At 41.4% G+C, this 122,038-nt stretch overlaps 1 protein-coding gene across 1 annotated transcript; it reads left to right on the top strand.

Annotated features, from left to right (window-relative positions):
• The first annotated feature begins 4,851 nt into the window (after positions 1-4,851).
• On the top strand, positions 4,852-71,605 carry IRS1 (insulin receptor substrate 1). The gene is made up of 2 exons (XM_061187968.1): positions 4,852-9,142; positions 66,993-71,605. Exon 1 carries the CDS (start codon positions 5,384-5,386, stop codon positions 9,119-9,121), a length of 3,738 nt encoding a protein of 1,245 aa, XP_061043951.1. The 5' UTR covers positions 4,852-5,383; the 3' UTR covers positions 9,122-9,142; positions 66,993-71,605.
• Positions 71,606-122,038: the final 50,433 nt, after the last annotated feature.

The following is a 122,038-nucleotide window of genomic DNA, read 5'->3' as shown; positions in this document are numbered from 1 at the left end:
GTTAAGTAGAGTTTTTATTGCTGTAGTTCTTGGTATGTATACAATCTTAAATGTAAGTATCCCCCTTGCCTTTCACAGAACCATATTACTGTGCCTTTAAACCAATCATCAGTCACCTACAACTGTGCTACTGAAAGGGTGGTGCCCACACCCACCCACCCAGCAGAATCAGCATCCCCTGGAGAGTGATAAAAATGCAGACCTCAGCCTGCCCTAGACCTTCTAAATCAGAACCTGCATTTTAACAAGATCCTTAGGTTTGAGATGCATTGATCTAGCAGACTCTCCAGCTAAATGTGACTTTTCAGCTCACTATTTTAATTTCACTACTTCACATTTTCAATCCAAAAGGATGAAAGATTTTAATTACAAGAGAAAATAAGGTTATTAAGGAGAGAGACATCAGGAGGGTCCCAAATTATGTCTGTGATTGATGACTTTTAAATCAGAAGGCAGTTGGTTTTTATGGTGTCTGAGATCACAGTGCTCTAAGATCCCAGTACCTTGTAATTGTATTCGTCTCTCATCTTCACTGTAAGTTTCCTGTGGGCAGGATAATGTCTGAGATATTTATATCTTCAGTGGCTCATGCCTAACGCAAGGAGGTGCTCCAAAACGCCTGGCTGGGAAAAAATTGCCAGTTGCTTACGAGTTATATCCACTCTTCAAGTTCAAGCTTAAGGCTCCTTTCCTCCAGAAGATTTCTTTGGTTATTTCACCTACCATCCACCTGCTCTAAGTAAATACCACTTATTTGACATTTAACACACACACGACTTTAGTTATCAATTATCTTTATTTTCTCTCTCTCTTATTACCCTACCAAAGGTGTAAGAAGCTGCTTCTTTTTATACTTTTCATACTGCCTTGCAGAGTAGGCATTCAAATATTGCTTACTATTGAGAGCTCTCTTAAAATTTTTAAAAACCACTAACGTGAGAAAATCTACAAGTTTTGATTTTCCTTCAAGCATCATTCTAAATTGTCAAAATTAATTCTAGAGTTGACAATATTTAAACAGCTCCTCCAGTTTTGACCTATTTAAGTTAAGTAAAACATGTACTTTGATATAAGAAATACTTTCTAATTTTCAAATGGTTGGTTGTCCGTTCAGCCAACTCAATTCTCATTTCTGTTATTTATGCCAGTAACTTATACTTCTCTATGTTGAGCATATATAAAATGTTTAATTTATAACAGATTAATTCATAACTAAAATAAATTTATAGCTAGAGATCACTTTAGGGAAATTATGTAATAATTTATAAAGTTTGTATGATGTCCCTGAGAGTGTCACACACAGACGGATATTTCCATTTTAAAGCTAATTGTAGACATATTGCCCCGTAGTGCACCCATGGCATGTAAAGTTTTAACTCCTGGAATCATCACTGCATTTGTCAACATCAACATAGCTGTCCCAGTGTTTTGATGTATCATTATTTCAGCTCTTGTAGTTTTAAAACGCACTTTAGCCTGTTACGTAAATCATCTCTAACTGTCCTATAGATGGCAGCATTGAGCAATATATTTGGTAAGATTGATTTTTTGGTTTCTGTGAATTTTCAGTTGGGAGTGAATTTTTCATACAGCATATTTCATTACAGTACACCTCAAGACTAATTTAGCATACGGTGGCAAGGTAATACGTGTACCTGCTCAAAGTTACTTCAGTTAGTTTCCACAAAAGCATCTCTTTCTATTCTGTATATGAACCAGATTTCCAGAGTTATCTCAACCCATTAATAAAAAAGTAGAGAAAATATGAAATTGCTATAGTATAATTATAATTATATATTAACCACCTTTAACGTTGGTAGTAAAACATCAGCAAGTAGGAAGAAAGGACAAGAACATCCGATGATCAGTGATTATCTACCACGTGAAATCCATTGGTTTGGAACAAAATGTCACAGCAATCTGGCTTATTTCATGATTTCTAATGAATCTATTAGCCACTGAAGTTGTGTTTTTAAAGCAGAAATCCTTTCCCGCTGAGATTTTTTTTAAAAAGCTTTTATAATAACAATTAGTTTTATATGATCACAATTCTAACCTTTCTGTGAAGATTATTCTAGAATATTTGCAAATTAAGTTGATTTTCCAGACGACTCTTTCTTCTAGAAAAGAGTACTTTGTTTTCCATATAGGTGTATTTCTTTTATTTAGCTTTTCTTTGGGGGGCGGGAATCATTTCAAAAGTAAATGGATTGGGGTTGTTTTTCCTACAAAATTTGAAATATTCTCCACCCCCGCCCCGCGCTAAACATCCAACCTCTAAAAAGCCCTTTGGCCTTAGATTACATTGTTACTAGTAAACAACACTTTTACCTTTTATTTTTTTCCTCTCCAAGGGTAAAACCCCACAATTACTTTACTACGAACTTCAGACTTCCCTGCTTCGCCTCTCCCTCCTCTACTCCCCGTAAAGCACGCTCTTCCCCCAGAATCCCAGTCACTGTTATTGCCGCCTTGTTACCAGATCATATCTGCTATTTATAGCTTTGCTGTAGTGGGCACGTGTGCCCACATCACCAAGCTGTCAGAGGTGGAGAAGGGCGGGCTTTCAATTCAACAGCGCGTACACAAATTATAGATTAACCAGGTTGAGATGAGGCTGCACGATGGCACGGAATAAGAAGGTGAGGGAAGAAATGAGAAGCTCCCAGGCTTCGGTGGGGAGTAGGCGCCTTGCAGATACCGGCTCCCCCAGTTCACGTATCACACGCTGCTGAATGGCGCCTTTGGTTCTTCTTCTTCTTTTTTAACTACGCTTTGCAACCTACCTTGGTACCCTCACCCTCTCTCCCCACCTCCCTCCTGCAATGCAAGGCTTGAAAGACAGGCAGCCCCACCAATCAGCAGGCTTCCCCAAGAAACTCCCCCCGCCCCTCAGCCCGGTATTAGGCCCAGGCGCGCTCCTCGGCTGCCCAGTGGGTCCCGTCACTGAGCATGCCCGGCGCCTCCACTGCTGCGTTTCCCGGCGAGCGTCTTGCAGTGCTTGAGAGCTGGCGACCCCAAAACGGGCCAGCAATGGGGTGGGAAAATAAGATAGCGTTAAAAAGAGTGAGAAGCGTCATTTTATTAAGGGTCCTTAATGCCACCTGGACCAGCAGGGGACAAACTGCTTGTTTACAAGTCAGTTTAACAAACAAACAAACAAAAACTTTGGGGAGCGTTTGCTTGTGGTGAGACTGATACCGTAAGCTAACAGTGTAAGAGTCTCTGCAAGTAGACCCGAGCTGCTGACCTGTTCTACTCATGAAGTAGAGCCTTTTCCTGTACAGTTGAGCTGGCACCATCCTTGTTTTCTCCCGATTATCCTTGTGGTCAAGGGTAAAAATTTTATGGGGTGGTTCAATGGGTGTGGAAGCTGTGCGTGAAACAAACACTTCAGCCAATATTTACACAGTAGAGTTCTGGCCTTATGAACCCTCTGTAGGTCGCTAACATCTTTTTAAAATCACAACTAGATTTCAGAATATGATAAGGGGCGTGCGTCTCATTTTCTCCCCAAGTCTTCATCCCAAGGTGTGAATCCCCGCCCTCTCTCTAGGATGGGGCGGGGGAAGAAGCAGTGATATTGACATTTTCTCCCTCAGTTCCTCAGCAGCTAACCCCACCGCGCCAGACATACGACGCTTCCCAGGGATCCCTCTTCTTGTTTTGGAGTGACCATAAACCCCCCAATCACTGCCCTTGGGCGTCCCTCAGCTTTTTCGTGGTACTTCACTGCAGCAAATGCGGGGATTCCAAGGTGGAAGGCTGGCCCAGAAGTCCTTTAGAAAACCTCACACAAAATACAGATCTCACCATGGCCTATCACCCTGAAACTGAAATCCAGCCTTTATATTTCCAGGGAGAAAAAGCCTTGACTAGAAACCTCCCTCCGGAGGGGTTGATCTTACCTGTTAGGTAAGATCCAGCCCAGCTCTCGCGCCCCCTCCTCCCCGGGCCCTCCTACCCTGGGCTCTGAAGCCGCAGTGCCCCCCCCCGTCGCCCCCCCCCTCGCTCCTGCGTCTTCCCGAGTTCGCCCCCCCGCGTTTTCCCAGACTCCCCTCGTGCTTTCGGGTAGCCACCCAAACACCCCCGCCCGCGCCCGCGGCGGGGATTCCTGCGGGCCGGGGGCGCCCTGGGTGGCGCGCGAGGAGGAAGGCTCTGCGCCAGGGCGGGCGGCCGCATAGGGGCGCTGCCCGAGCGCTGCGCAGAGGCCGGGCGCGGGCGCCGCTGCGGCACGGCCGCGGGGCGGAGAGGGGCGGGCGCGGGGCGGGCTCGGCCGGGAATGTAGAGACCCGGGCGGGAGCCTCCCGGCGGCGGCGGCGGCGGCGGCGGCGGCCAGGCTGCGGAGCGCAGAGGCTCCGTCACGTGTTTTTCTCCTCCGAGTGAGACGGCGGCGCGGTCGGAGGGGGCCGGCGCGCAGAGCCAGACGCCGCCGCTTGTTTTGGTTGGGGCTCTCGGCAACTCTCCGAGGAGGAGGGAGGAGGGGAGAAGTAACTGCAGCGGCAGCGCCTCCCGGGGAAGATACGTCTTCCCCGACTCCTTCCCCAACCTCCCCCCGTTTCGCCTCCCGCCCTCGTCCTCCCCCCTCCTCCCCTGCCGACTGGAGCGAGGGGCAGGGATGAGCCTGTCCCTCTGGCGCGTCCCCAGCTCCCCAGGCTGCCTAGTAGCGTTTCGCGTGGAAAAGCCACTTTCTCCGCCTGCCGAGATGGGCCCGAACGGGGGCTGCAGAGGACGCGTCCGCGGGCGGCGGCAGCAGCAGCAGAAACGGCCGCAGCGCCGCGGTCTCTGCGATTGAGCTGGTATTTGGGCGGCTGGTGGCGGCGGGGACGGTTGGGGGGGTGGGGGTGGGAGGAGGCGGAGGAAGAGGCGAAGGAGGAGGAGGAGAGAGAACCCCGTGCAACGTTGGGACTTGGCAGCTCGCCTCCCCCTGCCCAAGGATATTTAATTTGCCTCGGGAATCGTTACTTCCAGAGGGGAACTCAGGAGGGAAGGCGCGCGCGTCTGGAGGGGCAACGCCAGGACCCCCGGCCGCCGCCTGCCTGCGCCGGACTCTGGCCCCGGCGGCGAGAGATGCTTCTTCCCGGCCGCGGCGGCTGAGAGGAGACTTGGCTCTCGGGGTATCCGGGCTGCACTCGCGCCGGACGCGCAACCTCCCCGCAGGGCATGAAACGCCAGTAAACTCCGGTCGGGGCTATCTCCTTGGCGCAGCTGCTGCGTCCTCCTCTACTGCCCCTCCCCGGCGCGGAGGGCGGCGTGGATTTCGGAGTCAGGGTTTCTGCCGCCTCCAGCCCTGTTTGCATGTGCGGGGCCGCGGCGAGGAGCCTCCGCCCCCCGCCCGGTTGTTTCTCGGCGCCTCCCTCCGCGCGGTGGCGGCGGCGGCAGCATGGCGAGCCCTCCCGAGACGGACGGCTTCTCCGACGTGCGCAAGGTGGGCTACCTGCGCAAGCCCAAGAGCATGCACAAGCGATTCTTCGTGCTGCGGGCGGCCAGCGAGGCTGGGGGCCCGGCGCGCCTCGAGTACTACGAGAACGAGAAGAAGTGGCGGCACAAGTCGAGCGCCCCCAAACGCTCGATCCCCCTCGAGAGCTGCTTCAACATCAACAAGCGGGCCGACTCCAAGAACAAGCACCTGGTGGCCCTCTATACCCGGGACGAGCACTTTGCCATCGCGGCGGACAGCGAGGCCGAGCAGGACAGCTGGTACCAGGCCCTCCTGCAGCTGCACAACCGTGCCAAGGGCCACCACGACGGGGCCGCGGCCCCCGGGGCGGGAGGCGGCGGGGGCAGCTGCAGTGGCAGCTCCGGCCTTGGCGAGGCTGGGGAGGACTTGAGCTACGGGGACGTGCCCCCAGGACCCGCCTTCAAGGAAGTCTGGCAGGTGATCCTGAAACCCAAGGGCCTGGGTCAGACAAAGAACCTGATTGGCATCTACCGCCTCTGCCTGACCAGCAAGACCATCAGCTTCGTGAAGCTGAACTCGGAGGCTGCCGCGGTGGTGCTGCAGCTGATGAACATCAGGCGCTGTGGCCACTCAGAGAACTTCTTCTTCATCGAAGTGGGCCGTTCCGCAGTGACGGGACCCGGGGAGTTCTGGATGCAGGTGGATGACTCTGTGGTGGCCCAGAACATGCACGAGACAATCCTGGAGGCCATGCGGGCCATGAGCGATGAGTTCCGGCCTCGAAGCAAGAGCCAGTCCTCCTCCAACTGCTCCAACCCCATCAGCGTCCCCCTGCGCAGGCACCACCTCAACAACCCTCCGCCCAGCCAGGTGGGGCTGACCCGCCGCTCGCGCACAGAGAGCATCACTGCCACCTCCCCGGCCAGCTTGGTGGGCGGGAAGCAGGGCTCCTTCCGGGTCCGTGCCTCTAGTGATGGCGAAGGCACCATGTCTCGCCCTGCCTCTGTGGACGGCAGTCCTGTGAGTCCCAGCACCAACAGGACCCATGCCCACCGGCATCGAGGCAGTTCCCGGCTGCACCCGCCTCTCAACCACAGCCGCTCCATCCCCATGCCTTCTTCTCGCTGCTCGCCTTCCGCCACCAGCCCGGTCAGTCTGTCGTCCAGTAGCACCAGTGGCCACGGCTCCACCTCGGACTGTCTCTTCCCGCGGCGGTCTAGTGCTTCCGTGTCCGGTTCCCCCAGTGATGGCGGTTTCATCTCCTCTGATGAGTATGGCTCCAGTCCCTGCGATTTCCGAAGTTCCTTCCGCAGCGTCACCCCGGATTCCCTGGGCCACACCCCGCCGGCCCGCGGTGAGGAGGAGCTGAGCAACTACATCTGCATGGGAGGCAAGGGGGCCTCCACCCTCACGGCCCCCAATGGTCACTACATTTTGCCTCGGAGTGGCAACGGTCACCGCTACATCCCGGCAGCTGGCTTGGGCACGAGCCCAGCCCTGACAGGGGATGAAGCAGCCAGTGCTGCAGATCTGGATAATCGGTTCCGAAAGCGGACTCACTCTGCTGGCACGTCGCCTACCATTTCCCACCAGAAGACCCCATCCCAGTCCTCTGTGGCCTCCATTGAGGAATATACCGAGATGATGCCTGCCTACCCACCAGGAGGTGGCAGTGGAGGCCGAGTGCCCAGCTACCGGCACTCCGCTTTCGTGCCCACCCACTCCTACCCAGAGGAGGGTCTGGAAATGCACCCCTTGGAGCGGCGTGTGGGCCACCACCGCCCAGACACCTCCAACCTCCACACCGATGACGGCTACATGCCCATGTCCCCAGGGGTGGCCCCAGTGCCCGGGAGCCGAAAGGGCAGTGGGGACTACATGCCCATGAGCCCCAAGAGTGTGTCTGCCCCTCAGCAGATCATCAACCCCATCAGACGCCATCCCCAGAGAGTGGACCCCAATGGCTACATGATGATGTCCCCAAGCGGCAGCTGCTCTCCTGACATTGGAGGTGGGCCCAGCAGCGGCGGCAGCAGCGGTGCCGCCCCTTCTGGGAGCACCTATGGCAAGCTCTGGACGAATGGGGTAGGGGGCCACCACTCTCACGCCCTGCCACACCCCAAACTCCCTGTGGAGAGCAGTAGCGGCAAGCTGTTGTCTTGTACGGGTGACTACATGAACATGTCGCCAGTGGGGGACTCCAACACCAGCAGCCCTTCCGACTGCTACTATGGCCCTGAGGACCCCCAGCACAAGCCAGTCCTCTCCTACTACTCATTGCCAAGGTCCTTTAAGCACACCCAGCGTCCGGGGGAGCTGGAGGAGGGCGCCCGGCACCAGCACCTCCGCCTTTCCTCCAGCTCGGGTCGACTCCTCTATGCTGCGGCGGTGGAAGATTCCTCCTCGTCCACCAGCAGCGACAGCCTGGGCGGGGGATACTGCGCGGCTAGGCCCGAGCCCGGCCTGCCGCATCTCCACCATCAGGTCCTGCAGCCCCATCTGCCTCGAAAGGTGGACACAGCTGCCCAGACCAACAGCCGCCTGGCTCGGCCCACGAGGCTGTCCCTGGGGGATCCCAAGGCCAGCACCTTACCTCGGGCCCGAGAGCAGCCGCAGCCACAGCCGCAGCCGCCGCCGCCCCTGCTGCCCCCTCCGGAGCCCAAGAGCCCAGGGGAATATGTGAATATTGAATTTGGGAGCGATCAGCCGGGCTACTTATCAGGCCCGGGGGCGTCCCACAGCTCGCCTTCTGTCCGGTGTCCATCCCAGCTCCAGCCGGCTCCCAGAGAGGAGGAGACGGGCGCGGAAGAGTACATGAACATGGACCTGGGGCCGGGCCGGAGGGCCGCCTGGCGGGAGAGCGCTGGGGTCCAGCCGGGCAGCATGGGCCCGGCGCCCCCTGGAGCTGCTAGCGTGTGCAGGCCCACCAGGGCAGTGCCCAGCAGCCGGGGTGACTACATGACCATGCAGATGGGCTGTCCCCGGCAGAGCTACGTGGACACCTCGCCGGTCGCCCCCATCAGCTATGCGGACATGCGGACCGGCGTCGTCGTGGAGGAGGCCAGCCTGCCTGGGGCCGCCGCGGCCACGCCCTCCTCGTCCTCGACGGCTTCTGCTTCCCCCGCTGCGCCTCAAGGAGCAGAGGAGCTGGCGGCCCGCTCTTCCCTGCTGGGGGGCCCGCAGGGACCCGGGGGCCCGAGTGCCTTCACGCGGGTGAACCTCAGTCCCAACCGCAACCAGAGTGCCAAAGTGATCCGTGCCGACCCGCAAGGGTGCAGGAGGCGGCACAGCTCCGAGACCTTCTCCTCGACGCCCAGTGCCACCCGGGCAGGCAGCACGGTGCCCTTCGGAGGGGGGGCTGCAGCCGGGGGCGGCGGTGGTGGCAGCAGCAGCACGGAGGATGTGAAACGCCACAGCTCTGCTTCCTTTGAGAACGTGTGGCTGCGGCCTGGGGAGCTCGGGGGAGCCCCCAAGGAGCTGGCCCAAGTGTGCGGGGCCGCCGGGGGTTTGGAGAATGGGCTTAACTACATAGACCTGGATTTGGTCAAGGACTTCAAACAGAGCCCTCAAGAGCGCCCCGCTCAGCCGCAGCCTCCTCTTCCCCCGCCCCCTCATCAGTCTCTGGGACGCAGCGAGAGCGGCTCCACCAGCCGCTCCAGCGAGGATTTAAGCGCCTATGCCAGCATCAGTTTCCAGAAGCCGCCAGAGGACCTCCAGTAGCTCAACTGGACATCACAACAGGTGCGTTTCATGGTGACAAAAGTCAGAAGACAAAATTGCTTTTAACCTTGTGCTCGAATTCGGTTCCCCTGCCCCCGCCCCTTCTTCCCTCTCCTCCCCACGGCTTCTTTAGGGAGTGCACTCCCAGGAGGGAGGGGTCAGGGCACAGGAGACGACACCTGGCTGATGGCCCGATAAATCTGTAGGAGCAGCCACAGGAGGGCTTTTTCCTTTGAGGTTCCCAAGTGAAGTACTTTGGTTTTTCCAAGACATATATCCTACAATACCAGTTCTGAGGTTTGTGAAGTTCATATATAAGAACCTTGATCTCTTCATCGAAGTTTTCTTTTGACTATACAATTAGGTCAGTCTCTGGAAGGGACAGTTCTATAAAAATATTTATTAATACAGGGGCTAAGCCCTTCATGTAAAGGTAATTTCTCAGAGCTCTTAAGGGTGATTTTATCAAGTTGCTCTGTGTACTTTGGTTCTGTGATTTCACAATACCAAGGCAACATAAATAGCAGTGGGAAGCATCAATTTTTATTCCTGTTGCCCTAAAAAGATTCAGAAGTAAGAGCTTGCTTAGGCTTACGTATTTAAAGAAATACCTGTCTATGACTCTCTTTAGAACGTAATTATTGGTGACATTTGTTTTTGTTCCTGCATGAAGATTTATGAAATATTACTCACACACCGACCCACAACCTCACAGGCGTGGCTGCTTTTGTACGGTTAAGGCTGCGTGCGTCTGGGACCCATTACTGAGTTAAGAGTTACGAAAATTCATCTCAGCTTGTGTGCCTTACAATTGTCTTTTCTTGCAAAGGCCCGCACAGAGACACCACACAGATCATATTGGGGCTACTGTACATCTTCTGTAAAATTACTTAACATTTTTACACTGAAGAGAAGGAATATTAGGTCAGGGAAATGGAAGAGTTTGGTTTTCATCTGCACTGAATGTAAGGGCTAACCCTTGTACTCTTTGTTTGTAGGATATTTATTGTTTGCCTTTTAAGTTCAAGAGTAGATGCCTCAGTAACTGTTGAAAGTTGGCTTCAGGTGGTCTGCGGCTAAGGCTGTACTGAAAACGAAAAACATTTGTAATAGGAAATTAGCCTGCCCTTGGTTCTGTTGAGACTGTTTTCTGGGGGTCATGATTGTGGGAGGAGGAGAGGAGTATAGTTTGCAAATAATGAGATGAGTTGGCAATGTAGAAATTTCCAGCATTTGGAAACACTTTATTCTGACAAACTGATAATCTTGTGATAGTCTTTTTATATATGCTTCACCGAATGAGCTTTTAAAAGCATTTTTCTTCCTAATGTGTGTCCATTCATAAGAAATTCATGTGTGTATTGGGTTCCTATTGATAGGTATTTTTTTATTATGTGGTCACAGTCTCCTTGATTCTAAGTTTCTAATATTTGACCCATATCATTTTCTGTTTCGTAGAACAAGGTACAGGTATACAGACGTTCAAACTAAGATTTTAGGTGATATATTACACAAAGCATTTATTTGATTAGTATTCAAGATTTATTTTCATGATTCGTTCTCTAGAAGAGAGATTTAATTGTGTACCTCAACAGTAAAAATTTTGGTTATTTCAAATGATGTTTTTGGAAATGTGAATCTCTCTAACACTTTAACTGTTCGTGTTGCAAAGTGTTTCATTTATAAAAGAATGAGAATTTGAAGGGAAAAAAACCCAGCAGAACTAAGATTTTGCTTTTAAAGGAGATGAAAGATAAGGCTAACAAACAATAAGTTTTCCTCACCTGTTTTCTTAATTTGAACAGGTTTTGTTTTTTAAGAGAGTAGAATAAATAATGTTTTGTTCTGAAGGAAATTGATGACCAAATAAAGTTTTAGTTTTTCAAAAGGGCTTTAAAATAAAATCCTCCTCATATGGAGGATACACTAAAAACGAACCAACCAAAACAAAACAATCTTCTATTCTTAGCTTTCTGAGGGAAAATATAATATTCTGGAACAACCATATAAGCATATCCTTAATAATCCTGGAGTAGCAATAGACCATGCTTTGATAGCACCATGCAATAAAAATTCTAAAATGTGTATTTGTAAGATGTAAATGGAGAGAGATGAGGGTGTGTGTGTGTGTTTTAAGTGAGGTACCAAATGCTACTTGGCACATTTACATCCTGAATTCTGCTTGTCTGCCTTTGCCCTGTTGAGTTTAAAGACGTGATGCGATAGGCCAACTATCATCTGAAACAAAAAGAAATCAAACCTGTCTGTGGCAAACCACTTTGCCTGGGAATGCGTGTGTTAGTTTGTGAAAACCTTGTTTTCCTAACTTCCTCAGCAATTGCTATCTTTGCCTGTCTTTCCTGTTTCTCAGGTAAAACCTGAAATAGGAAAGGAATGAGGGGCTCAGAGATGTGTGCTCTTTCTCCTAACCCCTCATTTTAAACAGCTCTGCTTGTTGAATATTTTTCACTGGAACATTTCTGAGGTTATTTCGTGCAGGTGCCCCAGGACTGCTGGTTGCCCTTGATTCACCTTCTGTCAAACCACCTTTTCTGTTTCTCTTCTCTCTCTTGTCCATCCGTGTCTCCTCTGGGTTCTGACCTGCTGGATTGTTTTATCCCCCTCTCCTGTGCCCCTTGTTTCCTACCTCTTATTTCATGTTCCTGCCATTGCCTTTTTTTTTCTTTTTGGCTCCATTTCATAATTTCGCAGTACTTGTGGCCTACTCTCCGCAGAGTACATTGAGAGCCCAAAAGAGAGGGCAGAAAGGGCATGGCAGCCCAGGTATCTTCAACCAGCATTTACCGCAAATTTGTGTGTTAGTTTTGTAACTGCAGCTGGGCAGATAGAGCAGGCTTTGGCAAAGACACAGACTCCAGCCATTGCTTTAAGGTTCCTTTTTTTTTTTTGGTCATTTTGTTACGTCCCCTTGAAAAACAAAATGGGCCATTTTTCTTCCTCTCACTGCATTTCCTAGTTGTGATTTCCAGGATGCCTACCTCCACGACTACCTCCCATCTCTCCTTCCCTCTCCCTCCCGTCCCCTCGCTGTGTGGCCTTTTTGTCTGGCGCACACCCTCTGGGCTCTGGCACTTTCCCGTTTCCTCGGTCACCTCTGCTTCCTGCATTCCTCCGTATTTATTTGGGGCTTGGCTCCCCCTGCCTCCTGCAAGCCCCCTTTGGCCTGGGGTCGGGGGATCTGCAGCGAGGCTGAGGCCACCCTAAGAAGACTCCAGCCCGGCCCTCCTCCGGTCGCCTGGGGGCGCGGGGGCGGCCGGGTCCCTTCCCCGGCGCGTGGTGTGAGGTGGCGGTGGCTGACGGCGGTGGCGGGCGAGTCGCGGCCCCTGCAGAGCAGTACAGAGTCTGGCCCTGAGCGGGCGGGGCAGCCGGGCTCTGATTGGCCCCGCCGGAGCCAATCAGCGCGAGCGTAGGCCGAGCCGCAGCAGGGGTGGGGAGGGGCCTCGGGCGAGGGTTGATAGGGGGCCTTGGTCTGGAGTCTGGGGGTGGCGGCGGGCCGGGAATCCGTCGCCCACCCTTCTCCCTCCGCCCGTTCCCTCTGGAGCCCACAGAACTGAGCTAAGTACACGCCCCCTCCATCCCCCCCTCCCAGAGGATGTTATGCACTCGGCCTTATTCTTGTCCATCTAGACCAGAATCCTAAGAATGAGCAAGTCCAACCAGCCCACTGACAGAGGCCGGAAACACACGCTTCCTCTTATATTTAATTGAGAAAAATCCAGGCCGTGACCATGTGACGTGCCCCATTTTGTTTCCCTCCTCTCTTTACTACGGTTTACTACTACGCCACGTTCCTGTTCCTTCACCTTCCTGTCTTGAAATCTGCAAGCAGGTTGGAGCTCTACAGCACGTGGTTGTAGGATTGATTGGGTTGGCTCAAGATTTTTACATTTACTTCTCTTACTACTGGGAGGGAGGAGAGAAAAAAACGGAGTAGGAAATACAAGTGCTGTGGCTGGCACCGTGTGGGGATCATTCGGAAAACACATTTGGCTTGAAATTACGTTAGGGTCAACCCTTTACTGAGTGCTTGCAGTTTGCAAAGCTAGATAAGATGAACAAAAACTGACCATCCTCGGCCCATGGGAGCTCACTGAGAAATGAAAACGTCTGATGTAGCTTGCTTGCAAATCGTGAGAATCTAGAAATTCGTTACGAGGGCTTGGGTAGGGCTCCTTACTGAGCTTGGAGGTAATGCTGCTTGCTTCTCAAAAACAGATTTGTCTTTTGACCAGTGACAGCCCTAGTGGCAGCTCATCAGGGCAGGCTGGGCGAACTGATTTTGAAAGCTTGCTGGATTTGTGTTGTGCTCCCTCACATAACCAAAATTGTGTGAAGTGTAGTACCAAATGAGATCGGAAATTTGTTCAGATTTGTCTTTTGTACAATAAAGAGGGGAAATAACAAAGAGAAATACCATGGAAGTATTTTCTTCTCCCCATCCCTCTCAAATAAGCATTTCTCACCAGCCAGCAATCCCTGTTGCAATCACTGAATCATAAGCCCCAAAGGCAGCATTTTTCCTTAGGTGTTGATTGAAACATCGCAGGTGAAAATGGAAGGAAGTAATTCTATGCCCCTGAGTAATTCTATGCCCCAACACTGCTTCTGAGCCGGTGGAAGTGAGCTTCTCTGCTGTTCCAGAAAACCTTGAGCATCTAACAATCTTCTTAATTTCTGCCATTGTTTGGGTAGCTTTTTGTGTTAAAAATAAATCCATAAAAAATTTCATATATTAGAGTCATTTATCTGATTGCCCCCCAGATAAACACACTATCTCCAAGGTTGTCTTACAAGTAAGAGACTTGGAATCCAAAAGGGCATACTTCCCTCCCCCCTCCTTTTTTTTTTTTTTTTTGTTTGTTTATCAGAATTCCCGGAAAGTAGTTTAATGCTATCTTGAATGATACAATGGAAAAAACAGCTTCTGGGAGCCAGAGATCTTGGGTTGTAGCACAGCCTGTGCTCGTCACTAAGCTGAGCGACCTTGAGAAAGTCACTTAATTTCTCTGTACATATTTCCTCATCAGTAACTGGAGAATTTTGTTCTAAATTATTCTAACTTCCTTTGCAGCTCTAAACGTAGGGATATTTTGGAGAAAATGACTGATATTCTTTAATGGGTCAGTTGTCATGAGGATTCTTTCTGAAGAAGCTATTGATGGGGTTGTAATGAAGTGCATTAGAATATACTGTTCTGTCCTGTTCGAACTTCTGGATCACTCTTTATGGTTTGATTCAGGACTGATTTTTAACCTTTCTTGTTTGGAGGGGGCATTTTCAGGTTTTAACAGACCTTAAGACAAACCTTCCTGACTACACCAGTCTAAATTTTTGGAACCTTCTCTAGACTGGATTCGGTTCCTCTCCCTCCTCCCTAAGGTCACCTGTTGGAAGCATCCCTCCCCACCTGACAGTATAGGTCAGGCTTTAACCAATCCATTTCTATGACATTATTCTGTTTATTATGTTGGAAATCACCCCTTCTTGCTCTGGTGGTCTGTTTATGGACAATGTTTCTCATTTGTTCCATCAGAATCCTTCAGTGAGGTATCCACTTGAGTGAATGGAGAGGAAATCTTGAGAGGGCAATTGGGAACTATAGGAATTTGTGCACAATTTTTTGTTTAGTTTTATTTTTCTCCGTTAGATGTGTGAAAAAGTTCTTGCTGGCAGAAATCAGTGTTGTCCGTCTTTGTGCTTCAGGATTTTTGATTGGTCATTTGAGCTGTACAGTGCTTTGCTGACCCAGTGTAATCCTGACTGTCCAGTTGCCAATGTATTCAGAGGTTCCTACCCTTTGGGCACCTCCATGTGGATTTCATAAATCATTAGAATAGTTTATTGACTCTTTCAATCAAAACTTCATTGACCTAATGCTTTTCCAATCCTCCTGCTATAATCATATATATTTCTTAGCTGTATAGTATATGAATGGTTCCTTTTATTTTGGTGGGTTGGTAGTTTTAGTATAATGGAACATTTCACAATTTTAAGGTTTTGTTTTGCTTTGTTTTAAAGAAAACCATTTCCTCAATTATTTCCTCATGTTTCGGAGTTACTGGAAATTGTATTCAAGGAAAATAGCTTCTTGTGGATTAGTTTGAAGTCAGTTTCACACTAAAGATTCTGTAACTTTTTTTCATACTAATACTGTTTTTTTTTTTTTTTGGCTGCATTGGGTCTTCGTTGCTGTGCATGGGCTTTCTCTAGTTGTGGTGAGCGGGGGCTACTCTTCGTTGCGGTGCGCGGGCTTCTCATTGCAGTGGCTTCTCTTGTTGCGGAGCACGGGCTCTAGGCGCGCGGGCTTCAGTAGTTGTGGCTCGTGGTCTCTAGAGCTCAGGCTCAGTAGTTGTGGCGCACGGGCTTAGCCGCTCCGCGGCATGTGGGATCTTCCCGGACTAGGGATCGAACCCGTTTCCCCTGCATTGGCAGGTGGATTCTTAACCACTGCGCCACCAGGGAAGTCCCCTAATACTTTTCTTGTGTTTAAAATAATAGATACTCTACCACATTTATAATTATGTAATTGACTTATTTCATTACCTTGTGAGTCCATAGCTATATGGCAAACTTTAAAAGTTCTTTTAAAAATGTTATTGAAACAGGCTCAGAAGTTGTAATCACATTGAATTTTAACTTAACAGAATTAAATTTTGATGTTGGTATGGTATAATTGTATACTCATTTCAAACTATTGTGAAATGTTGCAAAAAAAGTTGTTGTAAAGCTTTTTAAAATGATCGACTAGTAAATATCATCTTTTTGGTTCTATTCTTATCTTCCAGTATAGAAATGGTAGTATTTTCTCCCATTCTTACTTTATGGGAATAGGCGGAAGATAGATCAGATAAATATAAGGTACTGTCATCTATGGGAAGAGGAAAGTTTTCCATTTTAATAATCTTGCTGCAGGCTCTACCATAATCTATTTGTTAAAACAAATTTGGTTGGATAAATGTTATTTGTGCTTCTTCAATGAGTCAGTGATCTTTGAATAACAGAGCTTTTACAAATGATGTGTTTATGTTGAAAAGGCTGCTTTTCTTTTTCAACCCCCTTTCTGCATTTTCATGAATGATAGCGGTGGAATTAAATACGTGGGTCAGACTATAATTTTAATTGTATTTATCTTCAAGCAGAGAGGAGATTTTTGTGGATTTATTACCCTACCTTGAATATTTTATTAAGCTGTGTTGCCTTCATTGTCTTCCTTTGCCATTCCCTGTTTTTTGTTGTTGCTGTTTTCCAGTCTGTGTCACGCTGTCCACCATCACCCCTGGCCCTGTTGGAGCCAAACCCATATACACTGGTTGCTAATTGGTCGGGCTGAAGAAGATGCCAGTATAACCCAAGTTGTAGTAAAGAAAAAAGACGTTGATAAACTTCCCTCCCCCCTTTTTTTCCTGTTGACCAAAAAATACTTTGATGTGAGTTCTCTGATCCTCCCTGACATATTTAGGTCATGGTACTGAACAGTATCAGTTAATCTTGAGAAACTGATAGTTGTGTTATGTTTGTTGAAATGATCAAAGAGGCATTCTTTTGGTTGTTGTTGTTTTCCTTCATATATATCTAGTGTGGCAAACAAGTTATATTTTACACAGAAAGTCGTGATTCTTTTAGGAAGGTTATGATCTAAATGAGACAGGCAAAATTAAAAGAAAAAAAAGACATTTGCTAAAAATAGAGCAGTTGAAGGTCTCTGAAATATTCAGTAATTACTATGTATTTAACTACTATTCAATATTCTCCAATGATGATTGCCCTGTTCTTTTAAAGATTATTAAAAGGGCTCTATGGGATATGAAACATAATCATACTTAGCCTTGAATTTTAGGGATTGTGGGAATAATCAGAAGAACTTTCCATCTCCATTACAATAATGGAGGTCACCCACCTCCCAACCCCAAAATAACTGATCTGCCTTTGGCCAGACAGGCCCTAAACTATGATTCCCCTCCCCCACTTTGCCTCAATAAACACCACTGACCACCTGTGGTATTCCAAATAGCACGTATTTTGTTAAGAGGATGGGGATGAAGACATGGAAACGGGGACAAAAATGGGAGCGAGGAGGATTCATCCAAGTAATTACCAAGTTTCTTACGGCACAGCTTACTTGGGGGGAAAAATTGAGATTCAGAAGGTGCAGTCCATGAAAATCTGCATTTTTCCTATACTTACAGGGCTAAAGTGCCCATCTGTCTTAAAGTTTTGCAGCCATCCAACCATGGCTTCCCGCCTCACCATAACACAAGCATACTTAAATAGTTTATAAGGCTGTTGAAACTCTCCTTTGGGAGAATGGTGCATTTTCGGCCATTCTGCTAGCAAACATAATATTTACAAGAAGCAAGAAAATGATAGCTTTGGTCTAAGTGAAGCAGCCAGGAGAGGGGTCCAGGTGTTAAATGTGCAGGAGTTTTGTGAGTACTTGTCACGGGTTGGTCAGTGTTAGGAAACATGGGGTGAAGATGAGGGCTGCAAAAGAAATTGTAAAATCTTTTCTTTTGGTCTTAGAAGCTCTATTACTCAAGGACTTTTTCTACCCCTTTGGGTAGGTGGTTTTTATTTTTAGTAGTGAAAACCTCTAAGCCTCTGACCTCTGGTTCCTGTGCTTGCTTCTGGCGGGAAGTATAATCTTCTTTGAGATTTTGTCAGTTCTCTTTTTTAAGCTCTCTCTCTCTCTCTCTATTTGTTTTGATGGTGTGCAGTCATACTTGTTTTTAAGCTTATGGTAGTTTCTTCCAGAAACATTAAAAAGCATTTTTTTAAAGACCACCAAGTTTTATGATAGTTTGCTGTATCTATTCACACTATTTTCTTCTTTAATATTTTGGTATAGGCAATGCACGCATGTGCTGTAAGTTTCAAGTGGTTTAAACATTTTTTTAAAGGTATAGCGTGCAAATGAAGCCTTCCTCCCACTCCAGTTCCCCAGCTTCTCTTCTCAGAGGCCACCACCAATGCTCGTTTTTTGTTTATCTTTCCAGAGCTGAGCTGCTCATAAAATTTGAAGCTTAGTAACAGAAAGTTGGGTAAATGCCCAGCAGCTCAGAGTCTTCCACGGAAGCGCACACTCAGACCCCACATTTCTGCACGAAAGGATCACAGCAGACAATATACCTCTTACAGTAGACTCACTGCTTTGTTTTTGTTAAAGGGAAAAAGAAAAGTACTCTTTATTTTCCATGCTTCTTTTGAATACTCAGGTTAAAAGAAGTACATAACCCACGAAGGAGGAAAAGCATTAGTTAAGAAATGGTCACCTTTTCTAACTTTGAGGTGTTTGTGCTGATTGATGGAGAAGGGGAAGGTGTCTAAATTTTCAAATTTTCATGGTATTACTCAAGCATTCGGCACCCAACCCCCTTAGCCCCCCACCCCAAGACTGAATGAATAACTAGTTCTTAATATAGTGTAGTAGGATTAAGTATAAAGGTTAAGGATCTTTGTGAAGACTTTCTGGACACTAGGGTCTCAGTTTTGAGAGTTCAAATGAATTAATGTCTCTTGCTGGATGACTGAGAGCTAGAAGTTCACCTCTGAGAAAAACATAAGAAGTGACTGCTTGGAGCTTCTAATACCAGAGGCTGTTGTCTATATTTTTAATGCCATTGGTGGTTGGTGCAAATATTCATGCTATTTTCCTAGAGTAGAGAATTATACTTTCTAACAGTCCTCAGGCGGCTCACACAGGACTGGAAATGAAATGTTGTCCTGGAAAGGCACCCAGAGCCCGAGGACATGAGGCATCTTGAACCATCCTCCCTCTGCCTCTTCACCAGGACTGCCCTTTTCCCATGGACACAGGAAGCTGGACCGGATGAGAACTTAAACTTGAGTGGGGAGAGATGGGGAGCAATGACTGAAATGGAGTCAAAGACTTTTAAATGGGTTGAAAGAGGTTTTCCCACCTGAGCACAAGCCCAGATCTGGGTAATGCAGAGTTGCTAATTATTGGAAAGCAAACCCAAAGGGTTGGCAACATCCCACTCAAAGCCAAAGCAGGACTTTTAACGCTTTGCCCCAGATCTTCTACCAGGCCGTATTTACTTTTTTCTTTTACCAGAATCCCCAATGTCTTAAATGTTCCTGAGGTTACGGAACAAAGCAAAATGGGGCCACTGTATAAAGTATGTCATGGTAGAAGGAGGGGAGGGAGATCCCTAAAGTGTTTTGAGGGGCTGGCTGAGTGAGGGTATTTATAGCCTAGTCTTGGCAACTCCTACCTACCCCGCTCAACTCCTCCCTTGACTGCTGTTTTTGCCCCCTTTCCCAATTCCAGTGCCTGCTTTAAACCACAGCTAAACAATAATTTTCTTTCAAAGTTGATCCCATCCCTCTGGTTAGATTAAGGAATATAAATATTATATTTTTTTTTAAAGAATGGGTAATGACTTAATTTCTGAAAATATTTTACCTCCACTAGTAGGGTACCCTGGACGTCATTGGGATTATAGTTAAAACTTTCCCTTTTGCCTAAACTTTACTGCGTGTGTGTGTGTGTGTGTGCGCGTGTGTGTGTGCACGCGCGTTGGGGCGGGGGATGTGGGGAGGTGGGCCAGGGGGTTAGAATATGGAAACTACAGTCCAGTAAAAAGGGTTCTATTCCTAAAACTAGGTGTTTATAAGTATCTTGCAGCCTGAGCCTTGGTCCCTCGCGAGTCCCTGCAAGGGACGACCTTCAGAAAGTGTGCCGGCTTGTTGTTTCTCGGGCCTTTGAACCGGGTGAGGAATGTATCTCAAGACGGAAAAATAAATGGTTGGTGCTTTTAGCCTCCAGCTTGAAACTCGCTGGAGGAATGTTATTGTCCCTTCAGAGCCTGCTTTCCAACCACCTGGGCTCTTGGAAAGCATCTTTGCAGGATGAAGTCCTCAACAAAAACCCATGCCACATACTGGACTGAATGTTAATATTATGACATAGTATGAGTGTGTTTCGTGTTTGGTAATTGCAATCATTGTTGCTTTTGTTGTGGTCATCCATGTACAATGCTTGGTGTCAGTTAATTTATCTCTTGTAAAAATAAAATACAGTGTGTGTGTGTGTGTGTGTGTGAAAACAAAAACAAAAACAGAAACCCATGCCACCCAATTCGATCTAATTCATTAGCTACTTTTTGGTGGATTTTAAATGAATGTCTCTTCTCTAAGAATAGAACCCCATTCTATGGCTCCCTCACCACCCCAACTGAGATGATTTATGGTTATTCATGAGATAAAGAAACTTCAGGCTTTTTTTTGCCTTGGGGAATATTATTTTAAAAAATAGTGGCAGGAGGTATTGAGGGACATAAATGAAGAGTTCTTAGCTCTGATGAGTTCAGAATGGATTTCACCATCTGTAAAATTGCATTTGCAATGTAAGATCAATACATTTAAATGATCAAAGAAAACATTTAGAGTATTCGATTTGCTGGGTTCCAGTGTACCTAGCATCCAGGCTCTTTCCTTTCTTTTAGAAAGCTTACCCCTTCCTGCGAGATGCTGGAAACCCCTGTCCTGGCTCTAATTACTGGTTTAATGCTACTCCTTCCTACTAAAAATTGTAAGCTGTTTGAGAGTAGTGTCACTAATTGTTTCATGACTCCAGTATCTGTGGAGGTGCACACAAAATGCTTGCCGAGTTAAAAATTTGTATATCAACAAACAGTTCTGGAGAGAGTTGTTGAACCAAGGAGAAGACAGCTTTAGAAAAATCCCAAACAAAAACAATACTGTGGATATATTTGGAGTACCTCAAGCCATTTCATTTGCCAAATATTTTAAAAATCATATTCAGATTTAACAATATATTAAAAAAAATAGTCAAACAAAATTACAGGAGTCTTTGCAATCTGATATGACCGGATATGAAAACTTGGGGAAAATTAATTACAGCTGCCTCATTGCTGTGTCTGAAATCCTTGGAAACTTCCTCTGTTCCCCCAAACCATTCTTTTAAAGACTGACCGAAACTTTGCTTTGTTTTGACAAGATTTATTTCTTTGCTTCCAACAGTAGTTCATCAACTTTTATTCTGCTAATAGAGTTCTTCTGATGTTAATTGTAGCCTACTGATCTAGGTCAGAGCATAGCATTTTCACGGAGGTTTAAGATATCAAAAGCAATGAGAAAAGTATTTGAAAAATAATTATTGTATCATGGTTACCTCTATGTTTAAAAAGAGGCCAGTTGTTAAGTATTTGATTCATACAGTAGCCTTCTGATTTGTCCCTATGCTTGTTCTTTTTCTTCCTCTCGAGTATATTGTTGCTAATTAGCCCTTCTACTAAAATATAGGTAAGGTCTGGGAAAAGGAACTAAATTTAAACGAGTCCATTTTGCAAGTGTGGTACTTCTTACTACTCTGCTAAAAAGTTACCTTGGTCTCAGCAGTTGACCCTAATTGCCAAGATATGAGACTTTTCCCCTGTTTCCGCTCTTGATTAAGGCTGGGCTAGTTTGATGACCAAAGGAGTAGAATGTATGTTCTAAACTAGCTATTCAGCTATTCAGCTATTTTTAAACATTGCTTGAAATTTTAAGTATTACTCTAACAATTAGCATCCAAGCAATTTTACATATAGCAAAACATTTGTCATCCTTTCATATAAAACTCCACAAGTCCCCAGGATCTGTAACATAAATGTGTTCTATTTTATTCTAAATAGGAGTTCAGTTTTCTTGGTCCTGCACAGTCACATTGGCATTCAGGCTACTTTCTAAAACTTGAAAGTGTTTCCAGCGGGTATGTGTCGGGTATTGAGCTAGGCTATTTCTCTCTCTGCCAGGGTGGTTGACTGGGTTTACATGCTTAGTGCAATGTGTCTGGCATTTGGTTGACACTATTTGTTGTAGATACTGAATGAATGAATGTGGGACCATATGTTTTTAAACCACAGTATGGGAAAGGTGCCAACACCTCATTTATCTGGAGAGCAGAATCCTATTCTATTCAGGAGGACAGAGAGTTTTTCTTAGCTACATTACCACTGTCTGACACTTGGTGGTACTTCTTGTCTTACATGTTTCCATTCATTCCATAATTAAACTGTTGTAATTACTGAACCTGGAAGTTTGAAGAAATCATAACTGGTCTTGAAGATAGTTGTGGGGAATCGCCAAAGACTCAAATGTTTGTAGTTCTGGTTAATTAATGCAACAAGGAGTTAGTGAGATACTACTGAGTGTAAGGCATATCCCTAAGTTTTTGAGTTACAACTGTAAAGAAAACACATGAAAATTCAGACCCTCATAGAGCTTTTTTTCATGAGGACTGGTTGAGGGAGAGGCTAGAAAGGATCAGCCTTCTCGGGGGACAAATAACATCCACTGAGAGAAGGAATAGGGACTTACTGGCCCTTTTTCTGGACTTGAGGGGTTGACATTGATTTGTTCATGTACTTTTACTTTAAAACTCATCACGTCCTTTTGCCTGGATCTAAGTACGTCATTTGTACTCCTTGTGGTTTTTCAGTCATGATTAAGGTTGCCTTGTGACTCACAAATGAAGCAAAGTCAGATTTTCCTGACGTCAAAGGGCAGGATTTGAAAGAGAGGGAAGTAAGACTTGAAACTGGTGTATGTCTGCTTGAGAGAAGATTGTCTTATGTGAAAGGCAAGATCTAGAACAGATGACACCATGGGAAGGGTGTGCGGGGTGTGTGATGTCTCCTGGAGGCCCTGGAAAAGACTGGCCACCACTGTGTGTTGGGCCACGTGCGTGTGCTGGTGTCATGAACCACAGCTTATGTCGTAGTTTTGGATGGTAGTATTGATAGTTTTCACTGCGTATTAAGAGGTTTCTTTTGAAGACTATTATGCAAAACTGGTAATTTGTCATACCAATTCTTTTCTGAAGTTTTGGTTGAAAATTCTGTCGGACAATTATTTAATATGTTTGCTTTTCTCTACATTTATTCCTTATACAAAATGTGAGGAAAGACCAATATCTTGAAACTACTCCTTAAAAAATGCTTTTATTTTGATATTACTGTGTAATTTACTAATAAGGATCTTCAGGTATGTTCCTGTTACATCCATACATCACGAGAGTAAATTCCACCATTTTGAGGTGACTTTTCTAGTGGTTACCAGCTTTTACGGTGACGAAATCTGACATTATTTCCCTCATTCTGATTTTAGTAGTGGTGACAAGTGATGACCCTTGTCCTTTTTTTTTTTTGTAAATTGAATATATCAATTATATTTTTATCAGGAGATTTAACTTTATGTAGTAAAAAAAAAACTGTAAGGTACAATAAGGTTGTAAAAACAAATTAAAGATAAAACAATGAATACATTTAAACGTGCAGAAGATAAAACAAGAAATCATAACAACATTGGTACTGTTATTAACTAGTTTGCTAAAAGAGGAAGTAAGACTGGAAATGAATTTAAACAGAAATTCATAGAAGAAAATAGGCCACAAACATAAAATATTTCATAAGTGATTGGAGAATGCTCATGAAACTGAATATGACTTTCTGGGTTTCAAATATAATATATATCAATATTTAATTGCTGAAATTTACTTGTAGAGCCAGTTGCCTCTGAAAGAAATTTTGCATCATCCAACTTTTCTATAAAAAAAGCAATAATTATATCAAGTACAGTTTACAATTTGGGGTTCTTTAAAGTGGCCAGGAAATTTAAAGGTGTTTGAAAACCATTTAGAGAGCAGAATACGTGAATATTTTTATAGTTAACTAAACTTGTTTGATTGCTCATTTTTAACTCAGTAGTATTTTTTTTAAGCATTTCCTTACTTTCTGTTACTCTAAGATACTCCATGATCATCTTATTTGTTTCCTGCCCCAGTCCTAGAATTATCGGTTTCTCCAAGGAGCCCTGATTCCTTTTACTGGAGAATTGTATTAGAAACCAAGATCTTGGCACTAGATGTGTTTGTTCCTACTGGGATGTTATTTCTTTTTTGCCCTCTCAGCTGTCAGAGTAAGGAAATGTATGTGTGTATACTAACCCATATATATATATATACACATATCTATAAAAATTTCTGTATGTAACCATCTGTAACTGTACTAAGCTAAGCTTGAGTTCATACTAATGTATAAACTCTAATAAATTTCTGTATGGATTATTCTAGCCTCCTTCCCTTGCTTATCTGCACCTCCCAACCCAAAAGTGAGAAAACTGGCTGTCACCATCCTTCATCCGTTTACTTATTTGTTCAATTCCACTACATATATGTACAAAGAAGTATCAGAATTGTCAACCCATGCCCTATAGGAAATGACTTTATCAACTAGAGTGCAGTTTCTTTTGCCTTTAGTTTTGTAGATTTGCCTCGTTTCCAGTTACCTAGGTCAGCACCTGATAATCTCCACATGCTTCAGTGAGGTTGCTTCATGCATCTGTAATACATCTAGATGCTTGGGCCACATTCTACATTCCATCCGTAATCACTGATCTCTCAAATTAAAAAAAAAAAATTTGCATACACTTAAGGCTTACTCTTTTTGCTATCAAGTTCTAAGTTTTGACAAATGCTTAATGTCTTGTGTTTACCATTACAGTGTCATGCAGAATAGTTTCACTATCCTAAAAATTACGTGTGCTTCCCTGTTTAAACCTCCTGCCTCTCCCCAGCCTCTGGGGATAAACCACTGATCTGTTTATCATCTCTGTAGTTTTGCCTTTTCCAGAATGTTATATAATTGGAATCACACAGTACGTACATTTACCAGACTGGCTTCTTATACGTAGCAGTATGCTCTTAAGATTCATCCATGTCCTTTTTTATGGCTTGACAGTTTCATTTCTTTTTATTGGGGAATAATATTCCATTGTATGGATGTACCACAGTTTGTTTATCCAGACCATTGACCTTTTATGGGATGTTTTCCTACATGTGTTTGAAGACCTTTGTGAAGTCATCTCTCAGTTTTCCCTTCCTATTCACCATTATTAAGTTTTAGTTGGCATTCGGATTTCTCAAACCTTCAGTCAGTTTTGTGGCTCTTTCCAAAACCTATAGAATATTCTGCATCTTTTTCCTGCCCAGAATTGGCCAACATTCTGGAGTAGAGTGTTTCAGACCAACCCAGGCTACAGTTGGAGATTTGCTTTCTGATTTCTCCAGTTCTCCCCCATTTTAATCTGCTTGTGTCAGTGTTTATTTGTTTAATGGCAGCAGAACGTGTTAGGTTTTTGTATCACGTTGGAGCCACTGTGATCACCTTCTTAAGCTCTCTTGCTTCAAGGACCTAGCTAGTTGGATTTTTTTAAACAGTTAACATGAATCCTTCCACTAGTAGTCTTTTAAAAAATATTTTATAATATTGCCTCACTATAGATATTTACAAAATCCATTTTTCTCTTACAGTAATTGTTTCCCAGGTCTCAGGGGATCAAGTTAATCCACTTCCTGTGAGCTTGGTCATCATCGATTCTGGACATCCAGTAGGAATCTGGAACTGGCCAGGCATTCCCGTCTGATCTGGGTTCTGGGTGTTTCACACAAGGCAGCCACAAGGTTCATCCCTATCTGGACTTGTAGTCTGGGGACAGGGCTTTCCTTCCTGGACTGCAGAATTGTTCCTGGCTCATAAAGGGGCCACTCTGTGAGAATCTGTGCTTATCACCCTGGTGTGAAAAAAGGCAGCTACTTAGCAATTGGCTGAAAGGGGCATGAAGAGCCTATTTATAGAATCTTTCAACACTTAACAAAAATTTTTGAGCATTTACTATAATTCAAGGTGAAGTCAACCTTAAGGCTACTCTCCTAGGGTGACTTCCATTGACCAAGGTAAAACCCCTTCTTACCCAGCTGGGGTGGATGTGCTCTGGGGCAGGTAACTAGAGGAGGGAGTGATAAGAGGGCCATAAAGGCACAGATGTTTTGTTCAAATACCATAAAATCCCAGGCCGTTTATCGTTTATGTTCTGTGCCATAGTCCCATTCCACATAGTCTTTTTTTTTTTTTTTCTTTAAAAACACAGACGTTGATTTTTTTTCTCTCTTTCTCTGAAATGGTCTCAGCTTGTTGTGTGATTCTGGCAATAGAATTCCTGACATACTAGATCATAAAGATTATAGCTAGGTGTCTTTTATACCTGTGTGCATGTGTGTGTCTCCATGTATTTTATCCTTGGGTTACATGAGTAATTTTTCAAACACATTCCTGTATAATCAGTTTTGTTGTCTGTACTTGTTGACTATGAAAGCCCCTGGAAGAGTTGTTTAAAAGACCTAGGGGTTTCTTGAAACACATCCTTTTCACCAAAATGACTCTCTGAACAAAAGCTATTTTTAAGACTGTTTAAAAATTAACTGACCTGAAATAAATCTTATGTTCTTTTGTGAACTATATATTAAAAATAGGGATCTATATCTGCTAATGGCTTTTGTTTCAAAATTTCCAGAAATATCCAAAGAGAGTGCCATAGGTCATTGACTAGGAACGTTCATGGGATCCTCCATAGAATTCCTGGGGCTGCTGGATTTTGCACGTTCTCGATTGCCACCAAAGCCTAAGAGGAATTGGTGTGACTGGACTATATTTGCATTTAGAGTGTTAGCAAGCCTCCAGAGTACATATGCTGGGCTATTTATGAAACAACTTCAGCTGACAGCTGAAGATCAGAAGATTCTATTTTGGGACGTGTCCTAAATGTGAGGTTCTGTGGTGAAAAAAAATTTACTGTCCTACAGATAAGAATACTTAAAACAGGAAGCAATGGTAATTTACTGCATCCTGTATAAGTATCCTTATCAGTCTGATAAGCTTTTGGTTTCAGTTCTGCTTTCCTGATTTCTTTTCCTGTAATCAGCTTCTATAAGAGGATTAAAAAGCAGGGGGGGGCAGGGGGGGGCGGCGGTTCAGAGGTCCGGAGAGAATTTACCAGCATCATTTTTCCTGTCTTGATAAGACTCTTTGATTTCCTACCACTCAATGGTATTTACTCTGCTAAGAGAAGAACCGTGTACTATGGTTCACTCATCCCATTGGCTCATCTACTGCGTTTATGCCTATAGGATTGCTTCTGTATATATTGTAATGCAAGGCTAGGTTGCCTATCATACATGAAAGGTTGAATGATATGACAGAACCAGCATGGTCAGGAAAAGAGGACATGTAAATTTTATTCCTGATTCGGCCACTTCCTGGGATCCAGCATTCTTTGACCTAATTTTCTGGTCCATAAAATTGGATGCAGTGATAATTTCCCCAATCTATCTTACAGTTTTGTTTGGATCAAGTAAAAGTGCAGTTGTAAACTATGAATTGCCTTTCGAGCCTAAGGTTTGCAGTGGTTTGAGTTTAAATCCCACCACTCCCCTTTTGCCCTTAGAACACAAGGGTGCTTTTGGTTTATGTTCTTTCCTTATTAAAAATATTTTTCAAATTCAGTGAGCTTCTTAGACATCTTGGCTGGACGGGTATATTGTGATTGAGTGCCTGAAAAGATGCATCGACTCTGACTCTCTAGTTCAGATATTTGTTTCATGAAGCTTGAGTGTGTTGTACAGTGAAATTCTAGGAAACTGGGTTGCATTTATTAGCTGGGCATAGAAAAAATAAAGTTCTACACGTAGGCTAAATTATTTTATAAGCTGAAAGTATAAATCAGGATTAAAGATGGAAATGTATTTATTAAATTTTAAAAGGAGGTATGTGCATGCATTTTATAGTTCCTGTGGATTTAATTATATACTAAATATGGAAAATAAAAGTATTACTGGGTGGTGATGAATGTTTTCTTCCACAAAATTCTTGTTGATAAATATCTCTACTCTGGAGTCTCAGCACCCTTTGCCAGAGAGACCTGGTGTTCCTTGCTGTGCTGGGCAGAAGGGTGACCATCTTGAAGTGATAGGGAAAGGAAAGAATGACTCACCCACTTAGTGAAGGAACTAGATTAGCTCTTTAAGGTTGGTCCTAGAACCTCAATGGTACAGTTTACCAGTGCTAAAGAAAGGAAGCTTTGGAGAATGAAAGCTCCAATAGCTGAAAGAGTGCTATTTTACTCTTGATGGGATAAAATGGCTTTGGTGGTGTTGGCTGTGTTGTGATTTTGAACGTACCCCCTTCCCCCCAACCCCTGCCACAGGGGAGAGTGAGTATTCAGGTGTGAGCTCATTCTTGGTCCTGACTTGCGTTTGTCAAGGTCACGGGTTTTGTGGAAGGATAATGGCGATAGGGTACACGTAGCTGTAGAGGAGTTTCCAACAGGGTGCCCTTTCCAATGCTCAAGTGCAAAGCATTAGTTAGCTATCCAGAACGATAATTTCAGGGGCTCAGTAGGCGCATTTGTAGTCCAGAATTCAGAGCATGTGGCTCCATTGGTCAAGGAAAAAGTAAACAGAGAAAAAATGAGAACAAAGGGGTAAGTTGGAGGAGATGTAAAATTGTATGACACTTTTGGAGCTAGTCATTGGCCATAGTTAGTTAATGATTTATAACTAAGCAGGGGTCAGGAGTTAGAATTTTAGTTATTTTGCTATTTTGTTTTCTATGTAGAGTGGATTATGTAAACTGTTGTATGAGTCTCTAGAATTTATTAAGAAAAATATTAGGGCTGTTAAGTGACCTTAAAGATGATAAAGCTGAAAATGTTCATTTTATAGATAAACTCAGGCCCAGAAAAGGTGAGTAACTTGCTCAAGATGACACAGCTGTTTTGTGGTAGCATCAGCCAAGAACTCCAATGTATCATCTCCAGCTTGATGCTTTTCCCCATGCTATACTACATACAGATGTGTGTATAATGCTTTGTCTATTTTAATTTACATACATATAAAATATGTTACGCATATGTTACATATTCACCTTTATATGTAGGCTCTGTGTGTGTGTGTGTGTGTGTGTGTGTGTGTGTGTGTATTACAGGTTTAATTGTTCGTTCATTTGTTCCTCACATATTTTTAATGCCAGGTACTGTTTTGGGTTCTGGGAATATTGCTGGGGAATAAGATTTAGTTTCTGTCCTCATGGAGTTTATATTCTAGTGGGACAAACAGATAAAGTTATTTCAAATAGTGGTAAGTACTCTTAGGAAAAAACCAAGCAGAGTAGAGGAGTTGGTGGGCAAAGTATATGATCATGAATTTATCAAAGAAGCTAAGTGGACCACACTCAGATTTAGTTTTAATTTATTATTTTTGAGGGTTGTTTTGAAAAATTCTATTGGGCAGGAAGCATTCAAAGTTTCAGAGATATGTTGGGAAAAAATTGTAATTTATGAGAATAATTAAAGGATTTAAAAGATTGCTCGTTAAATGAAGTTTCCTCTTTTATATGTAGAGTGTTTGATTATTAGCCCTGCTTGAAAATAATTTATGAACACTGGTAATTAACTGCCTGTATCTATGATTTAGTCAACCGTTACCATAAAGTTTTAAAAATGCATTTATGACTACTAGGATTTTATTAGTGCTCTTTTTTCAACCTCCTGTTTCCTTTCTGGGAGAGGAATATGTTTCCTGGTGCCTATGCTTCTCATATAGAAGAGCAGTGAAAACTGTGAGGCTATATTTTACACAACTTGAAAGGGTATATCTTACGTAATAGTAAGGCAATCAATGGATGATATGTCTTAACTAAGATAAATGTATGCTTGTTATCAGTGTAACCCGGAGTTCATTCAGAAAAGTTGGAAGACTGTTTCATTGGCTTATGACTTTTTTTATGCACCTGTTTTCCCAGAGTCATAGATGCAAAGTTTTCTAGAGAGAATAACCAAGAATCCCTCCCTATTATCTCCCCCTTTTCCAATAAAAGGATCACTTTATTAAAGTACTTTGATGTTATAATGATAGGTTGATACGTTGTTGCTTTTCAAATGGAAGGTAAGTCTCTAGCCTCCTGTGAAACTCTTAGGAAGCCTGAAATGACACGTCCTGTGTGTCTAGGTCTTCCGTGCATTGACTGGTTGGCTGGATGGCCAGGCCCAGAAGTGGCTCTGTGGTTCCATGGGGTGCTGGAGGCCTGCAGTGCTTTGGTCTAATGTTTGAACTTCCTGAAGACACCCTGGACAGTCTTGATTGAGCTTCCTTTTCCTTGTTAGTCACTGATCATATGAACCTGAACTGGCCTGATTTTAATGTCCATGTTCTGCATTGCCAGTGTCCATCCTTGGCTGGGCAAGGGCTGGTGTCCTTAGTTGTCTTCAGTTTCATTGTTTGTTCATAACTCTTTTCTGACTCTGTACAGTTTACTGCAATCTTTGGCACGTCGTCAATGCTGTAAGAGCATTCTTGTGGTCATAGAGCGATTTGGCAGCCTTGGATTAGGAGAATTCTAGTACCAGTTTCTAGGTTCTGATCATCTCTTCAGTTGCATAAACAGTTTTGAAATATATAGAATAGAGTTTCATAAAATACGTAGAATATGAGTGGTCCTGTTATGCAAACAACTATTACAACGCTGTTGGAGAATGGGTCACAGAAGGTACCAGCTATCCTGCCTCCGTCAGCTCTGATGACTTTCAAGAAGAACCAAGATCTTAGTGAACTTCTGAGGGCATCCAAAATGGTAATAGCCAAATAAACAAGGCCCTACTGTATAGCACAGGGAACTATATTCAATATCCTGTGATAAACCATAATGGAAAAGAATGTAAAAAAAAGAATGTCTATATGTGTGTAACTGAGTCACTTTGCTGCACAGCAGAGATTGGTACAAGATTGTAAATCAACAATACTTGAATAAAAAAAAAAATTAAAAAATAAGTAAAAAAACAAATTGGTCATAGCCAAGGTCTAGTTTCCAATGGATGTTAAGGTCAGCAAATACAGAAGAGTGCTCAAGACAGTTTTGCCCATCAACTCTTGGCATATTATGTAGTACACAAACACTTATGCCGTTGATTAGCCCTTTGGCTGTGGTACAGTTTGTTTTCATCTTATCAATAATTATTTGCTTTTTTTTCTTCAGTTTTTTAAAAAATTTAATTTTATTTATTTTTTTATATAGCAGGTTCTTATTAGTTATCTATTTTATACATATTAGTGTATATATGTCCATCCCAATCTCCCAATTCATCCCACGACCACCACCACTTCCCCCGGCTTTGCCCCCTTGGTGTCCATACGTTTGTTCTCTGCATCTGTGTCTCTGTTTCTGCCTTGCAAATTGGCTCATCTGTACCATTTTTCTAGATCCCGCATATATGCGTTAGTATAGAATATTTGTTTTTCTCTTTCTGACTTACTTCACACTGTATGACAGTCTCTAGGTCCATCCACATCTCTACAAATGACCCAATTTTGTTCCTTTTTCTGGCTAATACTCCATTGTATATATGTACCACATCTTCTTTATCCATTTGTCTGTTGATGGGCATTTAGGTTGCTTCCATGACCTGGCTATTGTAAATAGTGCAGCAATGAACATTGGGGTCCATGTGTCTTTTTGAATTATGGTTTTCTCTGGGTATATGCCCAGTAGTGGGATTGCTGGGTCATATGGTAATTCTATTGTTAGTTTTTTAAGGAACATCCATACTGTTCTCCATAGTGGCTGTATCAATTTACATTCCCACCAACAGTGCAAGAGGGTTCCCTTTTCTCCACACCCCCTTCAGCATTTGTTGTTTGTAGATTTTCTGATGATGCCCATTCTAACCGGTGTGAGGTGATGCCTCATTGTAGTTTTGATTTGCATTTCTCTAATAATTAGTGATGTTGAGCAGCTTTTCAAGTGCCTCTTGGAAATCTGTATGTCTTCTTTGGAGAGATGTCTATTTAGGTCTTCTGCCCATTTTTGGATTGGGTTGTTTGTTTTTTTAATATTGAACTGCATGAGCTGTTTATATATTTTGGAGATTAATCCTTTGTCCATTGATTCGTTTGCAAATATTTTCTCCCATTCTGAGGGTTGTCTTTTCGTCTTGTTTGTAGTTTCTTTTGCTGTGCAAAAGCTTTGACGTTTCATTAGGTCCCATTTGTTTACAAAAATAAACAATTTTTATTGGAAATTTTTATTTTCTATTTTTATTAATATAATGGAAAATTTTATTTCCATTACTCTAGGGGATGGGTCAAAAAAGATCTTGCTGTGATTTATGTCAAAGAGTGTTCTTCCTATGTTATCCTCTAAGAGTTTTATAGTGTCCAGTCTTACATTTAGGTCTTTAATCCATTTTGAGTTTATTTTTGTGTATGGTGTTAGGGAGTGTTCTAATTTCATTCTTTTACATGTAGCTGTCCAGTTTTCCCAGCACCACTTATTGAAGAGACTGTCTTTTCTCCATTGTGTATTCTTGCCTCCTCTGTCATAGATTAGTTGACCATAGGTGTGTGGGTTTACCTCTGGGCTTTCTATCCTGTTCCATTGATCTATATTTCTGTTTTTCTGCCAGTACCATACTGTCTTGATTACTGTAGCTTTGTAGTATAGTCTGAAGTCAGGGAGCCTGATTCCTCCAGCTCCGTTTTTCGTTCTCAAGATTGCTTTGGCTATTCGGGGTCTTTTGTGTTTCCATACAAATGGTGAAATTTTTTGTTCTAGTTCTGTGAAAAATGCCAGTGGTAGTTTGATAAGGATTGCATTGAATCTGTAGATTGCTTTGGGTAGTATAGTCATTTTCACAGTATTGATTCTTCCAATCCAAAAACAGGGTATATCTCTCCCTCTGTTTGTGTCATCTTTGATTTCTTTCATCAGTGTCTTATAGTTTTCTGAGTACAGGTCTTTTACCTCCTTAGGTAGGTTTATTCCTAGGTATTTTATTCTTTTTGTTGCATTGGTGAATGGGATTGTTTCCTTAATTTCTCTTTCTGATCTTTCGTTATTAGTGTATAGGAATGCAAGAGATTTCTGTGCATTAATTTTGTTATCCTGCAACTTTACCAAATTCATTGATTAGCTCTAGTAGTTTTCTGGTGGCATCTTTAGGATTTTCTATGTATAATATCATGTCATCTGCAAACCGTGACAGTTTTACTTCTTCTTTTCCAATTTGTATTCCTTTTCTTTCTTTTCCTTCTCTGACTGCTATGACTAGGACTTCCAAAACTATGTTGAATAATAGTGGTGAGAGTGGACATCCTTGTTTTGTTCCTGATCTTAGAGGAAATGCTTTCAGTTCTTCACCATTGAGAATGATGTTTGCCGTGGGTTTGTTGTACACGGCCTTTATTATGTTGAGGTAGGTTCCCTCTATGCCCACTTCCTGGAGAGTTTTTATCATAAATGTGTGTTGAATTTTGTCAAAAGCTTTTTCTGCATCTATTGAGATGATCATATGGTTTTTATTCTTCAATTTGTTAATATGGTGTATCACATTGATTGGTTTGTGTATTCTGAAGAATCCTTGCATCCCTGGGATAAATCCCACTTGATCACGGTGTATGATCCTTTTAATGTGTTGTTGGATTCTGTTTGCTAGTATTTTGTTGAGGATTTTTGCATCTATGTTCATCAGTGATATTGGTCTGTAATTTTCTTTTTTTGTAGTATCTTTGTCTGGTTTTGGTATCAGGGTGATGGTGGCCTCGTAGAAGGAGTTTGGGAATGTTTCTTCCTCTGCAATATCTTGGAAGAGTTTGAGAAGGATGGGTGTTAGCTCTTCTCTAAATGTTTGATAGAATTCACCTGTGAAGCCATCTGGTCCTGGACTTTTGTTTGTTGGAAGACTTAATCACAGTTTCAATTTCATTACTTGTGATTGGTCTGTTCATATTTTCTATTTCTTCCTGGTTCACTCTTGGAAGGTTATACCTTTCCAGGAATTTTTCCATTTCTCCCAGGTTGTCCATTTTATTGGCATAGAGTTGCTTGTAGTAGTCTCTTATGACGCTTTGTATTTCTGCAGTGTCTGTTGTAACTTCTCCTTTTGCATTTCTAATTTTGAAATGAATCCTCTCCCTCTTTTCGTTGATGAGTCTGGCTGAAGGTTTATCAATTTTGTTTATCTTCTCAAAGAACCAGCTTTTAGTTTTATTGATCTTTGCTATTGTTTTGTTTCTATTTCATTTATTTCTGCTCTGATCTTTTTGATTTCTTTCCTTCTACTAACTTCAGGTTTTGTTTGTTCTTCTTTCTCTGGTTCCTTTAGGTGTAAGATTAGAGTTTTTATTTGAGATTTTTCTTGTTCCTTGAGGTAGGATTTTATTGCTATAAACTTCCCTCTTAGAACTGCTTTTGCTGCATCCCATAGGTTTTGGATCATCAGGTTTTTTGTTGTCATTTGTCTCTAGGTATTTTTTGATTTCCGCTTTGATTTCTTCAGTGATCTCTTGGTTATTTAGTAACATATTGTTTAGCCTCCATGTGTTTGTGTTTTTTACGATTTTTTCCCTGTAATTCATTTCTAATCTCATAGCTTTGTGGTCGGAAAAGATACTTGATATGATTTCAATTTTCTTAAATTTACAGAGGCTTGATTTGTGACCCAAGATGTGATCTATCCTGGAGAATGTTCCGTGTGCACTTGAGAAGAAAGTGTAATCTGCTGTTTTCAGATGGAATGTCCTATAAATATCAATTAAATCCATCTGGTCTATTGTGTCATTTAAAGCTTGTGTTTCCTTATTAATTTTCTGTCTGGATGATCTGTCCATTGGTGTAAGTGAGGTGTTAAAGTCCCCCACTATTATTGTGTTACTGTCAATTTTCTCTTTTATAGCTGTTAGCATTTGCCTTATGTATTGAGGTACTCCTATGTTGGATGCATATATATTTATAATTGTTAAATCTTCTTCTTGGATTGATCCCTTGATCATTATGTAGTGTCCTTCCTTGTCTCTTATAACATTCTTTATTTTAAAGTCTATTTTATCTTTATGAGTATTGCTACTCCAGCTTTCTTTTGATTTCCATTGCATGGATTATCTTTTTCCATCCCCTCACTTTCAGTCTGTATGTGTCCCTAGGTCTGTAGTGGGTCTCTTGTAGACAGCATATAGATGGGTCTTGTTTTTGTATCCATTCAGCGAGCCTGTGTCTTTTGGTTGGAACATTTAATCCATTCACGTTTAAGGGACTTGTCGATATGTATGTTCCTATTACCATTTTCTTAATTGTTATGGGTTTGTTTCTGTAGGTCCTTTTCTTCTCCTGTGTTTCTCACTTATAGAAGTTCCTTTAGCATTTGTTGTAGAGCTGGTTTGGTGGTGCTGAATTCTCTTAGCTTTTGCTTGTCTGTAAAGCTTTTGATTTCTCCATTGAATCTGAATGAGATCCTTGCTAGTAGAGTAATCTTGGTTGTAGGTTCTTCCCTTTCATCAGTTTAAATATATTGTGCCACTCCCTCTGGCTTGTAGAGTTTCTGCTGAGAAATCAGCTGCTAACCTTATGGGAGTTCCCTTGTATGTTATTTGTCTTTTTTCCCTTGTTGCTTTCAATAATTCTTCTTTGTCTTTAATTTTTGTCAATTTGATTACCATGTGTCTTGGTGTGTTTCTCCTTGGGTTTATCCTGCCTGGGACTCTCTGCACTTCCTGGACTTGGGTGGCTATTTCCTTTCCCGTGTTAGGGAAGTTTTCATCTATGATCTCTTCAAATATTTTCTTGGGTCCTTTCTCTCTCTCTTCTCCTTCTGGGACCCCTATAATGCGAATGTTGTTGCGTTTAATGTTATCCCAGAGGTCTTTTAGGCTGTCTTCATTTCTTTTCATTCTTTTTTCTTTATTATGTTCCACAGCAGTGAATTCTACCATTCTGTCTTCCAGGTCACTTATCTGTTCTTCTGCCTCAGTTACTCTGCTATTGATTCCTTCTAGTGCATTTTTCATTTCAGTTATTGTATTGTTCATCTCTGTTTGTTTGTTCTTTAATTCTTCTAGGTGTTTGTTCTTTAATTCTTCTGGGTCTTTGTTAAACATTTCTTGCGTCTTCTCGATCTTTGCCTCCATTCTTCTTCCGAGGTCCTGGATCATCTTTGCTATCATTATTTTGAATTCTTTTTCTGGAAGGTTGCCTATCTCCACTTCATTTAGTTGTTTTTCTGGGGTTTTATCTTGTTCCTTCATCTGGTACATAGTCCTCTGCCTTTTCATTTTGTCTGTCTTTCTGTGAATGTGGTTTTCCTTCCATAGGCTGCAAAATTTTAGTTCTTCTTGCTTCTGCTGTCTGCCCTCTGGTTGATTATTTGCTTATTTTCATTATTATTTCATAAAATGTATTTATATCAATGCAACAATTATATGTCCAATTACTTGTTCGGTCCCTACTCTGTGCCCAGACATGTTTTTGGAAAATGGAGATTCTCTAGTGACTCAGGCAGAGTAATAGGTTTTTGTCCTCATGGAGTATATATTATTGCAGTGGAAGAGACAAATGATAAGCAAGCAAACAAAAGTAATATAATTTCAGGGAGTAAGCATTACAGAGAATATCAAGTAGTGTAAAGTGATAGAGATGAAAGGTAGCGTGGGCTGATTTTGATAAGGGTAGTCAGAAAAGTAGGCAGTGTTTGAGCAAACACCCGAATGAGGTGAAGGAGAAAGTTATGGCAAGTGTGTGCTGGTGAAGACTGTTCTCAGGAAAGGCAGCAGCAGATGGAGTCCTACACTGGGAACAATTCCAGCATGTTCCCACACATCCGTAGCAGCAGAGAGAGGGGCGGGGGATGCGACTGGAATAGTAGGTTAGGGCCAGATCCTGGAGGGCTTGATAGACCGTGATGAGTCATTTGAATTCATTCTAAGTGTGATGGGAAGCCCATGAAGAAGGTTAGCATATGTGCCAGGACCACCCAACATGCCTTCCAAGTTTCCTATTGGAGAGACATGGAGTTCTTCTGTATGGAGTTCTTCTTTTGATTGAGCCAATCAGCTGGGACCTCTTAGATATGAACTAAAGCCACCTGTGACCTAGATTTTCCTAGATGTGTTCCCAGCATCACCCAGGGGTGCATTCAGGAGATTTCCTCTTCAGTCTTGCCACAGCAGCCTACTGCTCAGGCCCCTGGGATGCCCATTGGCCAAACTGGGCCCTGTGAATATTATGACTACAGTTTGGTCCTAGTTCCAGGCCTGTCTGGATGCTTGGCCACCTACCTGGTGATCGTTAACACATTCCTTGCAAGACACACCTAATCTGGTTTCTTTAAAGCCAGATCCCAGTTCTTCGTAAAGAACGGCAAAGGCCCTTCCTTCTGGGGTAAGAGCATTGATTTAAGCTTACTAACTGTAAATAATTTAACCCTGTTTTTATATACCTTGATTCGGTCGTTTTTGTTTTGGAATCCATGTTACCTGACATGACCTGTTCACATATTGGCCTGATTACTACTTGTACTTATTTCAGCGCTCTTTGTATCTTAACTGGTTTTTAGGTTATGAGATCCAAATTTAGACTTGCTGATATCACTTGGCTGCCAGTTGACTGAGTGGAAGTCTGTATGTTTTAGGAAGTACAGTATTAGTTCATTTTAATCCTTTAATCTTCTGTATGCTAGATGGTAGTCTGCTCCAACACCTACATTTCAGAGCATTCTTTCTGTGACATTTAAAACCCATCATGGAAACATATGGCATCAGTCAGGTAGAGTGAGTTAGCTTGGACTTTTATTGCTTTTTTTAAACTGGATTTTACCTACTTCCTGGAAAATGTTGGCCAAGTTAACTTTCATGATGTTTGGATATGCCATGTGCTTTAAGGTGTTAATTCTGTGACCATTCTTGTTTTGGACAGCCAGCTCTAGTGGTTTCATGGGGACATGCTAGTGGGTTGATGAAACCCTAAATAGGGGGGTGGCTGGGGTGGCTGGTGGTGGGAGAGTGATCTTCATGATCTGAGTTCCTGCAATTAGAAGGATTTAGTTGGGAAGTAGAAGCTGTAAAAATACTCACTAATGAATGAACTACTTTAAAACTCTCTCCTTGCTTATTATCATACTATTGTTAATACCAAGGACTGTGCCTGCATCGGTTTAATTCGAACTTGAAAATGTGCATTTTGCAAAAGATGCAGGATTTTACGAAGTCAATGAAAGTGATGTCAAAGAAGGTCTGGGATTCACAAGTAGTCAATGACAAGTAAAGGTCTAGCAGAATTAGAGGAGTCACCTGTTGAAGAAACAAATCAAAGATAATGACTCTCTTAGTACTTCTAATGCACATGGTAAAAATATAGGATTAAGAGAGGCCCTTGGGGAAATTGGTAAAGCCTTTGAATATTTCTATAGAAATGATCCTTTATGTGATTGTTCTATAAAAACCAAACAAGAAGTCAAAGATGAAACATGATGGAAAAATAATCCAAAAAATGAACACTCAATCACACTCTGTTCATTCTGAGACTTTGCCAGTAGACGCAACTGAGACTTTTTTTGTTAAAATAGGGTGAAAGAGCTTTTCCCCATATATTTTAGTTTCAATATGTCCAACATTTTAGTTTTCCAGTATAAAATTCCATTCAAGCCCCCCCCCCCTTTTTTTTTCGCTATGAAAATCAGGTACCTGTGTTAAATAGACTTTACTTTTTATTTTTGTATTTTTCTTTTTTTTTTTTGGCTGCTCTGCGTGGCATGCGGATCTTAGTTTCCCAACCGGGGATTGAACCTGCGCCCCCTGCAGTGGAAGCGTGGAGTCCTAACCACTGGACTGCCAGGGAAGTCCCTAGACTTTACTTTTTAAAATGAACTTTTTCTGCTACCAGTTATGTTCAGCTGATAAAGGCATCCTGCGTATTTCTTTTAGAGATGTGGCAGCAGACAGTCACGGGAAGCCCTTTTCTTTTGCTCCCCAAATTTTGCTAAGTAGAAATTGGAGTTTCTCATTGTTCCAGAGCTGTGAGGCCAGTTGTTAAACAGGCAGGTGGCAAAGCTCCAGGGATATTTCACTCCTGTGAACCCAAGAAAGACCATTAGTGCTCATGGGTTGTTTTCAAGAACTCACTGGAACAGAGTGATGCTAGCCAACTTTGTAGTAAACACAAATAAGATATCGATTCCTCACAGGACCCCCATAAAAATTCTTCCTGGCCCTTAGAACTGGATATGGACCAGTTCTGAAGACAGCTGCATCAAGAGGACCCTCCAAAGAAGTTTGTCTGACAACAAATAGCTATTCATAAAGGGCTTGCTACTTGCTAGTCAATAACATTTTAGATTTTAAGGGGATTATCTCGTGTCTAATTCCCATGTCAGCTCCACTGTGTTTCCTGAAGGAGGTGAGTTTGAGCAGATTTTTTTTCTAAGAAAGAAATATGAATTGATGAAGTGCTAGTGTGAGATTGGGATAGATAGGGATATAATCCAAGAGGAAGGAAATGAAAATAGAAGCAGATGTTCTTGGCTTTGAAGAGAATTACCAAGAAACAAGGTTTGGGCAATAGAGTTCTGAGTACTATACTGATGGCATTTCTGTAACCACGATATCAGTGTGATTGTGCACTGTTAGGTCTTTATTTTTTTTAATTAATTATTTTTGTTGAAGTATAGTTGCTATATGATATTATATGTTATAGATGTACAATATAATGACTCATAACTTTTATATTTAAAAAAATTTTTTTTTAATATTTACTTATTTTTTATTTTTGGCTGTGTCAAGGTCTTAGTTGCGGCATATGGGATGTTTCGTTGCGGTGCTCGGGCTTCTCTGTAGTTGTGGTGCGTGGGCTTAGTTGCCCTGCGGCATGTGGGATCTTAGTTCCCGGACCAGGGATCGAACCCCCGTCCTATGCATTGGAAGGCGGATTCTTAACCACTGGATCACCAGGGAAGTCCCGTGACTCATAACTTTTAAAGGTTATACTCCATTTATAGTTATTATAAAATATTGGCTATATTCTCCATGTGGTATAATATATCCTTGTAGCTTATTTTCTACCTAATAGTTTGTACCTCTTACTCCCCTACTCCTGTATTGTCCCTCCCCCCTCCCCACTGGTAACCACTAGTTTGTTCTCTAGATCTGTGAGTCTGCTTCATTTTTGTTATATTCACTAGTTTGTTGTATTTTTTAGATTTTTAGGGAGCACTTCATTAGTGGTGTGTGGGATGTAATCTTGTAAGAAAACCAGTTAGGCAGTTGACCCGGTTCTGATCTGCTCACATATAGATGAGCATAAGACCTTGACAAGTCCAACACCAAAGTTAGACTGTAGGTCATTCTTGTACAGAGATGATGCTGTGATGCCACCACCGTGATCTGCCTCAACATCTTTCTGGATTCATAACATTATCCTCATTCATTCTCTCTCTTTTTTCCTGGTCTTCATGTGTCAGGTTTATGGAATACTTTCCATAGCAATTTAAAAACTCCATATTTTAAAATCTGATTATTTTGTCACATTCCTTTAGTGATCCCTTGTTATTGCCAAAGGAGCACACACTTTTATTAGTGCAGTAAAAGCAAAAGCAAAATATTATTTAGAAAATCTGGTATGGGGAGAAATCATAAAACTCAGTTTCAAATGGAGTAGAAATGATACTGGATTGTGTGCTGTTAAAGGTTACCCATGCTCCCTCTACAGAGTTATGTCTAGGGATTTTCATTTTAGTATTAGTATTTGGAGTTCATTTACTGTACAACATTGATACAAATGAGTTCTGAAGCCCTGACTACTAAGTGACTGGCCCAAAGATTATCATATTAAGTAGGATATAAGTAGGATATGTTAATACCCTGAGGTTCATTTTTGGTATTGCTAATGAAGAAAAGAGTCGCTTGGGTATTGCTAAAGAGAAATTCAATTCAGAAGTCAAAGTTTTTTGTGAATGCGGGATTTATGTAGGGTCTTTTTTTTGATGGCATTTAAAGTTGATTCGGACTTATTGTGAGAATAATGAATAATTCCAGATGAGATAAAACTTATAGAAACCAAGAAAGACCACAAAAATGTTGATACCTTGGCCATTGGAAATCAAATGCACTATGATCTAATGTTTTGGATTGCTGGTGCTAGAGAAGGAGAGAACTATTTCTACTGCTGTTTTGCCTTAGGAAAGCAGATGGCATCTTTTGAAAGTCATGCTCTCTGAATGGCTCATTTCATTGTCCTGTTGGCATTCAAAGGGGGGAAACCACCAGGATCTGAGATGTGGCATCTATGGCACTTTTTGTGGATTTTGTTTGTAATATTTTTGTCATAAATGTGCATAGTAGCCTTCCCAGAGAGTCTTAATACAGAACCTTGCATAATTTGAGGACTGAAGAAACCACAATATGGTATAAAAGGAAAAACCCCAAAAATGTAGTAATTTGAATAAAAAGAAGCCGAAAATAGGATGGTATGGGGAATGTTTAGGGAATGGTGAATTTAAAACTAACAAGACCCTCCAGTGTAAACCCCTCAGCCATGCAGTCTCTGCAGGTCCTTTATTCCTCATGCTAATTATCTTCTTCCCTTGCCTTTCAAAGTATTGTCTCTTTTCTCCTTTTATCTTTCCATTCAGAAAATTTCTGTGTCTTCTTTACTACAAAAGCATTTAAAGGAAGATTAAGACACAGAATGTTCTGAAAGTAGTCTTGTTCTCTTCTCGGTGATCAAAATAGTATTACAGTATTTTGTAAGAATAGCAAATACCTATTTATACTTGGCCAGGCCTCTTTTTAGCTATTTTCCTTACCTGATTCCTTGCATTAGAAAGGTGTTTTCTGTTTGTAAGGTTGTTACTCCGAGCTGATTTGTTTTTCTTTTTTAATTTATTTTATTGAAGAATAGTTGATTGACAGTGCTGTGTTAATTTCTACTGTATAGCAAAGTGATTCAGTATATATATACATATATATACATTCTTTTTTATATTCTTTTCCATTATGGTTTATCACAGGATATTGAATATAGTTCCCGTGCTATACAGCAGGACCTTGTTGTTTATCCATTCTGTATATAATAGTTTACATCTACTAATCCCAAACTCCGAATCCATCCCTCCCCCATCACCCCACCCCTGATTTGGTTTCTATGTGCAGTCCCTTTGTATTCTTATTACTTTAAAAAATTTTTTTTTTCATTTTTCATTTTTTTATTTTTTGGTTACACCCCGCGGCATGTGGGATCTTCCCTGACCAGGCACCAAATCCGTAGCCGCTGCAGTGGAAGAATGGAGTCTTAACCACTGGACCACCAGGGTCCCTGTATTCTTATTCCTGATTTACAGTGGAATATGTGGTTTTGCTGACTTTACACTAGATCAGGAGTCAGCAAATTAGCCTTATTGGCCAAAATCTGGCCATCACCTGTTTCTGTAGTTTTGGGGGGGGGCACAGCTATACCCATTTCCTTATGTATTATCTGTGGCTGCTTTCCGGCTATAACAGCAAAGTTGAGTTCTTGCAACAGAGATTGTAGGTAGATATGGTAGGTAAAACTTATATTGTGATTTTTTTGCTCCTTATCTCTTTTTTACATTTCTATGGTCTCATGGCATTTTGGATGGTTATATCACAACAGGCATGAGTTATGTGTCTTTAATTGTTAGTGCAATATGAAATATGTAACGGCTTCCCAAAGAATTCATTGATTCTGAGTCAGGATGCCACATTCAGATGGTGATAGTGCATTTTTATATTCACAAAGAGCAAGGGTTTTCAAACCTTCACTAAATTAATGAATCAAACCAAAGTCAAATCTGTGTTGTTCTGGAAAATAATGATTGCCAGTTGCTGGAAGAAAGTGAGCCTTAGGGAGCCTTCTGATCTGTGTTGAGAGTGCTTCTATAGTAAGCAAGGATTGTATTGATGTAGGGCTACAGATCAGCCCTTTGTATAGATTAGTCATTTTTGCCCTGCCTTACATGCTTTTTGGATAATCAGAATGAAGTGCCTGTACAAGCCAGTAACTAGGGGTGTTTGCTAAAAATAATGAGAAACTTTAATATTTCTTTAGTTTACGAAGGAAAGCGATGTCACTTGGCAACCTCTGTTATTCGTGACCATGCTTATGGCTGTGTCGTGATTTCCAAATTACATTAACGAAACAGTCATTTAAGTTTTGAGGCTGACAATTTGGAGCTTCACTAGGTCAAACACCTCTTCCTTGGGCAGATTCCTTGGCTTTGGAGAATTTCAGATTTATTGAAGTACCTATAAAATCTTAGTTCTGTTCAAATTTTAGAACCTGTATCATCTGCAATTTAGGATTCTTTGTGGAAAGAAGGAAGCTCTTTGAAACCTCAACCATTCTTTATTCAGTGTAAATTTCGATAAGAAGCAAAACTTTGTCACTGTGAATGACAGTTGACCAGCATGGAGCAAGTCACATAAGAAGTATGTGTATTACATAAGAAGTATCAGAGATAAAATGGATAATTTCCAACTCTTTCTGGTGTAGCTCTTGGTAGACTTAATAAAACTCACAACCACCTGAGCACAACTCAGGACTGTTTCCTACAGATGATGGTGTAAATAGCACCCCCCGTGGTTGCAATGTCAAAACCTCAGTTTCAACAAAAGCCAAATTTAATACCAAAAGCATTCCAAAGCAATTACGCTGTTGTTGTAGTTAAATTATCTGCAGAGTTGGGTTTGATTGCCCTTCGCTCATTAAAACCAATAGTTTAGGATTGGAATTGTCTGTATGTTCACATTCCTGCCCACAGCTAGTGAGGTGATGTAGCTTGATATAGAGCCCAGCTTTATTTCTAAGTTTAGCTTCACATCACGAGCCAGCAGTGAAACCTAGAAGTGTTGGTTTTCATGGAAGTGGCATGGAAAACCTCAGCAATTCCCGAATCCCCACTGCAATGCACATATGTGAGTCTGTCGCTGGGACGAGGGCAGAGGTGCGGGGTTAGATTTCACAATGCTACTTTCACAAGACTGGCCTCAGCCTTGTGCGCATTTGCTTCCAAGGCTTCTAGTGACGGTAAAAGACAGCACCTTGGACTTCAGACAGCTTTTTTTTTTTTTAATACTTATTTATTTATTTATTTATGGCTGTGTTGGGTCTTCGTTTCTGTGCGAGGGCTTTCTCTAGTTGTGGCAAGCGGGGGCCACTCTTCATCGCGGTGCGCGGGCCTCTCACTATCGCGGCCTCTCTTGTTGCGGAGCACAGGCTCCAGACGCGCAGGCTCAGTAATTGTGGCTCACGGGCCCAGCTGCTCCGCGGCACGTGGGATCTTCCCAGACCATGGCTCGAACCCGTGTCCCCTGCATTGGCAGGCAGATTCTCAACCACTGCGCCACCAGGGAAGCCCTTCAGACAGCTTTGATGGCGAGTTTTCAAGCTTTGTTCTTGCAATACCTTTTCAACAAGGAATTGTTTGGTGTCTGATAATAGTACAGAATTCAGTGATAAAAACACTCATTTCCTCGCTAGCGTCATCCAAAAGTGGGAAGAAGAGGGTGCAGGAGGGATTAACCGTTGAGCCATGTGGATGTACGCACTTAAGTGGGTTCCTTCCTACGTGCCCAGATCTCTGCCAGCTGTGTACTTGTTCATCTTCCACGGGGGGGGGAGGGGGGGTGAGGGTTTTCCTCTGACGTAGGGACATTCCAGATGGACAAGAGTGTAAATGCCAGGTTACATTTTTAGGGGCTTACTAATGGAGCCGCAGCAGATTAAGAGGGCAAAGAAAAAGGATGACTGCTTATCTTAGTAGGGAAGTGTGGACCAGACACCATTAGATTTACTGTTCATGAGATCCTCTTCTATTGACATTTTATAAACTAACTGGGTATTTCAACTCGCTCCAAGGAATAGAGAGGAGATTCTTAATGCTACCTTTTGTTGAATTAATATTTCAGATAACCTTTTAGTAAAGCCACTTATCAAATCTTGGTTTTAAAGTTAACTTTTAATCTTGTCTTAGGGCAAAAGACAACAAAACAAACAATGCAAAAAAAAAAAATACCACCCAAACAAAACCAACCCCGAATTTAATTTATGCACATAAATTAAAAGACTTTTTGTTTGGAGGGTGAGCTTATTCTGCAAGTGACTTTTCTCTCGTCTAAGCCTGTGTACATGTTCTAACAGAGTTCTAGGAGACAAAACATTTCAATGTGTTTTCCTGATTTGTGACATATTTACATTTTATTGTGACATTTGATTCTCTCGAGTTTTCGCTAGCGTAAAGAAAGTGGCGTGTTTTAAATTATATTAAGAAAATGATTTTTATTTGTCTTTGCATGAATTTTGAAAATAAGTTGCCGTGTTGTTTTTCATTCACTTTTTAAGTACATTTGAAAATTTCTATCTGCTTTGATCATAATGAGCTCTTCTCTGCTCACATGATCTTCATTCAGCCTTAGTGAAGGAAGTAAATTTCCCTGCACATCGACGTTTTGTTACATTATAGGAAATGCTGCTGAGTTTTGGAATGTGACTTTGCTTCAGCTGCTGTTTGGTAGTTAATGGTTCAGGATGTTTGCCAGCTGCCATGGTTTGCTGGCGATGTCAAAACCTTTGTAACTTCAGACTCAAGAACCCAGTACTTACTTTCCCCTTTATTAAATGCAGGTACCATGTTTAGAAGTTCATTTGTTCCAGACCTCCGTAAAAGTTTGCTCTGGACAAGGTGTTTTGCTTTGTGGAAAGAACTTTTCCATTTACCAGCATTGCGTTGTAAAAATACAGCAATTATTTATCTCACGTTTATGAATAAGCATTTGGATTTGGCTTTCAAAACCACATGGTTGCCTAATGAATATTACTTGCTAGTTGTGACTTTTATTTGTGCCTTGAGTGTTGTGTGATATTTTTTTTCCCCTGATGAAGCAGGCAGTTTTGGAATATTAGGGCTTATTTTTTTCATGATCCCCCACTGGGCCTCTATGAGTCATCTTCTGGGCACAAACAGAAGCAAATATATAATTGCACAGCCTCTCTTATTCCACAATTATTGGATACAATAATTTGTAATATGCACTGAGCATTTTTGCTAAAGGAATTTACAAAAACGTCTTCAAGATAATCCCTGTGTCTATCTGAAGAGTTTCAAAAATTCCACTTCCTTGGACATTTTAGGCATCTTAGATTGGATTGTGTCCTATCTGGCTAATTGTGGGGTTGTTACCATTTGCATATGGTAATTTAACTTTCCCTCCCCTGCCACCATTTCCTCTTTGCTTTACTCCTGTAAAACACTATGCCCCACAGGGAGATCAGCTCGGTGCTCTGTGAGGACCTAGAGGGGAGGGACAGGGAGGGTGGGAGGGAGACGCAACAGGGAGGGGATACGGGGATAAATGTATACATATAGCTGATTCACTTTGTTATACAGCAGAAACTGACACAACATTGTAAAGCAATTATACTCCAATAAAGATGAAAAATAAATAAATAAATAAAATATAAAACAAAACCAAAAACACTGTGCTCTTTCTGTTTCATTTCCATATTTCTGGGAGTATATAATCTGTACACATAAAATATCTTAGAAAGTATGCATATCATCACAGCCCTTTGGAGGCCAAGAAAGGGATCAAAGTAATAGTCTGATTCATTGTAATTATTGCTATATTAATCAAAATTTAACCCCATAAGGTATAATTTCTGCCCAAGTCTAAATATTCACAGACATTCAAACTTCACATTTTTCCAATATATACAACTGTATACTGAGAAAATATTTAGGCTAAAATAATACAATATTCTGTTTAGTATTTTGAAAAAAAGTGTGGTGTTTTTCATTTATGATGTTTTTTATGGAAGTACTCATCATGCGTGTTTGGTCATAGTGGTAGACTAATGGTAGAATTGGGTTTTCTAGCAATATAAAATATTTTTACTTTTGTCTGTATTTCTTCAAGTGTTATTTAAAATTATTTGTGCAGTAATAAACCATTTCATTTATATGACATTCATCCAGCAATGCCGTGAAGGTAAATATAAAGCACCTTTCATACATGAGCCATGAAAACTGAAGGATGGTTTTCTGAAGTCAAATCAAGTCTATGAATAATTAGGGAAGGAAGTTTGCTCTCTCCACTCTTCAATTCATTTTATCTCTCTCTATATATTTATTTTCTTTCAAAATCAAAGCAGCAAATAATACTTTCAACATATGGTATGCCAAATTATAAAGGATGGATGCATTATTGACTGCAAATCATTTTAGAACTTTAGGAATAAAAAACGAATACAGTATTTGCAAAGTGTATTTTTTGTGTTCAGTGAATTTTGATCAACTTTTCCATCCAAAAATATGTTTCTTTTGTTTATGCCTATATATTATTTTGTCTAATATTTTATCAGAATACTTTTTGAATAGCAGAGTTCAGGGGAAAATGCTTTTTGGGGGGAAAATTTTTAACACAGTCTTTTCCAAAGTGTGTTTCACAGGATGTTAAGGGTTGTTAGTATGAAATAAAATCTACATATTTTCTGATCAGAAGTTTAGGAAACACATGGTTAAACAAAATGTGAAGGCTCTAATGTCAAGAGGGAGATATTGTCTAAATGTCATTGGCCACAGAACCTTCTTTCTCCTGGAGCTCCTGTTCTGTAGAACACATCTTGGAACTGCGGGCTTAGTGCATGCCCAAGACTGGGTCTGCAGAAGTGGCTCCAGCCATCCTGTACTACTGCTTCTTACTCTGTATATTATAGGTCCCCCAAATGTCATATGACTTCGAGTCATTGTCATGACCCATTAATTGCAGCATTTTATAAATAATCAAATTTGTACTTCTTACACCTGCCTTGCATCATTGAAAGCAAGCACACAAGCATCTAGACCTCTCTTTGGCTACTTGGGGCTGCCTTCTCTGAAGGCTATTAAGGAGAGGAACCATTATATCTTTTTTTTTTTTTAATGATAAATCTTTTATTAGAAGAATTTCATTCCAGGGCATTGCATGGTTCTGCAGATGTTTTCGCTTCCCTCCCTAGCAAACTTACACACGTAAACCAATCCTTTTAATAATGAACCTGGGCAGCAAAGATGAATAAAAAGCCTTCTCAGAACCATCATATCTTAAAAGGAGACAATTCAGTGCTTCCCTATAATTCTATCTGAGTTGTGGTTTGGACCATTGAGTCTGAATTCACATTGCTATTGTAATGCATTGATAAGGATATAATTGATCAGTGAGTCATCTGATTTCAAAACTACCTTTCCCATTAATATTCTAAAGGTAGAATATATTGTTTCATCATTAAACCTTTGGGTGTGAAACACTCAGTGCCACCTTTTTGGATGTCAAGACATTGACCTCTTGTAGGGTTAATGTTTACAAACAGTCCTTGGAAACTTTTGGGTAACAGTGATTCACCACAGGGATGCCAGTGGTGAATGACAGGGATATCCAGGGCTGTTTCACCACCTTCCATGGAGCATATGTTTTGATTTCAGCGAGGTCATCGATGCCAGATTTTAACATCAGCACTTTCTCAGAAGGATGAAGCTGGTGATTCACCTTGGCTTGCACCTCAGACACGTGGGTATAGGATAAATGATTTCTTAATGATAGTTCAGGGCGGCCAAATCTTTTATCTCCCTGAGTTTATTGGCTCTCTTACCATTGATGGTAATTGGCTGCTTCTGATGGAAGGGGGCTTATGTTAAGTTAAAACCAGAACGTGAAGTCTCTCTCTTGATACGGACAACTGAAAGTAAATGCCATGAGGTCTGTGAATGGATGTCGTGTTGTAAAGCCGTTTTGCCCACTGCTGATGTCTTGAAATGTAACTAACTAGAATTTTAGAGATTCGACTCCTCCTTCTTCTCTCCTGGGTACATACGTGATGATGGGAGGGGGAGATCCATGCTCTTAAGGTTCCTTTATTGATGCGTTAGTGTTGTAATGCTTAAAGGCAAGAATTTAAACAATGGTTATTGGTATGGGGCAATAGTATCAACAGAGATGAGTATCAATAGCAATGCTGACAAGTGTTTATGGGTGGCACTGAGTGATAGGGAGAAGGTGTTAGGGGAAAGGGGAAAAAAAAGTGTTGGGAGGAGGAGGGAGGGAAGTGTAGAGGATGAAGGGACAGAGTGCCCCCAATAACTGCATCCAGTGTCATCCAGACCTTGCGCCATCCAAGTTCAACTTGAAAAAGCTTTTTGGATTATTTTGATTAGTGAAACCAGTAGTATCCTATACCGTACAATGGGGAACATACACTCAAGCTAGGTAGCATTTTAAAGGTCACATATATATTTTAGAGTTTTCTGTAGACAGATAATTAACACAATGATAGCTCTCCATTTGAGCCCTTCAGATCTGTTCTCTCCAACCAGAATAATGCGCATAAACTCAGGTCTGTTTATATGTAAACTGTGTAATATCTTAAAGCTAACTGTCATTGTTTGCCCCTTCTCAAAGTACAGGCTGTTTTGATCTACATAGGGAATATTTTTTAAAAGTGGATGTCTAAGAATGTAAACAATTGGGAGGGGAGATGCAGCTGTTTATGATTTACTTTTTAATCTTCTGTTCTCTCGTGGCTCCTAATGTCAAAGGACTTCTCTTTACCTATTCTAGTGTATGGCTTATGGCTCTGGAAGTATACTTTTTCTGGTTTTTATTTTGCCTTTCTAAATAAAGGACGGAAGGACTGAAGAAAAAGTTGTCAGATAAAAATAGCCCTGCGTCTACTAGATCTTGAGCTACAAGCATTGGGCCAGAAGAGCTACAGTCCTAGAGTAAAAAGCGTTTCTATTTTATGGGGACAATAAATGTCGGGCCTTGCTCTTTACCTTAGGGCTCTGTTTGTGTTGTTTATCAGAATCTATTAGTCACACCCAGTTGCTTGTGTCTACCACTGTCTAGAGTCTTCAAGGAATGAGAGATTTCATATTTAGTGTTTTTACAGGAGGGCGCGAATTAAAGGATAAAAAGGTGCTTTTATGATGGCAATCTCTTTTGCAAACTATTTTCCCAAAGTGAATGCATTTGTGATATCCAGGTGCCTATTATGTGAAATGTTGTTTTAGCTGATTTCGTTTAGATTTATCAGAATGGCATTTACTGTGTAATTTCTCAATACCCTTTGTAAACACGAAGCTTACCCCCCATTTCCTTTCATAAAAACAACTTTGTATATTCCAGTGGACTCTACTTAGATGAGAGGTTTGACAACACTTCCACCCATGCTTTGTATAGCATTGTCTATACATTTGTGGTCAAGAGCATGGCTTTGAATCCCAACTGCCCCACTTACTAGCTTTGAAATCTGGAGGAATTTGCTCGTCCTTTTTGAACCTCGATTTCCTCGTTTTTAAACAGGGATAGTAATACAATCTCAGGATGGTCGTGAGGACTAAATGAAATAATGCATAATTAAAACCCCTAATACAGTGCCTGACATGGAACAAATGTTGGCTATGTTGTTGATGGAGACGCTAAATGACTGTTAATGTGTTAGTGGGTTTGGTTAGTTTATACACCACACCGTCACCCCAGGAATGGTTTACTGAAATATTTAGGGAGGGAGGAGAATACAAGAGTTTGTATCGTTTGTATTGTTTGAAAACAGTTATAATCAATAGTAAAATTTCTGTATTTTCTTAGTCATACTTAACTTGTAGCATTAAAAAATTGGTTGAGTTTTTTTTTGTTTTTTTTTTTAGCAAAAGGGGATAACACTTTTAAAGGGTTAACAAACCCCTGCTTTACTCACTGCCAAATGTGAGGGAAACCTCACAAAAACTTAAGAGCCCAGTTTTTCTTTGGCTGAAATTACCCTTAATTAAGTCTTACAGACCTTAGAATATGTGTGTGAGTACATATGATTTTCTGTAGATACTTTTTGAGACAGTACAGTTATTGAGAGCCAATTATGTACCAAACACTGATAAATCAAGTAGAGAGTTGCAGAGAAGAAACCTCAAGAACTATTGGGGAAAGGATATTAATGAAATGGAACTTTTCACAGTCTCAGAAAATTAAACTTCATGGCATACGTGGAGTATGGTATGATTCTACCATGCCTAGATATAGTTTTTCCTTTCAGCTAGTGAAGTATAAACCTTCAGGTTATAAGAGTTAGGGGTGCATTATACTTGCTAAAGACAATCCATTTTAATAATGGATCAACTTTTAAAATTGTAAGTTCGAAGCGAAATAGGAAGCGCCTTCATACCCAGCGTTAAAACAATTGTAACTCGGTCACTATTCCTTATTTGAGACCAGTGGTATCATACGATGGGTGTAATTGCTGGTGTTTCCTTGACAACATTTTTTTTTAACATCTTTATTGGAGTATAATTGCTTTACAATGGTGTGTTAGTTTCTGCTTTACAACAAAGTGAATCAGTTATACATATGTCCCCATATCTCTTCCCTCTTGCGTCTCCCTCCCTCCCACCCTCCCTATCCCAGCCCTCTAGGTGGTCCTTGACCACATTGTTTGAGGTACTCCCCTCTGCAAACGTGTCCATGGCATGACTGAGAGCAGAGAGCTTCAATGTCAAGTACCTTCCTTCCCCTTTCGTTCCTCTTCTGTCTCCCTCCCATTATGGTTTCTGGTGGCTTCTAGCTGCTGGGTAGAATGAATGAATTGTTCTGCGTTGGCTTAATTGTCAGGGTCTGTGCCATGTGTTTTACAGTCACCATCTCTTTTAATCCTTGATACAGGCCAGTGAGTTAGGCACTTTTAATGCCATTTTACCAGGAACTGCAGCTCATTGAGGTTGATCAAGTGCCTGAGTCCCAGTAAGTGGCACTGGGGGAGCTAAGGTCTCACCACTGTGCGGTGCCCACGTGGGTCCAACAGCGAGTGTCCTGCAGGCAGTTTCACTTCCTGTTGTATCCCAGAGATCTTGGTGAAATGTGTTCTCACTCTGTCCCAACTGGGTAGGGTAACAACTCATGTGAACTGCACGGCGTGTGAATTGCACTGCCCAGCCAGTGATTTCGGAATTAGCTTTTGGGAGTATCTTTGGCCACCTCATCATTTTCCTGCTGTTCCCTAAAGCCATTAGAAATGTATGCTTGTCTTGCCTGGGCTTCTGTTCCACACCCAAAAACTTGTACCTCCTGGTCAGGGCACAGGGTCCTGCCCAGTGAATGAAATTACCATCTAATAATGAAGGCCTTTGCACTCCTGTGAAACTTTATTGATGGGGAAATAGAATCTTGTAAACTGACTTCCTGATAAGTCAGACTGATGGGCATGCTCTTGACTTGGGGCTGTTTGCCTTCCTTTAGAGATTGGGACCAGTTTGCTACCGCCTGTTGACCTGAATGGAAATTATTAGCACCCACAGACTATCTTTTTTGTGCTTATTTTTCAGTCTTTTCCAAATTTTGATACCTTTACGTCATGATGGCTTTGCTGCTTCCCCTGTTACTACCCAATGTGCTGCTTCCAGATCTTCCTCTGCACACATTGATGGTTCTGGGGTGAGATATCTGCACGTGGAATCATCCTTGTTCTTAAGAAAGATTTTAGAGGATGAATTAATACTCATGGGGTTCTTAAGAAAGATTTTAGAGGATGAATTAATACTCATGGGAAGCATATTTTGATATCAGTACTTTTGATATTTCAAAGCTAAAGGTGCCGTAGATTGTTATAGTCATTGAATTATGTTAATTCTGCTCATTTATTTGAGATAAAATCTGAGTAGGCAATTTGGTGGCTTTTACCACCTGCGGGTCCCCTCAAATAATAAAGATGCAATGTTGGGAATTAACCTCTGATTTATGCCTTGTGGTTTATTTGGTAAAAGACGGCAGAGGGCAGGATGCATACATTTCATTGAGTTGGGGGAATGCCCGTTTACTCTGGTTCTGTCATCTGTGAGCTAATACACATGGCCCTCCTCAGTTCCTCTTGACCAAAACTGCCAGACATCAAAGTAATCAGCATTCATTTTTGAAAGAGATAGGAATGTATTGGGTCACAGTTTCCATCCCCCTTTTCCCAATCCAACAGTCTCAGTCTCCGATGGCCTGAACACTAGACAGGGTATGAACCCATCAATGTGGAGTCTCTTAAGGACGTCTAGAGCAACTCTTGTTATCTTCCCCAGTGTCCTCTCTGCAATCAGCCAGATCCTCTGTGTTGTTCCAGGGCCCTGGAGGCGGAGCTTTCTTATTCTTCTCCAGTTAACTCTTCTAGAACCTTTTCCACCTGGAAATTTTCCTTCGTGTTTCAATTCAAAGCTGTTTTTGCAATTTGAGCCCATTTACCCTATGGAGATGGAGAACAGATGGCTTACAGGGTAGTCCTCCTTATAACTCCCCAGCTAAGCCCTCTTATTACTCTTTTCTATCAATTAAATGGTATGTTTTCTCTTTTAGGTTCTTTACTCCTTTGCTACTCAAAGTGTGGTCTCAGATCAGCAGCCCTGGTGTTACCTGGGAGCTGGTTAGAAATGCAGAATCTTGGATCCCACCCCAAACCTAGAGAATCAAAATCTGCATTTTAACCAAATCTTCAGGAGACCCTAAGCACATTAAAGTGTGACAAGCACCACTTTATTTTATCTCTTCATAATTTGGTTATTATTTTCTCTGTGCTTTTCTCTAGTGCGCCTTAACAGTGGAGGCCAAAGTCAGACATGGTATCAATACTACAAGAGTGGAAATATTTTTAGCAGTGTTTGTCTGTCTCAATTCCCATGAATATTTTGAACTGATGTTAAAATATTTAAATATTTTGAACTAGATGTTAAAATATTTTGAACTAAATTGGTGTGTAATCTTCAGTTACAATAAATGTGTAGTCTTCAGAGACTTTGGGGGAGGTCCTTTTCTGCTGTGTCTTGACATCCATCAACTAAAGAAACCCCTCACTGTAGTTGAGTGACTTGGCTGCCAGGAATCTTGCTTTGCACTTATACTGAATACCACCCTGTCTTCTTCTTCTATTGGGATCATTTTGTTTTTCTAAAGAGTTGGGCTCTTGAGATTTTAATGACTCATGGTTAGAAAGAGTGCTACTTTGGGGGTGGGGAAACTCCAGGTCTCACCCCCATGCTGCCACTAACCAGTTTCATGAGCTTGGGCAACTCATTTAATGATGATTTTAACTCTTATCTAACCACACGATCAAGAAAGTCCTGATAATACTAGGCCTGGGACTGCTTTGATTGTTCTGTTCCTATTAATCCATGAACCCTTTATACAGTAACTGGGTCATGGAGTGGAAGTTGCCTATAGAAATAGGAATGGGGCGTCTAAAACAAAAATTGGGATAATTGTCATCCAGATGTGTATTTTGGTTAGTCATTGTACGAACCTCCTTACCACTTTGATGGAACTCTCAGGTGGGAAAAACTTGCTAAGTTGATTTTTTTTTTTTAATTGAAGTATAGTTGATTTACAATATTGTGTTAGTTTCTGGTATACAGCAAAGTGATTCAAATACATATATATACATATATATATATTATATATATATATATTCGTTTCCATTATGGTTTATTATAGGATATTGAATATAGTTCCCTGTGCTATACAGTAGGACCTTGTTTATTTTATATATAGTAGTGTGTATCTGCTAATCCCAAACTCCTAATTTATCACCCCTTTTCCCTTTGGTAACCATAAATTTGTTTTCTATGTCTGTGAGTCTGTTTCTGTTTTGTAAATAAGTTCATTTGTATCATATTTTAGATTCCACATATAAGTGATATCATATTAGTTGAATTTTTGTTGAGTTCTCCTTCTATTTCTTGGCTCTATCCCTGGAAGAAGTGCTACTAAACCACTAAATGGTCAAAGGCCGGGGCAAAAGGCCACCATGGGGAAGGGTCCCAGCTTATTTACTCATGTCCAATGGTTCTCAAGTCACCTTCCTATTGACTTTCTCTAGCTGTGCATTAGAATGGGAAATTAGCAAGGATCTGGTTGCTCTCAAGGCTTGCACCTCTGTTGAAAGACTCTGGGAGAGCCTTTATTTCTACTGGAAGTTCTCTAGGGAGGCTCCAAGAAGAAATGTTGTGTGGTAAGTCAGTAGCTGTGTTTAGAGGCCCTGTTAGGAACTGTGATGGTTGGGAGTGAGGAGAGCTGAGAGTGGGAAGACAGGAAGAAAGGAACATCTCTGAAGACTCTGTCTTGGCCTGGACCTTGACCTAGTCACGTTCTTCCTTAACTTGTTAAGGAAAAAAAGCATGGAGCAACCAAGCAAACAGGTAGGCCATTGTCCATTGGTGACACGGTTTTACAGAAAAAATGTAAGGCAGTTTTTGAGCAGAATTAAGCAAGGCTCATCATAGAGCTGTTAATTAAGTGTTAATTATAGCCTGTCACTGGTGGGTAGTAATATTGAAATTGTGTGGTTCGGTTTTATTTTGAAGACATTTTGTCAGCGGCTCAGGCTACAGTCTAGAAAGAAGAGAAGCTGTTGTTTTCTTTGTGTACCTTAGGACCACAGCAGCTTCTGTGGCCTATATTGAAAGAGGATCTGTTCTTATCACCATTACCTTAGGATTCATTCAGAAAAACTTCATATCTAACTACCTGGAAATGAACTTATTCTCTCTGTTCATTGTCTAGATTTTAGGCTTTCAAACACTGTATCCTCTCATCGATGATGGTGCAAGTGCAGTGCCCTGCACCACAACCCCCCACCCCGACCCTGCTATTTTTCTTCAAGTTTAAGTTTAGGGAAAACAGACCTAAAAGTGTCTTCCTGGGAACACATCTTATATTTAGAAATTCCAGTTGCTGTTTCTATCTCAGTCTTGTACTTTGACTATTTTTTTTTTTGTAATAAATCATCTTCCAAGGTGGGTATTTATTTCATCAAGTGAAAAAAAAAACAAAACAAAACATGTGGGAAACAGTTCTGTGACTTAGGAGTAGCCTCTTAGAGAACAAAGTCAGTGGATTTATTTTAAAAAGTCAAATAACTCTGGAACCGAGGGGACCTAATCCTTAATTTGTTTGTTTGTTTGTTTTAACTCCCAGACATTTGAAGGGCAATGAGTGGGACTAATAGTAACAAGTAACATAAGGAAGGTGTCTTCTGGTTCACAGTGTCCTTCTCTTGTTATCTCATTGAGTTTTGCAAATGATCGTGAGGACAAGGTATTTTCTTCACTTTATTACATTGTGGAGGCAAAATGAGGTCAAATGCCTGGTCCAAGACCATCCAGAAGGTCCTGGCTAAGCTGGGCAGAGATACAGAGCTGGGGGTGATCAGATGTATTTCCTTGTGGGGTTGATCTCTTTTCCGTGGTCAGAATAGGGGGAGAAGCATCACACCCTGCTAGTCTTCCCCAAATTCTGTTGCTTTGGCCTCAGTAATCCTGATATTCTCCCCGCTTCAGTCAGTGTTTTGCATTGCATCCAGAAGGTTCCTGTTTTCCTTTGGAGCAGGGACATATGAAAACATGGGGCAGGACTGGTTAATCAGATTAACCAGCTATCTTCTAGTAAAAAGGTCGCGAGGGAGGGGGATGCAGTAGAGGTAACTTTCCATCAGTGGTAAATTGGGAGGCACCCACTGGGACTCTGAGGTCATGGTGTGACAGTCAGCAATAAAGCAAGCCTCGGAACAGGAGCACTTCTTCCCTCCTACTCTTCCCTAGAACTGATGTGAACTCCAGAAACAGCTGACGAGTGTGTGCATGGCTTCCTCCATTTTCTCAGCTACAGGCAATAGCTCCGGAACATGGTTTCTCAGCCTCAGCACTACTGACCTTTTGGTAATTCTTTGCTGTAGGCGGCCACCGTGTGCACTGTGGGACGTTTGGTAGCATTCCTAGCCTCTACCTACTGAATGCCAACAGCATCCCTCTCACCTTACCCCCGACCCCAGATGTGACAACCAAAAGTGCTTCCAGGCACTGCTAAGGGCCCATCGAAAGGAGGAATTATTCCCACCCCCTCAAATTAAGAACTATTGCTCTAGAGACTCTGGAATGCTTGGAGGCCAGAGGGTCTCTTTTATGAGAAGTGGGTTTAGCCCCACGAGCACATTTCAGCTGAAGTCCAGATGACTCCTGCCTGGCACTCCAGTGGGCCTGGGGGTCGCCGTCACAGACCCCGTTTACCTCACTTGGGACTGTGGTCCCCTCAGAGTCACTGATCAGTATTCTTCATAAGGGTTCCTTAGTTAGGAGTTGTCACCACCTCTTCATTAGGATTTTGGCCCAACTGTCCCCAGGCTGCTTCTGGCTCATCCAGGCAGCCAGCTCAGTACTGCACTAACATGACACACTTAGTTCAGCATGCTGGTAGGGAACTTCTTAGCAAATGCCATTTTCCAAGTCGAAAAGGACAACGCCGAGATGTCACATAATGGAGAAAAGCGGGAGGAACAGGGCACAGTGGAAGTGAGACTTGAAAGGTGAAAGCAAAGGACCAGGAGCTTGGGGTCAGTGGGTGAAACGTCAGCCCCTCTTTGTCAACTGGAAGAATTTGCCTCCTTATCTGAGACAAAAAAGAAGTGTTTGCAGTTAGTTAGAAATCTGCACCATTGTCTGCTTCAAAGACCTTAGAGATGCGAGCGATGTATACATTATCAATTATTTCAGATTATCTTTCCGATTTCTTCCCCTCCTTTTCCAGCTGCCAACGATTAGATGCGTGCATCTGGCAGCAATTTCAGTTTTTCGTCAAGTTACTCAGGCAGCATTGGCTGGCTGTGCCACTCTCCTGTTCGATTCCTTCAGATGGGAGATTGGGGAAAAGAATTCGGAAACAAAAGCCGCCCAATTCCTTCCCCGACAATTAGAAACATGCTTTGGCACCTGGAAATCGTGCATAAGAACCTCATTGAACATCCATTTAAGCCTATTCATGAGAATTCTTTGTAAATTCTTTCCTGTAGCATTATAAGTCTTTCATTAGCCGACTTCGAAAGGGTGGGGGGACTTCAAGCTTCTAATTTCTTCCGGGAGAGCAACAGAAGAAGTGGCCTTTCAGTGACATTTCTGTGGATGGCATTCACTGAAGAACTGCTGAAAGATCTGTTAACGCTCTCCGTCCCGATATTTAACTGGAGCTGTGCCCTTCGTAGGTAAGCAGGTCTTTGTCTAAAATCGTGTCACAGGGTCATATTTTTAGCTTTACTACTACTGCTTTTACTACTTTTACGTTTTGTTCTGGCCTTGCCCCCGTACCCACCTCCTTTCTGAAATAACTTTGTCTCTCTTCCCAAGATACATCCTAACCTTGGCTCTACCTTTGGTCCTTGGCTGCCATCTGGTCTGTGGATTCATTGTTGCTTGCTTTTCCCACCAGGGCATTTTTGGCTGGTGTGTATTCATGTATCTGGAGAGGATATGAGATCCAAGGATTTCTAGTTCTTCATGACAGTGGTTCCAGTAAGATTTAACGATTGAGGGCTTATTATGTGTGAAACACAATGATGAGACCTTTTCATGTATTATCTCATTGAACCTCAGTGATAACCCTATGGAATGGGCACTGTTAGCCCCATGTTACAGGTGAAAATATTGCGATTTAGGAGGGTTGGTAACTTTCCCAAAATTACAGAGAGAAGGGTAACGAGAGTAGAGATAATGTACATTGTCAGTCTTTTTTAAGATTTTAACTTGGGGGGCTTCCCTGGTGGCACAGTGGTTGAGAATCCGCCTGCCAATGCAGGGGACACGGGTTCGAGCCCAGGTCTGGGAAGATCCCACGTGCCGCGGAGCAACTAGGCCCGTGAGCCACAACTACTGAGCCTGCGCGTCTGGAGCCTGTGCTCCGCAACAAGAGAGGCCGCGATAATGAGAGGCCCGCGCACCGCGATGAAGAGTGGCCCGCACTTGCCGCAACTAGAGAAAGCCCTCGCACAGAAACGAAGACCCAACACAGCCAAAAATATAAATAAATTAATTAATTAATTTAAAAAAATTTTTTTTAACTTGGAAATAAGTCCTGAGTTAAAATTGATCAGTCTTTAAAAAGCATTAACAGCCATGTAATGGCTCTGTCTTCATTCTCAAAATAACCTGCCTGGACGGGGTTTCCTAAATTACATTTTAGAATTCAAAATTGCTTGCAGGTTACTCACGTATCACTCAGGTAGTGGCAAGCCAAGGGAAACACATTTATTCTGTTACTTTATTGTAAGCAACACGATGCTCATCTTTAAAGTAACCCAATTATTTTGGAACCTCTGGCCTTCTGTAGTCTAAGGTGGATGGTACAGTTTTCCATCCTCCCTCACATTGACTTTTGTTTAATTATTGCTCTCATAGCCCAGAGATCTTTATGCCTTGCATGTCTTTAACAAGAATTCTTAAGGTAAAATGAATGAGAATTGTGGGTTGAATACATTTGAAATACGCTGCCATATACTTATATATTTATGATCTGTTTCAATTGGTTTCAGAGAGCATTCTTTCATTATTTAGACTGCTTAAGAAAAAAGAAAAAAAAAAAAATGGGGACAGCTCACTTAACTTCAAAGAATCCCAGATGAAATTCTTCCCAACTTTCCCCCTTGGTATACTCAAAGCAAGAAGGAAGACAAAGGCTAAAACCTTTTTGTTTGTGATTTATGATGATGCGTTTAAGGAGATGTTAATTAGAGGTGTGTAGTAGGGAAAGTTTTCTTCTGAGCTTGACCTTCTTACGAACAGCTGGGAATGGCCCTGTCCTGTGTTAGGCCAGTTTAATGACCAAAGCACCTACAGGAAGGAGATCAGGGCCACATGGCTGAGGTACCTCGTGGTTCCTTTGAAAGATGCTTGTTCAGTTCAGTACATTTTTCTTGCATTACCAAGTTCTTCCATAAAGTCAACCACAACCTGTATTATCGGGGACTCCGACTAAAACTTGCAGTAAGTAGGAAATAGATTAAACACGGGTTTTCCCTTTTCTCCGGCTGCCAAAAGTGACATCAGTGGCGTTAATGATCCTTGCCTCTGCCCTCTGCAGACGTAGGGCTGTCTGTGAGAACACTTGTTCTGTGCTCTGGTTCCTGGGCTGTTACAGAAAAGCTCATGATGGTAGATGAGAAACAATTGAGCAGCCGGACAATTACTCGAAGGTAAAGTCAGGCACTTGCTTCCTTCAACTTATGAGATGACTCCGGGGAGTGGGCAAAGAATGCGACCTCTATGAAGTGTTTAACAGAAAAAGTAAAGGCAAGGGGACTAGGTCTGCTTGCTTTTCCTTTTGCCTAATTACGGAAACGGTATTGCAAACACCATGTTGTAAACGAAGCCGTGATTTTCCTTTAAGTCTACTAGTTTGTTATCAGAGCCAGACAAATAAAACCTATGTCCTGTATATCTGCACATCACCAAAAAAAAAAAAAAAAACAATGTGAAATTACAATATAAACCTCAGAGCTGGGATTGTACTTCCTGGGAGGCAGGAATAAACTGCAGAATTAGCTCCCACGAAGGCAGGAGAAAGAGCGACTTTTATGACTTGCCTCCTCAGGTAGGGAAGATGATGTCCTGTTATTTTCATGTCTTCAAGCAACAGGTTTATTTTGGTTGAGCTTTGTTAAAATGAAAGCTTCCTGTCTCCCAGCACATGTGGTCTGACGTGAAATGTTAGAGGGATTGTTTTTCTGAGTTCCTCTACCTTGACGATCATGTATGTGGGGACTCGTTAGAATTTTGGCAGAAGAGAGATCTGAGACATTTGGATTTACATTTTGGGGGGAGACCGTTATGGTATTGACCCCCACTTGCTTTATCTTTTAATTACCTTTTGCTTTATCAGCACGCTCTGTCTTTACTAAAAAGAATGGGCAATAACTGAAGTGTATATTCTTTGGCTTAAAAGATTTCTGAATGTTTATTCAGATTTCCTTAATAGATCGTTGACGGAATACTTTTCATTGTTGAGAACCATATGTTGTTGTTGTTTAAATCTATCTTCTGCATAAATCCCTAACTCTCTGGAAAAGTTTCCAGACCCTCCTCCCTCTGCCCTTTGTTGTCGGGGAAGGAGAAATCCACGGCGCTGACAGCCTTCCCCCCGCTGGACCACATCGGGAGCCCACAGGCGTGACGGTCGGCTCCTTGGGCCCTCCCTCTCTTCTTTCCTTTGCGTAATATGTGTGCCTTTCTTCATTGGTGGTCTCCTGCAGTCACCAGCCCTGCCAGAAGGTCTTTCCCTGGGACAAAAGGGGAACTGGAGCGAGATGGCCTCTCACATGTTGGCAACTCTCCCCGAATATCCTTCCTTGGCAACTCTGCACTCTGGAAGGGCTGGCCAGCAACCTTGTTATTTTCACCAGCCCTCGCCCATGTGACTCGCACCAGGCAAAACTGCTATTTAAGCAGCTCCATTAAAAAGCCCTGGCTTGGCCGGTTGGTTACCCTTTGCCATTTAAGACCATGAAACCAAGTCTTTTCCAGCTCAATTCTGGCCTAAGATGTTGGTTTCCTTCCTTTAGCTAAAACGGCTTTCTCCTTTCAACATAAAGTAGCAAACATCTTGGGTCTTACCTCTAACTTGACTTCTTTAGTTCAATCCTAACTTGATTTTTTTCTTTTTTCTTTTTGGTGATTATGGTCTGAAGGCTTTTTCACTACTTAGATCTGTCCTTTCCCAAAGTCTCAGCTTGCCCCCATACCTCCCAGCCGTACCTTGTGAAGAGCAGAGAAATGTTCCCCTTGGCCCAAACTTCAAGCTCTCTGGATTTAACTTTCTTTTCTTTGGGTGATTACCGTAGCTAATAGAGCTGGGCTGGTAATGCTACTTCCTCCCTAGATGCTACCATCAAACCCACATGGTAGAACCCAAGCGCTAAGTCAGGAAATTCCTTTCATAAGGGGTTTCACATTCCGTCAGATGGATCCATGCTTTCATTTATCTATCGGAGATTGCATGGTGAATGGTAAAATAAGGAACACCTACACACTACCAGGACTATAAATGTATTTGATACTGATGATTTAAAAAAAAATTACTGGGCCTGTTTTTCAGATTTCAGGTACGCTTAAAAACAGAGTACTTTTGCAGTGTGTTATAAGGTGTTATAGGTAAGCATTCTGGAAGACTTGATCAGCTCTAAATTAGCGGTACCATGAATTAACTACATTAGCATCAATGCGGTAGCTGAGGAAATGAACTGTGGTCATGGTTAGTGGTACGCAGTTGAATATAATTGTGCGAAATAAGAAATCAACAGACCTGGGAAGACAGGATATAGGAAGATGTCACAGGTGCTGTGTTCAGCATCCTGCAAGGTACAGAGCTCCCTACCGACCTCTCTGCTCTCACATCCCTTCCACCTTTTTTCTCCCTCTGATCCCAGCCAAAGGTAACCTTTTTCTCCTCTGAGAGTAGTCTCCCCCCACCCTCCTCCCGGTTCTTCTGAATACTTTGCCTGTGCCGTTCCCTTAAGGACTTAGGCTTTTGGAAACCAAACCCAGGAAGCCAGAGGGGTTTTTTTCTGCTTTCAAATTGTCATACTTCTCCCCATACACAATGAATTGGGAGGATGGGAAAGGGGTAGAATACCAAGAAGGTTTAAAATGTTGGTTAACATTTTATCTTCTCATCACAGGTTTTTCAGAATGGGAAAGATCTAAATGTGATTAAAGCATTATTTCCTCGCTACTTAAAATATTTTTGACATTAAATATGGAATACTAAAAGTTCAAATCCTTTAAGTAAATAATGAAATCAGAACCATAGCTGAATAGTGGTTTTCCTTGGGTGACAGGAATTATAATGTTTATAATGAATTATATGTTTATTCCTTCTTTACATTTACTGTCTCATAAATTTTCTATATTACGCTCAAGATTTTTTTTTTTTTAAGTCACAGCTGTTTATGTTAAGGGAAAGAGAAATGTGCAGTTTTGACACATTTCTTCAAGTGGAGGAATTTTTTTATATGAATTTTTCTAGTTGAATCTACAATATAAGATCTCAAACAATGATCTCCATCGAAGAAAAGTCATTACTATAGTTACTTTTTTTTTCAAGCATAGTTGGATAAGGAAGAGTTTCTTTCTGGCTACATTTTAGTACATGACAACAGCCAAGCAACTTACAATATTATACTCCCGTCTCCTTAGTAAAAGCAGAAACCGCTAGTAATGCTCTAACCAGGTATTTTAAGTATGTTGCGCTTAGCAAATTGGGAGGAAGTTTCAAGGCATTTAAATACAAGATAAAAACTTTTAGCCAATGGGTTTGACTAAAAATGCATTGCTGAAAGGGTGCGGATCCTTCTCTTGTACTTACATCATAACCTTATGCTGTTTTCAGCTGCTTACTCAGTGGAGACTAATCAGTAGGCTGAGATAGTGTGAAAGGAAGCGGAAGCTTTATTTGTTTTTCAGCTCTCGCCGGCATAGTTTAAGTGGGTCGAGTCCAGAAGATGTAAATTCCTACTGGATACAATAATGCAATAATCCATAGGTCTCAAGTAGCATTGCCCAAGTGTTGACTTATTTGATAATGCTTTAAAAATTACATTTTTCATTACTAGCAACAGGATTAGGTGGGTTTTATCCTGTGAGAAGACACAGGCGGACCGTAGATGCTGATGTGGTGATGAAATTTTGTCAAAATGTAATTTCCTGCTACTAAATCTTGTGACAGGTGCATCGTATTTCTGGGTTCAGAAGTTATTCCCCAGTGATGTAACTAGAGAGAATGTATAACGGGAACATCACCATTTGATATTTGCACAGCTCTTCTCCAAGGATATGTTTTGCTTTTTCCGTTTCCAGTTTATGAGAGCTACAAATGAGTTTTTGTAAAACATCGTAGCAATATTTGCCTCATATGGTTGGTTGTGAGTCGATTGGAGTTGTATATATAAAGTGCATTAAACACACATTACCCATGTCTTCTTTTTCAGCACGTGCATTACAGCCTTTATCATTGTATTTTTTTTTAATTTGTCACTCAACAGATGTTTATTGCATTTAATGACTGTGGGAGGCTAGTATTGCTTTTTGGTTTTTTTTTTACATATTCCCAAGTTACAAAGATGTATGAATATAGATTATATTGCATGCAAACAAATATGCACGGTTGCCCTTCTTCAAGTAAGTTGCTTTATTCAAGCGCAGCCCTTCTTGATTGCAAGTGTGTAGAGGCAGGCATATAGACAGATGAACTGAAGTCCCATGAGGCGTCTGCTAAGGTCTGTGTGTAATGTTAGGAGAGTTCCTTTCCGACAAAACTCATTACAGCAATGGTAAACAGCTATGGTTTTGGAACTTTCGTTTTTGGAGTTCTTTGGCTTTCGATAATACCTCACTGGGAACCATTATCCAGCTTAATCAGCTCTTTTACTCACCATATTTGGCTCTCAAAGCTTTTTGGCTGTCTCCAAAGATCAAATGTGCCCTCACACGGCCAAACTGGCTGCTATAGAGACCATTCAAAAGAATATGCCCAAGGCTGAGAAGGCAGTTGCAAGAAGGAAATGGGACTTGAAGAAGGTATTCCAAAAATGCTTCGAACAATGGCTGCATGATTGGAATAAGTATGCAGACCCCAAGGTGTCCGCAGGAAGGAAGAGTCCTCACTGAGGATGTCTGTTAAAAATCTTTGTCGTTTACTCAGTAGCTAAACTTTATGTACAGACACAGACACACACACACACACCCTTGCACAAAGATAAACAGTTGTGAACTTCAGACTCTCTCTTTAAATTTTTCCAGGCCTCTATCGTCTGTTTATAGCTTCTGTTCCCATTTTCTCTGTCAGCCTTGCCTACCACTTTCCCACTTTAACTTTTTTCTAGACTCCTAAGTTGATGGTGCTGGTAGGTAGCATTAGTGGCTGAGACATACGTTGATCAGGATTTACGATAAAGGCTTTGAAAAGTAGCATGCCGAGATTTTGGAGTGGAAGGTATATGAAGGAATTGTTATATCCTTTTATTTCCTGCTCTTTGAACATACTACTTGTGGAAAATTACAGGGATGGTTTCCGAGTGGGCCAAAGCAATAGATTTCAGCATCTGGCGAAGCCATATTTTTTTTTTTTCTCTCCTCGAAGGGCCCCCAATTTCTGCCCTTCTGCATCCATGCAGGTTGGCACATGTGATGACACAACTGGATATAGTTTGTTCCTGTGCTAAGCTGTTCATTCAGCTGTTCTGGATGAGAGCCAGATGTAAAATGAAAAGCACATTGTGCATCCTTAACTTTTCCCCCATTTTACATAAATTGGCAGTTTGTTTGTTTGTCTCAAGCCTTTGTAATAAAGTATGGGCTTCCTACTTAATTTTAGGCCCGAATGTATGAAGCTGTGTTAAGCTGTATGTAGATATCCTGGTGGGAACATTTTGGTAGATTGCAATATGAATTCAGGAGAAACTTGAAAGTAAGTAAGATCTCTGGGGTTTTTGAAAGGCCAGGTTTTCTTTCACTTGTAGCTTTCACAGTAAATCCTGTTTCTCTGGCAATTAAAGAGATAAGCCTGGAGTGCTTTTTTTGTTTGTTTTTTTTACCTTGGTGTCTCCATGTCAAGGCTTTATTTGTAAGTAGAAAAATAGACTTTCTCTGTCATTTAGGGGCGGAGTTAAGACTGTGAAATGAACAGAAATCTCCTGGTAAAACTGAGTCCTCATCTGGTAAATTCAACTTCCCTGAAAGCCATTCTGTAGATGGTGAATGCTGGCTGGTCCCAGCCATACTCTCCTTCAAAGAGGAGAGACAGAGAAAAGAAAAAGTTACGTTGGTCAATATTTACCTTGTGTGGATTTTCTAGTCTATCGCTGTCCTTGTGACTGACCTGGATCATTACTGCTTGCATGTTGATCATAGCACAAAGCATGTCCTTGTGGTCCCTTCACTTATTTAAAGACGTCTTGGCCTGTCCTTCAAGGTTCCTCACCATCCACCCCAACCTGCGTTTGTAAACGTCACTCCTCCTACCCCTTTGCAGATATCTTGTGCTCTGACAAAACCACATCCCTCACTTGGCCTGTCCAGGGCTGGGCTCTCATCCCACCGGGCCTCGTTTTGTCCTGTGCCCCCAATGGGAAGTGTGCCTTGTCCCTTTCATTCGTTCTGCTTATATTTAGTGAGTTCCTGCTATGTACCAGCCCGTGTGCTGGGCTCTGGAGATGCAACACTGAAACACCATCCCTGTTTCCACATCCCCAAACTATTCCATTTCTTCCAAACCAAGCCAAGTGTGTCAACGAGGTGCTTCCTTTACTCTTCTAGCTAGAAATGTTCTTCCCACCTCCGTACCTCCAGAGCTTTTTGCTTATGTGCATCTATCATGGTATTCACCCCATTTCTACTTTGCATTCCGTCTATCTGTGAGTGAAGCTTACCTTCCTTGCTAGAATTTCTAGGAAGCAGAGCCTATAGCAGAATTCACCTTTGTATCCTCCATAGTACTTAATGCAACCATTTACTCATTCAACAGGTATATTGATTAGCTACTCTGTGCCATCTACTGCTCAGGACATTCTATAAATATTGATATTTATAGATACCTTTTGGATGCACGAAAAATAGGGACCTCAGAAGGATTATCTAATGTTAAGACTTGAGAGCAAAAGAGGCTTTATGAGGTTGAAAAGGTGTCTCCTCTCTGGAGGGGAATGGGTAACACCCCTTGAGGTTTGACTTTTTAAATTGCATAGAAGAAATGTTGTATTTCTGCCAGAATAACTTATTTCTGTTAGACCTAAATCGGAACCCCTTTCTTTAGTTAATGATTAACTAGGTCTCTTTTGCTTGGATCTCCTTTTGTATCTAAAATTCTCCTGTCAACCAATGTCAGGTTAAAAACCGATTTCAGATTTTGTAATGTTAAGCCCTGCAACTTCAAATTCTAAAATCTGTAGTTGACTTTTAACCAAAAGAAGATTAAACCTAGCCTGACTGTAAGCTGCTTACCATATTTTGTAGTTGTTTTACACAAAATCTGCAGTGGACATTTTTGTTTGGATCATAAGAACATCAAAGTGTTTTGTATTTTTGTATCGCTAAACTTCTGAAACCTCCAAATCACATCGATTGGTTTACTGACTTAATATTGACTATTTTGAGTTTGTGATTGCTTTAGACTCTTGCATTTTGAAAGAAAGAAGTTAAGTACAGTTTGTTGATTGTACTGAAGTACTCAGTACTGCTTGTGCCTGTAACTTCAGTTTGTCTGGTGCTGCCCCTTTTAAAAGAAGAACCCTAAAAAGCTATCCAGCGTGCGTTTTGAGATGCCCGTGGTGACGAATTCTTTCATTTTCCTTTTCAGAATGAAGACCTAAATGACCTCAGCAAATCCTCCTTTAACTCATGGGTCCCCAGACTCTAAATATTTCATGATTCACAACCAGGACCTCACATCTTCCTCCTCCGTAGATGGTACGATGCACCCGTTTCAGTTTGTTTACTTCACACAATCCTCAGGAGTTTGTTGACTGAACTGCACGTTCTATATCGTGCCAAGAAAAAAGCACTGTGACACCAGAACAATGCGTCTGCATAAACTTCATCTTCAACCTTAAGGACTTAGCTGGCCACATGAGCTGATGTGCCCCCCCCACCGTGCCACGAGAGAATGGGTTTACGCTCATTGCATTTACAAGACACATTTCATCTGCTGCTGAAACCGTGTACGACAGAGCATCATTGTAAATTATTTCATACGGAACTGTTTGCTTTGGGTGGAGAGAGTATTAAATATTTAACATAGGTTTTTGATTTATAAGTGTAATTTTTTTAATTAAAATGTAACTTTTCTTACAGCACATCTTTTTTTGGGATGTGGAACTGAGGTATACAATGTTCTGTTGTAAAGAGTGGAGCAAATGCTTAAAACAAGGCTAACAAGAGTAGAATAGGGTACGATCCTTGTTTTAAGATTGTAATTCAGAAAAGTAATATAATAAGAATCATAGTGCCATAGATGGTTCTCAATTGTATAGTTCTATTTGCTGATACTATCTCTTGTAATATAGCCCTGATGTTGAGCTGAGATCCTTACAAGAATTGATCTTAATTTTGTATTTTTTTTTCTGTAAGGCAATAGGCCATGTTAATTAAACTGAAGGAGGATATATTCTACTGGGTATTTTCAAGTGTCAGCTTAAAATTGGCAATTGAATGGAAGCAAAATTACAAGAAAAGGCAATCAGTGTCTTCCATTGTATATACTGTAAAGAGGAGGCGACATGGGTGATCCCTTCGAATCAAAAGCTCTCTTTGGAATGAACAATGTGGGTGTTTGTAAATTCTGGAAATTTCTTTCTATTCATAATAAACTAGAGACTGTTGATCTTTTCTTCTCCCCTCCCCCACTTCTGTAAGCTTCCTGTTCCATTGCCACCATTTTTTTTTTTCTGTTGCACACGTTAGGATCTTTCATTTCCTGCACTGTCTCTAGAAAGATGTAAGACAAGTGAATACTTGTCTTTCATTTCTAACCAGAAATTAAAATTCCAGAACGTGTTTTTTTATCATGACCAGGGCTACATGTCACTTTCCTTAAGACTCTTATCTCATGTTTTCTGGGAATGTCCAGTGTTATATTATTTAACTGAATGTAATTTGGTCCATTTGCCCTGGTGGCTACTGGCCTATGTGTGATTAGTTAATAAAACCCAGGGCACAGAGAGCACATCAAAGCATAATGACCTGCTATGGAAACGTCTAGCCAGCAGTGAAAATGTTAATCCTTTTCTTGTTTGGAAGGTACACACATCTTGGAATTTTTCCTTGTGAAAAAGAAATGGCAATGGACGTACTTCAAGAAATTGCCTACAGAGTTTTGAATCTTTGACCAGGAAACTTCCTAAAGGTTCAGTGAAATTAAAGCTAGTATCAGACTCGCCTGAAGTCCATGTAAACTCTCTATCAGGAAGTCCCAGCCCTGCTATTGAGAGAAGCAACATTTTCTTTCACTGAAGGGTTGATCTCCCTGGGTGGGAGAGGGGCTGCCAGGAAGGGGCCAGGGTTGGGGGCCATTGCAGTGGCTGCTCATCAATGGGTCAGGTACCCCCTGCTCTACTCAAAAGGGAGTGGAGATCAATGGAACCCCTCACCCTGCTGAGACCTGTGCTACTGTTAACGCAGCCGGACGGCATGTACCTCGCAGACTCTTGTACAATGTTCATTGTTGCAGATTCTAATCGTTTGCATGCTCTTCAGTTTCTAAGATAAATAGGTCTGTAGTCATAAGAATCCATTGTTTTCAAGGAACTTACTGAATGACATCATTTCCTATTAGGAGAGAACACTACCGATTTTAAAAATTTGATATGGAAGTTTTTTTTTTCTCTCTTTATAAAAAAGACTTTCTTAGTCAAACTTTCATTTTTCAAGTATTTTGACTCTTACTCTTGCTTGTGTAGGAAGGAGACAAGCTGTCCACTCTCTTCTGTTGAAGACATAAATAATTAAAGAGAAATCAATGAACGAAGTCAGCCCCACCCATTTTCCTGTAAAGGTAGTTATTATTTCCAAAGGAACCTAAACTTTGATTATGTATTACCAAGATACCTCTGCATGTGGGGTTATCAACATATTCTGGGTGAGAACGAGAAATGAACCAGACTGGAAAAAGCCATCTCTTGGTTTCTGTTTCACTGACGTTTTGTTGAGTCAAACAGTATCAAGGTAGGCATTCTTATTTAAGCTGCTTCTAGTGGTCCCCGAGCTGGGTTTTCTGGTGGTATCAAACTTCACCCATTTAAAACTGGAAGTTGCTGGTATTTAAGGCAAAAACTCTTGCTCTGTCTACATGAGGGGTTGACCTTTAGCTGCTAAGTCCTTGTGTTCAGTTCCTATTCAGGAGACTTGGCTTTTATCCATTTCAAAGTATTTGTAGGCCAGCCAAAGGCTTACATTAATGGGACTTCTAGTGGCCTCTGGTTAACCTGTAAGTTAGTGGCTTTTCTTCATGAGACCAACCTTTTACAGTGTTCTTTCTTAGAGACTTAGGCAGAGTTTTAAAATTCTCCTTTGTGGAAAGAACAAATATGTTCCGTGACTTTGATGATATCTTTATTCTGAGCAAAAGAAAATAAAAGTCCTAGAACCAGCTAAAAGTGAAGAGAATCCATTAATGATCAACCACCTGAGTCAATAATGACAATTCAGTACTGATGTTACATTTGTGGCTGTTTCTTGCTAACTTTCAAAGGTCAGGGACTCTCTTGACTAATCTACGTTGACTGCAAAAATGGATTTTCTAAAAATCATCTAGCCAGAAGTAGAGATTTTTAACTTTTCTTTCGCTGACGCTTGCCTCCTAGCTGTCTTTTAAATCTGAGACATTTAAAGTATTAAACAGCTTTACTAAACTATAAGAAACAGTATTTGACAATACTGAGGCCCTGTTTTGTTCAGTCTTGCATCCTGAGTGCAATACACCGCGTACTTGAAAACTTTCATTTTTACTCACTGCGGATGGTTTCAAAATGGGGGAGGGGAGCTCATCATCCACTGATAACAGAGCCACGAAAAATGAGATTAATGTGCAATGTTCCAACTGCTTTGTCAGGGCTCTGTAGGTCAGTCCGTCACACAAGGAGGCACGGAAACCAGAAACATTGCAGGAATTAAGACCTTGACTGGGGAGAGACAGGACCCTCTGGAAGGCATGGGAAGGAGAATGGATAGAGACCAGATAGAAACTTGCTCCTTTGCAAGGACTTGACAGGGGAGTAAGTGTTCCTAGGACCTCATGTATGTTAGTTGCAGTATGAATGCTGCATTTATATAGGCTGCTGAGAAATTCGAAAGGAAGAAGCATACACTTCTAGGGATGTGAGGAAATATGACCTTGCCAGATGTAAGAGAACGACCTCCACTCTGTGAGCTTGGTCATGGAGGGCAAATAGAGCCTTGTGGTCAGTAGACCATCAAGGGGTTAAACACTTGGTGCCATTGGTCATTTCCAAAGCCAAGTCAGAGAAGATCATGAGGGTCCTTCTATAGCTCTGTAAATCAGTCTCCTAAGGATGGATAGAGAAGGTGTGGGTCAGATGGCATACTGGATTCCTTCCCTACTTGTAACCAGAGCATCAAATTAGGTGCTGGGAAGTGGTGGAATGATGTTGGAGGTGTTTGACCCTACTCTTAATGAAATTTATCAGTAATCAAGAGCTTAGAATTAGCTAATACGATTAGAAAAACATAGGGCATAGCTGGAGAGTTGTCTTCCTTTCCTAGTTCATTGATTATGGCATCTGCGATGTATACACCAAGAAGAGATCTGGTATTATAGACTTTGGCTATTCACCTGGCATTTAAATCTCTCTCTTTGTTTTTGTTGTTAATTTCCCCAGTGTTAACCAATATGCCACATGATAGGACAAATTCAGTAAACAGGAAAACTTGTCTGTATTTGTATAGACATCTTTAGTGCTTTTTTATTTTTTTTCTTTTTAGAACTTTGTTATTGGCTTAAGAATGTAGTTCCCGGAACCATTTTTCTTACAAAGTTCTTTCCTTACACGTCTTGGCTACAGGGTGGGCCAAATTAAATACATATATATTTTTTCATTTAATGTATGTGCAGTTTGGTTTATCATCTTAAGATGGTGGTGCTGCTCATGGTGCTACTTCATCTGTGTTCAAAAGGACCAATGCATGGTCTGTATTGCTACCAAAACATTTATTGTATATATGTGTATAACATATGTATTATGTATATATGTAATGGATACCAGGCCAGGTATATATTTTTATTTAGATTCACTTTTTCCAAGTTTTCTTTATAGTGTTATGCTTATTTTCAGTTTTTCCCCCCCCCCTCCCGATTCTGTCTGGTACTTAGAACTGTAGTGTCTTCATCGTTAATTAAAGAAAACTGTCTAAATGAATTCACGGATGTGAATGCTAGTGATCCTTCATGTTTTTGATTATGGGACATGAAACAGAAACTGCCAATTAAAGTTTTCTGCGGCATTTGATTGGGTAAGAGCAGTGTGACACTGTTTAACATACTTTAATAAATGATTTTGGAATGGATAGGTTTACCTCACCCTGTCCCTCTTCACTTGGCTTCCAATGGCCAAGAATATAAAGAAAAGACCTCTGAAAAGATTGTGAGTTGCTTTTGTTGGTGGTGGTGTGATGGGAAGAGAGAGAGGGGAGCAAAAATCTATCCTCCCTGGGGTGGAAAGGTATGTGTTCTGTTGAGAGGCACTAGAACAGCCTTGTCAACCTTCAATGAAGCTCTTGTTCTGATGCAGGTTGCCTTGGAGGGGACCTCGGGACGGGGTCTGAGATGGTTAGCATCATCTGGGTAGCATTTGAAAAATTTTCATCAATGGCCAGACCAACTCCAGAGGTGCTGATTTACTTTGTCTGGGATGGAGGCTAGGCGTCAGTTGCTGCTGCGGCTGCTTTTTATCTTCTCCAGGAGACTCCAGTACAGGTCAGGGCTGAGAACCGCTGCAGGGAAGTGTTGCCCGAACTTGTCTGATGACTAGAGCCACTTACTCGACATGCCGATTCCCTGGAGCTGTCTGGGAAAGTATGTCTAAACAGGTGACTCTTGTGGTTGGCATGTTTGGAAAATCCTGATTTCTGTACAAGGGAAGCCTTTTGGATTGTTTCACCACTAGAATGGATAGAACACCAGTGATTTTTGAAAATAATAAACCATGTTGCCAATATACAAACAGCCAACTCCCCCACTCCTCCCAAATTGAGCTTTCTTGCTTAAACAATTTAAATAGATGATTGGCGTGTCTTATGTTGTTAGGGTAGACTCAAATTATTGAACATTTTGGAAACAGATTCGAGATTAATTTTTTTAATTTATTTTTTTTTAACGAGCATGGCGCGCCACGAGAGTAACAAGACTGAGTTTTCTGTCTTTTCTATCCTTATTTGGTGCACCAGGCCAGAGGAGTCTTCCTTCTGCCTGGCACACATAGTAAATGAAATTTTTATTGTTAAGAAGCAGCATGCAACATGATTGAATAAATGCTTGAAGTCATTATTTCATCTTCACTTTATATTAGCTTTCTCCATTTATTCCTTAAAAAAACAAAAACAAAAAACTGATTTTTTCCCTGCCAGTGGTATTGCAAAGCAAACATCACTCTAACTTCTATTGAAATTACAAGTAAACATCACTAATTAGTATTAATTTGAGGGAAGTCTAGTTGGAGTGAATTAATGGTGCAATTTATAGCATAATTGTCTTATTACATTTACACATATACAGAAACAAACTATGGCAAGTAAAGTGTCAATAAAATGCCTGCAAGAATGAACAGGCAAGGAGAATTTGTAATTACCTCACTGATTCTATTATAAACAATAGCAGCATTTATTCTGCATTTATTCTAGATTAGCCACCAGGATGTACAACGGTTATCTCATTTTATCCTTTCAGCAACCCAGAGGTAGATACTATCATCTATCATTTCTATATTCCCCAGACAGGCAAGCAGAAGAGAGAAGGGGCATGACTATGGTCAAGGGATACTATGGGATGGAGCAGCCTCTCAACCGTGGACTGCTTTATGGCAAAGCTTGTATTCTCATCAATGCCACTGCAAGTCTCTGGTTTCCAAATTCTTTAAAAAATTAAATTCTCTACATTAAAAACACGATCACTACAGCTTCTTTGTATTACTAACTTACTGAGCAAATATGATCTCACATGAGCCGGAGAGGAAACCTCTCTCCAACTTATAATTTTTACCCTACAAAGTAACAGACCCTTATTACACTTATTTCCATTCTTTATCTTTGTGTCTAGCTTAGTTCATTCCTGTCCAAAGTCTTTTTGTGATTCCCCATTTGTTCCCTCAAGAAGTTCACCCCTCTTCAGCAACACAATAGAGATAACTTTATTTTAGGAACATAGCAGGACAGTAGGTGAGATGTGAAAGCCACAAAAAAATCCAAGCACCTGTGTTTTTAGGCATCAGCTTTTACATATTGCCTCCTGTAAACTCGTTAAATCAGAACTCCTTACCTTCCCTGGTGTGGATACTGATGATTAGATAAATGACCAAGATGGGCAATAGGAAAAAAGTGGGGTCATCTGAGCTGGAGAGAGTCCTGACCTGAAGTGATAGAATGGTCAAAGCTTCCTCAATATAGGAATCCCCTCTCTCACATACCCTGCAGGGGAGGGAAAGGTTTTCCTTGACTCTCTTAAGGTCCCTGGCTGGGTCTGAAAATTAAACTGACAAAGACGAATTAACAAGAGAAAAACATATAAATTTATACATACGCATTTTTACATGACATGGAGCCTTCCTAAGGACCCGAAGAAACAGCTAGCTGAGTATTTTTGTGCTGCGTTTGATGGAGCGTGGACCCTCGTGAAGGGATATGATAGGTTAAGGAGTGTGAGGTTAGCATGCTGAACTGGGGGAAAATTCGCAAGGCCTGTCTGTTTGCATTCTTCTTGGCGTCTCTTTGTCTTTGGAGATAAGGATGCTCCTTTCCTGAGTGTAGGGAGGGCACTTCTCACATGAGGGTTTTATGACCTGTCTCAGGGGCGGACGGCGAGGGAAGGTCAGAGAGACCTTCCTGCTTCTGCTGTTTTCTCAAACTCCTTCAGCTTAAAATATTCAGTGTGCCAAAGGGCTGTATTTGGGGGTGGCATGTCCTGAACCCTGTGAACCCACAGTGCTTCTCAAAGCTTGGACTGCACACTACCTATACAGAATTTCCTGACAGGCTTATTATAACATAGAGATTTTAACAGGGCCTCAGGAAACTATATTAGTAACAAGTTGTTTCCCCAACACACGCACGCGCCCACGTGTGCACACACACACACACACACACACACACACACACACTCCTTCTCTCCGAGGCTGTTCTACACCCTGACCTTGCTGGAATGTGTTATTGGCAGTCACTAGGCAGTATCCTTTCCACTCCCTTCTCTGTGTAAGTTGCTCCAAATCTCAAGCACCACAACCTCTAACTGTAAATGTGAGAGAAGTGATATCGCTAGAGTTTCTCATGGCTCCTGAAAAAATAATCTATAAAGTAGAAATTAGTAAAATTAGTCTAAACTTACATAGGAATTAGCATAAAAATGCAAGAATTAGGTAAATTTGCACTTACCGTAAATACAGCATTATCTTGATTCTATCAAACAAAATCCCAAACAAAACAAAAGACCTCAAAATATTAAAAAGTGGTATGTTTGACGGATGATTTTTTTTTTTAACATCTTTATTGGAGTATAACTGCTTTACAATGGTGTGTTAGTTTCTGCTGTATAACAAAGTGAATCAGCTATACGTATACATACATCCCCATATCTCCTCCCTCTTGCGTCATTTTTATTTTATCTTTTCTATTTTTCTGTAAGTTTTTACAATGATCATGTCTCATTTTCATAGTGAGAAAGAAAACAAAATATTGTTTTAAAAAAAGGGGGTCTGGGACTTCCCTGGCAGTCCAGTGGTTAGGAACCAGCACTCCCAATGCAGGGGGCACAGTTTCGATCCCTGGTCGGGGAACTAAGATCCCACATGCTGCACGGTGCAGCCAAAGAAAAAAAGGGTGGGGAGAGGTTGGGTGAGAATCTTAGTGAATCCCCACATGCTGGTATTACCATACATCTCAACACTCCGTGATCAATCAGTCGGGGGTCAGCCAGCTATGGCCTGTGAGCCAAATCCAGTCTGGCTGCCTGTTTTTGTAAATAAAGTTTTATTGGAACATAGCTCTGCTCATTCATTTATGTATTGCCTATGGCACAGCAGAGCTGAGTAATTGTGACAAAAACCAAATGGCCCCCAAAGTAATACACTTCCTATCTGATCCTTTATAAAAATGTTTGCCCAGCCCTATAATAGATGTTTTTTAAGAGAGAGAATTGGGATGAGGCAAAGACCCTTGCCCTGGGCTTCTGAAATTCTCCTGGATCTGTTCAAGGGGCTTTCTGGAGTGCTCCTGCCACAATTACAGTGCTGTTGGACAGAGTTTTTTTTTTTTAACATCTTTATTGGAGTATAATTGCTTTACAATGGTGTGTTAGCTTCTGCTGTATAACAAAGTGAATCAGTTATACATATACATATGTCCCCATATCTCTTCCCTCTTGCATCTCCCTCCCTCCCACCCTCCCCATCCCACCCCTCTAGGTGGTCACAAAGCACCGAGCTGATCTCCCTGGGCTATGCGGCTGCTTCCCACTAGCTATCTATTGTACGTTTGGTAGTGTATATATGTCCATGCCACTCTCTCACTTTGTCCCAGCTTACCCTTCCCCCTCCCCATATCCTCAAGTCCATTCTCTAGTAGGTCTGTGTCTTTATCCCCGTCTTGCCACTAGGTTCTTCATGACCTTTTTTTTTTTTTTTTCCCTTAGATTCCATATATATGTGTTAGCATACTGTATTTGTTTTTCTCTTTCTGACTTACTTCACTCTGGACAGAGTTTATTACTGTCTCTTAATCCCTATGGAGCTGATCCTTGAAGGGCTAAAAGGACTTCTTTAAGTGTCGTCTACCAACACTAAACTACTTTCACCGTTAGGCACGCAGAGCTGAAGCAGAGTAAATCTCGGATGATACTTTTTCCTTTTGTTGCCTCAGTTTTTCTAGATTAACAGCCAAAAAAAAAAAAAAAAAAAGGAGAAATCATTAGTTAAAAGTTATCGTTTTCAAATAGAAGTTGGGTTTCCCTAAGAGACTCCAAAAGAAGTTCAAATTAGGCTGTGGTCGGTCTCCAGAACAGCAGGCAGGACCTCGACCAACAGGAGAGACAGTAAACAGGCATCCTCTTCCAGTCTCTTTCTCCAACTCGTCATCAGCTGCAGTGCTAAGAACGAAAACAGTACCAAGAGCATGAATTCAGGTCAGGAAGATAATACCTGATAACCTATGAGATGAAGATAACATATTTGAGAATTATTGGATTAAAAAAAAAAAAAAAGCTTTGTTATAAATTGTCATTAGATAGGAACACAATTCCTTGGTATTTTTAAATTATAAAATCCCACTACTTATTCATTCACCACACCCGTGATATTATTTGAGAACTATTATATGCTATGATGTGGCACAAGGACCCAGTTCTTGGCACTCCCGTATTAGTTCTGGAAGTGATCTCAGATCTCAGTGCGTCTGGACCACTTGTTTTATGGGTAAGAAAACTGGATTTCTGTTCCACCCGCATTTAATGTGACTTTATTTTAGAACTGTATCTGTACCAGATTGATTAAAACAGATTCTAAAAGGGCTTTAACGCCCCCTCTCCTGGCGAGGTTGGAGGTGCGCTCGTGGCCCAGCATGCTGTGTGAGAAGTGTGTGCGCAGATTGGGAAGTCCTGTCCTGGAGGGTTGCTGAGGTCGACCTGAGAGTCAGCAAGGTGGCGAGTAGGAGACAGGGACAGTGTTGAAATGGGACAGCTGTAAGGACCGGAAAGCTGGAATGAGGGAATCAGAGCGGCCAGGTGGAAAGGCTCCCATACCCATCTTTCAAAGAGACCAGAAAGCATCAGAGAATCTCAAAGGGTTACTGCTGGCCGGAATCTTTTACTTATCAATGGTACAACTCGTTGTTCTCACGTAAAGTCAAGAATCTTAGGTCCCCCGTCTCCTGCCCATGAATTGAGAACGCCTCCTGGATCAGGTAGAGTGAAAACCCGAGTAACATGCATGGCTCACATATATCAAGCATTTCCCCACACGCCTGTCGCTGGTCACAGATCAGCTCGTGTGCCTTCGTCCCAAAGGTTTGTAGCTATTACATATAACCCCATTTTAGAGAGTAAAATAATCTAAGGTCTAGAAGGGAACCTGTCTAAGTCACTCAGTGGGTAAGTGTAGTGTTGAGGTTCCAACTCAGTTCCCTCCAACTTCAAACCTTTACTTCCAGAGTTTAACAGTTCAAAGACATGGAAACTGGAAAAATTAAAAATCCATGTTCATTGAAATCCTGATATACTTTTGTGACACTGGGTTGTCAGAAATGCCATGTGGAAAATTCTCTCTTTTTTTTGTTTTGTACTTTTTTTGTTTGTTTTGTTTATTTTAAATTGCTGACTTCCCTTTATTCGGCCTTCAGGTGCTAATAGATGAATGATAAATCTATTTAAAAATAAGTTTTTGGCTTCCACATATTCCCATTGCTATTATTAGATGTTTAATTATGCAGCCACGGGGAAAGTTCTCAAGGCGCAGTTCCATTGCTGGACACAACCTGTACCCCTCTCCCACTCCCACCTCCCCAGTCTAACTTTCTTCTCTATGCTTTTGCTTTTGGGGGCTTCTGGTTAAGTTGGGATGCAAGTGCTCCTCAGCTGTCTCTCATTAACCTCTTGAAGCTCAACTAAATAGAGCTTCCCATTTGCTTTCCACATAAGATGGCAGCCAAATACACACACACACACACACATACCGTATCATACCACTCATACACACACACACACACACACACACACCACAGCCCCCCTCCTTCCCCATCCCATCATAAAATTCAAGGAGGAAAAGTTAATGATGCATCTAAAATAGCTAACTTGTTTTTTTACGTCAGCAGCATGTTTCTGGTTTAAATTCAAATTGTTCGTTTAATTTTACATCCCCCTTTCATCACTACCACACACCAACTATTCCAGTTAGCAGGGTCCCATGCCCCATATGTAAAAAAAAAAAAGTAGAGTTCTGAATCTGGTTTACTTCATCTGTTGAAAAAGAAAATAAGTTTGGCTGAGCTAAACAAACTTCTTCCTGAATAGAGTAACCTTACTATTTGTGTTTGCTGAAATGTTTGACAGATGGGAACCCGATGGGGATGTTTCTTTTAGTGACTGTGGAATACTTCAGCTCTCATCTTTGCTTTGCCACTGACTGAGTGACTTTGAGCAAAACACTTCTCTCTGGCTCGCTCCTTCTTTGTTTATAAAATAGGAGAATTATCTGATCTTACCCTGGGGTTCAGAAATTTGTCAACACGCTAAAATTGAATGTACTGTTTTTCCCGTGTATAGCTGTGTGTATTTTTTATTCCTGGGGAGGGGGCACTGTGACTTCCAGTGGATTCTCTAAAGATTCAAAACAGAGAGATGGTTTCTTAGAATCACAGAATTTCATAATGTTTATGATGCCCTAGCAAATTTTATAGAATTAGGGACTGGCCTAGGGCAAAAGAGTAGGTCAGTAAAGTTTGTCCCTACTTCTTTCTCCCCTCAGCTCTACACGTGGGTTGACGTTGGGTATTCCCCCTTTGCCAAATGTTTTCTTGGGACCCAGGGTCTCTCTGGAGTGGAGACAACACTAATTGCTAATAGTGGGGTTTTAGGTATCCATATGGAGAGAAGTTTAGTAGGAGATGTTTAGTTTACTTGGAGCAGATTTAGTGCTTTATAGGCACTGAGTCTTGAAAAGGAAAATGGTGAACTGGTCCCTTGTCCCTTTATGTAATTAAAATAAAACTTTACTTTGACAATGACATGAAAGTTGCATGTTTGCAATGAAGAAAGCTTATTTCTAGATTTTCTGAAAAATTTTAATTCTGGATACATTCATCAAAGCTAAACTTTTTCTCCTTTGTTTTTGGGAGATGGGGTTCCTGGTTGGCTGTTGCTCTCAAGACTTGCCTGGGATTAACACCCCGTCCTCACATCTCTGAAGTCACCTCTTGTAGGTAACCACCTACTCTACCCGTACATGAAGTTGGCTCTGACCCACCCTCTGATGAGCATTGCTTAGTTGTTAGCAGAAAAAGAACGAAAGCAGGAAAAGAATGAAAGAATTTCCTTCGGGCTGACAAACAACTCCTACTTGCTGTTACTAATGGGAAATCTATTTTTACTCTTCTGTGCCCTAGCAGTGGGGTTGATCTTCATGACACAAAGAAACCCTCAGCCAAAAATTTAAAAAGAGCATTTCTCTTTGGAAATTATAAACTCAAAATATCTTCTCTAGGAAACTACACTACAGTATTTCAGGTAAGAAGACTATGCCCACTGAGGGTGTTCCGTTAAAATGTTGAGCCTCCAATGAGAACATAATCGATTATCAAAGACTTTCACCAAAGATGACCATGCAGTTGAAATCTGCCATTTAATTTTTTCTATGTGGTTGAGGAGTGATGAGTTTTTGTTCTAGAAAAGGGCCGTAGTGTTGGAACCAGACAGTCCTAGGCCAACCTGGAAATCCCATTGACTAGCTGGGAGACCGTGGGAAAATCGTCAACTTCTAGGACCCATAGTTTTACCATCTGTAACGTAGGGATGATGACATTTACTTTGCAGAGGTTTGGAGAGCATTCAAGGCATTCTCACCATAGGCAGAGCACTTGAAATAGTGCTTCACCCATAACTGGTACCCCATACATTGTAAACCTTGTAGAATAATTTTAATTCTAAACATTTTTACAACTTTTGGACAAAATCTCTTCCTTCATGCCGAAACAGTTGGGTCTACCTTTTTATAACTGTGAAGTTTAAAAGGCCTTAGACACAAGGAGTCTTCCTTGCTTGAAGTCTGCAGCCTACCTTTCTGGTGAAAAAGGCCTGTGGTGCAAGGAGGTTTATGATGAAACCATAGATGGAATATTGCCATCATGGCGCCCCTTGTCGGAAATGCGCTCATGCGGCTTCCTGAGCACATAACTGACACCAGTGAGGAAACTGGACATTATGAATGATGAACATATTAGCTAGTTCTGCCTTTAATGCCAACTATTGCATTACTTTCTTTAAGAGCTGAGCTGAGGTTAGAAGTGGTCATCCCATCCAGGTGTGCTCACCTTTAAGTTGGATTCCGATATGGTCCCTGAGTCTCCCACTCTCACACTTCTTGTTCATCCAAACACTGCTATTTCGTTCTGCTCCATAAGCCTTCTTTTGGAGATGTTTGTCTCGTAGCAAATACCCCCTGCACCACTTGGCCCCTGGGGTTGAGTTCACTTCTTTTTATATTTAAGACCAAAATTAATGAAGAGAAATATTTAAGATAAGACTGTTGTTTCTGCTTCATATATAGTCTAGATTCTCCTCACCACAGTGTTCTTACAGAGGAGGGTGTCCAGGGGGACCTGTCACTGAGGCTGTGAAAGGAACACTCTCTGGAAGACGAAAGGGCCGGGCTCTGGCCCCCTCCCCCGTCTCGTTTCTAGCCTTCACCTACTGCCTATCATTTCTCTTTCCCTTCATTTCTGGGCTGGGCCAACCTCTCACGGCATTATTTTTAGTTCTCCTACCAAAACACTGACTTGTTTCTCCCATGGTTTCTTTTTCCCTTGACCGGGGATGTGAGATGATTTTTCTCCTTGTACGTTCAAGGGCGTTGGGAACACTGTGTGCTGATGTTTAACCCCTTGCATTTCCCCGAGGTCCTTTGTTCAGTTGCTCATGAACTTTTAGTTTTTTCCTGGCTTGTGTGCTTTGTCCAGACTGCAGTTTTCTGGAGCTTGGCCGGCCGCTTTGTTTTGGGGAAGCTTATTGCTTCACAGGGAGACCATCTGACAATTGTTATCTGTCACCTGAGAGACAGAACTGCCAGCATTGGGAGCCAGAGGCAGCGATGGGCGGTGCTTCTCACCGACCTCCCACCTCCCCAGCCCCCGCCATCATCTGGGACGACCCGAGGAAGGGGACCAGTGTGACACCAAATGTTCACGGGAGGATGAAGATTTCTCCACCCACCAAGGCCGGCCTCGGTCTCTCCTTGAGCCCCCGACAAAGGGGAGAACCATCAGAGTCGTCTGTATGGAAGTCTGTACTCTGATCTCCCTCCCTCCTTCCAGCTCTCTCCTCTTTCTCCCCTCCCATCATCCTTCCCTCCCTTTATCTCTGCCACAACAGTCTGCGGGATGACTGTGGGGTAATGTCTCTCCAGGAGGCAAACACAATGGCAGATGTTAACACTGAGTACAAGCCAGTGGTCCATGCCTTCAAGGAGGCGCCCAGCCACAATGAGAATAAAATCCATGCTCTTTCCCACCAACAGCATAGGAGGGTTTCCTTTTCTCCACACCCTCTCCAGCATTTATTGTTTGTAGATTTTTTGATGATGGCCGTTCTGATGGGTATGAGGTGATACCTCATTGTAGTTTTGATTTGCGTTGCTCTAATAATTAGTGATGTTGAGCATCTTTTCATGTGCTTTGTAATATGGGAAAAGAAACTAAAAAAGAGTGAATAAATATAGATGTATAACAGATTCACTTTGCTGTACACCTGAAACTGACACAACATTGCAATAAATCAACTATACCCCAAAAAAATTTTTTTTAAATTCACAAAGTGTATCAATAGTGCAAAAATAAAAATGGATATAGTGAAGAAAATAAAAAATCCTTGCTCTTCATCAGAGCCAGCAATGACCCTAGGGGACCAGCCCCTGCCATCTCTTCCCATTCACCCCCCACCATGCCTTCCTTGGGTCACCCTGCTGTCAGCTCATTCTCACCCAGAGCCTCCACACCGATCCGATCCCTCCTCCTGAAATGCTCTGGCTTTAGCACTTCTCATAGGTGCTTTCCTCTTATCCTGGTTTTAGCCCAAACGCTCCCTTCCCAGAGAAGCCTTTGTCTCCCAAAGCCTCTATCGCTCTCTTGCATACTTTTTTTAGTTTTTTCACAGAACTAATCTTCATCTGAAACTATCTCTGTGTTTATTTGTTTGCTTGTTTACTTTCTGCCTTTACCCACTCCCAAACTCTCTATCTTTTTCTCCATGTGGCCCCCAGTGCCTGACATGTTAGTCTGTTTTCAATAAATATCTGTTGAATGAATGGATAAATAGATAGACACTCTAGTAACAGGACATAAGAAATACAAAAATAACATCATAAATAATGAAAATAATGAAATAATCATTGACCTTTTTGGTATTTTACCAAGCACTGTGTTTTATGTATACTATCTCCAATCTTCAAAACAATTATGAGAGAGAGAGTATTACTTTTATATTTTGCCAAAAAAAAAGGAGGCTACGGAGAGTTGGTATTTTCCCAAGGCCACCCACCCTGTGAGCAAAGGACCTGGTATCCATCCTCAGACAGGTCTGACTCTCAAGCCAGCAGTGGTCCTTTCCTCTTGACCATGATGTCTCATACACGTAAACAACTATAATACAAGCCAGAAAGAGATAAGCTCCATGAGAGGTACAGATAAACTATCACGGGAATTCAGAGAAGGAAGACGTGGCCTCTGGATGAGGGCAACAGGAAAGGATTGTAACATGGTGGTTTTGCTTTTCGGAACCTTGGCCCCTGAAGACTCAAGGGAGGGAGGTAGGAGGATTTGGACAGTTGGAGGTGGAATGTGAAATCCTGGAGTGTGCTGAAGGAAAATACCAGAAGGCTACTGTGTGTGTGTGTGTGTGTGTGTATTACAGCAGAGAGTAAAAAGGTGAGAATGACAATATGAGTTTAAATTCTATTCTGAGAAAGCTTGTAAGTAGCTGTAGGAGGGCATATTTCCTTCTTTTATCCAGTTCTAACTTCGATTCTTCTTTCAAGGCAAAAGTACACATCTGTATCTATTAGAGTAAGAGCTTCATATAAACATCTATGATCCCCCATTTCTGTTTAAGCAGACCTTGCTATTTATCTACCAAAAAAATGTATTTTCCTACTGAGTCACATTTCAATGTCAGATGTAGGCTAAATGTTCCCAGGCCTATCTAGCCTCGGGGGGTCACATGTGACCACTTTACCACTTAAATCCAAATTTTCATGATCCAGTGTCTCCGTGTATTCTAGTAGGATTCATGTCCCCTGCAAAGTCTCTGCCCAGATTTTCCTTGAGTCCTCAGGAAGGCACATCAGCTGTGTTCACACAAGTCCTCCTTGCTGGCACCGCTTTGCCTTCTCTCTGCTGCTGGATGCTGAAGTCTCCACAGGCTCTTGGACTCTGTGTTTTGGACCAAGTTTCCTGCTTAGGACTCCAAACCCAGAGTCCCTAGTTTCCAAATTGGCTGCATTCCTTTCAGTCCTCCTGGCAGTGGAGCCTCACAGGACAGGGACAAAGGCCTCCTCTCTTCTGAGGGCTAAGACCTGTGGGGGAGGGCCGGGAATCAGAATCGAAAGCACAGTGAAAGGACTGGCATCATAATAGATTCCATTTAGATTGATACCAATATGTTGTTATGGAACTGAATGTGAAAGTTATCAATCCTGATGATGTCAAGGTGATAGTGATAGTATAATGAAATGGAGGTCATGTACATCACTGATTTCCTGATCTTTCAGGTGAAGACACAAAATTTATAATTTATAGCTGATAAAGCAAATGGTAGAAGTAAAAGTATATTTAAAGTAAAAGTATAAAGGTAAACATAAAATTGAATAATGGGGAGGAAGCAACTATAATAATTGTGATCTACTGGCTGCCTTTATAACTACAACCATATCACAGTTTAACATGACAAAGAGTGCAATTAGGAATGAGGATCTAATAGTTTTGAGTCTACATAAGCCTAAGAAGAGAGTATCAACATGCACAAAGAAAAATATTTCAATATAATATGTAGGCAGAAATACTTTATAGGAAGAGACTTTTCTGCATTCTTTTAGTCCATGGCACATCAAGTGAATAAAAAGTAATAAAGGCAGTAGAAGATATAAATAACAAAATTAACAAGAGGAAGTCAATTGATATATATTATACACTGTCCCATGAATACAAAGCATACATTTTCCCCCAAGTGGACATGGAATGTTCACCAAAAAATAACTATATATTAGGACACAGAGAAAACTAAGTGAAGTCTGAAAAGTAGCATCTGTACAAAAATCATGTCCTGATTGTAATGGAAAAAAAATTAGAAGAAAAAAACCAAACAATAAAAGGACTACTCACCCGGAAATTTTTTTTTAAAAGTTTCTTAGTTAACACTTGAGTCAAAGAGGAATACAAAACCAAAATTACAGAATATTTTACCCTGCCTTGACCTCTCTATGTGGCCCTGTGAGGTCTGCTGTGTACTTCCTCCAGGACCTATGAGTAATAAACATCTCTATTTCAATTTCTCCTGGTCTTTTGTTGAATTGTGGCTCACCATCCAGCACCCTGGGGCTCTAGTTAACAAATGTTAATTTAACAGTCATAACACATGATTACAGAGGCTGGCATATCCAAACTCTGCAGGGCGAGCTGGTAAACTGGAGATCACAGAAGAGCTTCCTGTGCTGTAGTTTAAGCCTGAAAACTATTTGCTGCAGAATTCCCTCTCGCTCAGCAGGGGTCCATCTTTAGTTCTACTTGAGCCTTCACCTGATTGGATGAGGCCCACCCACAAGATGGAGGGTAGTCTGCTTTCCTCAAATTCACCAATTTAAATGTTAATCTCGTGCCAAAACACCCTCACAAAAATATCCAGAATAATGTCTGACCACATATCTGAGCATCATGGCCAGCCAATCTGAAACATAAAGTTAACCCTCACCACTACACATCCAGTTAAGGTGTTTTTAGAAAATCTTGGAGAAAAATACATGTAGATCCATCCCAGGCATCCCAAATAAAGGTGAATATTAAATGGATTTAATTAGATAATTAAATTTCAAAGAAAAATTTAATAGAAAAAAAATACAGAAGAATATTTTTGTTACCTAGAACAGAGAAAGATTTTTAAAATTATATATCAAAAGTGAGAGCATAAACTAAAAATCTGAGATATTTAATTACATCAGAATTAAGGATTTCTGTTTAATGTTTAACAAACATCATGATGACTAAAGTGATGATGTTTGACTAAACATGATGTTTGTCATGACTAAATCAATGACAGCATGAGAGAAGGTATTTGCAATGGCTAAGCCAAGGACTAATATTTTAGTTTAACTTAATTTAACCAGATGAATTATCACATAGGTTCCTAAGGAGCTAAGTACAAGGATATTAATTGCTGAGCCTCTTGTGGTGGCAGGGGTCCTGGGTGCCCATCACTGGAAGAGTAGAGATGTACAATTAGTGGGTGCACACCTTGGAGTTTATTGCGCCAGTTAGAAGCAGTGGGTTCCATGTTTGCACAGTGACATGGATGGGTCTTAAACACAGTGCTTGAGAAAAAAGGTAACAAATGGAATGAAACATAGAAATCAGCCCTCTGTATCCATGGGTTCCGAATCCATGGATGTGCAAGGCTGACTGTACTGTGCTATTTTATGCAAAGGACTTGAGCATCATCGTATCTTGGTATCCATGGGGGTCCTGAAACCAATACCCTGTGGATCCGGTGGGCTGACTGTAGCACAATAGCATTTATGTAAATCAAAGAATGCATGCACACAGAAAAACAATGCACAGTTTGCAAGGATATATTTTTTTATAAAGAAATACATAAGAGAGTGTCATACTAAGTGAAGTAAGTCAGACAGAGAAAGACAAATATCATATGATATCGCTTATATGTGGACTCTAAAAAAAAAGAACTTATTTACAAAACAGAAACAGACTCACAGACTTAGACAATGAACTTATGGTTGCGGGGGGGAAGGGTTAGGGGAGAGGGATAGATTGGGAGTTTGGGATTGACATGTACACACTGCTGTATTTAAAATAGATAACCAACAAGGACCTAATGTAAAAAAAAAATTAAATAAATAGGTAAGAATAAGAGTACTAAAAAAAAAGGTAAAAGAAAAATGTGTGTCTTAAGATAAAAGATCGACAATTCTGAGTGTATAATATAATAATATATATGAAGTGGTAAAAAGGTTTAAATGTATAAAATCTAATACTTTGATAAACAGTATTATAGTAAAAAACAAAAATACATAAAACATGTTAGAATGGTCTCCTATGAGGGGGAAGGGAAGGGGAGGGAATGTGGGGATGAAAAGGAAGAGATACTTTGAAAGAATAAATAAGAGGGGCCTTGTGAAACCAGTGATAATAATGTGCCAGGAACTGAAGAGTCTGATAAATCTAACTTGCTGTTCCTGAGGCTTAAAAAGCAAAACAAAACTGAAATATAAACTAGACATATAATACAAACAAAATAGAGAAGTTTGTGAAAGCGAAACCTTGGAAAGCCCCAGGCCCAGATGGTTTCTCAGAGAGGTTCTACCAAATCGTTCAAGAACAGATAACTCCAATGGCTGTTTCAGAGCAGAAAAGGGGAAAGCTTCAAAATGAGCTTTATGAAGCCAGGATAGTATTGTCCTCACAATGCAACAAAGATAGCACGAAAAGAAAGCCATGAATAGTATGACACAGCTATCAAGACAAAAAGCCTGAATAAAATATTGGCAGACAGACTCCAATAACACATTAAAAAATAACTCATCCCAATGAAGGGTTTACTTTAGGGACAAAAGGATGATTTTCAGATAGGAAGTTTAACGTAATTTAGCAAATCAGTAGCTGAAACTATGAAGGTCATTTGTCCCAATATATGTGGAAAAGGCATTTGATAACATTTAATACTCATTTTTTTTTGATTGAAAGAAGGTTCCTTAACAAAATAGAAAGGACTGGAAAACTGTATAGTCATCAGTGGGACTAGTTACATAAATTATGATGCACATACACGATGAAATGTTCGGTGCCTGTAAAAGAGAGTATTATGTATTATTGGTATGTAGAAGAGGAGAAAAAAACATATGTTTGTGTTGCCTTGCATATATAAATTTATAAACAATATCCAGAAGGATAATAAGAAAGTGAAATCATGGTTACTGGTGTGTGTGCACATGCGTGTGTGTTGGAGGGGAAGGATTGGAACCAAATGGGTAAGGAAGGCTTTTTATTGTATACCTTTTTGCACTTTTTGTTGTCTGAGTTAAATGAATCTATTACCTATTCAAAATATTACATAGATAACTTGAAAAAGAAATGAAAAATTTGTGTTACTATGATTATATGTGCTCTCACTATAAGAGTGAATCCCTCCAACGATGCTTTCTGACATAGTTTTGGATTAAACTGAAAATAAACGAATGGTCACAACTATTTTGGAAGTGTAACCATTGGATTTTTTAATCTGGAGTGAACTTTAACAATCATCAGATAAAATCCAAAACCTAATTTGCCAAGTGAGAAAAGTGAAACCCAGAGAAGTTAAGTGGTCTGTTTTACCCACTGTCAGAGTTAAGCTAGAACTAAGGCACCTTGCGTTTTCCTATTGATTCTCTGGCAACTTTAGTTATCATTTATAGGATTCATTTTAGGCTATTTTGTCTCCCCTGTTCTTACTTAGGTGGCCTTTTCTCATATTTATTGTGTAATAACTGCTTCATGTTCCTTCCAAGCTTGTTTTCTCCCAGTGGGGAATTAGTTCCCTCAAATTCATGGCCAAAGACTAAAGGACAACTGAACTCACCTGTATACAGAAATGTTTTGCTTGGGGTCCTATTCTGAAGTTATGTATCATATGGCAACTCCAAGGAAAAGGAATTTAATTCTGGAAGCCAAGAATTTTCAGAAATTTGGGGACCTGTACAAAATTTTTTAAAACAAAAACAATAATAAATAATAAAACTAACATTTATTGGGTTCTCTCTATAAACAAGGAACTGAGTTAAGTGCCTTACCTGCATTCACTAATTCAATCTTCATAGCAATCCTACAAGACAGATACTGTCATGAAACCCATTTTACAGAGGAAGAAACAGAGGCTTTACAAAGGTTAACTCATTCAAGTTCACACAACTGGTCAGTAGTGGAACTGAGTTGCAGACATAGGAAGTCTAACACCAAAATTACATCCTTTATTGTTTTTCGGGTGCCTCTGTCATAAGGTTTTTTTTAAAAAAATATGTCTCTGTCTCTAGTTTCCTTCCCCATTTCTCCTCTCACATCCACTGAATTAGACATGTATTCTACTTATGTTTTCATAAATTTCTGAATGCTGTGAGTTCCAATGGCAGTCTACCAACAGTTCTATTTGTTAACATTTCATCTTATCCAAGACTTCATTTAAGAAGAAATCAGAATGTTACAAGGTTATTTCTCTTTGTCAGGCACCTACACTTTGGCAAGAACAATTTTGAGTGATAATATTTTGTTAACGTGTGCCTAAGGTATTGATAGGTTATAGCCATAAGAGTAATATGTTAATTTGTAATGATTTTTTCCTTAAAGGAGTTAGTTATTGAGTGTTAAAATAACTCAAATGCATTAAAAGGTATGCATTATGACTTTTAAAGAAATGCTGCTTGCATTGCTTTGAAGTAAAAATAGCAAGTCAAATAAAGTCAATAATCTGTTGCCTAATAAGGACCTTAGGGGATCTCTTTTAATACATAAGGATGATTTATAATGTATACACCAATAACTACTTTAATTTTTATAACACATAAATATTTTAAAGTGCTTAAAATATTTTTCTTTAATGGCTTAGATGTTTTTAGCCACCTCTATTTACAAAAATATAATTGATTTACTTATGTAACAGGATGCTGAGTTGGAGGTTTTAATTTAGTGTCAAGATACAACAAATGCTCACACCATATAAAAAAATTAATACAAAATGGACCAAATTAATGTAACAGATAAAATAACAAAACTCTTAAGAGAAAACATAGGTGTAAATCTTCCTTGGATTAGGCAATGATTTCTTAGCTATGACACCTAAAGCACAAGTCAACAAAAGAAAAAAAATAGATAAATTGGACCACGTCAAAATTAAAAACCTTTATGCCTCAAAGAACACTAATAAGAAAGTGAAAAGACAGCCCACCGAATGGGAGAAAATATTTGCAAATCATATATCTGATAAGAGTCTGATATTGAGAGTAAGGAACTCTTACAAGTCAACAATAAAAAGACAAATTACCCAATTAAAAAATAGGCAAAGGATTTGAACAGACATTTCACCAAAGAAGATATACAGATGGCCAATAAGCATATGAAAACATGGTCAACATCATTAGTCATTGGAGAAATACAAATCAAAATCACAATGAGATAACCATTTCACAGCCTCTAGCGTGGCTATAATAAAAAAGATGGGGGCTTCCCTGGTGGTGCAGTGGTTGAGAGTCTGCCTGCTAATGCAGGGGACATGGGTTCGAGCCCTGGTCTGGGAAGATCCCACATGCCGCGGAGCAACTAAGCCCGTGAGCCACAACTACTGAGCCTGCGCGTCTGGAGCCTGTGCTCCACAACAAGGGAGGCCGCGATAGTGAGAGGCCCGCGCACCGCGATGAAGAGTGGCCCCCGCTTGCCGCAACTAGAGAAAGCCCTCGCACAGAAACGAAGACCCAACATAGCAATCAATCAATCAATCAATAAATCTTAAAGTGTACAGTGGTTTAAAAAAAAAAAAAAAAGGATGGACAACCACAAATATTGACAAGAATGAAGAGAAATCAGGTGCTCATATATTTAGGACTGCAAAATGGTGTAGCAATTTGAAAAATAGGCTGGCAGTTTCTCAAAAGGGTCAACATGGGGTTACCATGTCACCCAGCAATTCCACTCTTAAGTATAAACCCAAGAGAACTGAAAACACGTCCACACAAAAACTTGTACATATCAGTCATAATAGCCAACAAATGAAAACAACCTAAATGTCCATCAATTGATGAATGGATAGACAAAATGTGGTATATCTAAGCAATGGTATTTTTTAGTCATAAGAAGCCATGAAATAGTGATGTGTGCTACAATACGGATGAAGCTTAAAAACATTATGCTAAGTGAAAGAAGCCACATATTGTTTAATTCCATGTATATGAAATATCCAGAATAGGCAAATTTATGGAGATAGAAAGTAGATTAGTAGTTGCCAGGGCTGTGGGAAGTGGAGAATGGGGCGTAACTGCTACTGGGTATGGGGTTTCTTTTGGCGGGTGATGGCAATGTTCTGGAATTAGATAGTGGTGATGTTTGCACAACCTCATGAATATGCTAAAATCCACTGAATTATAGTCTTTAAATGAGTGAATTTTATGGTTTATGAATTAATCTTAATTTTTTAAGAAGATGCAATAAATGTCAGATACCAAATTTACCTATCATCCATCCGTATGCATGTTTCAAAAGATATCTTCTAGAACCAGTTATCTCTCTTATCCAAGTGGCTCTCACCTAGATGAAAGATATAAAAGGGTCAAGAACACAGGAATTAGGAGATGATTTGTCGGGGGAGTTTTATGGTGAGAGCTTTGCTGGAATCCCTGACCCTCCAGGGGATGGGGAGTGGGGTACCTTCCCCTTTGAGCCAAATCTAACCTCACTCAGAGACCCACATCGCCGGCTGACTGGGCATAGTGGTCAGGTGCCTGGCACAAACCTAAGCAAACCAAAGTGGCTGTGCCTGCAGATCAAGGACTACATCTGGGAACTACTGGCCCTGCCCTCTGGTGACTCCAGAGCCCAACTGTGGAATCCCAGGCTGGAATACAGTCCTGGAGATCCCAGCTGTGGAAAGTCCTTCTGGGAACAGAAGCTGACAAGGATTGAGCCTGGCTTGATGAAGAAGGCACTGTTCCTCACAAATTTATAGCCAGAGTATCCCAGGAATGGGTCTCCAGAGAACCCATAAAAACACCCACCCACGAGAAAAAGTGTCAGCTTGAAATATCTCCTAGTCCCAGAGGGCATGAAACCATTTTACGACAGCACTAACAACTTTTCACCTGTTTATCGCTCCTCCCTCCCTGCTTAGATCTTAGTGAGGCCAAGAAACAGCAGTTGGTAAGTCAGGAAGGAAGCAGGGGGTGGAGAGAGAATGAGGATTACCCCACTTCCCCTTAGTGGTCCTGTTACCAAATGCCAGTTCATGTGCCTGACGCACAGTAAAGCCAAGCAAACTGAAATGTTGGAGTTTGGAGCAGAGAAAGGTTTATTGCAGGACCAAGCAAGGAGAACGGGTGGCTCATGCTCAAAAAACCCAAACTCCCTGATGGTTTTTGGGGAAAAGTTTTTATAGGCAAAATTTGGGGTGAGGGCTGCAGGGTGTGTGACTTTCTTCTGATTGGTCAGTGGGGAGGTAACAGGTGGTGCTCCAGGACTCTCAGTCATCAGCTTTCTGGTTTCAGCCAGTCTGCGGTCTCAGCTTGTAGTTACCATCTTCCACTTGGGTAGGGGCTTTAGTTCCTGTAGAAGAACTCAAAGATATATCACTTGAGGTGGAACCAGGATCCTGCTTTAATCGCTGCACTGTCATTTCTTGATTGCTTCTCTTTTGTTCCTGCATTCCTTTACTTCCTTGATTAGCAACTGTTTGAATCTGCCCTTTGGAACTCAAGGAAAGTCTTAGGAGACTGGATGAAGCCTATTTCCTACAAACCAGAAACGGGATTTCCCTGGTGGCACAGTGGTTAATAATCTGCCTGCCAATTCAGGGGACACAGTTTCAAGCCCTGGTCCAGGAAGGTCCCACATGCCTTGGAGCAACTACATCTGGTGCCCTGTGCACCACATCTACTGATCCTGCACTCTAGAGCCCGAGAGCCACAACTACTGAAGCCCATGTGCCTAGAGCCTGTGCTCCGCAACAAGAGAAGCCACTGCAATGAGAAGCCCGTGAACCACAATGAAGAGTAGCTCCTGCTCGCTGCACCTAGAGAAAACCCTTGCACAGCAACGAAGACCCAATGCAGCCAAAAATAAATAAATAAATAAATAAATAAATAAATAAATAAATAAATTTATTTAAAAAAAAGAAAGAAAGAAACAGGGGACATGAAAAGGATTTGTACCCAGGAGATCCCCATAGGGTCCTACTTGGTTTCAGTCCCAGCCAAGACTCATGGAGGTTGAGGACACACCACTGGTTGCTGGTGGAGCTGGGATCCTTTTTCGAAGCCCTTAGCCATGCTGCTGTGCTAGGAGAGAAGATGAACATCTCTCTACAATGGACATCGACACTTTGATTCCTAGCAGTTAATTTAGAGCAGTCAAGGCAGGGCAGTGATGTAATACAGAAGAAAGAGCAATTGTGTGAATGGAGCAGGCAGGAAGTGCCGCCTTGGGCAGACCTACAGAATCCCTCTAATCTCCACGTCTTCCAGGAAATGCTCATCTGTGCGGAGGGTCTTTCCAACCTTCCAGCTCTGCCTTCCAGCAAGATAGACACTTTCCTGTACAAAAGTGAAAGAAAAAGAGGAAGCCCTTGCACAGTAAATAACACAGAGCTAACAGCCTGATGAAGTGCAAATGCATTTTCTTAAGTTTGTGACTGTGGAAAATATTCACTGATAAGTACTTTCTCACCTATGGCACCTATAGTACCGCATATGTTAATTTCTTTCACAAGTAATGATCAGCACTTTCTACAGAGTGTCTTGATGTTAGAGACTTCATACGTTTATTTCAGAAGGCGTTTAAAGTGTATGTCGTGATAGCTTCTACAAGTTTATATCATGCACTAAAGTTTGGCAAAGCATCTAGCAATTCAGACACATGTTTATATCTAGGGTTGAATTAGGGGCTTTGAAATGTGATAGTTAAATACTTGGTTAGTTAGCATAGGACTTCACTATCACAAATAAGATAGTTACAGTTCTAGCTGGCATTATTTTTTTTTATATATATAATTTTTATTATTTATTTATTTATTTTATTTTGGCTGTGTTGGGTCTTTTGTTTCTGTGCGAGGGCTTTCTCTAGTTGCGGCGAGCGGTGGCCACTCTTCATCGCGGTGCGCGTGCCTCTCACTGTGGCGGCCTCTCTTGTTGCGGAGCACAGGCTCCAGACGCGCAGGCTCAGTAGTTGTGGCTCACGGGCCTAGCTGCTCTGCGGCATGTGGGATCTTCCCAGACCAGGGCTCGAACCCGTGTCCCCTGCATTGGCAGGCGGATTCTTAACCACTGCGCCACCAGGGAAGCCCCCGCTGGCATTATTTTGATTGCTCTCTCGAAGTACTCCCTTCAAAAAATAGTCATCTTGGGCTTCCCTGGTGGCGCAGTGGTTGAGAATCTGCCTGCCAATGCAGGGGACACGGGTTTGAGCCCTGGTCTGGGAAGATCCCACATGCCGTGGGGCAACTAGGCCCGTGAGCCACAACTACTGAACCTGCATGTCTGGAACCTGTGCCCCGCAACAAGAGAGGCCGCGATAGTGAAAGGCCCGTGCACCGCGATGAAGAGTGGCCCCCGCACCACGATGAAGAGTGGCCCCCACTTGCCGCAACTAGAGAAAGCCCTCGCACGAAACGAAGACCCAACACAGCCAAAAATAAATTAAAAAAAGAAAAAATAGTCATCTCTACTGAGAATTTAAAAAGAATGCCACTCATTCTACATAGTTTTATCTGTAAAAGGAAAAATAATTTTCATTGCATATAGATTCTAAAAAAGACTGTCTCTCAGCTACACATTGAGCAATGATATTTAAACTATTTTGACAACGCAGACCAATGAAATCAGCAGATAAGAGATTCTGGCGTGCAAACCCCGATCTAATCCAATCCTCGCATTTTACAAATGAGGACACTGAGGCCCAGATGTGAAGTGTCAAAGGTGAGTTTGTCTAATTCTAAGAGCAGTCTACTGTCTACCACCCAATGTTGCCAGAAGATTGGAAGTGCCTGGAATGTGGCCAAAACTGTCTATCAAGTGTCTTGAACAATTTCCTCAAAGCTCTTATTCAAAACGTCAACTTGGCCCAAACAATAGGAATTGAGTTACAGTGGCTAAGTCCATTTTGTCCCCTAGCTTTGTTCCTTCCTATTGAGGAAAAGAGGGAAGAACTTTATACCTTGCCCTTGATCTGCAGGCACCATGATGACACTGTGATTTCAGCCTCTCTACACCTATGTGGGATGGAGTTGCAGGGAAGCAGTTGTCTGGGGCTGTGGCATCATGCTGATAGCTGGGAATTTGCAGTGTTTTACCTTGGTACTTGTTGAGAAACAGCAGATGATCTTAATGGACTTTGGGACACATGGATCCTATTGAAGCCTGCCCTGTACTTACCCTTCCTCCAAATCAGAAGAAATGAGAAGCCAGTCTGCTAGCAGTTAGCAGCGGCATTTGCTAGACCAGCTGTTGCCATTCTTTGTTCACAAAGCATCTGATGATTATGTTTGCTACTTCTTTAGTAACGAGGAAAATGGAGAGACTAAATGAGTGCAAAATAAACTGATTATTCACTCGTAGGCCTGAGTCTGTGTACTAGTTTCCTGTGGCTGCTTTAACAAATGACCACAAATTTGGTGGCTTGACACAACACACATTTACTCTGTTACAGTTCTGGAGGAGAGAAGCCTGGAATGAGTTTCACTGGACCAAACTCACGATGTCAGCAGGGCTGTGTTCCATTGGATTTTTTACTGAGCGATCGCATTCAGAGCCCACCTGGATAATTCAGGGTAATCTCCTCATCTCGAGATCCTTAATTTAATCACACCTGCAAAGTCTCTTTTGCCATATAAGGTAACATCCAGAGGTTCCAAGGATTACATCCTCGGTATCTTTGGTGGGGCCGTTATTCAGCTGACCACAGACTGCAAGGTCACTGAGCTTCCTCATGGGTTTCCGTGAGCTCCCATTTTTTAAGCATAATTTTAAGCATAAGTGATTCTAGGGGGCCGCTGGGTACAACCACTGCTTCAATACGCCGTGGGATCCTAGAGGCCGAAAGAAGTTTATCTACTTCCCAAAAGGCTTAATCTCTACCCAAGTTGGGGCGTGGGAACCAGAGTAGATTTTTACCCGTAACGGCTATTGCCAAGATTTATATTCAACCTGCACTGCTCTCTGGAGGAGGCCATGTTTGCCTGAGTTTGTGCAGAGAAGGATTATTCCTTTCTTCTCCTGTGCTCTTCAGCCTTCCAAACGCAAGTCTCATCACTGCACAGCAGCACTGACTGGAAACCCTATTGGCTGGGATCCCTCTGGACCTCAGTGGGGCCTGGAAGGATCCTGTGTGAGGCTCTGGGCTTGGCTGCTTTCCACTCCACAGTTGGGAGCCCCATCTATGACACTGGCCAGTGAATTCCCTCTCTGTCTTCTTGGCATAGCCTTTAGAATTAACTTGTGAGTGCCTGTAACGTCTGGTGCTAGGGAGGCTATCAATGGAGAAGGGGTGAATGAGTCTTATGGCCAGAGCGAATGACCCATATAATGTCAGAGGAAGAAGCTTGCTTAAGATTGAAGGGCCCAGGGACTTCCCTGGCAGTCCAGTGGTTAAGAAACTGCCTTCCAATGCAGGGGGTGCGGGTTCGATCCCTGGTTGGGGAGCTAAGATCCCACATGCCTTGTGACCAAAGAAACCAAAACATAAAACAGAAGCAATATTGTAACAAATTCAATAAAGCCGTTAAAAATGGTCCACATCAAAAAAATCTAAAAAAAAAAAAAAAAAAAAATGATTGAAGGGCCCAGGATCTGGAGTTAAATTGCCTAAGCCCAAATCTAGTCTGTGTGATCCTGGGTGAGTTGAGAAACGTTTGGGAGCCTTGGTTTCTTTGCCTGTAAAATGGGGGACAATGGCAGTTCTTAGCTTCCAGGGTTCTGCAAAGATTGAATGATATAACCTTGAGTCAAACTCTTAGCAGAGTGCCTGGCATCTGGAAGCACTCAATCCATGGGTGCACTTGCGAATGATGTGTCCAGCCATTGGGACTCTTAGAACATGGGTTTGCTGGTTGACGCAGCAAGGTTAGGCTGAATATGCGTGTGTGTGGGGAAAATGCATGGCAACGTGAGTCCCATCTTTAGTCATATTTATGGAGCCCCTTGACTGGAGTCAGTGCTGTGGGGAAGACAGGGATGTATAAAATATAGAACTCAGCATCTGAAAGAGGAAAACAGATATAAAAGCCCTCGTAAATGCCACAGAACTAAGGCAGCTAGGTCATACCGTAGGAATCCAGAGCAAGATAGAGGGATTTGGGGCTGTGGGAAGGAGGGCCAGTTTCCTAGAGAATGCGGTGCTCCACTAACTTGCAAATCTCTGCATGCCAGGCTCTTAATTCTCTGAATTTGCTTCCATTTATGATGATTTGGTTTCCATTTATAGTTAAGAGGGTGGCACGGAAATATGACTGGAAGCTGTTTCTGCACGGGCAGAGCCGGTTGACCTGCGGGCCTCACAGGAGAGGGTTCCAGTGGGGCACTAGCCAGGGCAGTTGGCTTCTCCAGAGAAATCTCTTCCCGTCTCCTGCCTGTGCTGGGAACAGCTGGGTCCATAAACCTGGAAACTGAGCTCTGGAGCTGAGTGGGGGAAGGGGGTGGGATGACTGGCAGGTTGGGACTGATGTATACACACCACCATATGTAAAACAGAGAGGTAGTGGGAACCTGCTGTGGAGCGCAGGGAGCTCAGCTCTGCACTCTGTGGTGACCTAGAAGGGTGGGATGGGGGTGCCGGAGGGAGGTCCAAGAGGGAGGGGATATAGGTATACACATAGCTGATCACTTCGTTGTACAGCAGAAACTAACACAACATTGTAAAGAAATTATACTCCAATAAAAAAATTAAAAAAAGGAGGCTCATGGAAGTGCCCGACCTTTCAACATGCACTTTTCACTTTACCTTCCTATAGACAGGAAGTTGCATTTCTATCTCGACCCCCCGATGGCCTCTCCAAATCAGGGTGACAGTATTACTTGCCTAGGGCTGTCTGTCGCAAAGTACCACAAACCAGGTGGCTTAAAACAACAGAAATTTACTTTCTCACAGTTCTGGAGGCCAGAAGTCCTAAATCAAGATGTTGGCAGGGTGGGTTCCTTTTGGAGGCGCTGAGGGAGAAGCCATCCATCCACTCCTCTCTCCTCACTTCTGGTGGCTCTTGGCAGTCCTTGACGTTCCTTGGCTTTTGGCAGCGTGATCTCCATTTCCTGCCTCAGTTGTCACATGACTTTCTCCCCTGTGTCTCTGTCTTCCCCTTTCTGTCTCATACAGGGCTCTCCTCATTGTATTAAGGGCCACCCTAATTGGGGATGGTCTCACTCTGAGATCCTTACCTTCGCTACATCTGCAAAGATCATTCCAAATAAGGTCACATTCTGAGATTGCAAGTGGATATCTTTTGGGTGACACAATTCAGTCCAATACAGTGACCACATATTTTTTGTTCAGACCGAGACACTTTGGGATTGCCAATGCTAAGCTGGACAGAACCCAGTTAAGCATCTTTGCCTGGGCACTTGCTCGGACACAAGGACTGGTTCTATGTCCACCTCTAGGTAACCACCCACCTTCTTCCCTAAGAGAAGCAACTCTCAGGCCGTGGGCTTAGAAGAGGGAATGTGAGGACTGAACTCTTCTTAATACCAACTTCTGAGTGTTTCCGATATTCTCTGGCAAATATTCACTGGCTCCTTGATGAATCCTCTCCTTCAGGGACACCGAAGTCGAAACATAAGCCACTTCCCTCTTCCAAACTTTTTGACGCTCTCTTTTGCTATTCTCCCCTCTCTTCTTTTTATTAACCATTTTACTGACACTTAGGTGGGAAAAACGACAGTGAGGAAAATAGTACCGCAGGCGCTGGGAATGAGTGGAGGTAAGTGTCTCCCTCTGCTTTTGTGTAAAAGAATGTGTGCAAGAGACAATTGCATTTTCGTTTTACTTTTATGTTAAAACACAAGACGTGAATAAGTACAAGGGAAACCTCACCAATAATTTTAAAAATTGCAATTGAAACTACAATATAGCACTTACATTTAAATATAAACCCAACAGATTCTTTTCACTATAATATTGTGATATTTAACGTGACTGAGGATGCAGGGAGAACGGGCACACTCATACGCTGCTGATGAAATATAGAGCAGCAGACTTTTCTGGAGGACAATTCGACACCAAATGCCAAATGCCTGAAAAAGATGCATAGCCATTCACCCCGTTTCACCTCACGAAAGATATCTAGAAGAAAAACAAAAAAGAGATTTGTTACAGCCCTATGTATGATGATGTGCATCACACGCTATGTGTAGGTCAGAATCAGTTGAAAGTGTGGTCATAGTCGGCTAAATGAGAGGGTATCCACATGACAGCATTGCATGCAGCCATTAAAAACCACGTTTTAGAAGAATATTTAATGATATTGCCAAAGGACCAAGATATTATTTAAAATTTAAGAGGCAGGTTACAAAGCAGTATATTGACAATGATTCCCAATTTTAAAAAAACAGACAACTTTATATACATTGAAAAAAAAAAAAGACAGCTGGATGGATAGATGTCAGAATGTTCAAGATGAGTGTCTCTGAGAGCTGAGATTACAGGTGGTATTTACTTCTATTTTTGTGTTAGTCTGCCTCTCTGTATTTTCCACAATAAACATATATTAATCTGTATTGCCATTATATTAAGAAATAAGCCCAATAAAACAAATAGGAAAGATGAACATAACAGGAAAAAATAATCTGAGTCCCTGTCCCCTGTCCTTCCTCTTCTCACTGTGTTCCTTGCATGGTACCAGGTCAAGCTATTTAGGGACTGGAATCTATATATACTCCCCAGGGACTGCCGCTCCCCGCTCCTACCACCTGTGTCCTCGGAATCAAGCCCTCAGTGGCACTGCTTTACAGACTCTCTGACCCTTACAATTTTTCTCTAAGCCTGCCTTGTTCACATGTCATAGTTGGGAAACTCTTTGCACTTCCAGGATGAAAGGGATTGCTTTTCTTTTAGCTACCAATTTGGAACAAAATTTGAACAGTCTTTTGTGTTACTTTCCTATCCTCCCATAGTGACCCCTTTCTGCAAGCCACCTTGTTTAGAGGGCAGTGTACATTATTACTACTCATTGAACAACAGCTATCATACTAAGGCCGACTGCAATAAGTCGAACCTGCCATTCTTTCATGTCATCACGAGCTTTACCCTGGAAGCGAATCTTTTGGTTAGACAGATAATCTTGAACTTATTCTGCTTTGGGCATTAATCAAGTATTTGAGGCTTTTTTTTTTCTTTCAAAGGCGTTAACTGACCAGTTCCATATACTTCAGAAAGATCCAACACCCACTCTCCCTGTATCCCATACCTACTTCCTTACCCACTCACCAGAGCTGAGATGCTACAATTTCTGATCCTTTATATCGTTGTCCCTATTACTCACTTTCACCTAACTTCTTATGCCTTCAAGTCACCTTCCTCCTGCTTAACTTAGTTTCTCAACTTCATTTGTGTGTGTGTGTGTGTGTGTGTGTGTGTGTGTGTGTGTATTTAAGCTGAGCAGATATACAGGAAAATGACAGAGCAATTGGCTGTGTGTGCACGCATTTGACAATCTATTTGGGATAATAAATGTAAGACTCCTTATTTATGTTACTCCATGAATATTTATATGTTGCTCCTTTGTTTCGGTAACCTTAGATTCTAAAACAAAAATTACAACACGTGGTCTGATAAAGTATTTTTTTTCCTAGTGTTTAAATATCTATTTGGTCAAAGTCTCACAAAAGGGTGAAAATAAAAACAATGTTTAGTTTAAATGTTAACTGTATCGATAATAAGAACATTCAGTGACATTAGGACTGTTTTAGAAAATCTTCAGCACCTGTCTATCATAGTTTTGTAACCCTTTAGGGTGTGTGTGTGTGTGTATCATGCTCACAGATGCTCGATCTACTTTGTATACAAGTACCATTATATAAATAATTCCATGGGTATTAGAATATGTAATATCTCAAAATGAAGCTTACGTTGACCCATCAACTAGTTAACTTATCAGCCCCAAACACATTTAACACTGAACATGGCTGGTTATTGCTTGCTCTTCTCAGCTGCCAGATAAAGGAATGATGAAAAGGGCTTTGTAGATTGGGAAACTTATACTTTAAAAAAGTGATATTACTTATAAGGAACACAGAGTAGGAGTTTTTAGAACAAGAGTTTCAGATTCCTGTGGCTCAGATGGCTGTGTTACTCACTGTTCTACCTGATCCATTGTTTATCTGACTATAAAAGTTGCTTATTGAAAATAATTTTTAAAATATCAAAATTTAGAAAAGCATAAATAAAAATAATAGTAACTTACAATTTCAACACTCAGAAACAACTTCTACTAAGATTTTGACTTTTAAAATAGTTACCTGTGGATATAGGGAATATATAAAGATCTCGTTGAATATATAATTTTGTATCTTGTTTTTTTTTTTGTTTTACTTAGTATCATGTTAAGCCTGTCTCTATGCAAGTAAAAGCTCTTAAGAACATAATTTTTTAATGATTCAAACTCCATTATGGCAGAGATCTTTGTCTGTTTTGCTAATCAATGTCAATCAGGCACCAAAGATAGTGCCTGGACATGGTAGGCACTTAATAGATAGTCATTGAATGGTTCTATTTATTATGAACGTACTCTAATTTACTTCACTGTTTAGTCAGGGACAACTTTTTTCTTTTATAAATTATACCGCTTTGAACACTTTGGGGGTACATTTATAAATCACCTACCTTGGGAGTTATTTCCTAAAATTTGACTTCTTAAAGTATAACTATCAAGTCAAACAGCACAATTTTACGGCCCTTGATGTAAATTGTTTTTCGGTTATGGTCCCCAACTTCAAGAAGACTAGTAGAGATTATAGGTGATAATAATCTCTATGGAAAGAACATAGATAACCAGCTAATAGGATAACCAAACCATGACTTTCTTGAAATAATTTAACCCAGATAGCTTACTAATTAGAGGTGACAGGGCACAGTTAAGTCAATATGTCTAAGTGTTGACCACCTTACAGGTAACACTAGGAGGATGTATTATCTATTCAATAACTGCATATTGAGTGCTAATAATGAATCATGTTCTAAATCCTAGGAAAACCATTACATATCAGGACCATCTCTGCCTTTATGGGGCTTACAGTTGATTGGGGGAGACCGAGGCCAATGTACGTACAGCACCATGTGGGAATGTTGAGTCAGAGGGAGACCTCAGAGCTCATTTCTTCGAGTAAATTGGGAAAAACTATATGTAATGTACTTATTTCTTAACTCACGGTGTTTCTTCTCTTATGGAAGGGATATTCAACGTCATTAGATAGAGTTTAGAGAGAGATGAGACTTAAACCATGTATAAACTCAAAGCATTAGGGACAGAGGTCTGAAAAGGCTCAGTGAAAAGCTCCAGTAGAGGGTATTAGGTTCACTATTTAACTTCCCAAGGCCTTGGTTTTTCACCTGTAAGATAAAGAATGATAATTTCAAACCCAGTCCCAGCCTTCTTTGAAATCTAAGCTTCAGCTATCTCTGCCTACTAGTTTAGAGGGGACCTCTAGGCTACCCCATAATATTCACTGCACCCTAAAGGCAGAACTTTTTGTTCACAGACACACAGAAGACTTAGGAAGCTTCCTGAGGTAGTTCATGATTAGCTTTTTCAAAAAAAAAACTCTTTATAATAAAAATTGGCAAAATCACGTCTCCATTCACCTTTTGCCCACTCATCTAGACACCACATCTTTTTCTTGCTGATGTGTTGGCCATATGCAGAGCCCAGAGCATCTAGGAGCACCATGTTGATTCCTTTTACACTATTTCTAGGGTAAAAGTGTGCCTTAAGATCATAGACTGTCAGATTTATATTGTTGCATAGGTATTGAATACATTCCTTTTATTTCATTTGTTTTATATTAACTTTTCAATGTGTGGTCATGTATGATAGCCCATCCACGTCCTCTCCTAGATGAGCAGTAGCTTGGGATAATTGTGGTGTGGTACTGAAAGGGCTAGCAATGGCCTTGGGTGCTAATGCTCAGTCACTGAAAGAACAGCCCCAGAGACAGCAACTGGGGCAGAAACAAAAAAAAAAAAAAAAAAAAAAATCAGATAAAACCATCCAGGTAGTTTGTCAATCTGAAGGATGCGTGCAGAGGAAGAGAGTCTGATTAATGGGAGAGAAATCAGATGAGTCAAGAGGGTTAGAAGTGGAAGGGAGACAGAGCCTGAGCTCTGAGAGTGGCTATAGCAGCTTTTTATAGGCACACTGTTACCTCTGGGGATGGCAGAGAGTTACCATTAAAAGCAACAGCTGGAGCTGGCCAAAAATTCCGACTAGAACAGTAGCAGTAAATAGGCTCTTGGCTGGCCAGAAGCCAGCAGCAGATTTCACTGGAACTGCCACACCAGCTCAGGGCCAAGGAGCATATGGCAGAACCCCTGAGTCATCTGTGTTCTCTCTAAGCACTTTGAGAGATGCAGTGGAATGCTCACATTTGTGTCTTGAGTGATACCAAATGACTTTGTTTGGCCTGTTGTATCAACTAGAATTATAATAGATTTTATTTGATTGGAGTAAACTTCCTCATGATGCTTTGTTGCTAGGGAGCTCATCCACAGGAGAGTGATGTCAGCCTTCAGGGCTACTCAATAGACAGCCTTTCTCAGGTAAAGAGCCCTTTTGGACAGAGGGCTAGATGACAGAGTGCTGGATTTCTCTGCCTTGAGGGCTCTAAGACTCAATAAGAGGGGAAACAGAAAATGAGTTAAAAGGGAAAGAAAACTTCTCCTCCATGAGGTGTAGATCATGGTGAAGAAGAAACTGGCATTCCTCATATTCCCTCCCCCAACTTAAAAGCAGGCAAGAATGTTACATCTCTGTACAACCATGATTACGCCAAGGAAACTGTATAGTCATCTCATTTGCCCTTGAGTGTTTGGAAAGCTTGAACTTTACTCTTTCCTCATGTTAATAACTGTAGGGCCAAATTAGTACTGTGTGTGCTAGTTTAAAATTTTACTTTGGGAACCTGCACCATCTCTTCTTGTACTGGCTGTTCCTCCTTTATTGAACAGTAGCAAATGTGCTAACCTCTTTTAAATCCATATTTGGCAAGTTCTCCATGGTCCAGACAGAAGTGCCAAAAGAGGTGATGGGGTCAGCTTTATTTGACTTTCTAGAAGAGATTTAATTCTTCATTTCAAAAGAAGTTTGTCAAGTGTTTACAGTAAAAACAAATATATCCACAAAAACACGATTTGACTCAAATTAGGATAGGCTATGCTTTGAATTTAGATGAGATGAATTGCTTAGCTGAATGAAGATTTATTCAGTATTCAACAAACATTTATTGATTTCTCACAGTTGGCCAGGAATTGTGTTAAATGCTATGAGGTTTGTATTGATAAATGAGATAATCCTTGTCTTCAAATCACTCATAGTCTCTTGAGGGAGACATTTAGTGAAAGATTAATGGCACATTGCAATTAATATTTAGGTGTAAGTAAGCACAGAAGGCTATGAAACTATTTGGGGGGCTCCAGACAGGGAATAACAGGCTCAGAAGATCATCCACTGAAATGCCAAGACTTCTACAACTACCTATATGGATCTTTATTTCTTTGAATATCCCAAGTGCTCTCTACATGTTACAAGGTTTGGTATCCCATACTCTTCGGGTCTTTCCTCAGATATCACCTTCCTACTGAAGTCTTCCCTGATCATCCTATTTTAGATTGTACCTTCTGCCGGCATACCCCCAGTATTCCCTACTCTTTTTCCATGCTTTATTTCTTTTTCTCCAGCAACTGTCGCCATCTGATATAATATATATTAGTTTTTATTTGTTACTATTATTATTAATCAACTATCTCCCTCTTCCCTCACTGGAAATGTGAGCTCTATTCTTACACAGTTGTAGTCTCAACACTTAGGATCGTGGCTTTCATATAGGAGGTGCTTAGTACATACTTGACGAAAAGCAAGGATGAGAAGTTTTATCATATGCACAGAGTTAAGGATATATCTAATGGCCTATGCATTTTATTTTTATGCTTTACATAGTCAAAAATATTTAAGGAGAAAATATTAGATAAAGGTGGGATGGAAAAAGAGTCATCTTGCAATTACCTAATTCATATTTATTGAGTGCCTATGACATACTAGGCATAGTATTGGGTGATATGGTAAATACAGTGAAGCTCAAGAGAGATCTTTGCCTTCAGATAGCTTATAATTTAATTGGTGAGGTAGATACGAAACCATGTACGAAAAGATAACAACACATAGGAAAATGAGATATCTCAAGCAGAAAAAGAGAAAAATAACTAAAGGGATGTCTAAGCAACCTTGGCTGAGTTGACTGAGGGTAAGCTGGTTGGTCAGGAAAAGTTTCCTGGAAAATATAGGACTTGACCTTGGGTATGGGTTTTAAGAAGAAAGAAATGTAACTTATGGGGCAGGGGTGATGGTGGTAGAGAAATGTACTCTTCAGGGCACATCACTTATGGGGAAGACTCTTCAAAGCCATGACGCTGGGAGGTAACTATAACATGAAACAGCCTTTAGATGTTTACATGATAACTTTAGATAAGTTATCTTGGGAAACAGTAAACTTATTCCAATAACAATACTTTTCCTCCAACCATTGTGAAATGCCCCTTTGGAAATGATCTTCAGAGACTGTGACTTGTGCTTTTGAACTTTCTCACCGGGGGCATCCTTTCCATTATTGGAAAACATATATAATATTTCGAGACAAGCCAACAGTAGTTCATGGTCAAGCTGGGTGCTATAGACTGAATGTTTGTCCTCTCCCTCTCCCTGCATTTATATGTGAAATCCTAATGCCCAAGGTGACAGTATTAGGAGGTGGGGCCTTTGGGAGGTGATTAGGTCATGAGGGCTTTCATGGGGTTAATAATGGGATTAGTGTCCTTATAAAAGAGACTTCAGAGAGCTCCCTCACTCCTTCCACCACGTGAAGACAGTGAAAAGATGGCAGACTAAGAATTAGGAAGTCGATTCCTACTACATACGCAGTCCGCTGGTGCCTTGGACTTCCCAGCCTCCAGAACTGTAAGAAATAAATGTTTGTTGTTTATAAATCACCCAATCTCTGGTATTTTGTTATAATAAACAGCCTGAATGAACTGAGACACTGGGTTCACAAAGTGAATGATCAAATCGGGCAATATCGTTTGGGCCTCAACTGAAGTGTGATTTTAAAGTAATGGGCTGGATTTTCAGAGGTGTCTCATACATTGGAGCTGAAGGTAGCTCCAAAGTCAGGGTTCAGAAGTATGTAGAAGAGAATCGCGTCTTTGGCGTAAATCACCTTCTAAGCTGATTGTTTTGAAAGCCATTGTCCATTTGGACAAACAACTGCCTAAAAAAGCAGTGTTACACCTTAATAAGTCACTCTTCACAGTTGTGAATATGGATTTCTTTCAAATTTCTGAATTCTTTCCTCTGGCCCTTTGCATATGGAAACTTGTTCTCTGCTTCTATATTTTTTGGAATTGAATCAATTAGCTGTGATGGTGAGAAATGACAGTTTGACTCAAGAACAACACAGGGAAAAGAGCAAAAAGTTAGCTCTTAGTTTATTGTTAGATGAACATTATTGGTGTGGTCAAAGAGGTAATCAACTTTGACATTGTGCTTAATAAAGGAGAGAAGTCAGGCAGTAGCTACGTCACGTGCACAAGAGATCTGGGCATGCAAAGTAACCCATTCTACTTCTATTCCTTTATGCTCGGCCATACCCAGCTATCCTCCTCAAACAGTCTTTCTTTGGCCTCAGGCCTGAGTTCTGAAATACTCAGACGATGGGTTAGCTATAGGCATGATAATCTTGGCTTCTCTGTGTAGATGTCATTTCCATGTTCTGCAAGGTTGGATTTTTTCTGGCGGGAGTAGTAATCCCCAAACCATTTCTATTTTACATATAAATGGGAAGACCAATAATCAGATTTACTGTCCGGAATCCATATAATTGATTCATTTATAAGAGCTTACAGAAGACTGTGACAGGACCAAGTGCTAATGGATAACATTAAAAAGGCAGATTTGGTTACCATGGCTTTGAAAGTCATCCACCTCCATTCATCTACCCCAGTGGGGACCATCAGAGAGGAAAGAGGTGAGTGTAGATATCAGCTGGCTAGAGTTTCACTAGCTGCTGACAAACAGATCCTAAGTGTGAGGGATCACTTGGTAAGAACCAGCCTCGTTAAAAGTGACAAGGTCAAGTTTCAGGAATGGCAGTTCAATTGTCACCTCAGGTCTCAACATCCATAAGACTTACAGCTTGTAAGGCATAATGGAGAATTCTGGTTATACTGGTCTAGAATTCCTATGCCATTAAAGTAGAAAGGGACCAGAAAAGATAATTTATTTTCCCAAATTCACATTTAATTAACCTGTACAGTAATTTGTCATTGTTGCTTAATAGGGGTTAGACTTATCTCCAAGACTCGATTGTGTATTCCTTGGATACAGTACAGAATATTTGCACTTACATTGTTCCATTTTGATTACCAAGCATTGGACTAATGGAAACACACAGTTAAATATCTGTTGAGTTACTGTAGGGACTAATTGTTTGTAATTATTATTGGGTCTCACAATATCTGTAGAAATATACAGAGCTCAAAAATGAAGGGAGTGGGGGAGAATAAAGTGCCCACGGCTACAAAGTGACTAGAGACAAATTATTTTACAGCAGATTTTTCTACCCCTCTGTAGCTCTCATAGCTGTATAAGTCATTTAGCTATGTGGTTTTAGAGCTTTGTTTGTCGCTGCTGTCAGATCTGTAATTTTAAAGGAAATGTACTAACTGGTGTTTAAGCAGGAAGAGAGAGACTGTGGTATTTGCAATGAAATGCAGAGAGAGCAGGAAAACGTGAGCAAGTTGGCACTTTGTAGATCATTATTGCCCTTGCTTAATAAAGTAATAGATGCTTCACCATTGCTTTGAAGTGGTTGCCAACTTCCTCACAGCGCTGTGAAACCTGATACTTCTGCCTTTAAACTGTGTGTGAAAGTGCAAACGGTAGTACTTGTGAATTCATTCAGCCACTTCCAAACTGTAGTCTAAGCAGGGAACGGGAATCCAAGACTGAGAGAGGAGGGGGAGATGGCCTCTGCAAGTTTCAATATCTGGATGTCAGATTTGGCTGACTTTTAGTTATGCAGACTTGAACTTTACAGAGATAAACATTGGTTTCCTCAAAGGATCTAAAGGAATTAAAAGAAGGAACTTTGATCTTCTTAGCAGGTTTTTTTCATTAAATAAGCTCATGGCAGAGTTAAGTCAAAGCCAACTCAACCCACATTATTAAAACGCTTATTGGGCTACCAAATTTAATAGGTGCATTTTAGAAGGTGGAAATTACTGTCCAAGTAATAAAGGGGTCGGGGGGGGCGGTTGTTGCGTAGGTCAGGAGAATATTTTGTGTGCCTGAACTGAGATGCAGAAGGCTTGCTCCGTCCTAAGGCTGAAATAGTTTTCTGTTATCCGCCTTCCCTTCCTGAGCAGGTGATGCACGTGCTGGGGTTCTTGAAAATGTCAAGAGTCATTTTTATATGTGTAGTCAGTGCCACCCAGGAAACTAAGGAAGCTTTATTTCCAGAACTGTATTATGACCTTGGCTATGTACTCACAATCTATGTTGCATTTGGGGAGAACATGATAACTAGGTGGTTGTCCTTGCTCAGTTTGCTTGCTAACAAAGTGGTTTAGAACAAAGGTTGACTCCTTGGCAGCCCATGGTCTGCTGCCTTGTGTAAGAGGGTCAGAGGTCTGAATCTGCAAAGTTAGCTATTTCTGAGGCAACAAGCCACTACGTCAGAAGAGCAGAGTGGTGACTCTCTCGTGCTACCCCCTGGGAAGCAGCAAATGGTCGTGTGGTAAAATAGAGAAGTCTTTATTTGGACACTGGTCCAGAGCAGCAAAAGTCCTCTCCAAAAATTCATCATCTGGGTGTAGTGTAGATCTCCATGTTCTTCCATGAAAAATCTGTATTCTGCTGCAGCATTGTTCAAAAAAACTTTCTCCAATGAAGGAAATGCTCTATATCTGCACTGTCCAATATGGTAGCCACAAACCACATGTGACTACCAAGACCAAGGAACTGAAGTTTCATTTTACTTACTGTCAATTCATTTTACTTTAAGCCGTCACGTGTCTAACAGATTTTATATTGCACAGCACAGTTCTAGGGGGACCACAGTAGGGATGTGCGTGAGCCCCTGCTTCGTGTGCTACCTAAAACTGATGGAGACAGTGTCTGCTGTGTGTGTTTAACGTCTGGGAGATTCCATTTAGTTTTCCCATGAAGCCGTGATGCTGATCATAAAAACAAAACACATTCCTGAAATATGATAAGTCCCTCATTAAAAACCAGAATGAGAAGAAATGAAAAGAAAAAAAAATAAACCTGAGGTTACAGGTGTTCCTAGAAGAGGACTGATGATTATTTCTTGGCCAAACGTTTGCTGAAATGAAAAGTGGTAATGTCTCAGCAAGTAGATCTCTCTCCTGCTGTCATTCATTTTAAGATGCTGGGTTCCTGCACTTTTATCTGTGTTGGAGAGCTGTCTAACTCCTTTCCAAGCCACATCTTAGAAAAACAAAACAAAACAATAAAACAGAGAAAGGATGATGTGCTAGGTGTGGGAAAACGCTTAACGACACAGGTTTCAACTTGCTACCAAGTCATTCCATACGTAGCTGTAACTCACTTATTTGGAATTTAGAACACACTGTTTATGGAAGCACTTTTATAATTTACTTGTTTCCAAGGCTAAACCCTAGTAGTCTATTTTACCCATCATGGAACTGATGATGGTATATTTGCAGTAAGAAATACTAGAAAATACTTCCGTGGAATATTTGTTGTTAATGGAAGCCTGGATCAAAACTCAGCAATGTTAATTATTTGATACTACTCTCCAAAAATATGTTTGAAGTTTGAAAAATCGAATAAGAACCAACTTTCTGTTTTGTTTTGTTCTGAACTGTTGACTGCTCAAAGAAAAGCAGATTAAACTGAGAAGTAGTGGAGACTTCTGGGGACATTCTGAAGAAGTAATTTGGTATTTTGGACTTATTTTTAAGGCTGTTTGCACTTATTAACCCTAGTCCTATATTTCACTTCAAATATTTTATTTCAAAGTTGGTGGCTTCCCTTTTCTTGTCTGTGGTTATATCAATAGTGCTGCTTTTAGAATCACTAATAGCCTTGTTTTGATTTGTGAGAAGGGCAAAGAGCAGGAAAGAAAGAAAAATTGAGAGGGAAAAAGAGACTAATGCATAATGTACAGAAGTTGAAAGAGAGGGAAGGAAGAAGTCAAGGTGCAGGATGATGGCTGGAAGTGAAATTCACAGACTTGTGAAAACAATGGTCCCCACTTACAGAATGTTTCCTTCCAGCACCAGGAACAGAACTAGATTATTTACATTAATTATTTCATGTAATTTTCACGAAGTAGGCTTTTCCCTCTATGCCTCAGAAGGAGAGATCAAAGTTTAGAGATGAAGCGACTCACTCAAGGCACTCCCTCACCCACTTCCAGGTAAAAGTAGATGAGTATGGATTTAAACGAAAGCCTGCTGAGTGCCAAGCCCCTGCCTTCACGTTACAATATACCCTAGACTTCAGTGAGCGGTGAAAACCGGAGGGTGTGGGTGGTCATGATGTGTATGAGGCCTTTGAGAAGGATGAGACGGTGGTGGATGGCTTCCTGGTCCTCATCACCAGGCCCCCAAGAGAACTTAGGAAATGAGTTACGAGCTGGTGAGGAGTGAGATGGGATTGATCATGGAGCAACCGGCTGACAGCGGGTATCAGAATTTTCATGAGCCAGGAGCTCCAAACCCAACAATGCCTCTCCTTGTGTCTGTGTGAGTGAAAGCTCATTATCACCTAGGAAGCAGCTGAGACAACTTGCAAACTGACGGTTGGACCCATTGCTGGGAATGTGTTGGTTTGTGGGTTTGCAGTGCTTACCTCTCCAAGGAATTCTTTTCAGAGAATGTTCTTTCTGATCTTAAAGGGTAAACTATGCAAAATGATATATTCATTCAAGCAATTAGCCTTTTCAGAATACCTGCTACACAGGGTCATCCTTCCACATTCCATAAATATTGGATGAACGCCTACTATGTCTCAGATACTCTTCAAGGCCGCATGGTGTGAACAACTCCACGTACTGGACAACACCTTTAAAAGGTTAAATTTTAATTTACTTAATCTCTTATTTTCATACAGGTTCCTCTCTACCCTTTATACCACAATACTGTGGGGCACTAAAATGCTACTTAAAGGAAATGAGAGCCCTTTCCTTGTAGTGTATTTATGACTTCCTCTCAATTTAGGGTTTGACATGGCTGAGGAGAAAACTAAATATAACCGGTGTTTGTATTTTCCCTCATAAGCCTATCGGGCATTGAAAAGGAAGGTCAGAACACAAGCTTTGTGAAAAAGGCTCCCAGTGTTAATGAGCAGCTGTATGTATCTCAGGGAAACAGTTTGTAACTAAAAATAGAGTCTCTCTAACTATAGCAACTCAGAGCATTTAATACCCAGATTCTACACGGGCAGAAATAAATCCCCAAGGGTGTATGATATAGGAGGGGTAGAGTGTCAGGGCTGAAGGGGTAGGAAGAACTGTGCCCCCCAAATCCGAGGTTGTGTTAATCCGCTGGTGAGTTTCAATCAGATATGCTTACTGCATTCACAGGAGATTTTTCCCAGTCTCAAAGACAATTAGAAATCAGTTTGTAACAATGAAGCTAAAAGGAAAAACAGTGCACACAGGCTATTTTTAGCACACTAAGCCAAATTGTTTAAAAAAAAAAAAAAAAAGACCGATGGTAAGTATAAAGTAAGGAAATATAAATACTGAAAGGAAAAGGTAATATAAACTTCTTGGTGTGTAGCCATAGTTTACTAAAGATGTGAGATTTGTCTGGAATATTGAAGACATTCATTTTAGAATGGCCATCTTGGTATTTTATTAGTTAAATTCAGATATCTAGAAAGCCACTTTCTAAGATGAATTTTAAGATTTTTAAGATTGCTTTTAAGATTTTTTGGTTGCTGTTAACTAGTGCTATGGACTGAATTGTCCTCCCCACCCCAAACCCACCAAGTTCATACGTTGAAGCCTTAACCTTCCAAGTGGGGCATTTGGAGGTGGGGCCTTTTGGAGGTAATTAGATTCAGATGAGGTCATGAGGGTAGGGGCCTCATGATGGCGTTAGTGCCCTCATAAGAGGAGGAAGAGACACCAAGAGCCCTCTCTCTCTCTCTTTTTCTCTCTCTCTTTCTCTTTCTCCATCATGTGAGGACATAAGAGGGCAGGTATCTGCAAGCCAGGAAGAGATCCCTCATCAAGAACTGAATCAGGTGACACCTTGATCTTGGACTTTCCAGCCTCCAGAACTGTGTCTCCAGAAATAAATGTCTGCTGTTTAAGCCACCCAGTCTGAAGTATTTTGTTATAGCAGCCAAGCAAACTCATACAACCAACACTGCCACTATTGTGTTGAAAAGATAAACTGCATGGTTACTTTTCAGTAATCAAGGAATTAAGCATCTTTTTTCCTCTCCATATTTTTTTTCCTTCCTCCTAGAGGACTGAAATCCTTTGGAAACATCAACAGGTAAAGATATCTCCTAATACATGTTCTGATCCTCACTGGTCTTCACTTGATAAAATGTTTAAGGTATTTCCACAATGTGTAGATTTTAATTTTTAACTAAAAGGCAAGACCTGAGGAGCTGAGCGATTCTGTGTCTATGGAAGTTTAGTATTAAAAAGAGGAAGAGAGAGGCTGCCAGTGTTTAAACTACTTACGGTCACACCTTTGTTTGGAAATAGCAATTGTTAGGATCTCGGCAATGGAGGATGACCTCATTCCATATATACAGGTAAATATACTAAGGAAATAAAACTTCCCACATTGAAGGATTTTGAGCATGGTAATGCTTATTTATAGTGTATTTGATGAATAAACTCCTTGTAACAACAACCATCAGATTAACTTGAGAAATGAAAACACGACAAAAATAGGAAAAGAATAGAATCATTCTTCTAAACCCTTCATGCACATTATCTCATTTTTCTTTGTATTTTGGGGTCAAAATTATAGTGGCAGCTATAATAGTACCCTGTACTGATAGAGAAACTCAGTCAGAAAAGTTCAAGTGAAGGGATCATTTATTCCTCTCTGTTAGATGCTTCCTCAGAAACTTTAAAATAATAGCTTTCCATTTTGAGAGGACTTAGTCCAACCATTCTTAAATTCTGTTGATGCATTTTTTTTTTTTTAACAGTGATGAAGTGTCCAGAGCTGAGGAAGAAATTCCATTGCTATTCTCAGATGTATATACCCAAACATGGGTAAAGACAAGGAAACATTTATAGCGCTGTGTATTGTTGAAGTCCTCTAGGTTAAAAATGGAATAAAACAAAACAAAACAAAAACATTGTGGGCAGCCTCCTTCCCCTGATGCAGACCCATTGGGTAGGATTGGATGATTTTTGTTGGTCTCTTCCCCAGGTTGTTTTAATGCAATGTGAGTAATATTAAATTGAACCATATGAGATTGCTGCTTTTGTGGGTCAGAAATGGTCAAATATTGGCAATTTCTTATGGTCATACTTAGAATGGATATTTCTAGGTTTATATTTTGCAGGTTGATTGTAAAATTGATCAACAGTAGCTCAGGCATTTTAAACTTTCTCCTCCCCCTCTTTCTTACTCTACTTCTATGATTAGATGACATTTCCACGTGCTACAGACTCCCTGAATGTACTCAGATTTTATTGGAACACCAGAACGGGAGGAGGGTGGAGTGAGGAATTATCGACAATGAGTTTTTATCATCACAAGAATTAAGAGCCTGGGGCATAGATAAAATAGGCCTTAGGCTATATTTTATTCCCAATGCTGACGTGTACAGCTCTCTCTCCCACAAAAGAAATGGTGAGTAGAATTGGCATTGTTAGGGAATAACTTGGAATTGGCTCTTATTAAGCAAGTCAATCATTTTCCAATGTCAGCAATAAATTATTTCCAGTACACCTTATACCTAAAGTACATGGTGTCCTGACCCTGTGGATGAGAACCCCTGGTGTTGCCGGAGAATCTGTGGGAACAAAGGGGTTAAACTCTAAAGCCTTGAGCCTAGGCTCCTGGGAGCCTGTATAATGGGCCTATTGGGGATGATCAAGAACTCCATGTCTGGAAATCTCTTTCAGTTTGGATCCAATCTATAAGTTAAAATCAGTTGCTTTAAAAATCCTCCCAAATGCTGCAGTCCCTTGGAGGAGGCTGGACAGGGCCTCAGGGGTGAGATCATTCAAGGTGCAGGAGAAGACAGAGCTACAGTGTGTCTGCAAACAAGCCCAACCACCATGCCCTGTCAGACAGGTGCTGCATTTCAAGAGGACAGAGAATGAGCGCAATTGCAGTAGGGCTCTGCTTGATAAAGACCGAACACTTAAAATTGCCGCTTAAAGCAGTTGCAGGCTGAGAATCATTTGCAGCCACATGACATGCCTTGCTACAGACAGACACCCCTAGATCCCCTGGAAATCGGTCTTCAGGTGACTGAATTGGGACTACGACAGCAGGAAAGGATGCAGACAGCATAGGCCAGGGACAGGCCCCTTAACCCTACCTGGGTGAGAGTTTTCACTAGTTCCTTAGTGAGAAAGGCTTAGAAGCAAACACCAGAACTTTACAGAACAGTATCTGTCGTTTTCTGTTTGTTTTCTGGGTGTGGTGGCAGTTGCTGTGGTCCTGCTGGTGTGTGTGCATACATGCTTACATTAATTAGTTAGTCATCTCTAGCTTCTTATTTCATAGTATCGGTTTCATCACTTTCAATGGACTCTGTATAAAAGTCTTGAGCTGAAGAGTCAGTTCAGATTTTTTACAGACATATCTGTACTAGGTGGAATCAACTAAGTTCTTAGGAGATTCAAATCCTCCCAGGAGGCTGACCAGACAAAGAGCGATCCTTCCAGCGTGTGCCTGAGCTAGGCTTGGTGCAGTCTGGGCGTGTCCCACGATAGGCTAGGACACAGCTCGCTTGCTTTTGGTCACGTACTCACTGCTTATATTTGGCAGAGATAGGGAAGGAAACCCATTTACATATCCTTTTTTTCTCAGAACATTGGGAGAGAGATAATCAAATTCTAAAGTCTTTCAAAATGCTATATAAATGATTTAGATGTCATTGGATATCATGATATGATTTGGATGATTTGGAATTGGATGTCATGATATGATTGAAAAAGGGACAAAGACTTGAATCTTGGGAGCAAATTTTTTTTTTTTTTTTGGGAGCAAATATTTGGGCCGTTACTTACATCAAAAAAAGGAAAATGAAATTTCCAAAAAGAGGCTAGTAGAAGCCCAATCAAGTACAGGTAAAGACTTTAAGACAAGGTCAGCATTAAATCATCAATTATTTTCTCTCTCTCTTAATTTCAGTGTGCTAGTTGGACATGAGAAATTATGGTGATAGGAACAAAGTGGGAACTCTGCTTGGTCATGGACACTCAGGGTAAAGCTGAGTCTGATCCCACCAAGACTTCTACAATGAGGTAGGCCATCTGTGGGGTGAGACACAAATTCTGAGCTTGGGGGGAATGAACTTTACTTATGTAAATATGTAGTTCAAATAAAAGTGGTATCTGGAACAAGAATTTCTAAATCTATTTTTTGTCCAGTGGAGGTGAAGCATCCCCTCATTGTTGGTGCCTGCCATTTCTTAACTGTTGCTCTGGGAAGAACTTGCACTTGTACCTGTACTGAAAGCAGCACTTGAACGGAAGGTCTAGGGCAAGGCTGCTGGGAACTACAGAATTGCCAATCACTGTAATTAGTAAGATTGCCTTGATGATCCTAAAAGACATGCATTCTAATAATCCCTAAAAATATTTCTGGAGCAAGGCAGGGCATAAATACATAAACTGAAAATAAAAAGATGCATTTAACACTTTTGCACAGTTTAAGCAATTTGTGATTAGAGAAAGACAGGCTAGAAAGAAATAAAGTCTCCAACCTATCCGTCTAGTCTCAGAGACTTTTGTTATACAGCCTTGATTTTTGAAGGTTCTGGTGGAGAGATGTGACCGGATTCATGGAAAGGAAGAAGGAGACATCAAACCTAGAGAAACAAGATTATTTACTTATTTATGGTTTATTAACATCTCTTAGGGTGGCAGCTCCATTTCTATTGCCTCAAATTTCTACACGGAGGGACTTCAATCAGAGCAGAGATTCTTGTATTTCGGGGGGGGTCTCTTTGGAAGTCTGACAAAGCCTATGGACCTCTTTAAAAATAATGTTTTTAAACAGATACAATACAGTATTTAGGAGTATAGAGGAAATTAATTATAGCTAAAGGCCATTTTCAAAATACCAAAAAAAAAAAAAAAAAAGGAAAGTTGTGGTATAAATGTACATGAGTTTCTTAATGCACTAAGTAGCAAGATCAAGCAGCAGGTCTGAACTTCCGTGAGTCTCAAGTACTGATGACCACGAGTGAGATTCCAGATCTCTCCAAGTAGTAACGTGCTATGAAAGCATTTGACAGGGTCACACGTGCTGCTCATATGAGTCTGGCTTATTGCTTCCTTTCATAACAGAAGGAAATGCTAAATTTCAGCTAGAGGTTAGTAGGTCAGAGAGAGGTCGATGACAATAAAGAAGTAGTTTTTCCCCTTTCCAATTTCATAGTCCCCCGGAATTCTCTCCAGGTCCCCTTGTTCAGAGCCCCTGGCCACAGCTTTGCCCAGGAGGAGGTGGGTTTCTCTGCCTGGTGACTTTGGAAGAGGAACTCAGCCTCTCTTGGGCCTCTTTCTTTTCCTTCCAGCCTGTCTGCACGATTCGTATCTTCCTCTCTGTCCCGTAGAGCTGTAAGGGAGACCTGCAGTTTTGATCTGTGCCAGGCACTGAGCGGGCACATTTATCTCTTTCAGGGGTTGGTGTTCACAGTGGTACTAAATCAACCACATGCTCCAGTCCAGCTTTGATCAGCCATAAGGCTGCCATTTTGGTCTCCAAATGTCTCTGTGGTCCTCTGTCACCTCAAGGCAGCTTGAGTATGAGACTGAGATGCATAGACTCTGGAGGCAGATGGGTTGGGGGCACAGACCGCCTCGGCTGCTCTCCACCTGGGACTTTGGAAAAGTGATTGATTTCTCCGTCTCAGTTTCTGCATTTATAAAATGAGGACGACAGTAGAACCCAGCCCCTAGGGTTATGTGAGAATTAAAGGAGTTTATTCACATTAAGGTCTTAGGATGACATCGGGAACGGGGTGTAAACTCAGTAAATGCTAGTTTTCATGGTTCTGAGTGGGACATGGGGAAAGAAATGCTGTTGATGGAACCCCCAGCCTTAGCAACTTCTACTTGGGATTTAAAATATCTAGTTGCCCGGATGGATGAAGTTAACTAGATACCTGTCAGAGCATATCTACTTGTGCTGGGTAAACACAACCAAAGTGTCAAACTTTGCCTGTTTGCTGGGAGACAGAATCCCTGTATATGCACTGATATGGCTGTGCCGGTTATTAAAATAGTGAGGCATTAGGCTGCACTCTATGAAATCGCCAGTTTTGTAGTTTCCAAATGGTTAAATACCAGTCATTTCTCATGATTTAACCAGATATTTCCATACTGGTTGTTAAATACTGCCTCCCAGTCCCCAAAGGACCCCCTAAGATTCCCTAGAGCTCTCCAGCCATAGGGGTTTCCAGGATCTGGCTGTGGTGCCAGGCTGACATCCATTTTCCCTGTCTGGTGCCCATCTAGTTATTAAGGGAAAGGTTTTTAAGAGTCTTTTATTTACTGAGTATCTGATGACTTAAGACTGTGTGAGGCCCTCGACTTACGGTTTGGACTTCAAATTTCCTAAGCAATCACTTAAAAAACAAAAAGGATTCAAGACCTCTGATTGTTCACTTTGAAACGTCAAGGCATCTGCGACAGTTTTTGAACCTCTATGCTATGTCCCTCTAAGTCTAATTATCTCAGATCTCAGACACCTAATTTTCTCAGGAGAAGCATAGCGTGAGAACTGACTAAGCTGAGGTTCCTCAAAGGATTATCAGCAGGTACGGCTGAGGACAGGCTCCTGGGAGGCACGTGGGGGGGTGGGGTGGGTGGTGGTGAAGTCCCTGTGCCCGGCAGGGAGAAACAGACTGAACCTGGGAATTGAGTTATAGTGTTATTTCCTGGCACATGTAAATCATCTCACACAACCAATCCGACATCTGAGCTAACCTGGGGGAGCAGACCACAAAAGAATGATTTTTTTCGCTTTTCAGAACCTCTGGAGTCGTCCCATGTGATTTTTTTCACGTCTGCGTGTTTCCCCTCCTGAAATACCATTTATTGCTGAGGTGTGCAGCCCAGCCCAAATGGCGCTTCCTTCTCAAAGCCTCACAAGGAAGATTCTACACCCTGATGATTCCTGGATCACATCAAGGCTGCACACAGGCTGTGTTCACCAGGGATTATGCAGATCAGAACTTCCTTCTTCCAAAGATTGCAAAGGTAGGAGGAAGAGGCTTGTTGGAGATACTCACTAATTGAGCTCCTGTTATGAATCAAATGGTTCTGAGAAAAATTGTTTGATCATCCCTAGGCAAATATTTATGTGCCAGGCATGTTCTAGGCACTGGAGATAGAATGATAAGGAGGACAGTCTCTACTCTCAAAGAGACACTGTTCCTAAGCTACCCTTCAAATCTAGATCTTTCTTTCCATTCATGAGGCACGGCTTTTAGTGAGGTTGTTTGCTAATCTCTCTCTCTTTTTGTAAGATCACATGAAAACACAAATACATATGGAATGAGAACTAGATATATTTGCTTCACTGTCAAATCCTTTCCTCCTCCAAACAGAGAATTGTAATCACTATTCTTCCACCTCGACCCCTAGATAGTCTAGTATAAAGTAGAAGGGCCATAGAAATAAACTGAAAGAAAAGAGCCTGGGGTAAATGTGCCTCTTTTCCCTTGTGACTGAAAACCAACGGACTTCTCCCACGTCTCTGTGGATTTTGGTGTGTAACACCCACGATAACACCAAGCGTTTGTCACCGGGCTACAAAGGCCGTGCATATACAAGCCAGGCCACCTGCGTGGAGAAGCCTGCTTAATTTACCAGCCAGCATGTGCAGATACTGAGAGGCCAGACTAAACTCAGCGGCGAGCTCATGCTCAGATAAGCAAGGTCAGACATCCCCGGGGCAGAGGCAATTACAGAAAAGGCAGCTCATTGCAGCCCAACAAATAGGTTGTCATTTGCTTCTTGCTTTCCTTTGGGCTCAGGGCCAATGTTTTTCAGGGAGAATTATATTGTAATATTCATTTGCCAAAGGAAAGAGCCAGTGCTTATTTTTTTGTAAGTACAACAAATAGTCTTATTAATCAAAACGTTTTGAATTTTATGGTTCTGGGGCCTAATTTTTCACTTTTAAAGTAAGTGGGTTTTAAAAAAATTGTTTGCATTTTGCTTATTTTTGCAACCATTTTGTGAAGTCTATTTTTTATTCGTGATTCACTGTTGCATATTGAGCAGTTCTTTTTTATCTTTTTATTTTTATTTTTTAAATTAACTCTTATTGGAGTATAGTTGCTTTACAATGTTGTGTTAGTTTCTGTTGTACAGCAAAGTGAATCAGCTCTATGTATACATACATGCCCCGTTCTTTTGGATTTACTTCCCATTTAGGTCACCACAGAGCATTGAGTAGAGTTCCCTGTGCTATACAATAGGTTATTAGTTATCTATTTCATACATAGTAGTGTATATATGTCAATCCCAATCTCCCAATTCATCCCACCCCCCTCCCCCCCGGTATCCATACTTCCGTTCTTTATGTCTGTGTTCAGTGAGTTCTTTTTTTAATGAGAGTAATATAACTGCTATATGTGACCAGGTGAAGACACTACAGATGAAGTATTCTGTTCATTCTTGTGTCCAAACATATTTCTGATTGGGGAAGGAAGTTCCTCTGAGATGCTAGTGTGAAGTTTGTCTTTGGATGAGGATTTTTACAAAGAGTTATGCATATCAAATGTAGTATTTTCTAATTAGCAAAATGACTTTGAAACAAACAATCTAGCTATGCGTCTAAGGAGCAACGTCTTTAATTGCCCTGTGATAAACTATCAGTGAAACACACAGCTGGATAACAGATAGCAATAAAACCTGTCAATAAAACCAATATTGTTCTGCCTCACCGCTCTGCTCACTTGTTTGAGTGCTGAAGGCAGAATTTTACTGGAGAATTATTTAAAAGACATTTAGGCACGCTGGAACACATCTCAGCTTGTATGATATGATCTGGTGAATTTTTTATCCTTCAAAGCTAATGATAAAGGAGCAAAACACATACAAAAATATCAGGTAAAAAATTTCCTCCTGGGCTTCCCTGGTGGCGCAGTGGTTAAGAATCCGCCTGCCAATGCAGGGGACAGGGGTTCGAGCCCTGGTCTCGGAAGATCCCACATGCCGCGGGCAACTAGGCTCGTGAGCCACAACTACTGAACCTGCGCGTCTGGAACCTGTGCTCCGAAACAAGAGAGGCCGCGATAGTGAGAGGCCTGCGCACCGCGACGAAGAGTGGCCCCTGCTTGCCGCAACTAGAGAAAGCCCTCGCACAGAAACGAAGACCCAACACAGCCAAAAATAAATATAAAAATAAATTAAAAAAAAAAAAGTTTCCTCCTTTGAGGACACGTGTGTCTAAAAGGAGAATGCAGGGCTTCCCTGGTGGTGCAGTGGTTAAGAATCTGCCTGCCAATTCAGGGGACATGGGTTCGAGCCCTGGTCCGGGAAGATCCCACATGGCGCGGAGCAACTAAGCTGGTGTGCCACAACTACTGAGCCTGTGCTCTAGGGCCCGTGAGCCACAACTACTGAGCCCATGTGCCACAACTACTGAGCCTGCGCCCTAGAGCCCGTGCTCCGCAACAAGAGAAGCCACCGCAATGAGAAGCCGGCGCACCGCAACAAAGAGTAGCCCCCGCTCGCCGCAACTAGAGAAAGCCCATGCACAGCAACGAAGACCCAATGCAGCCAAAAAAAATAGTAATAATAATAAATAAAATTTTAAAATAAATAAATAAAAAAAGTAGAAGGAGAATGCAGCCAGTATTATCGGAGCTCAGATCAAATGTTGGCTGCGCCTGTTTCTTATGTATGAACACTGTGTACTGGACCAGTGTGGTTACCATCTAATTAGGGTAAACGTCACTTGAGGTTAGTAAACACTTTCACGGTCTGCTTTATGATGTTTATCATTAAACATTTTGTGATATTCAATCTGCTGGACTCTTAATGTATTAGGTGATTTTTGCATATCACTCTGATTTGGGTGGATGGGAATTACCATGATTTTATATTCAAGGTAGGAGACTGAACATATTTAAATTACCTTTCAGGAAGAAACAAGTAAAGATTAAGACCCAGAGAGTGTGTAAGGCTGTGGTGACTGTGTCCTCTAGCTGTCCTGCAGGCTGCTCCAGTGTCCTTCTGATAACAGCCCTCTGTTTTCCTTTCAGTGCTAACCCTACACATTCCACATGAACCTGGTGGGGCTGGTGGTCACAGTGGCCTGTCCTCTCCTCACCACGGGAGCCAGGCACATGACTCAGACTATCCCTTTGGCGCAGCTACAGTGATTGGTTTGGAGATTGGTACATGGACCAGTTTGAGCCAATCACTGACTCCCTCCTCTAAAATGTCTCAATTGGAGTTAACCATTTTCTGCTGGAGTGGCTAAATGGAGAGGATGCAGCTGGCAGCCACCGGAGGTCACCTTGGAGAGACACAGGTTGAAGAATGAAGCCAAGCTAGATGGGCAATTGGTTTAGGAACTCAAGCACAGCATTCCGTGTTTTACAGCTCAGGGGTAAATGACACAGGTCCTTCCAAACAGAGAGAAACAAGGCTTTGGTTCAATGCCTGGGGAAAGCATCTTTCTCTTCCTCCCTGCCTGTCCCCATTCACTGGTCCCTCTGTAGACATGAACATAGAAGCACAGAGCCCTAATTGATTCATGTAATCATCCTATAACCACAGGGCAAACAACCTTAGGATGGAGCTGACATTGTGTTTAGCAGAACAGAGAGATAGAAAGAACCTGAGTGTTTCATGACACTGTCCAGTCCCCCGATCATCCAAACCTTATCAAGACTTCCAGATAAGTAAGTCATACGTTCTGCATTCAAACCTTTAGATTTCAAAAAGCTAATGTAACCAATACAATGAGTTTGTTAGTGTTCTTTTCTGGGCTCAGGTTTTGAGTCCAGGAGAATAAATAGAGCAGGGAAGGCGGTAAAAGGAAAATATTTCCCAGAGGAGGACTGAATAGGATGGAACACAGAGAAAGAGCATGGAACACCAGAAAAGAAACTTTTCATGCTTTGCAGTGTGCTGGAGGGTGCACTCTGTCCAAGTAGTCTGAAGATATGATTACTTTTTCCTATTACTCAGGGATAAAGGCTCCTTTTCTGTAATTTTCCTTGAAACCCTCTAAATCACGCTACACTGAGGGAAAGACCTGCCCAGTGTTTCCAGGCAAAGAGCATAAGGTTGGGCCACAAGTCCAGCAAACAATAATAAGAGCTAACATTAACATTTACAAACCACATTCCACTTTACAAAGGGCTGCCACTACCTAACTTCATTTGAGCCTGAGAACAGCTCCATGGAGTAAATTTGTATCATCTACATTGTACAGATGAGGCAACCGAGACTCAGGGAGATGAACTGAATGGTACAGGACTTCCCGGCG

Source organism: Eubalaena glacialis, chromosome 1 (assembly GCF_028564815.1).
Source record: "Eubalaena glacialis isolate mEubGla1 chromosome 1, mEubGla1.1.hap2.+ XY, whole genome shotgun sequence".
NCBI lineage: Eukaryota > Metazoa > Chordata > Mammalia > Artiodactyla > Balaenidae > Eubalaena > Eubalaena glacialis.
Note: the sequence above shows the minus strand (reverse complement) of the source record. Positions and strands in the feature narration are given on the sequence as shown.

Coding starts and splice junctions, on each gene's coding strand:
- IRS1 (XM_061187968.1), top strand. CDS start 5,384: ATGGCGAGCCCTCCCGAGACGGACGGCTTCTCCGACGTGCGCAAGGTG.